This window comes from Lotus japonicus, chromosome 4 (assembly GCF_012489685.1).
Source record: "Lotus japonicus ecotype B-129 chromosome 4, LjGifu_v1.2".
NCBI classification, from domain to species: Eukaryota; Viridiplantae; Streptophyta; class Magnoliopsida; order Fabales; family Fabaceae; genus Lotus; species Lotus japonicus.
The window spans coordinates 1,371,126-1,512,148 of record NC_080044.1 but is presented as its reverse complement, the minus strand read 5'-3'; the positions used below and the strand labels follow the sequence as shown (position 1 = coordinate 1,512,148).

The window sequence follows — 141,023 nt, the reverse complement described above, 5'->3', positions numbered from 1 at the left end:
AGGATCAACACCACCAAAAACAATCTCACCGCCTTCCTCTTCCTCTGGTTTACGGTTGAGCCAAAACGAAAATACAGGCTCCTTGATAAGACCTTGTTCAACCATATTGTACCTGTGACACACAACATGTTATAATGACACGGGGATTCAGTAAACTTTTGACAACATAAAAAAAGGGCAGGCTGCAGCTTCTGCTATGCAGTATGCACAAGGTCCAGGGTTGAACGCACTATGTGGGTCAATGATAGACAGCCATACTTTAGCATATACAAGATTGATTCAATTATCAAATTGATGAGTCAAAATTTAAAGGTAAACAAATACCACACTGGAACAGCATTTCCAACTGATATCTCTTTAAATCCAAGCCCAAGTATACCATCGAACTTGGCCACCAAAAATGTAACACTAGGCTCCTTAGTTGCTTCAATAAATTCCTGACAGTGGTAAAAAAAGTACTCCATGAATTATTAATCAATATACTATGAAAGAAGCCATCTTGCACTTTCCTCTACTCTACTGGCATAAAATAGATTGATGATGAGCATTACCTGGTTCTTTACAACTATGTCACCAACTTTAACGCTGTCATAACTAAAGAAACCAGAAATTGCTCCAGTACCATATTGAATTGCAGCAGCAGTCCCTAAATAACATTAAACAAAATCTTGTATTATAAAAAAAAGACAGTATTCCTCCTACAGGTGCAAAAAGTGATGCAAAATAGAAGAACATATAAACCAACATGAATCGTAAGTGAAGATATGCCAAACCAAATTACAATATGCCAGAAGCTAGTAATTTCCAACAATGTTATTGCCAATAACCACAGGGTGGATGGTAAAATTTCAAACTTTAGCTCCTCAATAGGGTAAAAGTCTTGATTTTAACCACATCACAAGTCAATCTTTAGGAAAGGACTAAATATTTGTTCCTATTTATACACTACAGAGGTAAAAAAAAACAAGACTTCCAACTACTCTCATAAATAATAGAACATTATGTAGACACACAAGTCTCAGAAGTGTCAAGCAACCAAATATCCCAAAAGCTTTAGCTGTTGGGTAAGAGCCACATGAGTGATTTTACATTATATTCAAACACATAGTTAGCTCTAATGCCTCATAAGAAAATTACTAGGAAGACAAACCATTTTTCTTATAAGTACTTGATCTGCTGGACTTGTACTTGGCATGGAAGTAGCATGCAACCTGCAATAAGATGCAAAATGACATGAATAAATAATGCGAGAAAGTAAGATATCCATAACTCATCATAATACATAGATGAATGCAGGATTAAACTAAAAGCTTCTTACCGAGAAGGTACATTTAGATGATGGAACCCACAAGTTCGAGCTTCCGGTGTCGAAAATAACAGTGAATTTCTGAGGAGAGGTTCCAATGGATATTTCACCATAATACTGAGCATCCAAGTAATTCTTCAAGGCAACAATATCAGTTTCCTCAGTGTCAACAAAGTTGTTTTGGAGGTGATACTTTCTAATGGAAGCTCTAAAAGACTCAGATTCCTTGGTTCCAATTCTACCAGCAAGCCTGTTGTTTCTGTCCAGTTTAATCTTTTTCAGTCCAATCCTGTGCAGCCCATCATCATTGGGTGCACATGACACCACAGAAAGCAACAACAGGGTTGACACAAACAAACATAGCAACTTGTTTCTTCCCATGTTTTCCTGTTCACCCAAATTAAAAATAAAATTAACACAACAAATTTAGTAATTAACCTAATTAAGCAAGTGAAAAATGAAAATGGTATGTAGTATAATGTTTAGGGGAAAATGCATGTGACATGACATTCCAAATTGCATGATCTCTATTCCATCAAACCAATGCTAACAAAAAATATTGAGAAATTAATAAAAATTAAAATCGGTAAAAATAAAATCCACAGAAGCTAGATCATAGAGATCAATGAAGTGATTAAAATGATCTAAATTCGCAAAGAGAAACAGAATTTGAGAAGCGATTAAATTAATAATTGAATAAACTATAGTATTATAGAGAGAGAGAATCTGCGCATAAAACAAAAACAAGAGACAGATTAAAAAAATGGTAACGCAGTGTATAGAGTCAGTGAAAGTGTGATTGCATGTGATGTGCACAAAACAGGTAGAATGTGTCAAATTAATTGATTTGAAGAGCGAAAATGAAGAAGAAGAAGAAGAAGAAGAAGATTACCAGAGTAAGGAAACGAGATTCGCAGAAGAGAAGAGAGGAAATGGGAATTGATCGAAAAGCAAAAAACAAACACTGTCACACTACACACTCTTTCATTCAACTTTTATTCCTTTCTTTGCGCCTCAGAATAACGCAAACTCAATTCGAAATAAATAAAATAATAAAAGAAAAGAATACGAGGCGGTGTGATATTTCAAGATCTCAACCGTCGATTTCTGCGAGATCTTAGCCGTGGATTTGAATGAATAGACCCACACGCGCCCACGTATTCATGGATCGCGATGGGTTCGTTAGTTACGTGGCGGTGCGGTTTTGTAATTTTGCAACACAACTATATGCCATCTTTCTCAAATTTATGAGGGTGTATATTACGGAAAAATTTAATCTACACAAATAAAAACTTGTGTATGGTTGCACATAGGCTTTTTGACCCACAATTATAGGTTTTTTTATTTTTTTAAAAAATCAAATAAAAAACATAATATATCTTAATTATTTTTAATTAATCCTTAATCTTATCATCTTCCACTCAACCACCCCAGCACCATCACCACTCTCTTCTTCTCACCACCACCACCACTCAACCACCCCACCACCACCTCCACACCCATCTTAACCCAGAACCACCCCCACCAGCAAACCACAACCCATCCCCACCGCCAACATCCCACTAGTGAAGAGGGCCACTTGAGATCTGGGTTTCTCCAAAGGCAATGGTGTTGTTGACCTCGATTTGAAAAGATCCAAATCTACTTCTATTTTTTTAGCAAACAGATGATCTACACTCTGTAAAGAAACCTCATTTCCATTTCTTGTGCTATTTGTTCTATTTTGTCCTTATTTCTTTGCTTTCATTTCACACACAAAAGACAAGTAACGGAGCTTGCAATGCGTGCAGAGTGTCACTATTAAATAAACATAAACCCCCACTCTGCATTTCGCAACAATTCCAATTCCTTTTCCCCTGTTATTCCCTTTCACGAGATCTCTGTGCCACCACCGTCGCTAGCATCATCATCCCTTCTTCAATGTCTCCCTCAACCTTCTTCTAACTCGCTAGCTAGCTCTACAGATGAGTCAACTCGGTCTCATATTGCAGATGAGTCAATTTCTGGGTATGTTTTGGGTTTCACAGTTTTGTGTTCCTGGGTTGGGGTTGGATATCAATTTATGGGTGAGGGTGGGGTGGGTTGCGATTGGGTTTCTTGGGAGAGGGTGGGGGTGGGTTGCTATGGTGGTTGGAGGAGGTGAGTGGTTGCCGGAGACAGGAGGAGAAGGTGGACGGTGGCTGGGTGGGAGGGGTGGAGAAGGAGGACCTGAGGAATTGGGGGAAGATGATGATGAACAACCAATTTTAATTTAACATTAATTTCCCTAATTATACCATAATATATTAAATATTTATATTTTTGAAAAATAGGAATTACCTGCAAAACCTGCTACTGCAGGTCAAAAAGCCCTTGTGCAACCTTACACAAGCCATCATTTGTGTATGCTAAATTTCTCCGTATATTACTGTATTTTCTTTTCTTAATATTTTAAAATTGAAAAAAATTGTTATGAAAAATTATGATGATTATGTTTTCAATAAAATGTATGATATAAAATGGAATAAAACTTCATTCATGTAACCTCATGACGGATGGACTTAGAGTTTGGATGATGTTCTTGGTTGTGAGTAGGGGTGGAAATAGGTCAGGCGGCTCGTCAGGAGCCTATGGCTCGGCTCGTTTGAGGCTCGGCCCAGCTTGGCTCGTTTACTAAAAAAACCAGGCTTAGGCTTTTTAAAAGGCTTGTTTAACTAAAAAGGCCAAGCTCAAACAATTTAAAAAGCCTATTTGGCCAGATAGGCCTACTTATATATTATATTATTAATAATATAAAAATATAATTATATATATATTTTTTTAAACTGATGTATACTTTAGTATAAAAGAAAACCCTAAGTCCATGCCCTAACCTAGACTAGAAACGTTCCAGACATATTCAGCATAGCACATCCTCAGCCGCACAGGACGCATGCTGCAGCCAGTCGCCACTGTTGATCTGCCGCTGCCAAGTCCACCTCTCTTGCAATGTTATAGGTTTACCTAGGCCACGCAAAGCTTGGCTCGGCTCGACCTATTTCCACCCCTAGTTGTGAGCAAGACCATCTTAATTCTCTAACATTCAAGTCAGTCAGCAGAGTGTTGGTTTCATTAAAAGTGTAAATCTTTTTTTTTAACTTGTAAATCATCTGAAATTATGTTATATTTTTAAAAAATTTATAGCTCGTGATAAGTAAGTTGAATGTTGTTATTAGTGTGTTATTTTGTGAATATTGAGATATTAGAAATGTATATTGTTATCTTTTCCGATGAAGAAAAAAAAATAGTTATTAATTTAAATATTTTAATATTACGAGATATGTTTTTTTTATTTGGTCAATGGATTTGTTAAGATATTGAAAGAGTTGAGATTTAACACAATCTCTTAATTTTTAAAGACTTCAATATTCTTTTTTTTTTTATCAATTGGACTTCAATATTCAAACCATGTGATAAAGCCTTAAAGTTCAATGGGCTTATTTATAAAAAATAAATATCCAATGGGCTCGGGTTGTTCCCCATTGAGCTGAGGTGAAAATCCACTAAGCCTAATGCATGGCTCAACAGTCCGGTCCGAAATAAAATAAAAAATGAATTAAAATATATTATTTGATAAATTTATATCGATGTAAAATAAAAAATCGATTGTATACCCACTATATTCTTAAAAAAATTGAGAGACAATAACTTGCATAAACGTTAATGCTAAAAGATAAATCACTCTATGGTGTTGCAACGGACAAGTAAAAGATTGACATCATTTTTTATGATACTGCTTTTTTTCAACTGTGTTTGGCACCACTTTAGTTCTTTGTCGCTTGTTGTTCCTGACAAAGTTTTGTTTAGTGAATGACTTGGGTGTCTTCTCTCACAAAAGTATAATGTGCTACGTGTCTCTATTTTGAGATGAATATGGAAGTGGTGTAATAGTTATGTCTCTGATGAGCATGTTTGACCTATTTATTTTTTCCTTAGACTGATCAAAGTCGAGCAAGAGTTTAGTAAATGGGGATAGAGAGATAGCTTGCGAGTCTGATTGTATGGAGGTTGTGGAGCATGAGAAGTGATGACAGCGTCTATATGTATCAGGAGCATGAGAAGTTGAGTTTGAGATGTTACGTTAGAAAATCTTTAGAGGCGACTCTCTTTCACACATCGGGAGGTTCTTCCTTCTAATTATAAGGACTTGTTAGTGCAGTTTTTGTGTTATTTTTCTATAATATATATATATATATATATTTATATATATATAAATAAAACTAATAGGATGTCTTAGCTGAATTCCAAAGCAAGAAATTAAGACCCCAATTGTTGATTCTCTTCTCATTTTTCTGAATTAAAAAACTATTTTTAGAAATAAATTTTAAAACTTATTTGGATATTGTTTCTTTGGCAGAGTATATGATGCTGATAGAGTTGCATCACAATTTACATAGCATTTTCTTGAGTAATATTGAATCTGCTAAGTATTACAAAGCAATTTTCTTGAAACCAGTTGATTGGTAACATATGATACACTTATGAGTTATTAGTCACTCCTACCCTGTGAATGAGCCTCCAAAACAGCTCTTTCAGGAATCAACAAGAAAAATACAAAAAGCAAAATTGAAAGAAATTGCAATGCATATAAGACATGTTAACATGCTTTCCCAACAACACAAGTTGTGGGACCTGCATTGAGTGTTATTGCAGGCACAGTGGACGCTGGAGCAACAGCAAAAGACTGAGCAGGTGTATAATTTGGGGCACAACTTCCATACCCAGATGGTACAAAGTAAGCACCATTTACAAACACATCCTTAGAAGACCTCCATTTCCAGTTCTTCCCGTTTTCATTCAACTCCCTCTTGGTAACCTATCATACAAGAACCATACTCAGTATCTGAAATTGTTTAATTTGATACACGATTGAAAATCATAGTGCATCAAAATCATGGTGGACAAAAGTAACTTCTCTTAACTTTTGCACTTGTCCAACATGATTTTGGTTTAACTGTATTTTTTCATCCTGTATCTCAATATGTACTATATAAATTTCTTACTACTGTGTTGCTACCTGTTTTGCATTTGGGTTATTTGGTGCTATAAAATAGTTCCCTTCACTTAAAATGGTAGGGTTGGCACTGCCGCCTATAGCATACATTTTCCACTCCTCATATTTGTTGTTGACCACATGGGCATAACCAAATCTCACCCTGCAAATATATACATGTTCATCAACAAGTCAATTATCAAATTTTGATTGACTATATGCAAATTAATTCATCAGTCCATACTCTTACTATTACTACCTTGGCATCCTTTCAATTAGGCCACTAGCAAACCGGTTGAAGGCAATTGTTACTCTCATGATTTTATCAGCTGTGTATTTGTCATTGTGTCCTAGCAACATAACCTGCAAGCACATGAGCTCCATCAGATTTAATGCATGTCTGGTTACACAATTTGCACATAATTCTGATCGGAAGCAATTTCCTATTATCCTATCATGCTAGATCTAATAAAAACTAAGATCAAAAGTAAATGTTGAGCAAATAGCTCTATTCTCCGGGTGATTTTCATTCATTAGTGATTCTACATGTTAGGGTTATTTTCATATCCTAGAATTAGAGGATGATTGACAAGTGCCAACATCTTAGCTCTGGTAGGGTTCTAGATATTGATGCTGAATAACAAACTAGAAATCAGCTAAATGTAATCCTTCATCAAAATGGGCCATTACTTGGTTCTCATGAAACATGGCTCTTTCCCTCTACACATTTATTCAGAATCTAAAACTTGCAGCTTTTATTCAAAAGTGATTCTATAGAGCATTTTACCGTGGAACCAAACACAAAACATGCTATCAGATGCCCATCCTAGTCTCAAAATGAAGGACTTAGAATATGTGCTAGGGGAGTATAGTGCATTATGGTGTTTATGCATGCATCTCATATGAACAAGAATCATGTCTACGAAAATCTGAGTATAAGAAAAACTATATCTCTACTGATCAGATTATTATATATGATACTATATATCTTTAAATTAGAATTATATTTTCAAATTAGGAATATGTGCTCATTTCCTTGATTCTCCTATAGTATGTCATTATGGTAGAAATTAAGCATCAAACAGAAGAGTTGGAAGTTGTGCTTACTTTGTCATGCTGGGTGAAGTAATTGTTAGAAATGGTAATGGCTGTTGAGGCATGAACGATATCAATTAGTCCATCAGTGCAACGAGCCAAAAAGCAATGATCGATCCAAACATTTGAGGAAGCAAATATGCTAATGCCATCTCCATCAGAGCCTCGTCTATGACCAACATGATCAACACTACTCCTCACAAGGCCACTTTTTCCTGGTTTACAATCATGGATGCTAATGCCATGCACAATAACATGGCTAACACCTTGAATTGTAATACAAGGCCCATTTCCAATCACCACTTTAGCTCCTCTACCATCAATTGTCTTGTAACTGTTCATGATAAGCTCATTCCCAAGTGTGATAACCATGTCTCTGGCAAAAATGATCCAGAGAGGCTGTGTTTGGATTGCACCATAACGAAGTGTTCCTGGTTTTGGGTTTGCAGGGTTATCAGAGGAATCTATGACTACATATATTGCACCATACTTGCCTCCAATTGCACTTTTACCAAATCCAATTGCACAATCAGCTAAAGCTTTGCGATTTGAGGCCCAATTTGATTTGGCACGCCAACAAGAATCTATCACATTAAGGAATGGTTTTTTAGAAACAGGTTCAGGATTGTTGTAGTAGTACTTCTCTGTGGAATATTCATATGCATTAACCAATAATGCAAGGTGGAGAACAAAGAATGAAAGTAAGAGGAGTGTGGTTGAGGTAGCCATGCTTATTATGTTGAACTTGAAGTTGAAGTAACAAAGGGAATGAGGTGATTAAATAGGTGAGGAGAGGGTGGTGCACACAATTTTGGAGCTTGACTTGCAACATTTTTTTGGGTTTGATTAACATAAAACGTGGCTGCACGAGTTGGCTTGGTTGACTTGCAAATAATCTTGGAGATACAAAGGCTATATCAACCATTTTACAATTGCTATGTTCATAGCATTAGAATTTGATGATGCACCAACGACAACGAGTGGTTCGTTCAAGTGGTATATACATCCCTATAAATCCCAGTTTAAGTGTTGTGGATGGAAAAATCTGAAATGAGAGAGTTAACCCCATTAGAATGTGAACATTTCCAACTCGATCAAAATTGCTTCCCGTGAGGATACCACTCTTAGAAGAAAAAAAAAAAAAAAAAAAATAGGATGATCCAACGGACATGAGAAGTTCAATAGTTCACATGAGAGAGCTACTGATGATCAGAAATCTATCTATATCAGCTGGGCGGCTTTAAAGAACAAACAAGCACGTTTTGTGAAATAGTCATGGAGGGGAATTCAATATAACAACGGATAAATATATATAAGTCAAAAGCCAAGGATATATATTATCACTGAATTTAGTTCAAAGTGTTTAGTTTTTTCAATTATGTAACACAAGTATGATTAAATAACGATTGTGATTGTAAGAGTTTAATGCTATACACGAATAGGGTACAAGTACAACCGTACAAAAGCTTAAGATGACAATTGAGTAATTAATTGAATATTTTGATATGAAGTATAAACATCCGGTACCGGTCATCCTTTGGAGTTTGGATGCCGTCAGATTCGAAATTTAGCTTGTCATCCCTCTTTTATAGTGTATTGTGTGGGGATCGAAACCAAAAATTCTTCTCACACACTCAGCATACAACATACGTTGCCAACTGAGCTACCCATCTTGGGTAAATAATTGAATATATATCTTATTGATTCAAAAATAATTAATATTAATATAATAACTAAAAGAAAACAAGTAGTAATCATCTTAACCAAAGTCATTTGACGTAATGATGCAACACTTCATCTCTTAGGTAATTGTTGGAGATTTGATTATCAACTCTTGTGAATGAAAAAAAAAAAAACCCATTAGTCAACCATTTTACCGCTTAGTATGTTGTCCGCGACGAAAGACTAGTCTCTGGTTGTGGGATGCCTTAATTAAGATAAATAAATATTTGATTTTAGTAAAGTCAAATGTGGTGGCATCATGATTTCACATTATTTTGGGTTAAGGTCCCTGTATAATATATGAAATATGAATATGGTCCATAGCCGGAGCAATGTTTGGATTTAGTCCCTAATTTTTAGAAAACTACCTAGTTTTAACTTTCAATCCTCGCGGAGGTGGTGATCCGGTGACCTTACAATGTGCCATGACTGGTCCTACATGCACATCCACGTGTCAAATGAAGTCTATGAAGACTAATTTTATTTTCAAATTTTTTATATAAAATTGTGAAAAGAAAATTCGGTGTTAATCTAGGTATCTCTATATTCGATAGATTCGAGACTAATCTCTCACACATCTGCCAGTTTATTAAGCGGTAGGATACTGATCAATGAATTTTTTCTATTCAGAATTGTTAGAAATTGAACCCCAACCACGATTAAAGGATAAACGGCTGAACAACTACTGAACCCTTTGAAAAATAAAATAACTTTTGTAATTCAAACTTTACAATACAACGAAATAAAGTGATATGCCAATTGTGTAACTAACCGAAAACAGAAAATTAAAAAATAATAAAATATGTCCACTTGAGTGAAATGGTGGACGTTGCTGAAGCTGAACCATCAGGATCAGAGTATGGAAGCTCTGTATTGTATCAGCAGCCACATTGAAAATGGGCGGTGGATTAATGGAACATGGGTCCAAATCATGCTCTTCATGCTCTGCTCTCTATAAAATCACATAACTTTTTCATTGGAATTGTGAGATTGAAACAAAAAAAGAAAAAGAAAAATTGATCTTCACATTAGAAAAATTCCTCTTTGTAGATCTTGGAAGAGAAAAGGATCTATGTGTTTCGTGCCCAAAGCCAAAGGTAAGTCAAGTCCTTCAACTCAGAGCATGGTTTCCTTTCATATTCCACCATGGCACCATCACATTCTTATCTGTAAATTTATAACTGTTGAGTAGAGTATTGAGCATCTTTCATTGCAACTTATAAACTGGGTGCAACTTAGCACTTTGTCCCCTACTGCTGATTGTGCTGACTTGAGATGAGTTGACTTAGAAGGAAAAAAAATGTTGGGTGTTTTACTACATTACAGGGCATTCCTTGCATTTACAAATCACAAAGCGTCATGGTTGTTATCAGCATTCTATTTTACTTATTTATTTTGGTCAGTTTATAAGCATTCTATTTAGAAGTAGGCCTTTGTTTTTTTATAGTACAAATTTTCCCTCCAAAAATTTGATTCATGGACTTTCCTTTCTCCAACTCATGTGTCTACCCAAATAGTAGTACTTTCAACTTTAACAAAGCTATGAAATTTTAATTAGTTTGTCTACCTACTATACCAAGAATGTGTTTATCTAGTGGTATGCAAGCTTTATCCTAGTAAGAACGATGATACAAATTCAAACAGCTGAAAAGTTATTTGTGGAAGTACTGGTCTAAGACAGAAAAATAAAATAGTTTGTCTAGTATTTCAGACACAACTTTAAACTTTTGTTTGGATCTGCACCTTAATTTCCATAGCCACTATCACTAACCTTGTGTGAGAGTGGTTGCAAGCCATGTTATGTCTATATCGTTATGGCAAAGTTACTTAATTATGTCACATGTAGATGTTTAATTTGGAGTACTCACAGATGGCCCAATATTACTAACCATTTATTTCTCAAACAACCATCTAACTAACTACGACCCTTTAATTAATTCAAAGCTATACATGTGATATAATGCTAGCTTTTTAAAAAGAGGAAGCAACTTCAAACAATCTATTCTTCTGGAGCTGGAAGATTATGTACTTAATTCCCATTTCAATTAAGACTTTAATCTCAGAGTTTAGTAAACAATTGATGCTTTTTTAATTGTTATAATAAAATTGTGTTAATGGGACATGAAACTGTGACATCTCTAAGAACAGAAGATGTTAAATATGATGGAGGGAGATTATTGATCAATTATAATTTTTGGACACAACATTATGTATTTCCATCTTATTTTTCTCTTCAGTTTTCTCTGCCATTAAACCTATGGCATTTTTTATTTCTCTGCCATTTCATTGTAGATTTATACACCTTCCGACAAATGGTATGCAAACTTATTTTTCCCAGGTTCAACATTTTGGCTTGATGGTCCCCCCTACATTTGACTTTAGTCCTCACCCTCTCAATAAATTTTTCAACTAAACATTACAAATGATAAGGAAATGATGGTTATAAAGGTTGTAAGTAGCTCTTGTTAAAATTTAAATTTATGATACTTAGTTATTTTCAAATATGTCTATATATTATTAGAAGTTGAAAAGTCTAATTCACCTAAAAATTAATTCAAGAGTTGAGGGTCAGATGCTTTATACGTTACAAAAAAGTATGAGATATGATAGAAAAAAGATGATAGAGATAAAATAAAATTATGTGAAAATAGGGTGGAAAAAAATGGATAGTGAATAAATCATTTCTCTTACACTCTTGTTTGGTAGAGTTAATTTTAGAATGAGAGAGTTGAAATTTAAGTGTGTACATCAGTACATACTATTTTCTGAAAAAGAAAGTAACATACTTTTATATCAGATAGGCCAAAAATTTAAAAAACACACTATTCTTCACTAACTCTGCCTTTTCTATCCTACAGCAAAAGCAGAGAATCACTAGTACTCGTCTGTTCAAATTGGAATGGGCAGTGAGTGGGGTCATTTATAAGGTCAGGAATTTGGCACTGTGGAGCCAACTCAATTACTACTCTGCCAACCAAATCCTTCAGAGCTGACTCACACGGTTATGCTAAACTTCAATAAATTTTCAAGTATACTCCTCATTCCTCACACATGCTTCAACTCCTAGCAGTGCTTATACTCTCCTGCAGAAGAAAAATGGAAAGACCATTTCCTTTGATTCTGCTAATTGCCACACTTGTTATGGCAATGCCACTTTCATTTGGGGTGGAAGAAAACCAACTCTCCTATAACTACTACATGTTTTCATGCCCAAACTTGGAAACTGTTATCCAGAAAGAATTGCTAAGAGTATTCCTGCTAAATCCTACTGCACCAGCAGCATTTCTCAGGCTCATGTTTCATGACTGCCAAGTTCAGGTACATGTAATTCCTTTTCTTCTCTATCATTCTATCCCTTGCATTTTCTTCTTTAAGCTAGCTAGCTCCTAATTCTCATGCTTGCTCCAAGAAGTTCATGATAGTTTCACGATTTGCACATAATACAATACATGTTCAATCAGAAGCTAATTGCTTGTTTAGTTTCATGATTGGCACAAAATCAAAGGCATGAATCTGAGAAAGTTTCTATAAGTAGCTCTTGGTGCAAGAATTAATTTTGAGAAAAAATAAATTAATCTAAATATGTCATAAGATTTGTAGCTTCTGACTAAAAGTGATTAACGCATTTTACCGTTGTGCAAATCGTGAAACTAAACATGCACGGTTACTTTTCTAATAAAAAGTAATTATACATTACTTCATGGTTTAACCAAACATGTTAGAACTAGTTGCAACACATTTTTGGACAAATGTCATTGAAAGTTTATGTGTAGAACCTCAGATGTTTGTATTCATTCTGTGACAGGGATGTGATGCCTCAATTTTGTTGGACTCTGAGACCTCTGAAATGGCTTCTTCAAGAAACTTTGGCATCAGAATGAGGGAAGCAATCAGCAACATAAAATCAACATTAGAAGAAGAGTGTCCAGGACAGGTGTCATGCGCAGACATCATTGTACTAGTTGCTAAGGAATCAGTGTCTTACACTGGGGGACCCCAAATTCAGATCCCACTCGGAAGAAAAGACACCAAAACAACCCCAAGTTTCAAGGAGGCTGATGCTAAGCTTCCTCCACCGTCAATACCGGTTGATGAATTTATATCACTTTTCAAAGGAATGAGCATTGAAGAATCAGTTTCCATTTTAGGTACTAATACATGACAACCATAAATAAGTGAAGCTCAGTTAGTTGACCAAATTTCAGTACTCATGTCCTTTCTACAATAACTATTTTAAAATGATTTTTTCTTCCATTTATACTTGAAGAAAATTTTAAAAACAGGGGAAAATTCCATACAAAACCAAGTGTGATTTCTTTGATAGGAGGAGTCTGTATGTGCCATTAAAGAAAGACTTCTTGAAAATACTCTTTCAAATCATTTTCTGACATGGAAGCATAGATACATCAGATATATGTTCATAACTGTATTTGATAATTTTTCACTTAATTGCGTTTTTTATCCTCCTAGTTTAGACTAAGTACCATTTTGATCCCTCTAGTTTTTTCAAGTTAATCAAGTCTCTATACTTTTAAAATTAAGCAAATTTGATCACCCTCCCAATTTTCATATGCATAAAATCATTAATTTTTCATATTATTTTCAAAAAATTTAGAGTTTATGATGGATTTGATATCTGATACAATTCTAAAGTTAAGAAAAAGTTAGTGGAAAATTGTTAAATTTTCAAGTAATAACATGACCGTAAAAAAAAGTAATAACAACACAATAATAATATTTTCTAGTATTCATATTGATCAAATCATATTCACTTTGTAAATATCAATTCTTTCTTTTTTTAGTTAACATTTATGTTTATATGTCCAATTATTTTCAAAAAAGTTATGATACTCTGCCCCATTCTGATACTATGGTTTAAAACTGTTACAGTTGGCCAGCAGTAGTTTTTGATCTGTTATTATTATTATTGACAGGTGCACATACACTTGGAGTTGGACACTGCTTAAACATTGTTGGAAGATTGTATGATCCAACACAACGGAACCTGATGGATTTGGAGTTTGAAGCCTCACTAAAGATAGTGTGTCCAGCTGAGATTCCTCTTACAAACCTCACACCAGTGCCTAATGACTTGACCCCCGTGATATTTGACAACCATTATTACAGAGACATTATTTTGGGGAGAGGCTTGTTTGGTATTGACTCCAACATTTCCAGAGATCCACGAACAGCACCCTATGTCGCGAGGTTTGCTGTGGATCAGAATTACTTCTTCGAGGTTTTCGCTTCTGCATTTGTTAAGCTTTCTGCTACCGATGTTCTCACAGATGAGCAGGGTGAGGTCCGAAGGCAATGCAACCAGTTAAATTAAACTAATGGAGTGAATGTTGTTCTGTGGTATCTTCTTGAAGTATACATAAGGAAATAAACTCACAAGATCACTTATTCAATTCATTTGCCCTTTTGTAATGTATTTGTGGGGTAAATCCTAGTTATTTATCCACCAATGGCTTCTCCATTGTCATGTTTACAAGTTTTAATTGCACAACCAATTCTTGTGTGATGAAAATATGAATGGTCACTAAAATTAAGAATTATCTATCTTACCTCAAAAGTGCCAAGATGCCTGCTGTTTTTGTGAAGAGGCTTAAATAAATTGGTTACACATGAAGGGCATTTCAATGATCCAAGCAAAAACTGGAAACCGACGTTCCCGCTCTCCTATTATGTTATGCACCTCTTGAAGCAATATAAATTATTAACAGTCATATCGGGCGAATACCCGACTTTCTGTCACTTTCCATCAAAAAGTTCAATTCTCCAGCCAATGATACCTCCTTAAGATATGCTTTGATTTTTGAGACGTTGCAGGGCCGTTACCAAGTTGACTGGCAAAGCGAAAAATTGAAGGTTGGGTGTTCCTTCCAGTAGAAATGTACACAGTATGAAAGTAGTTACTGTACAGTAGCCTTTATGTTTTTACGGTCCAGAACGACATTTAAGATCTTGCCACGAACATAAATTCTTTTTCTAACAGATTGACCCTCCAAATACTTGGATAGCTTTTCATCCCTAGATGCTAATACAAAAGCATCCTCCTCTGTACACGTTTCTTCAACTTGGATGGTACCTCTTGTCTTGCCATTAATCTGAACAGGGAGTACTATTGTGGAATCTTTCAGGCAAGCAGGATTTGCCTGCAATTACAACATGTAACAGACAAGGTCACTGTTTAGTTTTTTAACATGCACCAATCATAAAATAGAACCTATATGTTTCGTTATCCTATTCTAACTTGGCTACCAAATGCTACCTTTAACATAAGAAGTTGACAACAATAATACAAAGGCATTAAGTATTGGCTTTTCCATCACAGAAATGTAAGTAGGAAACAATATGACAAGGATGTGAAATATCTGTTTCAGGTTATTAGAGATGGAATGCTATATCGATAAAAGCAATTGAAAATTAGTGAAACAGAACCTGACAACCCATGAAAGACTAGGAATAGTATGATATGGACCCAAACTCATACCTTAGGAAAAGGCTCGTGGGCCAATGATTTTGTGTGCCCTAGCCGAGACCATAGCTCCTCAGCCATGTGCGGCGCATATGGTGAAAGCAGTAAAACAAATGCCTCAACAACTGATTTTGGATGTTTATCCCACTGAAAATACATGCCAAGAAAAATAGATATCATACCGAGTCTCTGTAGCAGTGGGTGGGGAAATTACTGCTTATTAATAAGAAAAGTAAACAAGAAACAGAGAGGGCAAAGCAAAAGGAACCCTTTGACTATCAAAAATAAGGAACGGAAAGACAGCATTTTCTTTAGTAAGAATAACACAACTCATAAAAGAGTGTCATCCCTTATCATAAAGCACATTTATATGCAGAAGCATTCTTATAATTTTACTTTATTATAATCAATGAAATGAATTAATCCCCATAGTATATTCTAGGTTCTAGCTGCATTTTTTCAGAAACTTGGTAATTACGAAAAATTCAAAGCTTCATGGATACTGCTTGGGAAGACTAGCTCCCTGTAAACAATCCCAAAGAAACTAAATACCATGCTAAAAGTCACTCAAAATAGGCATTTGAGGAAAAGAGTTCATATAAACAAAGTATTTATAGTCTTCTATGGTGGCATTGGTTTTCTAGAATCTGGGTATATAAGGAATGGAAATGGGACATAAATAAGATGAAAATGTGGAGTGTGGACTGTAGCAGCTATTCAAATAAATCAGTCACTCCCCCAAAATAAGATAATATCACTACAAACTGGAAGGAATGGTCATTCCAGATTTGAAGGCCATTCCTTAAATAAAACATTCATTCCACAAGACCTGCCCCCTTGGCTATATCAAACACCATACAACCGTCCACTAATCCCGCTGCCAATGCCAACATCACCACCATCCCCACTATTACCATTATGATTATTAACTGCTAGGTGAAGGTAATATTGTTATTGAGTAACTTTTCTTTTTTATTCCTGTGTAAAGTGCAGCATACATCAAAATATTGCAACGGATTGGAATAATTCATTCTTTACCACATCAAATGTCAACTGAACTTCCCACCCCAACTGTTTCTCTTTTTCCTTATTGAAATAATGAAAGTAGGAAACGGAAAAATACCTTATATGCCGCATTAAGGAACTCCATCATAGCAGAAATTCCAGTGTTAAACCTTGTGCCCTCGATTTCCTCTGTCACCTGAATACTGAAATTAAATTCTTAGCTCAACTGCCTCAAACTGTGAGTCAGTCACAAAACGGAAATTACAAAAATTTGATCAAAAATTGAGTTATTGACCTTAGCGATGCATTTATGAAGACAACGAAGCTGTTCCATAGTAGGCTCCTCATCAACTGATACAGTTCTATCATTAAAAGTGCCATCAGACAAAGGTGAACCAACAATCAGCCTCCATGTTCTTCCTAAAAACCGATATACACCTTCAATGCCACCAGTACTCCATGTTTTCGAGTCTCTGCAAGCAAGTTACGAAAAATCAAGCAGAAAACATGATGTAAGGTTTAAAGTTCTTATTAGAAGAAAATCCACAACTTCATATCCCCTCCTCTCCTCGCTTCACCTTAAACAAATGAAAAGGAAAAAAGGGAAAAACAGAAAGTAGTTTTTTATTAAGGACAAATCATTACAAAATACCACAAATAAGGTCTGTGGTCAAACCTACCTCAATGGTCCCATGAACATTTCATATAAACGAAGAGAATCTGCCCCATACTCAGAAATAACATCATCGGGGTTCACAACATTTCCCCTACTTTTACTCATTTTGTGGGTGCGGGCAACTACACGCATGTCAGGATTTTCTTTTAGGACAAAATAGTCCCCAGATTTCATGACCTACACTCGAGGAAAAATTTAATAATGTCAAGAAAAATGAAATCATAGGTTCAATAACTTAATTAACTGATAAAGAACGCATTGAGAAAGCAGAAACTTAATTGAGAAACCTTTTCCTCAGGAATTTTTTCTAGACTGTGTTCATTCAACATATCAGTCAATTCAGCAGATATCAGATTCCCATCTTGATCCCGATAAGCCATATATTGGACCTGTCATACAAGCCATTAGAAACTAGAGATGATTAGTTATTTTCCCACCTAATTTTCAGGGGTAAGAATTGAAATTACCTCCCCAAGGATAATCCCCTGATTGATTACACATTGGAAGGGCTCCTTGGTGGACACAACACCAATATCAAAGAGGACCTGAGAAAAAAAACTCGAATTAAATGTGGACAAATCTTATAGAAACACTAACACCATGTTATAGACTTATAGGGTATTTGATGCCTTATTGAACTCATTTCAATCCTTAATTGGTGGATTGGATTTCCCAGTCCTTCTGTCAACAATCAACCATGTTGATAATTATTTACTTAACTTATGAAATGATTATTTCATTTTCTTTAATGAGTATATTAATTGAACTGAGCACTACTCGCTCACATACTTTTCGAATTGTTGATAGAAATGACAAGCGATTTCACATGAAGGTTAAATTCACAACTTAGAGTGAAACAAACCACAGATCAACTAGTTCCAGACTGAGACCGACATTTAGTACAGACCTTGTGCCAGAACCTAGCATACAGTAAATGGAGAACTGCATGCTCAGCACCACCAACATACACATCAACAGGGCCCCAATACCTGAAGGAGAAGAAAAATTTCAAAGCTAGGAAATTAAATCATTTAGAAATTGTGGAAGTTAAATACAAGAAACTAGCAGAAAATGGATAATGAATGAAAACAAAGACAGATTAGTTGAAGCAATACCTTTCTTTTGTCTTATCAACCAATTCTTTGGAATTATTTGGGTCCATAAATCTCAAATAATACCTGTGCAGGATAACAGAAAAAGTGGCATCTGCACACATTATTTTAACCATTCATCTGTATGACTGTATCTATTGCATAAAAATACTGAATCAAGACAACACAACTACTAAACTTTGCCAACAAACATGGCTTAGTGCTTACTAATAAGTCTAATAACATTTAAAATCTTCCCAAACACCTTACCAGCATGAACCAGCCCACTGTGGCATGGTATTTGTTTCGCGAGTAGCTGGTCTTCCAGATAAACTATCAGTGGTCTTCACCTAAAACAGTGGTACAAGCCAAGAAATTAGAGAAAAAAAAAGTCCAGGAAAAAGGCAATATAACAAAACACAAACAGAACATTTAGAATTATGTAAGTAAGATAGCTTATTACATATTTGGCAAGTGTAAAAAGGATTTTGTGCTACATTAAATTTTCAAGAGAGTAAAACCCCATTACAGGCCTTTATGTTTTCTTTTAAATTTAGAACCTTGATTTTTTGTTATGCAGCTTATGCAGTAAGAAAATATGAAATAATAGAAGCAGAATCTTCCAAATCAGAAAAAAAATATGTAGGCTATATATAAGAAGACAAGTACAACTTCAAAGAAACTCATGTACGTATTGAGCATTATTCACGAGGAATGGTGTGAGTCGTGTGATTATAAGTAGCTTCCATTCCTGTGACAAGATTCTACAGAATGTACAGAAGTTCCTTCGAAGCTGCTTAAAACTAGAAAATTTTCAATGCCTAGATTTCTCCACATAATGCCACTTGCATGAAAACAATAATCTACCCATATAAGTCAATGATTAATGAACCGATACATTATCCTGTCATCACATAGTCCTTTCAGTTACTGGTTAATGTATAACAACAAAGGGTCTGATTGGCCAGTCAAATCAAGTTCAGTGACAATGTTTTTATTTATGGAAAATTTAACACAAGATTTTTATGAACCATTTACATTTGTTCTAATGCCAAAGAGATGATGATTGAGTATCAAACGCATGATAGCTTGATAAAAACATAAGAAAGAAAAGCATATATCAGTATAAACTCACCCAAGACACTGCCTTAGACAGAGGAGGCTCTCCTGTTCCTGAGGGAGAAAAATCATCCAATTCAGGTAGAATGATAGGCAGTTCAGTCTCAGACAATGGGATAGTTTCACCACTGTCATCCAAGAAAATGACAGGGATAGGTTCCCCCCAGTAGCGTTGCCGAGCAAAAAGCCAGTCCCTTAACTTGTAGTTCACCTGAATGTTGAACATTGAATTTTATATTATACAAACCAGAAAAAAATTCCAATAAAATAAATAAGCTTATTCTAATTTAAGATATGAACCTTCCTCTTTCCATTTCCACTTTTCTCTGCCCACTTAATGACCTTTAAAGCAGCTTCTTTGCTAGACAAGCCATTAATGTCAAGCCCCACCAACTTATTTGATGAATTTACAATAATGCCTTCACCTGGAAAGGCCTTCCCAGATTCGTTCACACTTTTGCCGTCTGGCAACACAACCCAGCGAACTGGAACATCATATTTCAAGGCAAATTCATAATCACGAGAATCATGAGCAGGTACAGCCATGATTGCTCCTGTTCCGTAACTGCAAAAGTAACAAAAAAAATTGGTGTCATATAAACATTTGAAGTATCATTCTACACCCCATAGATATTTCGCTCATTGCATATGGAGCAACCAATATTTGGAATGAATCCAATCTGCATTCTAGGCTATACTTGAGTACACACCTCCCCAAAACATAATCTGCCACCCATATTGGAATGGCTTCCCCATTCGCTGGATTTTTTGCATAACAACCAGTAAAGACCCCGGTCTTTTCCTTCTGAAGCTCAGTCCTTTCAAGGTCACTCTTTCTTGAGGCAAGGTCTACATAATCTTCTACCTGTAATAAAAAGCCATAAGATTCACCATCTCCTTATCAATCATCACTCAGGATGAAAAGCCTTCCAATAAATTAAGCAATGGAACAGAATAACTTACTTGTTTGCTCTGGGCAACTGAAACCAATGATAATAGCAAGGGATGCTCTGGAGCCACAACTAAGTAGCTGAACACAGACAAAGCAAACAGGAAACTGGTATAGACTTTCTTTCAAGAGTAGTTCATCTGATTCATTAAATTTATGAAATATATTAAAAAAATTGAATAGATAAATACGTTGCTCCAAAGATCGTATCAGGCCTTGTAGTATACACAATAATATTTATGTCTCTCTCTTTTCCATCATTATCAAGAATGCAAAATTCCATCTCAGCCCCTTCTGACCTCCCTATCCAATTTCTCTGCATTTCTTTTACACTTTCAGGCCAGTCGAGGTCGTCTAAATCCTCGAGAAGACGGTCAGCATATGCAGTAATCTTGAGCATCCATTGCCTCATTGGCTGCTTGGTAATAAACAACGACACTGTAAAGATTATGAAACCATTCAAAAATATATAAGAGAAAAACCACCCAAAAATGCAAATCAAGAAAGAAATAAATATACAAATGAGTATACCTTTCTTACTACAGGATGACCACCCCGTTCACTGACACCATCAATCACCTCCTCATTGGCCAACACGGTGCCAAGTGCAGGGCACCAATTAACTGGAACTTCAGCCTGAGTTTCATATAAGAAGTCAAGAAGACCATAAGATCTTCAATACTTAAGAATTAAATGAAATGAGCAAAACTTCAAAGCATTATCATACATATACTCAACCTGATATGCCAATCCTCTCTTGAAAAGTTGTAGAAAGATCCACTGAGTCCATTTGTAATAATCAGGTTCTATGGTAGAGATTTCACGATCCCAGTCATATGAGAATCCTAATGATTTTAACTGCAAAGACATAAGAAAATATAAAATGAAGGCGAAACGAGCAATTTTAAGGCTTGAGCTGAAGATGATGAGGATGCAAATTCTGGTCTTTCAGCACCAAAAACCAATGGTAATGCACCTAAGCAAGGCATGTATATGTTGTGGCAAACACCATATCAAGGTTATGGGAAGCTTTTCTTAAATCAAGATGAGGCCATTAAATAACTTCTTATTTAAATTAGCAAAAAAATCAAATAAGCCTTGTTTAACTCAGTTATGTGATTAAATAAATTGTAATACATAAATCCTTAACTGTAGTACCAAAGATAGGTGTGCTGATTGTTTTGAAGCTTATCCCCGAAACCAACGCCCCAAATTCCAATGTTCAGAATCAGATCCTTTTCCATAAAACTATTAATTGAATTATTCACGCTTAAAGAACACGGCTAATCTAAAGCGTTAAGATCTTCAAATGGATCAAAATTAGCTACATAAGTTCAACAGAACATTCTTTACAGACTTAAAATCAGCAGCAAACTGTAACTCTCAGATATCTGTAATAATCTAATAATTGAACAAAACCATTACTAATGTGCCATTAGAGTAAAAGCATCTCATAATCTGTTTACCTGAGATCGAAAACGATTGATATTCCTCACAGTAGTGAGCTTTGGGTGAGTTCCCGTCTGAAACACAGAGCAGCATAACATATTATCAAAACAAAGCTATGATGAAATTCCAAAAGACTAAAAATCCACGGAAATCAGTGATCATAAGACAAGCAGTAAACAGACCTCAATAGCATATTGTTCTGCTGGCAATCCGAAAGCATCCCACCCCATTGGATGCAACACGTTATACCCCTGCATACGTTTATATCTGGCGAGAATGTCAGTGGCAGTGTACCCAAGTGGATGACCAACATGCAACCCAGCTCCACTGTGAAAAAACCAACCAATTCAATTCAATTCACATGAATCATAACAACAACAAAAATTACTAAACTAAAATGCAAGCAAGCTTAGTTGAATTGAAAACCTAGGGTAAGGAAACATGTCGAGAACGTAGAATTTGGGTTTTGACATGTCGAGTTCATCGTCGTCAGGGGTTCGAAAAGTGCGGTGTTGGTCCCAAAAGCGCTGCCACTTGGGCTCAATTTCATTGAATGGGTAAGCCCTAGTAACCGGAAGCTTCTGCTGCTCCGGTTCGTTCGTGACGCTGCTGCTGGTGGTGATGCTGCATCGACGAGTGCGGAATCGGAGAGAAGAAGAAGAAGAAGGTCTTCGAATCCTGGTTATAGAGAGGAAGGGGAATGGTGATTGTGGTGCAGTTGAGGAAGAAGAAGAAGAGTGTAGTGAGAGAAAATGGAGATGGTGGTGCAGAAGCATTTGAACTGAGTGAGAGAGAAAGAAAGACAAGTGGTGAGAAACAAAGAGGGAAACAAGAGAAGATAACGTGGTGGTGATGAACAAAAGAAGATGGCGCCAATAAGGATAATGATATGGGCTTTCCTCCTCAGGCCCATTGGATGTCAAGCCCAAATACCGACTATTTATAGTGCTTCCAATTAGGGTTTGTGTAATACTTCGTCGCGTTGCGCAACGCCCTTTCTCTTGATACCTTACCATAACGGTGCGGCGCAACAAAATCCGCGCAACACCCTTCGTTCGTCTCTCTTCCTTTCCTCACTTTGATACCACGGTCGCCTTGTCACTTGAGAAACTCGTCATTCGTTGTCCTTCACGGGCGATCTCCCTCGATTTATTAGAGACCGCTAAATCCCAGCTCATGATTCCCTTATGGTCAACCGAAGACCGTGTTTTGATCGATTTGGTGATTGATGATCAATCTAATGCAATTTTTCCAATTTCTTATACATACAAGGCAAACATCCAGTCTAGTTTCCAATCAGATCGGTTGAAAAAGCTAGATCTGGTTTCTAAAACCACAAAAATATGTAATGGAAAAAGGTTGCAGATCTAGGGTTTGACAAGAACAAGGAGTGAGATGCATGACTGATTGCTTTGGCGCAAGTCAGAGATTGTTAAAAAAATAGGTATGTCCAGTGCCCATTTAGTTGTGCTTCATATGTTTCTTATTATAAGTCACTTTTTGTGAAATCTTTATGTTTCTAAATATAAGTCACTTTCTCTAGTTTCCAATCAGATCGGTTGAAAGAGTTGGATCCGATTTCTAAAACCAATGTAATGGGAAAAGGTTGCAGATATAAGGTTTGACAACAACAAGGAATGATATGCATGGTTGATTACTTTGGGGCAAGTAAGAGATTGTTGAAAAATTAGGTATGTTCAATGCTCCAGTAGTTGTATTCCCTCTATATTATAAGTCAGTTTTTGTGAAATCTTCTTGTTCCCAAATATCACTTTCTAATAGTTAGGAAACATTAAAAAAAATTCCAAGTTTATCCTCATATTTAATATGAAAGTGATGATGAAATTTTGAAATATTAATTTGAAGAGAGAAATTTATAGGAAATTAAACAAGGGTAATGTGTGAAAGTTAATATTTTTTTTTTTACAAATTTATAGCTAGTAACTACTTTTTCTAATGTAAGAGAATTAAGTAAAAGTAACTTATATATAGGAACAAAGAGAGTAATAAACATATTTTTTTAATAAGAGTGGTAGTTGTTTTTTTTTCTTTGTTAGCATGCTCATCTAGAGTGAGTGACTTTACAAGGTAATGTAAGTCATCACATCACTGATATTGTCTCTCTTCCTATATTACTCTCAGGGGATAGAAGAAACACACAAATTAAAGAATGCAATTGATTTTGTTTATTTTTAGAAAAAAAAAATGTGTTTTCCTATTTTACTCTTATGAATTTTATTTATTATTATTTCTCATCATTTATTGCAAAAAGACATTATTGTGAAAAATTAATTAATGTTATATTGAAAGTGTAAATGCTTAGGTGGACAATTAAATAAGAATAAGATTTTTTCTCGAAGTGAACAGTTAAATAGAAATTGATGAAGTAGTAATTAGGTCATTTGAAAAATCAATAAAAATAATGGTATGATGATTTACTTTACCCTCTAAAGTGAATCTCAATTTAAAGGAACCGATTCCAAAAAAATTATCATAATAAAAAGCAAGTAAGCTCATTAAACTTATTTTAGCATATTTAAGTTTAACAAAGTCTGAATCAAACTAATGTTGTGAAGAAACTACTCCCTCTTTCATAATAATTGTCCACTTGTAAAAAACACATATTAAGAAGTGTAATTAATTTTGTTAACTTTTAGAAAAATATCATTTGTTTTCCTACTTTACCCTTTAGAAAACATTTTTATCTCTCATCATTTATTCTTTTTGTAAGAGTATTGTTTGGAAAAACATCAATTAATGCTTTCTTGAAATTTTAAGTTGACAGTTATTTTGAAACAATATTTTTCTCTAAAGTGGACAGTTATTTTGAAACGGAGGTAGTAGGCACTAAGCCTTATAAATATTACTACCTCCGTTCCTTATTAACTGTTCACTTTGAAGAAAAAAATTTGTCATGATATATCTGTCCACTTAGAATTTCAAGAGAGCATTAAACGATGTTTTTCCAAAAAAAAATGCCCTTTCATGAACAATAAATGAAAAAAGATAAAATACATTCTATTTTTTTTCTTGATAAGCTTAAATACATTCTAAATGGTGAAATAGGAAAACAAATAATATTTTATTGAAAATTGACAAAATTAATTGCACTCCTTAATATGTGTGTTTCTTCTCTTTTTGGATTGTTGAATAGAAACAGAGCTAGTATGAGCCTGCTAAGCAATAAGACTTTGTCTTTATAGGTGGAATAATAATACATGTGATAAATCGCCCGATTTCAAAAATTGGAGAATCAATATTCCATTTTTTGTATCACAAATTTATTATTTTGTTAGCAAGTTGGGCATTTGAAATCAGCATGCTCCAACTTATAGAAGAACCTAAGTATAAGAGGAAAACTATATCTCCACTCATATTAGGATATTATATTTATGTAATTAGGATTATGTACGGAAATTATGAATATATGGTAACTTAGATCAATTTCCATATTTTTTTATATATATTAATGTTTTTTTATAGGTAAATGATAGTAGTTGTTAGTAATGTTAGTAAATTAGTCACCTCAGGGTTCGAGTCCTGGACCATTCACCCTTCATCTCACTCAACCCTTATGTCTCTATCTCTTTATATATAATAATGTATTATCATCCAAGCATTATCCTTCAAGCATTTGTTTCCATTGTCTTCTCATTCAAAAGAAGATTTTAAAATATCTTCGACCAATATCCTCCAACATCTTACCAAATAAATCATAATTGCTTCCATTATCCATTATGACAATATTAATAGCTTTTCATTAATCTTCACGAAATTAGATCCATGAGTGGACCTCAGAAACATTGTCCCAGCCGGAGAGTTCACTAAAAAATTGATCAAATATCTTGGATTCCTATCAGTCAATATCGATGGACTTGTGCTTTTAACTTCTTTTATCACACATTTATCTTATATTGGGCTTGCCTTAGATTCTCTTTTTTATTTTATTTTTCTCTTTTCGATGGTTGTATCCGGTTTCTGCCAAACAAATTCATTGGCCCTTTCTTAGCGACCTTCTTAATCCTAGGTGTCAAGTCCTCTTGTTCTCCCTCCCTTGCATCATCTCTTAGTATCAATCAAGATAATAAGCATCCCTTCACATATGAAATTTCAATACTGCCTTGCTTCTTTTTGTCTTCTGCAAGGCAACATGTAACATTACTCGCTTTTCCGACTAAATGCTGCATAGCTCTATTAATCCCTCCCTTCATAGTTTTTCCACAATACATGCAGACATCATTATTAGTATCATCTTCTTTCAAAGGATGATTGTACATCCACCTCATATCAGCTATATTATTCTTCTTTATTCCTTGAAGAAGCTTGTGATGAAGCTTCATCACTTGCCATGTAAATCAGAAGAGGAGAGAAGAGCTGGCAAGTGAATAAAAACTGAGGAGAACAATAAAAACAGGGCTCGAACTCATGAACAAAGAAGTGGAGGGGTTCAAGGAGAAAAATCAGAAAAATTGTTCCAAAAACAAAAGAGCAAAGATCTCACTAGAGGGGGGCTGACTAGAGGTCGATAGCAATAATTCGCTGAACTAGTCTGTCGGAATTTCATTGGAGGGGGAGGGGGAACTGCAGGATAGTAGCAACATTTGAATGTGAAAGAAAAAGGGTAGAGTCTTCTGCCATCGGTGTCATGACAACGCTATCCACCATGAAAATGGTGGCCCCCATGAGAAACCGGCCACCACACCATACCACCAAGGTGCCTCCATGATCGCCATTTGACAACACTGTTCTAAGGCTAGTATTACTTTTATTTGGTAACAAAACTCTGAAACTGTTATATAAAATGTTACATTAACAAAAGGAATCACTCTATCATTATCAAAGCAAGGGACTAATTACTCTACTGTGAGAGCCATTAAAACCCTCCAATTAAATTAACTGAAAAAAACTAGTAAAACATTCTGACTTCACAATGTTTCTATATGGACCACTCTTAACATTCACAGCAAAGTAGAGGATCTCCGATCATGGCAAAATGAATTAGCTTTCTTCAAGCAGCATTCATCCAATCAAGAAAGGTTCAATAAATCTGTTAAGTCCTTGATAGCTTGATCCACGGCATAAACTATCATCTTCTTTATCTGTTCAATCAGAAATAAAACATCATCACCTTATCACCATTTATAGAGAAGGAGGCAAAAGGAACCGTAATTAAAAGCAAATCACCTCAAGTTTATCTTCTCTAGCTTTGTGGTTCTTGGGAAGCTGACGGAACTCATTAGTTAAACGCAGACACTCATGGACATTTTCTGGGGACACGAAGTCTGCAGCAACTTTTGTGCATGACTGTGCAAGGTTTGGCATAAGGTGACTAGAACTAGAGATAATAGCAAATGTGTTGAAAGTGAGGTAATAGAATATATGTCAATAGATATTTTACCTTGAGATTCCTCACTTGGTGTGGGCATCCAGCAGGAATAAATACTGCTTCCCCAAGATTCTGTTTGAAAGTCCAGGGTTCTACACCTGAAAGCCAAGGATTCGCATAAATAACTATCACAGGAACTGAGCAAACAATGATAAAATGATCTGCAATTCTATGCACTAACCAAACTCCTCCTTTAGCTTCTTCTTGTGCTCCCAAGTCAAATAAAAACATTGGTCATGAATTGGATGTACAACCTAACCAGCAAATTTTTTGATTTGAGCATCAAGCATATGGAATAAGGATACTCAGAAACGTGAATCATTGCAATTACAATACCTGTTCAACTGGAGAACAATAAGCATGTCTAAATTCAGTTGAGTGCTTTCTTAGATACGTTTCTAACTTTTCAGTATCCTCTCTCCGAAATATGTCCCATAATGCACAACCTGTTTCTATTGATTCATTTTCTGTATGAATACAAGGAAAAGTAACACACTCAGACACATTATTGGTATTGGTAAACATGCTTTCCATTAACTTCAATAGGGTGCTTCTCCATACCTTTGGAGTCTAAGACTTCCTTCTTTTCTATATATTCTCTGCTGTCCTTGCAAGATTGACCATTTAGGAGTTCTCTATCATCTTGTGCCTTGTGTGCTTCTTTCAACTTTGAAATAGTGGAAAGCTGCTCGTCGGTTAATATCACCTCAGCTGTATGGGTCAAAATATTTACCTATGACAATTATTAAACAGAAAGTAAGAATAAAAGTCAATATGCTTTCATACATAGAAAATATTCAATGGAGGATCGGCCAAGCACTGCAACCAAATTACAGCTAACTGAAGCTTGAAACATACCGCATCTGACATATCACAGTGAAGCTTTGTTACAGAGTCTCCTCTACCAAGTTCTTTTTTAAACCCATAAGCAATATATGTTTTTGGCCCCATGTCAGGTTTTAGGACATTTGCTGGCAACTTCACAGCAAGATTAAGAATTCCAGCCCGAGGATCAGTATATTCTTGAAATGGCAAGGAGCGAATAAACTCGTCGCAGTGGCGGGGCAAAAGATCTTCAAATTTATCAGAGGGGGGCCAGTCTTTTAGCTTGAGCATCTCTGGCCAGAGGTTTTCATACGTTCTTCCCTCTATATAACCTTTAAAGAACTTATGAGTATTAATTTCTACCTGCAAAGGATTTTAGCAGGGCTGTCGGTCAGAATTCTAGCATGCTGTAGGAAATAAAGCTATGAAGGTTACACATAAGAGATAGAACACCTGAGATTGCAATCGGAGCTCTAAAATATGTAGAATCTAAGAATAAAGACATGGATGACAATACATGAATTGCGTTAGAGTATCATGGTCAATATGACACGCCTTTACATAACTAAATTTAGTTTTCTTTTTTCTAATGGTATTAGTAGAGGAAATGTAGGTAGCATTCTTGTGGTAACTTGAAATACTGGAAATTCACAAACAACTCACAATTAGAAAGAAGAAAACACTTCAAATGTACACACATTATGCTCTAATTTGACCAAAATGTTCAAAAAAGGGAACAGCAGGGCCAAACCTCACAGTTAGCCAGGCAATCAATGGCCTTCACTTCTGACATTTTTGAACTGATTTCTGCAACTTTATTTTCACACAATACTCGCCACATGACCATTGGCTCCCAGCTCAGACCAGTCCCCTGTTTAAGAACATCTCGAACTATGATGGGTTCACCACTAGCCCAATGTTTTTGGAAAAGCAATAGCCCTTCTTTGGAAATGTCTCCTGACTCTGGACAGTGTATGCTATTGCCATTTGTGCCATCTCTAAAGGCTGCTTTTCTCACATAGTTGGAGCTCGATACCGCTTCTTTCTGATGAAGAGTTGTTTGTTCAATTTCTGATATTGGCAGCATACTGCAAGCTTTGGCCTCCAAGTCTGACATCCACCCTTGTGGGAGAATGCGCCTAAGCTCCAACACAGAGCTACCACAACCCCCCATCTCCTTTGGTGCACAACTGACACTTCCATCAATCTTGGCATTCCACTGAGAAGATAGCTCAATATGGTCATCTGAAGCCTCTAAATGACAAGACACTGGTAGAGGGTCACCACCGTGCATATAATCATAACCCCTATTCACATATTGGAACTTCATATCAGCCCGGGGTGTAATGCTTCCATCACGTATTTCTCGGCAACAACTAAGGCATAGTTCAAACGAACACTTGGGGCAGCTTCGATGAAGATCAACAATTGAAGTAGCACAATGGTCACTGCTCCAAGAACAAAAAAATTAAAATAGTGTTATTATAGAATATGGACAGAATCATGCTAGTATCTTAGGGAAAAGGAAACTTACCAATATACACGTTCACCGTCAACACACAAACTTTGTTGTATGTCAATCTCACAAGAAGATATTCCTGACAGAAGAGTTTATTGTTAGCTATTTCTTCAATGTAACAAGAAAAAACTTAAACGTGAAGATTAATTAACACCTTGTATTTTAGCTTCAATCTCTTTCTCTTGTGTTTGTTCATGGCAAATTTGTTTCAGATATGGAAGGAGTAGGTTAATCATATAGTGCAGATACTGAGCTCTATCGGAGTTGGCGATGTCATTGTCAGATGTCTGTTAGTATACATAAAAAGAATTTGAAAAGAGTTAATGGAATAGATATAATTGTTATATGACATTTTTATTTCATCACAGAAATTAACTTAAGGGTCGACATCAGATTAAATCAAACCTTAATCACCCCTTTTGAATGCAAACAAGCATTGCAATTGCAATTTTTACGGCAAAATGGGCAACTTCCAGCAACTTCTTCTATTGACATATCAGGATACCTGTGTGCAACAATTAGAAACAGTTATATTTTGTAAGGGCCTTTCATAAACTACACGGGAAAAACACATAAACACCTTTGCCAGAATTGATTGATTATATGTAACGTGACATACCATTGATGGAGGCACCGCATGCAGTACATTTTCGGACATTTAGTACAAGGCACAAAAGCTGTTCTCTCCTTTTTCATGCACTGGTGACATATCCGAGGTTTTTGTTGAGTGCCCTGTTTAAAACAATTAGTTAAGTACAATTAAAGTATAACATAATATTCCACATATTAAAACCTGTCAAATCAAATCAATGTTTTTCAATTTTGAAGTGTAAGAAATATGCACTAAGAAAGCTAATCACCACCATGTTATCCGTTGTACTAGCTCTCCTCCTGGCATTTGTCCTTGAAAGAAAAAGTGCTTCTCCATCTACTTCATCGTCATCTTCATCTTCAACTTCACCTTCTTCATCATCTTCTTCATAATCTTCATAAAATTTCCTTTTCTTGCTTGAGGTAGTACGCTTCTTGGACTCATCTCTTTTCTTAGATGGAAGTCTGGGGGTCACCTTTGAACATGTCAGAATGCCTTCTTTCCCTTTCTGAATTTCTCGACCCTTTCTCCTGTTTGAAATTCCAATATGCTGACTTGACTGTTCTCGCTTCGCAACTGTAGCATCCATTCTTACTGCAGTAACCTTCTTTGAGTACACCACACTTCCTCCTTCCCCTTCTAGTTTTAGCCTCTTATTACTACCATATTCACCAATCCCCTTAGCCTTCCTACTTGATGCAGCTCCAAAAGGTTTCGAGCATCTCGAGAACTGCATCTTATCATCCTCAGCACGTTGATTCGAGTTCGAATGTTCTTGTCTTGAAACTGCAACCTCCATTCTCACTGCAGGACAAACAGTAAAACACAATCAAATAGTAATTACAAACATATATACAAACAAAAAGAAAACCACAATACAGACTATGACTCATTGAAGCACTAGCATCCCAATCCCTTTACAACAGGTTGAGTGTGAGCAACATAATACACTGTAATTTGTGAATTCCAAAACCAATATATACTAGCAGCATAAGCTTACAACCACCCAGACACAAGCACAGCAAAGGAAGAACTAAAGAGACACATGCATAGCATAGCATAAACTCTAGAAAGCAATTTGATGCAAAACCACACAACACAAGGAATGAATTAATGTAACCATTGTAGAAAAGCTAAACCTCATAACCAATCAAGAAAACAAAACAATCACAGACCAAGGATCATAATTCAGGCATGCAAGCAGTGAAATGTAAATTTGAAACCATAAAACCCACCCCCTTTGGATCATGAATCTGAGCAAGACAAATCGTTGCAAGTCAATGCCGAACTGAGTTGACTCGAGTCAACCCAACCCAACCCAACCCAACAACATGAAAGAAATTTTCCGACAACGGCGAAGAAGAAAGATAAATCAAGCTGGGGAATTGAATTGAAATCACATTCATGCAAAATCAACATTAACAACAACGTTGTAAAGAGTGTCTTGAATGAAAGCAATAAATAAATGTGAAAAAGAAAACACAGACAGACAGCAGAAAATTCGAGAATTGATTGACGAAAGAAGAGAAAAAATCAATGGAAGAAACAAACCTGAACCTGATGATGAAATTGAAAACGCACGCGGCGGTGATCAAGTTTCAAGAATCGGCGTGCATTCAATTTCAATTTCAATGTAATGCGGTGGTGATTAAATAAAGATATCTGAATGAATCCGAAATTGGTGAATTAAATAAATATGAAATCAGAATCAAAATTCAGAAACTGGAGAAAGAACATGTAACTCGTTCTCGTTGGTTCACTCACTGTGTGTGTTTTGTTGTGTTGTGTTGGGGAATTGAAAAAGAGTCTTCAGCTGCGTTTGTTTTGCTTTGCTTACCTCGAAAGACAGGGACTATTTTATTTTGATTTTTTTTATTATTCGTTTCTCTTTTCTTTTGTTTTTCCGTTTATGTATATTTTTTTGTTTTTTTATTGATTGCGTTTTGTTTTTGTTTTGTTGGGCCAGATTAGAATCAGAATTTTGGGATTTGAAACCCTGATAAAGTTACCCGGTTGGATTTTAACACGTCACTCACAGCTTGATTCCCACATTGGCACAATCACCCTATAGTACTATACTATCAGGGAATATGGTAACCTTTCAAATGTCATTATTGAATTTTATTTTCGATTTTATGTATTTCTATACCTGCATCACCTTTTTTAGTTGAGGATCCCAATTTTATTATTCACAGATTTGGTAGTGTATATTTGCTATTTGATATGCTGATTGGATTGATTCTTATTATAGCATAATCATTAGGATACATATCTTAATTGGAAATTGTAAATACTCACATGCTCAGATCTCTGATGTAGCTTAATTTGCTAAAATATATTATAGTAATAAGTAATAACTAGTGTTTTCTACGAAATTTCAAATGTGTACAAACATTTTTATCTTAGTAACAAAATCCTTACTCATAATGGTATGTCACTTGATCCAGCTTTCCTTCATACTTGCTTGCGGACTTGGGTTGAATTTTTTAGGTTTGCCATTATCCTTTGGTGGCTTTCGCGTTGGCGTAATAATGTCATTTTTTAGGAGTCTTTGTGGATTGTGGAGTATGTCTTGCAACCAATCACGATCTCAATTACGGAGTGTGATGAGTTCCTGAGTCCTCTTCCCTTCTCGGTTTCTTCCCACTCCGACATGCTTCTTTGGTCTTGCCAAAATGGCTCTATTATTAAACTTAGCACTAATGGTAGTTTCGACTCAGCCAATCACTGATTGGATTCGGGGGTCTGGTTTATAATGCTTCTGTTTCTTGGTTTGGGTGGTTTCTCAGGTTCCGTTACTAGATTATGCGCATTCTCGGCTGAGTTGATGGTCATCAAGCATGACCCTATTTTAGCTTAGGAGTAGGGTTTTCAAAATGTCATTTGTGAGAGCATGATGTTATTTGAATGCTGGATTCCTCCCCTCCCCTTTGAGGTTGCACTTGTGAGCTCTATTGGTGAAAGTTGTTGACATTTCAATCCGTCCATGGCATGTTAGTTTTAGGCATGTCTTGCCTGTGCCTAATATTTGTACTAACAAACTTGCTTGTTGTCAATTTAGTCTTTTTTATTATTATAATAATCATATAACTATCTCACCGCCCTTTAAAATGTAGTTAATATAGTCGACAATATTAAACTTATTCTCAATTTATATAAACTTTTAAAATTATCCAAAAAATATTAACTTTAGTAGCATTGAATTTTGGATTATATAATTTCAAAAAACAAAATTGGATTATATTGTATATCATTACTTTTTTTTTTATTGAGGATCCCAATTTTATAATTGAGATTTTGAGCTTATTGCATTTTTGCTTTGCCTACTTCCGAAGACAGAGACTGTTTTTATTTTTGGTTGATTGCGTTTGTTTTGATGGGCCAGATTAGAATTTTCAAAAAAGAAACATATTAGAATTTTGGGATTCAAAACCTTTATCTTATTTGACCAAAAAAAAACCCTTATCTTATCACATTGACCCTACTATCCTTTATGATTTGGTAATAATGCGAAATTGCGAATATACGTCAATATGGTAACATTTCAAATGTGAATATTGAATTTCAGATTTGATATATATAGTACTAGTAGTTTAGTACCTCTTCTTAATTGAGGATCCCAATTTTAATTCAGATTATGTCCATATTTGCTATGCCGATTGCATTCATTCTTACTAGAATAATGATTGGGTTACGGATAATGATTAGAAAATTACAAATTCCACCAAATGTACAATATGATTTAGCTTAATCTGCTAAAGTTAAATATATAAATATAGAATATTTTTTGAACGAAACAAAAAAACAAAATATATAATATAACAACTCGTGTTCTCTGGACAATTAATTCCAGATGCTAAATTGTACATCAGACTACTAAAATCCTTACTCATATTTAATACTCATAAGGAAACAAATCACTTACAAATATATTTTCTCTCTTCTTTAGTATTCTTGTTTTTAATTAACTGTTGATCTTGAGAAAAAAAAATTATTCTTATCTATTCCATTAAAATTTTGAGAGAACATTGATTGATGTTTTCCAAGGAATGCACTTATGATAATAAAAGTAACAAGGAATGAAATACAATTTAAAGGCTGAAAATGGAAAAATAAATAAATATGATTAAATTAACAAAATTTTAATTGCATTTTCAATATTATGTATGTTTTTTATCTTTAATTTCTAGTCGGTCACAAGGAACAGAACCAAAGCAGCATTGCTATAGAGCACGACAAGTTGTTTTATGTTTTAAAAAAACAGCTGAAATTTTTAATAAATAAAAAACAAGAAAAAAAACTGGGAAGATGCACTTGGTGTGCGTCTCTCGTACACTATCTGTGCATATGAATTAAAATTCTTAAAAAATACCCCAACAAATACATTCGCAATTAAGGTTAATAGGTATCTAACATAAAACGACTAATTTTTTTTTAGTATACCTTTCGGGGATTGATTCTTGGAACTTCTCCTCCCAACTCATATGTCATAGAGTTTTTACTACTTGAGCTATCTTTCAGAAAAAAAAAACAATAATCATCTAAACAAATTATTCGGATAAATTAGAACGAATATTTATTGTTCACAAATGTTGATTTTTGAATCTTTTCTTTTTTGTAACAAAAATAATAATAATAATAGCAATATGAAGCTTTAAATTTTAAATACAAAATTAAATATAAATAATAATATTAGAATTTAAAAAATTTAGAAATGTCTATTTTAAGTGATCGCCTTTTCATACCATTTTAACACTTTTGTTTAGTTCCATGTTTGTTGTAAGGACAACTTAGCTGCAGACTTCATAGCTAAGTATGCTCTTTTTTGTTTGAGTTTTGTGGATTGGGAATGCCACTTGATATTGAGAGGATCTCCTTCTTTTGTTGCTTCTGTTTTTTCTTGATTGCAAATTAGCTTGATTTCAAAAAGAAGAAAAAAATGTGAAAATGTGAACATCATCAAAACTGAAGAGTTTCTAAAAGTAGTAAGGGTTATAAGAACGTTGTAGTAAAGTTACATGTAAAAGACCTTTTTTAAAAACAAGAATCATGCAAATAACTTATTTTTTTATCTTATTTTTCAATAAAAAAGAGAATTTCATTTTTTTTCTCATTTTTCTTTTCTATTTTTATTTTACTAAATCTACAACTTGCTCATCATTTCTCTTATAACATTCTCTTTTCTTTTTTTTCAATGAATCATGCAAGTCAAGATGTCTGAAAACACAAAAACAAACTACTAACTATAAAAGAAAGAGGTGCTATCCAAACGGAACAAAACAAAAACTCAAAATAAAATTAAACACATAAAGGGATCCGTTCAACTCAAACCCAAATTTAGCTAAGGCATCTCACATTCTCTCTTCTCACCAATTCTTCAAACCAAATGATATGTAAAGCTCGACCTTTTTAGTTCGGTTGCCCTAAAAAGCCTTGTAACCTATTCCCTGTGTCCCTGATCATAATGTCATGTTTCAACAATTACGCTTATCAATAAAAATAAAATACGTGATGAATCTATTTGATATTTTAGTTTTAAAAAATTAATAAATATAAGCGATAAATATAAAACATCATAATATTATTTTTAAAATTTAGTAAAAGGTCTTATATTAAGAGACATGCAGTATGTAACTAAAGGATCTAAGAATAGGGGACGAAGGGAGTATGAAAATTTCCCTTAGATTACATTATAAGTTTATTAATTTAATTTTAAATAAACTTTTTAATTCTAGACGTAATAACAACAATTAAATATTATATCTATATGGAGAGAATAAATTATAACTAACTACTCCTACACCATTCACTAACGTCAAAAGAGATAAAAATATACACACGACCTAAAATCATGATCAATTTTTGGATAATTTACAGTGGAATGCAAATCCTCTCCGTGCTTGGTGCTACATATTTAAAAGGCGTGTAAGGAAACAAATTTACAGTTAAAAAATCCGAAATATTACGAAAGAATATCTTCCTTACAATCTCTGCATGGAGTGTGAATCTCATCCGTTTGGATTCAAGTTGAGATCAACTTAAAAGCAAGTTCAAGCTAACAGAGGCGATGAGTTCCTTTCACTTCTGCTCAAGTTGAAACTGTCCCATAACGTGTGTGAACGGCAAACCAAACACACAAAAGTCCAAACAAAACCAGCTTTTGAGTCTATACATATCATTCACTGGGTCCATAATTTATGGCTCTGGATTATGTCGAATATCAGGCAGAGATGGAGATGATGCACCACTAACTTTGCTGGGCAATGGTGTGTTCCTTTGTGATTGGCGTTTTGTGGGCACAGTAACACTCTCACTATCCCACTTATGACTCATTACATCATCCTCCTCCTCATCCTCCATGCTAGCCTTAAATACTGGATGGACATAGGCATTCTGAAGGTAACCTTTCAAGTTCAGGTTAGGTTCTGTAGCTCGTTCTAACGTATCTTTCATCATTGCTTCCTGTATACAAATTTACAAAGGCAACATCAAATTTCTGACACAGGAAACAAAGGATGCAGATTTAGCAGGTGTTGGGTTTCACAATTTGCACAATATCTAAAGCAAGTCCGCTCAGAAGCTAAGACTTGAAGCTTCAAATCAGAAATGATTCTACAGCATTTCACAGTATAACCAAACATGCTTAAAGCAGAAGCAGAAGTGATAGCTGTGATATATGATATGATGTGATAGAAAGAAAGAACGAGAGAAAAATGAGGTGTATATGGGGTGTGATGAAGTTTAAACATTGGAATTGTACATGATTATAGGAATATCTAATTAATGAGCAGACGATAATTGAATGAACAAACCACCATCAACACAAAGAACTACTTCAAAGGATTATTAACTATCCAAATGACTAATTGAAATACCTGCAAGGGAAATTTAACAAATGCAGATTCAAAACGGCCTTTGCAGTATCTATGAAACCATATGGTCAGGATTGGGAGCACAATGAGAAATGGAGTTGATGAAGCAGCCTTTCTGGTGGTCAAGAGTCCCATCAGAACTATCTGGGAGACTATCAGTGCCATAACAACACGAAAATTAACATCAGGCCAGAATGCTGCACCACTTTCATACTGTTGATTATAAACATTGATTATCTGCAATTGGAAGGTAGGAGTTTTAATCTGATATATGGCAACAAAAATAGAGAACGGGAATCATATAATCATAATTGACATGTAGAAATATAATTCTAACATCTTAGTACCTGATGACGGAACACAACATAGGCCAACCCAAAGAATATTATGATAAAAGGAAGAACAGTGGGTGTCACTGCAGCATAGACTAGACCCAGCAAAAAGTACAATTGTATACGAGGTTCTCCAGTGTTGAAACCAATACTACCAGGATCCATGGCCTCTTCCCTGTCTTTTTCTGTCTTCACCAAGAAGAAATTCTTCAAGTGATATATGATTAGTGGTTTCAACATCAAAACCTCTGCAGCTATACCAGCCCATCCGTCAACCATAATGTACGTAATGAAGAAGCTAGCCTTTATAGGAATTGCAGAGCCTATTATTATGGGATATCTGACAAGAATATAAAAAGAATGCTTAGTTAGTCATATTGACATGGTATTAATTGAGACAATTAGTCAGAGAACAGCCTGTAAAAAGATTCAACTATTCAGAAAACTAACATCACCGTTCTTAACTAGCTAAAGCACATGCAGAAGTACAAAAACCCTTCTTGTACATGTCATAATAAGTTGACCAGACATAACACAAGATATCCACAACCCATGCAAGCTTTTAGGTGTAGCATAACATATATATGCACCCAAAGGCACAGGAATACAGTGCCAATTAAAAATGCGAATCATTTTTAAGGACTTACCGATTGGCTGATTCATGAATGAAAGTGTCCAGCTGTTGAAATGCTGACCCAGCAAGTATGTTCCCAAGAAATATATTCACAAAATTAAAAAGATAATATCTAGAAGCTGATCTTCTCTCCAGAGATGATATAGATCCAAAGCCTTCGAATTTTGACATGATCATCAGTATTGTTGGCAGAAAGATGAGAAAAAGCTTCAATACAATACCAGGTAGAAAACCTTGAACAAATGACTTAATGAATTTCCTGCACAATAAAGTAAATTCAAGTAAATAATATCCAGTGATGTGAAATTGTAGATCTAACTAGGAGATTACACTTACATTTTAAGAAGCGGCTCCAACCATGGTGCTTTTTTCTCGAGTCCATCAAGACTTGCAAGAGTTTGTACGAATGCGATGGGGATCATAAAAAAGAAGGTGAGAAAAAAGAATGCAACAGCCATGATCAACCTTCTAATAGTAAGGGAAACATATGGAATTGACAAGTTTGGCCAATAGATATCGCGTGGCTCTGGAGCCCATTCAGTCAACCAAAGTGTTGGATTTCTGGTTTGTTGAGTTTGCGCACAAACTGCAGCACCCCATCGCGATTTAAAGGAAACAAATGCAGCAGGCATGACAAACTTGGGATCATGAGTGACCTTATCCCTCTCTAAAGCTATCTGCGAAAGATAATAAGCTTCAATCACTGTAAGCATCATTGAGAATTTCAAAAAACAGAAAGGTTATGGAATCACAACAATAAGGTTCACAGTTTCTGCAGATTTTATCATAATATAAATTTTATGGCTAAGAAGTTCTTTCAGTATCTGTTCAGGTCTTCCAAATTTTATTTCGTGAAAGCATTAATGAATAATGAGAAAAATACATATTGCAATAATAGGTGCAGGCAAGAAGTTATGAAGCTGTTAGATAAGGAAATAACTCCTTGAAAGCAGAACAAATATGATGTGTGTATGATAAAGATAAAGATAAAAGATACTAGTCAAATTAGGTATATCATAGTCTGTCAGTACATGAATTTGCAAAACTAACATTTGATTCCCATGTAAAAATAATTAATAGATTTTTTCAATATATTATTGGCATAATCCTATGTTAAAAAATATTTGCATGCAGTGTGCGCTAAAATTTATAACTAAAGAAAAAACAATGGTACTTACTTCTTCAGACAGCTTGTCGATTTCAGTGGTGTAATAATCAATAGCATCGACTTTTTTTCCACGAAAACCAAGGAAACCAGTCTGGTAAATAAGAAGGAAAGATTGGGGTTAATCCGATGATAGCTATCAAAACTTTTGGAAGCATATCAAGTTAAAGTTTATGCACCTTTGTTTCAGGTCTTTTTGAAGTCCTTTCAAATTTATTTTGATAATAGACGAGCCAATTCTGCAACTTACTCTTCTTCTTAACCAACTTAGCCAGTGTATTTGCCTTGTAAACGACCTGCATAATATCACAATAAATATTCAGAGATATCCTATTCTCTCCCTGTAAGACCCTGAAAAATATTCAAGGGCATTTGGGTAATTTAGTATTTATTAAATAATTATATATATGCGTAAATTATATAAATTCTCTAAGGAGAATTATTGTTTGATTTTGGTTTGTTATTTATTTAATTGGAGGAAGTAATATTTTGGTGGAAAGGAATTACTTGGTGGAAAGGAAAAAAATTTCCTTATTTTAAGTGACATATGGGTGGCATATGTATATATTTCCTAGGGGAAATATTTATTTGGGGTTTAAATTAGTAATAAGATTGATAAGAGATAAAAATTGAAAAAAAATACATACATATATATGTGCATATCGTAAATGATAAATGGTTGAATTATTATTAAAAAGGAGATATAATTTAATTTGAAAATACTATCTTATTTATGGGTTGACAGGAATTTATTGGGGTGTTACTCTCCCTCCCCAAATGATTTGAGGATAAATTAACTTCCCTAAAAAATATACTTACTAATGCACTTTGTTTCACATACATCATTTCATAATCAATTTGACAATTTACGAATTTAACATTGCAGCATTTCTTAAGTTCTCAAATACCAAAATCATTGAGATAATTAATGAACATGATATTTTAGGAGTAAAGTGTATAGCAACCAACCTGGTGAGTAAGATAGTTTTCCGGATGATTGACCAGAAAAAAGTGCTCCACAAGCTCACTAACAGATTCATCAGGATCTGGTGGAATGTTTCTAACAAGCACCTGAAAATAACATTTTGATAAGCAAAACATCATGAAGAAATATCGCATATATCTTGAAGTTAACAAGTGAAAATTTAACCAATAATTGCAATTTCACCAAACTTATCAAGCATAAAGATACTGACAGATTAAAGATGTGTTGAAATTATGCTAGCCTAAGCAAATCCACACCAGTAAACTACATTTTTTTCCACCATTGGTTTGCCCACTTATTGCCTGATATACATCGCCACTCGCCAGTTTATTATTATGGTAGCCTAATGACTAGCAAATCCACACCAGTAATCTACATTTTTTTTAGTACAGAAAAGTATAAAATATACAATTGAGATCTACCTAGACATATGAGTAAGTAGCATGCCACCCTAACCCAAGTAACATAAAACTATAATTTCATTGCTCCATCTCAAAGTTGCCCAAAAAAGATAAGAGAGAGTGTACATATATAAAACAGAAAAGAGAAGAGTGAGCCATTATATTCAACCAAGAAGTCTTGCAGAGAAAAACTCCTAAATAGAAATGGAGAAAAATTAAATTTACCGAAAATTGATCAGGGCGGCGTTTTTGTGTGGCCAGAAATTCCAATCTCATTGAGGTGACCTTTTCATACTCCTTCAGCAAAATATAGCATGTCCAGAAAGTAAATGCATAAGCAACTACTATGTGTGCCCAATACCTGAGGTAGAGGGTAAAATTTTAGTACAGCACAAGATTCAGTAACAATTTTAGAAAAGCCAACACCCCACAATAATTTATGTATTCAAATAGCGATGTAAATTCTCCATAATAAGTAATTTTGCAACTTCAACAGGCAAGATTGTGCATAAAAAGAAAGATAATAATAATAATTATAAACAGAGTGGATAAGTAAGTGATGTTGTAAGAAAAAAAGTAATTATGATATAACCAAAGTATCTAGAAAGTAGATGCAAAGCGATTAACATCTTTGCTGTAAATTAAGGCTAGCCTTAGTTAAACACTAGACCTGAAAGCCTCATCATAGCAAATCCATAAATATTACTATATTAGGTCAAGAAAATATCTTGACATGAAGGTTCTTTCTTTAGACTTGAAAATAATTAACTAAATAACGTCAAGAAGCAGCAGCAAAACTTTAATTGCCCTGAATGATAGTTGAAAATTAACACCTTTCAGATCCACGCTGGACATTTGAAACGGAGATTTTATCAATGTCACTAGAAGTTATGTTTTTCAGCCCAGCTCCTTCAAGCCCAGTACTTGTCCAGTTGACAGGAACCAGAACTGCCCATGCCAGGAATGCTATAGGAACAAAGATTTTAAGCCTGCACAAAGAAAACACAACATTATCAGGAATGTACTCTCCTATGTATGCTGATGTAAAATTCACTCACTGCATGTTTGAAAATCCTTGAACAATATATTCTATAGCCAAACTCCAACTCAGGATGCCATAATTGATTCAGAGAAAATAGAAGCTATCATAGTCCATACTCCATAGTTCATACCCTATCAAGTAAATCCTCAAGTAAACAACAGAGTCCAATCCAGCATGGTCAATAAGCTCAGGCTCAGGCATTCGAAGTGCAGCCGGCATCCAATTCAAAAACCTGATATATGACCTCCAATCTAAGTTGACAAACTTGCGCATATACGCTCCTCCGTGCACAGGGTCTGTTCTTAAACCCTTGAGGTACCATTTTGGAAAGTACACCCTATCATTAAAAGGCTGAAGCCTCAAAATAGCAAACGCCACAAGGAAAATAACCGCACTCAAGATGTTCAAGGCAGCTGCAAGACCAATATCGGAAAGCGTAGCCATTTAACCTTCCCTTAGATAAAAAAAAAAACAAATCTTTCTCCCTGTAAAAAGCAATTCAAAGTAAAGGGGTTAGATTTCCACAACTAAAAACCTGAATTGGTGAATGAAAATACCAAAAGACAAGATGAAACCTTGTGTGTTATCTCATCTCATACTTAACCAAATCAGAAGCAATAACTTCCTTTTCATAACATGTACATAAAAAACTAACTAATAAATATAGGGTACCAACTAACTAACTACCAAATCATCAACCATTTCCTCCAACAATAAATTGTACTTTCTCTACTTGGACTAAAACAGTGAATTAATTCATTGAAAGATTTAATTTTGAACAGATTTTTCCACATAAATTGGCATACAATTTCATTGAAACATAAGATATGACGACAAAAAAGAATTAAAGAAAGAAGGGTACTTACAACTTCGTTGTTTTTGTCGCTACACAGAAAATTGTTAAAATCCAGCAAATAAAGAGGAAAAAGGTATTCGAATATGTAGGAAACAAGAAGATTCTCCGGCAGAGTTTTTGGGACCGTAGAAGACACGCCAATTGCAGAAAGAAACCCTTTTCCTGTTTTGCAAACCAACTCAACAGAACCGACCAATAAACTACTGTATTAAAGAAAGAGACAAAGAAAGGAAGATGAGCGTGGTGGGAGAGGAGATCATGGAGATTTGGGTTCCATGGAAGGAAAGAGAGAGAGAAAGTGTGTGTAATGGTGGTTGGTCCTTACTCGTTACGCTACTGGGGAGTGGAGAACTGGTGAACAGCCAGCACCGCAATCATCAAAAACAAATATCTCTCCTCATTATTCCTGTGAGTATGTCACTATAGATTTTATACAATCCCATTTCTATTTTTAAACACTCCTTATAAACGTACGTTAGCTTATGGCATGAAAGAATCTCATATCAAATGTGAATATAGGAAATATCAATTTATTCACACTCTACTTTCTCTCTTATTTTATTTCACATATTTTTATTTTATGTCACATCAAATATTATATTACTATTTTTGATAATTAACTAGTGGTTGTGTTGTGGGAAAGATTCAAGAAGAAAAAAATAATTCAATGTTAGTAGTAATTGAATTGTTGATAATTAATTAGTGGTTGTGTGTGTTGTGAGAAAGATTCAAGAAGCTGAGCAGCATCGTGGAGTCCAAACAGCTTGTCGGCAAGGTGACACGTGGCATCTGGTAACGGCTACATTGTTTCATTTCATTGATTTCGGTAGAGATGGATTCACACGCGTTGCTACAGAGAGTGACGAATCATGGTTAGAGAAAGCGATAGTAAGATGGGCCAGCAAGGGTGGGACAAGTAGAGACCGTGTTGAGAGTGTGTTTCTTTCGTGGGAATGGGCCACCTGGACCATCCATCACACATTTCGTGTCCAGCCCTTTATATAAGATTATTATTATTATTATTATTCTTTAAATAATCATATCACTTTTTTTATGTCTGCAATAATTATATTCAGTGTGTCTTACATTGATTTTAACCAATTAAAATAGAGAGTTAAAAAAGGAGTGTGCCTATTTTACTCGCTAGCATTTCTTGAGAAAGTTATATATTGCCATGTTTAGGATAATTACCAAGATAAAAGAAAATTCGATCAGTCATTACTGTGTTTGATCAAATAAAAAGTGATGACCATATAGATAATGTTTGTGTGGCTGTGGAATTTTATCCACGGAGTTAGGAGGATTTATTATCAACATATAACCAATAGAAGAAGGATATCGGAGTGCCCAAAATAGTAGACAGACCTTTCCTTTTCATATTAAAGGATCAAGGGTCAAGGTATGCTGCCCTACATGGGATTAGATATGTTTCCGTTTTCATCAATGATATCTTGGATATACATTTCATAAATAAATGCTGGTAAAAAAAGTCCATGATTCATGAATATAAAATAAAATTGTAGTTGTGGTGTTTGAATTGACATTTTTTAAGATATTCAATCTAGCCTTCATAAAATAATGGCACATTGCTTGGGCCTTTGGCACATACAGTTAGACAAAGAACATTCCAGTTCCAAATTAAGCAAGCTGGTTAGCTAGAGACAGCACATTTGTTTATTGTGGCGATAATATGACAAAGCGTTTCCTCTAAACATTTGAAACTTGACAATATACTGTTTGAAAGCTCAATAGCTCATACTATGTCATGTGTGTCTATTTTACAAGGGAAGAGGCAGCACAGGGTTTGCCCATTTTACCACAAATGAGACATGAGATTGAAGTCTACAATGAGTTTATTTCCTATGTCTAATTGTATAGACCTGAATTCTACCATGAGTTTTATCATATGCTACCCAAAAGATTGAACGGCCTTGGACACTTCTATTTGATAACAGAAACTTACTACGCAATAATGTGTTCTGAGCCATGAAGTACTAGTATGTGCTCTTCCTCATGCAATTCTTCAGTTTGACCTTGCTGGCTAGCTATGATTTAACACGATCCTTACTGAAAATCGGTTTCCAAGAGAGGTGCTCTTTCAATACCTCTGCTTAAAAAAGGAAATTGTTCATATGTGGCCCTTGATTTTGAACAAGATATGGTTACTAGTTATACTAAGTTTGGCTCCAAACTCAAATGTTGTAGAACTACCTCTAATTAGTAGCTTTAAGTCTCAACTTCTCAGTAAACATTCATTGAATCTTAATTTGTGCAGATTGTGAAACAAAACATGCAGTTAGAGTATGTACTTCTGCATTAGAAAAGAGGTATGAATTGCCTCATGGACTAGTGTGAAATTTCATGTAATGAAGATTGAAGCCAGCAATACAAGACTTGAGTTCATTGTGAGTTTGGTTTTCATTGAATTCAATCAGAATCCACGCTGAAGTCGACATGTCAAAAGTTTGCTTCTCTAATAATTCTAACTTCTCCGTTAGTGCATTGATATACATGAAATAACGTCCGTGCTGGCGGCTTCGACTCCCAAACAAACATTTCAATGTAGTGGTGGTGATGGTGTTGCTACTTCCACTTGGCGTAGAACTTGCCATCACCCCACATCAACATTCGGTTCAATGGGATCCTCACGCCCCTCTCCTTCAAATGAAAATGCCTCGGCACAATCCTCTTCTCCAAACTGAACCCAAAATACTGAGGAAACTTCTTCAACTCCTCCAAATCCCTCTCCATCTCCTCCACCAGAAACGCAAACTTGGGCCACAAATTGTTCTCCACGTCGTACCCGAAGATCGCCGGCAACCTCGCGCAGACGTTAACCGCCTCCTCATACGACAACCCCACGTCCTCCTCCAGAAACCTCACCTTCACGCGCAGCTTCCCCACGCGCGTGTTCAGCAGGTGCGCGTTCCGGTTCGTGGGCCGGTTCAGACCACACACCCCGACCTCCCGGAGGAACTGTAGCGTCGGCCGGAGGCAGAGGTTGACGTCGGAGAACAAGAGGTTCGGGCAGCGGAGTATGAGGCCGCGGGACTCTTCGGCGGTGGCGAGGAGGTCGCCGGAGAGGAACCGGAAGACGGGGGCGATGTCGGCGGGGTCGAATGAGGTGGAGAATAGGTGGGGGAAGTGGCGGGCGAGGCGGGGGATGTCGGCGTCGGAGAAGGAATGGGATTTGAGGAAGCTGACGGTGGCGAGGATGTGGTCGACGGCGTCGGGGAGAGGGAGGTTGTTGGGTTGGGTTTTTGGGTGGATTAAGGTTAATGTTGTGAGGTAACGAAGGTTTTCGCGGTAGGTTGTTCTGAACTTGATGTAACCGTTTGTGTTTGGGTGACGGTAGGGGATAGGGTTAGGAGAGTGAGAGTGAGAGTGAGAGTGAGAGTGAGGAGAAGAAGATGGAGTTGGAAGATGCAGAGAATAGAGGATCATCTCTATTTGTTGGATTTAGCAGAAAATGTATGTAAAAGTTGTGTGGTTGGTTTTCTATTGATAAGTGATAACTGATTATGTGATGAATATGATGCTTATGCTGATAGATATTTTGATATGTGATGATATGCAACCATCTCTCTTTTGAGCTTTTGTTTGTATGTGATGGTAGTAATGGTGTTGCCAATTTTCTGGCTTAGAATTCTAGCTCTTTCCTCAATTTTGATTGGGTTGAGAAGGGGTTTTTTCCTTTGTTTCGGCATGATGTTATGGCTCTTGAGCCGGTTTAGTTTTTTCTATTGACTGGGCGGGGGCTGATTTCGCCCTCCGGACCAGCTAAGTACAGAACAGGTTGGAAGGGATAATTTTTTTGATACTCAACCTATTGTCATCGGGTCTCATTCACTTAAATATATTTTAACTACAGCAAACACATTTCAATTCAAATGATTTATAAAAGTAGACATGAATCTTTAAAAGTAAAAGAATTGAATCGAGTTCGGATTCAATTTTTTTCACTAAACACGGTTAAAGCGGGTTCTCCCCATCAAAGTCGGATAGGAGTCGGCAGGTACCCATGAGACAGGACCGAGACCAACCGTCTATACATATGCTTAGCCCCTAAAATTATCATGACAAAGACAGAACATCCGATCTACAAGATTAAATTATCAGGCTGTTAACAAAAAACAAAATTTATCAGGCAAAGATCAATTCACTAAACTATTTCTTCAGTTCATTAAATTATCAGGTTAATGCAGCATACAACAACTACAGATTGAAAACTGTTTCACGACCTGGGAAATTCAACATATGTATTCACCCAGATTCAGGACTTGGTCAAATAAAACCATTGCCATTCTTATCACAAAATATCTACTTTATTCGTAGTTAATGAGATAGCAACAGTGCATCTGATACCCAAAATCATAGCTACCAAAGTACATACTACCCCTCATACAATTTGAAAGAATGTGACAGCTGCGGTGGCCACGAACAAATAACCACATAACTGCAACTGACACCAACCATATTTTTTCCGATATTAGTGCAACACTCTCAAAGACCCCTGTCATAGTACAATAGAATATATTAGTACAAATAGAAGCAAAATACAGAAGAAATCGTCTGGCCTAAGGTAATGAAGGTAGCACAAAATCCACAGGATGTCATGATAGGAGTCGGCAGGTACCCATGAGACAGGACCGAGACCAACCGTCTATACATATGCTTAGCCCCTAAAATTATCATGACAAAGACAGAACATCCGATCTACAAGATTAAATTATCAGGCTGTTAACAAAAAACAAAATTTATCAGGCAAAGATCAATTCACTAAACTATTTCTTCAGTTCATTAAATTATCAGGTTAATGCAGCATACAACAACTACAGATTGAAAACTGTTTCACGACCTGGGAAATTCAACATATGTATTCACCCAGATTCAGGACTTGGTCAAATAAAACCATTGCCATTCTTATCACAAAATATCTACTTTATTCGTAGTTAATGAGATAGCAACAGTGCATCTAATACCCAAAATCATAGCTACCAAAGTACATACTACCCCTCATACAATTTGAAAGAATGTGACAGCTGCGGTGGCCACGAACAAATAACCACATAACTGCAACTGACACCAACCATATTTTTTCCGATATTAGTGCAACACTCTCAAAGACCCCTGTCATAGTACAATAGAATATATTAGTACAAATAGAAGCAAAATACAGAAGAAATCGTCTGGCCTAAGGTAATGAAGGTAGCACAAAATCCACAGGATGTCATGATATAATATGCATTGAAGCCACAACATGAATAATTTTATTCTAACTCCCATACTAATTACTAAGCATTAAAACTCGAAAGAATAAAAACATGACAAGAATCCATGAAAGTGGGAACAAGAACGATAAATGGTTCCTAGGTAACAAGTTAATATTAACATAAAGTTATAAAGTACCCAATGTGGTGAATACACCGCAGAATCGATACTAGTTAACATTTCTGATTTCAAAGATGATGGCACCAACTTGCAACTCCAAGAGAAACAACTACTAGCCATAACCAGAAATTGCCTTAACATTTGGTTGGTAATGATTTATTCCAGGATAGGAGTTTAATGTTTTCCCCTTCAATCCTCATATTTTTTTCTAATAACTAGTGTTTGAAATATAATATAAATCCATTCATATATCTCTATCAGATTAAACTTTTGGGATAGTTGGTTCATAACCGGTAATCAACCTCTATGACCAAAGTGGCCTGGAGTTCGTTCCTTATTGATCCCCTAATTCTAATAAAAAGTTGAATTTCAGCTGAAAAATTGTAGGTTTGTGCATTGTCTACACTTCAAAGCCAATGAGCTCTTATGTAAAGGGTTTAAGTGTTGTGAATATAATATAAAACCATTCCTGTGTCTTCACCCAACAGCTTAAGCTTTTGTAATCATTTGTTCATGACAACATCAATTCAATCCTTAATTTTCTTTAATAACTAATGTCATGTCAAGTCAAGAGTTTTTTCAATAGTATCCAAGAACATGCATCCTCATGCATTACAAGGTTTCGTATAGGATAACAGTGCTTCCAAAGTTAGAATTGACTAGTGAACAAATCAAAAGACCCAAAAATAATATCTTCTAGGTCAGAAATTGCAGGCTAAATGAATAACTAAGCAAGAATTTCCACTTTAGCAAACAATTCATATTTCACTATGGTCAGAAATTGCAGGGGATATTATCCCAGGCAAAATTAGTTCACTTCAGCTAAAAAATCACATACCACTATGTTCAGATATTGTAGGCTCTAGATAGAGAGGATGAACCTACAAGGTAAGCATATTTTTATTATCTTGATCCTGTTTTCTCTCAGAAATTCCTAAAAGACCAAGATATCCTTTCCCAAATAACTGAGGTAAAAGGGAGAAAAGCTTGACACTTGCATGGAATTTTATTGTCAATAACTAATAATAGAAAGGCGACTATTGGTTGAAGTTACAAATTAACTATGTCACGTAAAATATTCACATCACTGCAGGATATTTTCAGTAATTCAGCTTACATCATGTATTAAAAAATGCAATGCAGAATGAAGGAGCATATTTTTGCAACGATACAAGGGAGAAAATTTGGTCTTTGATATGCAGATATAGGGGCTAATCACCTACCTTTTTAATTATAATGGCCTTAAGTTTCTTAGCCAGGTGCATATTTTTCTATGATCAATGAAAGAAATTGCTCTTTGATATAGGCACTAATTACCTGACTTTCTTGATCATAATAGCCTTAAGTTTCCGAGCAAGGTCCTCAGATCGAAGTCTCCGCTCCAAGTTCTTTCGGGCTAAAACACGCTTTTCAGAGTTTTTGATATGGAATCTCTATTCTTTCTTTATCATCCTCTCGATCCCACTTGATGTCATCTTACGCTGCATCAATGCCAATGCCGATTCCAAGTTCCCATTATAGACCCGCACTCGTATGCCTCTGCATTGTTGAAGTTGCTGCAGTTGATGACGCCCACTATTCAAGGGTTCAGTGGCGCAAGCTGACTTCCCAAATAAGCTTGATAAACGCCTAGCAATTGAGTTCATTTCTAGGAAAGATGAATGTATTTACGACTTAGTTTCTGAGAACAAGTAAAATAGTGAAAGATGAAAAGCTAAAATTTTAAAAACAGAAGCAATATATGTAAGGATGATGCTAACTCTTGGAATCTCCATTTGTGAATGGACTAATTTAGTGGCACTGATTAACTGAAAGCTATAATATATCTATATATTTCTTATGGCTTTAGGAAGGAATCAATTGAGGACAATGTCACCATTATTTGAGGTTCTGGCATGTTCCTTTCTACTTAAGATTGCCAGAGGAAACTATCTCGCATGCAGCAGTATCAGCCATACACAAAAATTCCTAAAGTCTGAAGTGCAAGAATGTAACAAGCACAAGAGATGAAGGTGAAAAACTTAACATTATATTCACTACTTTGATGGCTCGGGGACCTGAGGATATGTCTTATGCTTTTAGGTCATTATCCTTTCCTTTTTTTTTCTTTGGATGAAATGAATCAACAACTTAAAGCTAGCTACAGGTCTACACCCACTCCAGTAGCCAAAGCAATAACATTATAGTAAGTTTGGTATTATATGATTGTCATGACATTTACTCTAGTTGAGTAATGTTCATTTCATCTATAATATGAAACAAAGCTATGCAAACCATCAGAGTTAAATAAGTATGAAAAATCCTACACTCGCAGATATAGATTTGGTAAAAGTTAAACTAAAAAGCCGTTGAAAAATGTAATTTTAAATATACTGTTAAGGAACACTACAAGCTCCCCTTATAAGTTCATTTGCATCACAATTACGGGGAAGATATTGAAAGAGCAAGAATTGTGCCTACCTTCAAGTGTCAATTGCACTCTCTCAAGTTCCAATCTTTTAACTGTCAGCAACACTAGTATAATTCCAAGCTATCTGCAGGGTGTACATTACCGTCAAAGTTATTATTATTCATTAATCTCATCAAAATATCACACACCCTGATGGTAACACCAGCACAACAATTCAACTCGTACTACATACACCCTAATTGCACTAGGTCTCAGTTCTCAGTATAGGGATGGCAACAGGGCAGGCAGGCATGGGTAGTAGTTAATCACCACCCGCCCCACGAGCAAATATTTGTGTCCGTGCATGACCCATACCGCGCGGCTACCCAAATCAACAGATTTTTAGATACAAGCAGGTACCGTGGATACCCGTATCCGTAATATATCCATTCAAACATGGGGGAAGAAGTAAACAAATCAGCAATAATGTAAACATATCTCTGTTTCCATCCACGAGGAGAAAACAAACAATACATTAAGAAGATTAACATTTCAGTAGCACAAATGACTCAACGTAGGCATTTCAGGTCCAAATTGCAACCTTCAGAAACTACATTCAAATGACTTCACTCTCTAGAATATCAACCATGGCTGACCAGCTTTGGGCTCTAAATGCAGCAACTATTGTAACAGGTCCTAATCAATTCAGCAATCCAAGAAACAATGTATGATCACCTCTTAGTCATGTAAGGAAAATCAACAAAATTCAAAACAAACCCAATTTCAATGTCAATTAATCTCGATAGTAAGTTCGATAAACATAGAATCTGAAATAAACCTGCAGAAACAGATCAGAAACTCACAGCAAGAGTATAATATTGGTGGGAAATTTTCTATTTATAAGCTTCAAAGTAACTACAGACACTGGTAGCAAGGAAAATAAAGGACAACACAGAAGAAGAAGAAGAAGGGATATTCAGAGAGAAAGACACCACAGAGAGAAGGGGGGAAAACTCCTGATACATTCCACACCCCTTTTGGGTCATACAATCCCCTTTTTAATATTTCTCTCTCAATCCCTAAAACGTGATGGTATTTTCTTAATTTTGGAGCTTTTTCTCACAATTTCCACGTGGCCTGGGTCATTTGACACATGTACTGTTGAGGGTCCACCTATTGCATTCTTTACCATAACATTACCCTCCCCATCGAAAGTGACCTTGTCCTCAAGGTCAAACTGTGGAAATTGCTCTTGAATACTGGACAAGGGTTCCCAAGTGTTAGGAGTAGCACCATCCCATTGAATAAGTAGCTGAGGGACCCATGTATTTTTAGCTTTGATCAGACGAGTATCCAAGACTGCCAAGGGTTGGAGTTGTGGTCCTTCAGCAGATGTCAGAAGTGGTAAAGGAACATGTTGTCTATCCGGATCACCCTTGCACAATTTCAGTAAGGATACATGAAAAACCGGATGAATTTTGGCCTGTGAAGGGAGCTCTAGTTTATAAGCAACAGTCCCAATGCGTGCTAGTATTTTAAAGGGACCAAAGTAGCGCAAGGACAACTTCTGGTTGCGCTGAAGACGCAAAGAGTGTTGGCGGTAGGGTTGTAACTTCACAAAAACGAAATCACCAACAGAAAACTCAACTTCAACACATTTCTTGTCAGCATTCATCTTCATGCGAGACTGGGCATGACACAAGTTCAACTTAAGTTGAGCCAGCAGACGGTCTCGTTGAACCAATTGAACTTGGACATCAAATGGTGTGTCATCTCGCATAGAGCTAGGGATGATGGTTGGGGGGTCACGACCATATAGAATCTTGAATGGAGTCATGCCAGTGGAGGTATGAAATGAACTATTGTACCAATATTCTGCCCAAGGAAGAAATGAAACCCACAAATGGGGGTTCTCAGATACAAAACATCGTAAGTACATCTCCAAGCACTTGTTGAGAGCTTCTGATTGACCATCTGTTTGGGGGTGGTATGCGGAACTCATCCGTAATGATGTTCCTTGGAGTTTGAACAAGTGCTGCCAAAAAGAACTAGTGAACGTCTTGTCTCTATCGGAAACTATGGAAGAGGGTACCCCGTGTAATTTAACGACATTATGGAGGAAAACTTCAGCAACTTGTGGTGCTGTGAAAGTGGACTTCAATGCAGCAAAATGGGCAAACTTAGACAAGCGGTCAATAACGACCAAAATGACAGAGAAACCCTTAGACGATGGTAGGCCAGTGATGAAATCCATGGCAACATCTTCCCATACTTGGTTTGGAATGGGCAAAGGACTCAACAAACCAGCAGGATGTGTTTGTAAGGATTTGGCACGTTGACACGTTTGACAGTGCTGAATAAAGTCATGTATGTCATGACGCATTCCTTGCCAAGAGAAGTAAGTGGAAATTCGTGCATGGGTACGAAGGAAGCCAGCATGTCCACCAATGGTAGAGGAGTGAAATTCCTGCAAAATACGAGTGATGAGATCACGAGCCTCAATAGGTACAATCAATCGGTGCTGCCAAAACAGCAAACCATCCTTTAATGAATGGGAAGGCATTGCAATAGGGTCAAATTTAAATTTCTGAATCAGTTGTTGCAAGGAGGATGAAGACGAGACTGCAACTTTAATCTCATCGACAAGGGATGCATGCGGAACTGTCACCGCCATATGGAAGGACCTGGATAATCCATCTGCAGCTTGATTAGTGGGACCTGGTTTGTACTCAATCAGGTTATTCAAACCCCTGAACAAGAGGCTGTGGAGCCGGATTTAACCGGGGGCGAAAAAGAAGAGGTTCGCGAAGCCGGCGAAGAGAGACCCAAACTGACCTTCTCATCATAAAGGCGAGCAAGAGAGACGGCTCTTACCAGTGATTGTGGGTTCTGAGCGATGACATCACGACGAATAGGATCGCGGAGGCCACTGATGAAGCAATCCAACAAGGCCGCATCGGATAACCCATCAACGCGAGTGGCCAGGATCATGAACTGGCTATAGTAATCGGCCACAGTACTCGATTGGGTGAGCTTAAACAATTGAGCTCGTGGACAATCAAATTGAGAAGGCCCATATTGTTCTTCCACTGCGCGAGCAAGATCTGCCCATGTAGACACCTGATTCGCCTTCAGCAACATTTGGAACAACCGAACCCTCAAAATGAACAGCGGCAATGGTAAGGCGCTGTGAATCCTGAGTCGCATAGTAGGCAAAAAATTGCTCAGCACGAAACAACCAATTGAGCGGATCTGAGCCATCGAACTTCGGAAAGTCCAGACGGACTGAACGCATAGGCGGAGGCGAGTTCGAAACCCCAGTCGGCGGAGCGGAAGCGAGGTGGTCGACGGAGCGCGTGATAGTGTCCAAAGCAAGTTGAATCGCAGCCAACGTAGATTCAACACGCTGCAATTGTTGCTTGGTTTCAGCACCCTGTTGATCATGAACAGCGAGGGTATCGGAAACCCGCTTAAGGTCAGCAGCAAGCTCCTTCAATCGCGTGTTCTCCGCCATCAAAGGTCAATGAAAGCACCAATGAAATAAACCTGCAGAAACAGATCAGAAACTCACAGCAAGAGTATAATATTGGTGGGAAATTTTCTATTTATAAGCTTCAAAGTAACTACAGACACTGGTAGCAAGGAAAATAAAGGACAACACAGAAGAAGAAGAAGAAGGGATATTCAGAGAGAAAGACACCACAGAGAGAAGGGGGGAAAACTCCTGATACATTCCACACCCCTTTTGGGTCATACAATCCCCTTTTTAATATTTCTCTCTCAATCCCTAAAACGTGATGGTATTTTCTTAATTTTGGAGCTTTTTCTCACAATTTCCACGTGGCCTGGGTCATTTGACACATGTACTGTTGAGGATCCACCTATTGCATTCTTTACCATAACAGAATCAGAGGCACAGTGCACGTTGTAGAAGCATACAAACAACCAAACCAAAAGTTCACACAGCGAAATTACCTCGGTGGCTGCCGGTGAGATCAGAAACGACGCGCGAAGATCACGAACTGCGAAGCCCAGGCTGACTCGCAGGAGCAGTGAAACAATACGAGGATTAGGGTCGGGGGGCCAAAGTTGTTTCACTACCGCTCTGTTTGGTAGAGAAGAGAGAGATAGAGAAGAGAGAGTAGAGAAGAGAGAAGTTGAGTAGAGAGAAATATGTGAGAAATAGAGTAGATTTAGAGATTGTTTGGTATGGTAGAGATAAAGGAGAGGGAGAAGAGAAATAATGAGGTGGAAGAGAGAGAAAAAAGTTAACTTTTGATTAAAATATTTTTTTTAATGTCTGAATGCATATAGTGGCGGTTAAGAACCGCCACTAAAAACAAGAAACGAAAAACATAAAGTGTCAGAATGCAGATAGTGGCGGTTTTAACCGCCACTAAATGCACAGATTAAAAAAAAGGAGGAGCAGCCATCATTTCTCTTCGCAAAACGCGAAGAGAACAAAAAGGTGAAAATCTCCACCCTCTATCTCTCTCTTTGCTACAGTGTTCATGTACCAAACAAAGATACTTCTCCCATCTCTCTCCTATCTCTCTCTCTTCACTCAATCTCTTCTCTATCTCTATGCTACCAAACATAGCATACATGTATGTACATTAAGGGTATTTTTGTAATTTTATATACCGAGTGAAAGACTATAATTGCTTTATTGTGCAACTCACTTTTTTACGCTCTTGCTTGGTCTAGCCGTAGGAGAGAATCCAAATCCGTGAGCCACTTGGATATTTTCAATTTTGACGTTTTTATGAAGACCGACCTTTATAAAAGTTTTAGTCTTTTTCTTCATAACAAAACTTTCCTCTTTAGCGGGTCATCATCCTTTGCAATCCTTAGGGCGACTTGGTGTGGTGGAGACGGTGCGATGATGTTGGGCATCTGGGAAAGAAGATGTTGTCGATAACCATGGCAGCGAGCGACCTTCAATATCACAAGGAGAAGGAGTAGTGGACATGGCCGCGATTCACGATTGAGGGGCACCATAAAATAGTGAAGTTTTCTTGATTCTCTCCTTATCTTTTTTACTTGCAACCATTGGTGATAAAGTATGGAAACTTTTTGGGGATGAAGTTTGTTGTGAAAAAAAAAATTAAAACTTTTAAAAAGATTGGTCTAATGGTTATGGTGCCTTTGTATTTGGGTTTCCTTGAAAGCCGACTTTAATCGCATGAAAAAAGGATCCCAAAGGTGGAAGACGAGTGGCCGGAGGCAGAGGACAAGTGGTCGGAGGTGATGGTGATGGTGGCATAGGTGGTGTGAGGTTGGGTAGTGCAGAATATCATGTTGAGTAAAGGGTCTTGTCTGTAATTTATAAAACGACACAAAAAACCAAAAATACTTCTAACTGCTTGGGGTATACCGTGGGACATACGATCCATACCGGAGAACAGTGTAAAATCCTAATTACCTAAGAATAATAGATGGTAGGTGTGTTTGAAATGGCGTTGTGAGATTGGAGGAAGCCCAATTTCCCTTATATGATAGTGTTGGGGAAGCTCGCAGTGGTGAGGTAGCAGTTTTGACGGAGTGGAGGTGGTGAAAGGAGAAGTGGTGGTGTGGCATTGTCAATGAAGGTGGTGGAGTTGTACGAGATGACAGTGGATGAGCTGAAGGGAGGTGAAGGAAATGGGTAGGGTCCCTAATTGCATTTATTATAGGTCTCAGAATCAATGATACATATTTGATGAATTTATGCCTAATTGAAATAGAGAAGTTGTTGTAGTCCAATGGAAGGTCCCTTAAAGAATGACCTAGCTTACCGTATCCCTCCTTTTCTGATACATTTCGATTTGAAAACCAATTTGTTGCAGACGAGCTTAGTTACAATAAGGACGAAATGAACAAAACGCATGAACAATTGGTCAGTTGTCTCATTTCTGAACAAAATGGTGTTTATACACATGTATTGAATGGAAAAACATCTAATAATGGTTTTTTTGTCTCTTTTATTGAATGACTTATTTAAAAAGTGATATTTGTATTGTATCTTCCATATGAGCTTATTAATAAAGGGAGTTTATACACAGGTCTTGAATGTTGTGGCGTCCAATAATGGTGGACTTTTCTTCCTATATGGATTTGGGGGGGGGGGGGTCTGGAAAAACTTGTGTGGAATACTCTTTCTGCTGCATTGCGATCTAAAGGAAAAATCATTCTGAATGTTGCGTCAAGCGGGGTTGCTTCATTATTATTACCTGGAGGTAGAATTGCTCACTCAAGATTCTCTATTCCTATTTCAATCCAGGAATTTTCAACTTGCAATGTCCGACAAGGTTCTCCTAAAGCTGAATTGCTTCAAAAAGCGAGTCTTATTATTTGGGATGAAGCCCCAATGTTAAACAAGCACTGTTTCGAAGCTCTGGACAAAACTTTAAATGACATTATGAAGACCCAAACAACTTTTGGCCATGATAAACCTTTTGGAGGAAAAGTTGTGGTCTTGGGGGGCAATTTCAGACAAATTCTTCCAGTGATTTTGAAAGGAAATAGATCTGACATCGTTGCTTCTGCTATGAATTCATCTTACCTATGGAAGTATTGCAAAGTAATGAAGTTAACTACCAACATGAGATTACAACATGCTGCTTCCTCTTCTTCGGCTAAGGAAATCAAAGAATTTACATATTGGATTCTTCAAGTAGGGGATGGAACAGTGAAGACAATCGATGATGATGATTCAATTTTTGAGATTCCATCTGATTTGTTGGTAAAGGAGTGTGAAAATCCTTTACTTGAATTAGTAAATTTTGCATATCCCAATATTGCTGCTAATTTGGAAAACCAATATTTTGAACAAAGAGCACTTCTTGCACCTACTCTAGAAAGTGTTGAAGAGGTCAACAACTTAATGCTATCCTCCTGGAGAGGAGACCGAATATTTGAGTTACGATACTCCATGTAGATCAGATGAAGATTCAGATATTGATCCAAAATGTTTCACTTCAGAATTTCTGAATGATGTTAAATGCTCTGATATTCCAAACTATCGAATTGTATTAAAAGTTGGAGTCCCTATCATGCTCATCCGCAATTTAGATCAGGCTGCTGGGTTGTGTAATGGCACTAGATTGATGGTTACTGATTTGACTCAGTATATAATTGTTACTACTGCTTTATTAGGTAAAATATCAGGTAAACCAGTTTATATTCCTAGAATGAGTTTAACTCCTTCTGATACTGGCCTTCCATTCAAATGCCAACGAAGGTAGTTCCCTATAACAGTGTGTTTTTCCATGACTATAAATAAGAGTCAAGGTCAATATTTATCCCATGTCAGATTATATCTACCTAGACCTGTGTTCACTCACGACTAGCTATATGTAGCACTATCGAGAGTTAAAACTAGAAAAGAGTTGAAGATACTCATTGTGGATGACAAACGTGTAGTTTCAAACTGCACTCGAAATTTTGTATACGAAGAAGTATATAGAACATATAATCTTCCAAAAAAGATTGGGAATAATATATAATTAATTATTGTTTAAATTCTTTAATTACACTGTATGATGTGCATAGAACTTAGGCTACTGTACTAATTTTTCTCATTATTAACTCTTTTGCATATTGTTGCAGGAACCATTGAATTGAATTCAGGGAATTAAGGGAGGCAAGCTACATGATGTTGTAACCGAATGTGCTTATTGCTGTAATAACATGCTTTTATTGGATTCATTAGAGTTTTAATTAAAATTTGTTGTATGGCGATTTTTCTTTTTATGCTTAATTGCACCTTTGGTCCCACACGAATTGCGTTTTTGCATTCTTGGTCCTAAACGAATGACAATAGCAGACCGAGTTCGAAACGAATGGCTCCGTTAACATTAATGGTCCTTCCGTCAAATTTATTAACGTTTTCTGTTAAAAAAAGCTAAAAAAAAAAAACTAAAACTCAATCATCTTCATCTCTTTCTTCATGATCTTCATAATCTTATCTAACATTAAACCCAACATCCACCACCACCACCTCACCCCACCGCTACCCAAACCCAGCCAGCCAGCCACCCTAACCCACCCACCACCACCACCAACAACAAACCCAACACCTGAGATGTAAGTAAATAACACAAGAAATGTGGGGTTGGAATTGTGTTATTTTAAAACTTTGTTTTTCGAAAAGAATATATGTTTTTGAAAACTTTTCGTAAACGTTTAGTGCAACGGAAATGTTAGTAGAGTTATCAGACGATCAACACACACAGATTTATACTGGTTCACCCTTAAACGATGGGCTACGTCCAGTACTTGGCCACCACCAAGATTTTCACTAGCAAGTATCAAGGACTTCTCCAATACAAGTATTCTCCAGGACTTCTCCTACAAGTATTGTCCAGGACTTCTCTTACAAGTATACTACAGGACTTCTCCTACAAGTATTCTACAAGACTTCTCCTACAATCTTTACAAGATCGTTTAACTCTACAAAAATTCTCTTCTTACAAGAGTGATGGTAGAGAATTTATGGCACTGGAACTCTAAGTGTTTTGGTACAGATTTGACTTTGGATCACTCAAGAGTTCCGATTCTCAGAGAGAAATAAATGAAGAGATTCGACTCTTTAAGGTTCTAGGTTTTCTCTTTTTTCTTGCAGATTTGGTGGTATAGGATTTGACACTAAAAGAATTTGTGTAGTGACTTTGAAGAGCTTTGAATGCTTAGAAGAATGAAGGAATGAATGCTTGATGTTCTTGTTCTTTCGGTCTTAACTCTTCTACTTATTCTTTCTTTAGATTCGCCTTAAATACTTGCTTGCAATTATTGTAGTCATTGTGAGACAAATCTAACCATTCTTCTAGCCGTTGTGAGATTAGATCCATTCGTTGATTCAAATGACTTTGGTTGGTAGATGCATTAAATGCATGCTACTGTTTAAGTCTATCCTTTTGCCGAAAAGGTGAGATTTGTCATCTAGTAGGTGGCAATAGACTTTGGCAAGTGAGACAACTTGGAAATTTGATGTTGGCATGTTGTACTTTTCCTCGTTGGTCAGCGTGTTTTAAGGAAGGAGAAAATCTTCACGTGCTTTCGTTTGAATCCTTAGCAGCTGGTTGCATTCTGACTTTATCTTTGACGCTTTGACATTTGTCTTCAACTTTTCTGAATGATGAGCTGGTATTAGGGATGACAATGAGTAGGGTCTTGGTAGGGTACTATAGTACCCATCCCCATACCCGCGTTTTTAAAAATTACCCGTACCCGTCCCCATACCCGCGTGGGTAGCAACTTAAATGCCCGTACCCGTACCCTTTGGGTACCTATATGCCCGTACTGGTGCCCATTACCCGCAATTTAGTGAACCAAAATATATTTTTCACTATTTTTGTTAATAAAAAACAAAAATACAAAAATACAACTAAATTTTTAAATAAAAAACACTAATATAAATACAAAAAATTATCTAAATACTTAAAAATAAAATCATTCAACTAATAATATTTTTTTAGAAGAAATAAGCGAGAAATATATAACTTTAAATTTATAATTTTAGATTTATAATATAGTCCTAGAGTTGTATGTTATTAACTTACTAATTTATTAGCAATAATTATGAATACCTTAAATACTCACCTATTTTTTTTTTTAAAAAAGTAATTTGAAAGCTATAGCTTAAGTTAATGGTTTCATATATTACCAAATAATAATAATAATAATAATAATGATATCTGTGTGCGGGTATGGGGCGGGTTGGGTACTATAGTACCCATACCCGCACCCATACCCACTACTTTTTGCGGGTAATTACCCATACCAATCTAGCGGGTTTTAACCCTACCCATAGTGGGTATTTTTTGCGGGTACCGTATGGGTCCGAGACCCATTGTCATGCTTAGCTGGTATTAAACGATCGGAAGTGGATGTGGCCCAGCTTGTGTCACATGTGTGCCAGACAGTCTTGCGAATTTTGAATCTTTCTCTTTTAGGATAGTTTGCGTTGGAGTCCTTTATTCATAATAGAATAAATCCTGAAATTCAAATTAATTGAGAAGTTTAGATTTCATCAAAGTGCTTCTATATAAAAATTGTTATTAATCAAAATTAGATTTTAAAACGATATGATGCGTTTGAACTTAACAACACCCACCATCATCAACAAACCCATCACCCACCCAACAAAAACCCAGCCCACCGCCACCCAAACCCAGCAACCCATCAACAAAAATCCACCACCCACCACTAGCAACCTTCATCTTCATCACAACCGAAATCCACCACCCACCACTAGCAACATGACAATCGAACCCACCACCACACCTAGATTCATCACAATTAACCCCACCACCATAGATCGAGCCCCAACCCCACATATCTAAACCCTAAACCCCACCACCCCCAAACCCAACACATCATCAGCACCCCAGCACCACACCTACCACCACATCACCATAACCACCCCAACCCCCCCCCCCCCCAAATTGAGCCCTAACCCTAACCCCGCGAATCGAGCCACAACCCCAACCCCAGGCACGAATCTAGGTTAAGAGTGGTGGGGGCAGTTGCCCCCACTTGATTTCAAAAAATATAGTAAGGGTATATTAGAGTATTGATATAATAAGTGTTATTATGTTACCATATTGTAGAAAGTGCGTCTACGGAGTAGGAAAATGCCCCACAATATGATGTATTTACAAACTTTTAATAGTAATATTTTATATATTTTATGTTATAAATTTATGTGTGTATATTGTCCCCACAACATTATATTTCTAGATCTGTCACTGCCCAACCCCACAGATAAGAGAAAAGTAACAGAAGATGAAGAAACGCAGCAGACTTATGAAGATGTGTTAAGGTGAGAGCGTTGGGCCGCGTGGTGGCGGTTGAGAGCGTTGGGCCGCATGGGTTTGGGGTTTCAGTTGTGGGTATGGTGGGTTTGATGGTTCTTTCTATGGGTGTGGGTCTGGCGGTGGTTATGATGGGGAGGATTCTGGGTAGGCAATTGGTTATGGTGGGGAGAGTTATGGTGGGGAGGGTTCTGGTGGTGAGAGGGAGAAGAATAATAAGAAGATGAAGTGGTTGAAGAAGATGAAGGGGTTAAAAAAGTTTATGGGGTTTTTTTATTTTTTAATTCATTTTTTGTTTTTTACTTATGAAGAGATGGGTGAGAATAGTAAAATGGGGGTGTAGTTAGCAACTTATGTTAGAATTTTGATGGAAGGACCATTAATGTTAACGAAGCCATTCGTTTAGGACTCGGTCTGCTATTTTCATTCGTTTAGGACCAAGAATGCAAAACAACAATTCGTGTGGGACCAAAGGTGCAATTTGGATATTACTAGTTTCCTCATCTTCTGTCATAATATTTGTATACTTTCATAATATTTAGATATTACTAGTTTGTTGAAAACATTAGTTGAAATTATAACTTACAATACTAAAAAGTGGTTGTTTTGAACGAAGGAAAGATTACATGAAGGAAAGAAAACTTGTAAATATATTATCTTTCCATTGTTTAAAATGGTTGAAAAGGGAGGGGAAGAGAAAACTGACGTCGTGGGCCCCACACTGCAGTTTTCCTTCCAAAATGAGAAGAAAACGGTGGAAAGAGAACAATTTCATCACTATGACAATTTTATCCTTCATTATTATGTCTCTCATAAAACAGTAAAATTATTATATAATATTGTAGAAATTAAAAGCAATGATGGCCATGAATATTAAATATAATTATGTTAACTTCCGTCAAAATAATTAAAATTTTCGTTCTACAAAAATTTTAAAAAATAAATTTTAATTAAAAGAGTCAATTATTACATCTCATTTTTAGTTGAGGATGTTTGTGTCATTTCAAAAGCTTACATCTTTCTTTCCTCTCACTTTTCCTTCCACTTTTTATAAAACCAAACAACCTAAAAATCATCTTACTTTTCATTCTCTTTCTTTCCTTTTCCATTCTTTTCTTTTCCTTTCTTTCCTTCCCAATACCAAACAAACCACTAAGGTGAGAGTTTGAGAGAAATTGAATGTTTGCGACGAAAACAGATCTGTCATAAAATCCTTGTCAGCGACTTGTGACGAACACTAAATCTGTCACGAATTCTTGCGACGGAGAATAAATCTGTCACAAAGTCCTTGTCAGCGTGTTTGCGACAGAAAATAAATCCGTCTTAAAATCCTTGTCACTGATGTCAGAATACTTGCAACGGAGTATATATCGTCACAAAGTCCTAGCCTACATAAAATTAATCTGTCATAAAATCCTTGTATGACGGAGTATATATCTGTGAACTTAGCGACAAAACGTTATAAGGGATTTATTCCATCATACATTGTTGTGGTTGTTTGTATATCTGTGACAGATTGATCATCCGCTGCAAACAATCCCATGTTAGTAAGTTTTTTTTGTTCTTTCCCATGTTAGTAAGTTGTTTCTGTCCTTAAAAAAAAGATGACGCCTAATGTGGACCATTTTTAAAGTGGTCTAAATTTGGACCACTTTTTTTAACCTATTATATCAGTTCAACACATCTTTTTTAACCTATTATATTTATTTGGTAAATCATTTAATTTTTTACATCATCATTTTAAAAAATGAACCGCAGATCTTAGTAGAATGGATACACGTCCACGCAATATCAACATATTCATTTCATTTCTTGTCTCTGCGCTTCAAACTCTTTCTTTCAGATTTCCATTTCGGATCCGACCCGAACCCGAATCATGGTATCCGGTTTGGAGGTGGTGGTTGCTGATCGGAGCCGGTCCAGCTCCCGGACGCCGATCCATTCGCCGAGGCTGGGTCCGAGCCGCCTCTCCTCCAGCTCCCACAGATCCCATTCTTCTTCGCTTTCCTTATCATCATCATCATCATCAGGGCCGGCCCAAGGGTAAAGCCACCAAAGCAAGGGCTTTAGGCCTCCAATTTTTTTTGTTTTTTCTTAAGTAAAAAAGGCCTCTGATTTTATTTTTATTAAGTAAAAAAGGCCCTCAAAATTAAAATTAACAAAATTTTATATTAGATTAAACATGTTTCAAGGCCCCCAAAATTAAAATTCCCTTTAAGCCTCATTTGGTGTTGGGCCGGCCCTGATCATCATCGTCGCATTGGTATCGAAGGAAAAAAGTGCTTCTGGCGCTTATGGTTAGCTTTCTTCTTCTTTGTGAATTGGATCATGCTTCTCCGCTTACAGCACCACCACCATGAAGAATATGAACCACATAAACGCCGTTCCTCTCTTTCTCTTTCCGTTCTTCAGGTCTGTGCTTGTCTCTGCTTTATTATCATTCAATTGAATGATTCTGATTGCACTGGACTCACATGATGAGATGTTTGATCCTTGAGGTTTCGAAAATAGTTGTATAGGTAGCGTGTGTGTGTGTGTGTGTGTGTTTTGGGGTGTAGAAATAGAACACAACATTTTTAGAAACTCTGCTGTGATGTGATATGGCTTATATTTCTTGGTCTCTGAATGAGTTTCTTCCTTTTCGTTCTGATGTTTGTTTTACAGGGAAAATGGAACAGGACTGGAAGCAGAAAAAAACCACATAAGGGAAATTATGTGAGGATGTTGGCATTGGCTGCCCACGCCTTGGCAGAGGTATATATAGAGATCCATGGCTAGTTGAGGTCCTAAATGTTGATTGTTCTTCATCTAGAATCAAGAAAAATGCTAGCAACACTCGCTTTAACACACTCTTTCATTGACTGGATGAAATTCATGTGGGGTCCACTAAAAAGTGGGTCCCACTTCCAATTTAGTGGGATCCATGTGAATTTCAACCAATTATAGTGTTAAAGTGAGTGTTGCTAGTACCTCTCATAGAATCAATACTATATGTTGAGAAGTCCTACATTGACTAGATATATGGCCAAGATAACCCGTGTTTATATGAATGCAATCCTTACATCTGGAGCTAGCTTTTGGGGATATAGTTAGTCATCCCAACTTCTAATATGATATCAGAGCCTATCATAGATCCATTTATTGGAAACCACCTGTATATGGTCCTCCCCCACAGTTGTTCATTTCTGCATATTCCACTCTCTATTGTCCAGCCTTGAGCGTGAGAGGGTGTGTTCAGAAGTCCCACATTGCCTAGAGATATGGCTAAGATAGGAATGCAATCCTCACGTCTGGAGCTAACTTTTGGGGCACAGTTAGACATCCAAATTTCTAATACTATAACTATACAATAGAAAAAGCTAAAAAATTTCATTTTTAGATTTGGTTCTACTCTCTGCGGAGTTTCTTTACTGCGTGTTGGGGGGAAGAAGTGATTCCAGGAGAAGCTACTAGAAGTAGCTATCATGGATAAGTGATTTTTGGAGGGTTAACTGTGGTCTGATCACAATGTGAAATGCCAAATTAACCAAGCAGCATCAAAACTTTTGAAACAGAGGTTGCCTAGTGCAAGCTACTAATTGCATCTTAGCCACACTGTGATAGGGTAGTTACTATGCAGATAGGAAGTTAATAGTTAGTAATTAGTTTTGTGGCAGTTGGGAAGTTAATAATTAGGGATTTGGATCCTCTCCATCCAACTTCTCTCCATCCCCTCTCCATCTGGACTGGGCGAGCCCCTAGAGGGGCAACGCCCAGCATGTATCCCGCCCTGAGGCGGGGCCCTGGCCTTCAGATGGGCCTTGATCTCGGAGGCCCAATTGGCCCAATAGGTAGTACCCAAGCTCTATAAATAGGAGGTAGCTATCAATTGTAAGGGACTTTTTTGGCTCATTTGATAAAATAACACATGAAATTCAGCATTCTCTCTCTTACTCTCTCTCTCTAGCACAATCTCTCTACCCTTAGGTACTATACCTTCCCTCAATGTTCATTCCCAGAACATTTTGGCGCCGTCTGTGGGGACCGTAAACTTTCTACTCCCATTCACGTGGATTGATTGCGCATGAAGTTACCTCTGATTGTGATTAGGCAATTCTCTGGTTTTCTGATTTTGATATTGTGACTAGTGATTGGTTCTCTGATCGAGTTTGCATCGTTTCTGGTTTGGATGGAGACTCGACGCAGGAGGCAGCATCATTCACCAATGCGACAGCGGATTTCGCCGCCTCGGCGGCCTCATCGTGTGGACCTGGATTCTCCGGTGCGAACGGCAGGAGTACAGTCGCCCCTCTCATCCTCCATCACCACCACCTCCTCCATCGCCTTCACAGGTGGGGTCTCGGGAGCACTCACCAGGGAATTCACCTGCTCCGGAACAACAACCGGCGGTGACGCAGGAGCAATGGCGCCATTTGATGCGCAGCATTGGCAACATCCAGCAGCGGAATGAGCATCTACAGGCTCAGTTAGATTTCTACCGTCGCGAGCAGCGAGATGATGGAAGCAGAGAAGCAGATTCCGTGGCAGAGTTCCGTCCGTTCTCGGAAGATGTCGAGAGTGTGGCGATTCCGGAGAACATGAAAACGTTAGTTCTGGATTCTTACAGCGGAGATTCCGATCCGAAAGATCATCTGCTGTATTTTAATACGAAAATGGTGATAATTGCGGCGTCAGATGCGGTGAAGTGCAGGATGTTTCCATCGACGTTCAAATCGACGGCAATGGCGTGGTTCACAACTTTGCCGCGTGGATCAATTTCAAATTTCAGAGACTTCTCATCCAAGTTTCTAGTGCAATTCTCGGCAAATAAGAATCAGCCGGTGACGATCAATGACCTATACAATATTCGCCAGCAGGAAGGGGAGTCACTGAAAGAGTACATGGCAAGGTATAGCGCGGCGTCGGTAAAGGTAGAGGACGAGGAGCCTCGAGCTTGTGCTTTAGCATTTAAAAACGGTTTGCTGCCGGGAGGGTTGAACAGCAAATTGACACGTAAGCCGGCGCGTTCGATGGGAGAGACGCGTGCTCGTGCCAGCACTTATATTCTCGATGAGGAGGACGACGCTTTCAAAAGAAAGCGCGTGAAGTTGGAAAAGGGCGACACGTCGCCCAAGCGCGTGAAAAAAGATAGGAGCGACGAAGATAAGGGGGATGGCAAACAGCAGAGGCCAGGTGAGAGGAAGTCGGTATTCAAACCGACCAAGGAACAGTTGTATCCACGGCGCGATGATTATGAACAACGTCGGCCTTGGCAATCTAAGTCTCATCGCCAGCAGGAGGAAACTGATATGGTGATGAACACAGATGTATCGGATATGCTCCGAGGGGCAAGCGACGCAAATCTAGTGGATGAGCCGGAGGCCCCAAAGTATCAGCCACGGGACGCCAATCCCAAGAAGTGGTGCGAGTTCCACCGGTCCGCCGGGCATGATACGGATGACTGTTGGACTTTGCAGCGGGAGATTGATAAGTTGATTCGGGCGGGATATCAAGGAAATCGTCAAGGCCAGTGGCGCAATGGTGGCGATCAAAACAAAGCGCACAAGCGGGAGGAGGAGCGAGCGGACACTAAGGGCAAGAAAAAGCAAGAATCAGCGGCTATCGCCACAAAAGGGGCTGATGACACGTTCGCTCAACACTCAGGACCGCCCGTCGGGACCATCAACACCATCGCCGGGGGATTTGGCGGCGGTGGCGACACTCGTGCAGCGCGTAAGCGCCATGTTCGTGCCGTTAATTCCGTTCATGAGGTCGCTTTTGGATTCGAACACCCTGACATAACAATCTCGATGGCGGACTTTGAGGGGATAAAGCCTCATAAGGACGACCCGATTGTGGTGCAGTTAAGGATGAACAGTTTCAACGTTAGAAGGGTACTCCTGGATCAGGGTAGTTCGGCTGATATTATCTATGGTGATGCATTTGACAAGTTGGGACTAACTAACAATGGTCTAACTCCATACGCGGGAACCTTGGTAGGTTTCGCGGGGGAGCAAGTAATGGTGCGGGGATACATTGATCTAGACACAATATTTGGGGAAGACGAGTGTGCTAGGGTTTTGAAGGTAAGGTATCTGGTTCTCTAGGTGGTAGCATCCTACAATGTCATCATTGGGCGAAATACATTGAATCGCCTTTGTGCTGTAATTTCGACAGCCCACTTAGCGGTCAAGTATCCGCTAAGCAGTGGAAAGGTGGGAAAGCTGAAGGTGGACCAGAAGATGGCGAGGAAGTGTTACAATAATTGCCTTAACTTGTACGGCAAGAAGAGTGCGTTGATTGGTCATAGATGTTATGAAATCGAAGCTTCGGATGAAAATCTCGATTAGGCGGTGAGCAAATTCTGGCGATGGAGTTCGACGGCGAGAGAATGTCGTTGGCGTTGGAATCTAGCAAGCGCGTTTTACTCCGGCGCCTGGTGGGCACGTTTTGTTTTGGCCATGGAAGTTTGGCGAGTAAAGCGTTGCTATGGTTAAGATCGCTGGCCAACAAATTTTTCCAATTCCTTCAAACTTTTCCTTCATCTTTCATTTGATTCCCTTCTCAGTTGTTGTATTTCCTAATTTTCTTATTTTGAAGTTGGTATTAGAAGTTATATTGTCTTCACTGGTTTTGATTCAGACAGAGAGGAGCAAATCGGATCAAAGAGAAAGAGTGGGTGAATTGAGGCACACCATTAAAGTTTTGTGAAACTTGGAAGACTCTTCCATAAGCGGTTTGTTATTGGGTGGGACAAGCTCCTGATGGCGCGATTTAGTTACAAAGTGAAACAAGTTTCACGATGAACTAAATTAGCCCCGGAAAAGCCCACGTAACAACCGGATTCATTGGCGATGTGTGGGGTACAAATTGCCCATTCTACTGAGCACCGCTTTGGTAATCCAACTGGCCATTGGAACCCAAAGCACTTTGAGTCCCGAAAAGGGACGATCACACCAAGGGTGGCGACCTACCGCTAGGGTGGTGACCTCATGCCAAAGGGTGGCGACCAAACGCTATGGGTGGCGACCTGTAAGACTCAGTTTAGACACACAAAAGTCGCCAAAAGGGTGGCGACCTCACGCTAAGGGTGGCGACCTACCGCAAGAGGGTCGCGACCTACCGCAAGAGGATGGCGACCTACCGCTAAAGGGTCGCGACCTACCGCCAAAAATGAGGGTAGCGACCTACCGCAAAATGGTGGCGACCTACCGCAAAAGGGTCGCGACCTACCGCAAGAGGGTCGCGACCTACCGCCAAAAATGAGGGTAGCGACCTACCGCAAAATGGTGGCGGCCTTACGTTGAGAGTGACGAGCAGGTCAAACTAATTTCTTATAAGGCTAGAGCAAGATGGTGATGACGATGCGGCGGCGACTAAAAAATGTATGGCGGAAGCATTCCAACATGATTTACAAAATATCCAACGGCGATATAAAAAGCTATGGCGAAGGGTTGCTTAAACATAGACGAATGGCGGAAAAGTACACTACAAGGTGACAGTAAAAGCTAAAGTAATGTTAAAATTACATTATTCATTGTTTTCTTTCTCCTGTTCTTCTTCTTCCTCTTCTTCTTCAGTCGCTGTCCAGAGGTTTTGGTCAATCAGGGGAGGATCGTCGGGACCAACCAGTCCTGCGGCGGTTATTTCTTTCATTACTCCCATGGCGCTAAAGTCAAAGTTCGGGTACAAATGTTGGGCCTGATCTTTGGCGACGTAGAAACCGCGCTCGCGGTTGTCAAGGGCGATGTCAGCGGCTTGTTCCCTCGCCTCAATGGCTTTGGCCTTCTCCGTCGCCAGCTCGTCCTCTAGACTTTTGATCTTTGCTAGTTGGGAAGACTTTGGGGTTTCATTTTCTTTTTCCTTCTCTCCAATAGGAGTGTCGGAAGACGCAGCAGCTTTTGTGGCGTTAACGCCGGCGGAGGCGGCTGTGGCGCCAACAGAGGACTCAGCGGCAACAGCAGCGGTCGCACCGGCGGATGCAGGAGTAGAAGCTGGTACGGCGGTTGGCTCGGTAGCTGCGGCGACGGAGGCTTCAGCGACATTTTTGCCTTTAGGCGCAGCAGCAGTGGTGGGCTGAGCGCCAGGGTTGGATGTGCCGGCGCCGGAGGAGGTTTTGGCCAATCTTCTCCTCTTGGGAGCTTTGGTGCTCTCGGCTTGGTTCTCAGCACCGCCCCGTTTTTTCGCGTCGCCCTCAGTGTTGAATTTTGGGGAAAAGCGAGCCATTCTCCTCTCGCGGGCCTTCAGGAGCTCGGCGTTCGTGAAATTCATATCTTCTGTAACAATAAAAAAAAACGATCAGTGACAACATAGGAGTCGAGAAAGGAAATGTCAATAATAAAAGTGAGCTATGGGCAACCTAAGTATTTGGGAGTTCTTGAGAGGTCAGCGCCCTCAAGGACTGTTGTGCAGTCAAGGATGGGAAGTGGGGCAAGGAGATTAAGAAAGGCTTTATCGTTGGCGGACAAGGATTCCTCTGGAGGATCGGTGATCCCGTTGGGCTTCTCCGTCCAATAAAGAGGAAAGAGGGCGGTCCCGTCTCTGAGGGTGAATGCCTCTGGGTAGGCGGGATGAACCGCCACACGGAAGTACTTTCGTGCGAAGGAGGACTTCGCGTTACTTTTGTGAGGATGCAAACACTTCCGGCCGGCTCGGGCCTTCAAGGAAATCCATCCTTTGTTTTTGATGGACTTGGGGTCGACGTCGTAAAGGTAGAAGAAACTGGTGGGGGATGGGGCGATGCCGACGGCGGCGCTTAGGATTTCAAAACATCGAATGAAAGCCCAGGCGTTAGGGTGGAGTTGACAGGGAGCCGCGTTGATGTCGCGGAGGACGGTTTGGACAAAGGGCGAGAAAGGAAGCCTGATTCCAAGCTCGCTAAACATGTATTCGTACGCAAAAAAGAAATGGGATCTCTTTACGTCGCCGTCTGGCTTGTGAAGCCAGGGGCGATCCCCGGGACTGCAAACCCAGATCCTGAGTTTGGCGTTAAACTCATCGTCATTGGACAAGCCACCCAGGGAGTTCACGAATTGCACAATGGGATCGCTGTCTTGGAAGATGGAAGGTTGATCTATAGCCTCGTGTTTAGGGGCTACTTGGACTGGAAGGGGCAGAGTGGCGTAGGTTTTTAGTCGGTGAGCTGGGATCTCCGGAACCTCTAAACGGAGGCCGCCGGCAGCGGTGGAGTCAGGGTCGCTTTCGGAGGAGGAAGAAGAGCGATTAGGGGAGGTAGGGTTTGAAGCCATTTTTAGAAGACAGTGAAGTGAAAGAAAGGAAAAGATCAGTATGTGTGCGATGTAAAGATAAGGACAGGGGGACTCACCGGAGTAGGATGTGAAGAGTGGGTAGCGGAAAGGGTGATAAGCGACGGCTCCGGAGCGGAAGTGGGCAGAAGGAGTTTGGTAAGCGATTAGGGAAGTGAGAGGGGTCTCGGAAAGGGATGACAGTGGGGAAGAAGGGTTTTTATAGGAGAAGGGGAGAAGCTGGAAGGGTGACGCGTGTTGGACGCGTGTGGAAGGTTGGAAGTCATGATGGTTTTGGGGAGGTGGGTCGCGTGCAAAGGGGAGTTACTGCGCACGATGGGACGGTTAGGAAAGGTGAAGTGACGGTTCCGGAGAAAGAGGGAAATTGATGTAACCAACACATCACGTGGGGCAGCCACGTGAGGCAGATTGAAATTTGAAAGGGTTTTAAAATAAGGGAAAGCGCGGAAAGCCTCGCCACTATAAGGATCAAACGCCATCGCCTGACGATTGACACCAACAACGAAGTTCAGTCGCTCGCCGGGGTCACCGCCAGTCAATGATTGAATGATCGGCACATGACCCATGCCTGCCACCTTTCCCGCCGGCGAGCGATCATACACCTGCTCCAACTTATCACCAATACAAAGTAGTCGTTCTCGCCGCTTGCTGACTTGTGGACTTGCCAGCTCGGTTTGCTCGTCAAGTCAGTGGACTGGGTAACTGAAAATGCTAGTTTCCTTTTGCTCACGCCATGTTGGCGATATAGTTAACTTCTCTTTTCTCAAGCCATGTTGGCAGTGTAGATTCCGGTGTACGATAAGACGTGTAACAGCATTTAAAAGACACCCTTAGCTCTCGTACCTCGAGCTCGGTGTCTTGTGGACTAGTGGACTGGGCGAGCCCCTAGAGGGGCAACGCCCAGCATGTATCCCGCCCTGAGGCGGGGCCCTGGCCTTCAGATGGGCCTTGATCTCGGAGGCCCAATTGGCCCAATAGGTAGTACCCAAGCTCTATAAATAGGAGGTAGCTATCAATTGTAAGGGACTTTTTTGGCTCATTTGATAAAATAACACATGAAATTCAGCATTCTCTCTCTTACTCTCTCTCTCTAGCACAATCTCTCTACCCTTAGGTACTATACCTTCCCTCAATGTTCATTCCCAGAACACCATCCAAAATCTGAGCCATCGATTTTAAATTTTAAAGGTGATGATTAATTCATGTTTTCTCTCTCTTCTTAAATTGATCCAAGCCTTTAAATACAATTCATTTTTTCTCTCTCTTCTTAAATTGATCAAAGCCTTTAAATTTCAAAATCAATGGCTCAGATTTGGATGGAGAGAGGATGGAGGGAACATGGATGGAGAGGATCCAAACCCAATAATTAGTAGTCAGTTATGTTTGCTGTCTTATAGCAGTTATATTTTAATAAACTGATTAGAAATGATTATAAATAGGGAGTTGTGCCCTATGTGGGATCATTCAGAAGTTTAGTGGTTGGTTGTCAAGGAGAGATGCAGGCAACTCTCGAATTTCTGCTATGTAAAATATTTCTGTAGAGATTCTTCATCTCTACTTCAATAATAATATCTATTTCCCTTTCTTCTCTCTTTATCCTATCATTTTGGTATCAGAGCACCAATCCAGGTGCTGTGGAACCAAGTATCTTGAAGAAATGGGAGTGGAGACAACAAGTTACAGGAAGGAAAGTAAGACAATTCCAACCTTTGAAGGAGAAGATGCGTACTGGTGGCTGATTAAAGTGGAGCAGTATTTTCAGGCTATGGAAATTTCAGAGAAGGAGAAGCTATCTTGGGCTTGGATGGCGATGAGAGGGAAAGCTCTTCCTTGGTGGTATTGCTGGAAAAACAACAGACAAAATGCAACATGGTGGGATTTTGTGAAGGCTCTTCTCAAGAAGTTCCAGCCAGAATTCGATCCAGATATTCCAGTCTGGGTTCAGGATTCTGAGGAAGAAGAAAACCCAAGAACATATGCAGTTTTGGGGAATGGAAGAGAGGGTCATTCGATGGAAGAAAAACCAGAGATAAAAGCTGATTCTGTTAATTCAATGGATAAAGGTTTTCTTTCAAAGGAGAATCCAAAGGAACCAGGAAAGAAGGACTTCGGGATTCCCTTTCTTGGTGAAACAGAGGTACCATTAATGGTGAATTGGTGGCCAGAGAAGAGTGATGCCCTACAATTGCAGAAAACTTGGGGCACTTCAATGATGGAGAAAAACTTAGCCCTTGAGATGCAGAGGAACAAACTTGAAACAATACTTATGCGAAGAAGTACGAGGCTGAATCTCAGAGTTAGACAGACGCAACCAACCAAGGTGCTGGCCAGGCGGCCTCCGCCAAAGCCACCAGATTCATGCTTCCTTTGTTTAAGAACAGTTGCAAATCTGTGGGCAGAGTGCAAGAAGCTTTTCCTCCGACCCCCGCCAAAGCCACCGGATACAGGCTTCCTACGGGTGAGAATAGTTGGGAATCTGTGGCCAGAATTCAAGCTTTATCACCTTGAGGACAAGGTGAATCTTTTAGGGCCGAGTATTGATAGGGAACGACCCATTAGATTCGCAATGAACAGTGCGCATGAACAGTAGCGCGTGTGAACAGTAATAGCAGTTAGAAGTCAGAAGTTATTATAAGTTAGTAGTTATTAATGTGTGTTTCAGTTATATTTAAAATAAAACTGCACTAGGCAGTTATATATAGGCCTGGGTGCTTATTTAGGAGTTTGTTCATAATATTGTTAAGGGTGGTTGTAATGGAGAGAACAGGACTCTCGAATTCCTGCTGTTTGTATCAGTTTTTGTAGAGATTCTTCATCTCTACCTTAGTAATATTATTCAATTTACTCCTTAAACACTATATCTTATCATTTTGGTATCAGAGCACCATCCGGGTGCTGTGGTATTTTTCATTTTAATCATGGGCAAGAGTAAAACTGAGGGAAGCCAAGATCCAATGGAGAAAATCTTGGAGATGCTGACTATTGATCGTGAACAACGCGAAGAAGATCGACAACAATTAGAAGCACGCTTCCAACGCTTGGAGACTATGGTGGAGATTCTGATGAAGCGCGATGAAGAAGGTTCTTTCAAAGGAACTCAAGAAAGAGAAAGCCCATCTAGGCGCATGAGGCATAAAGAGGAAGCCACAACAGAAAACAACTCTGAAAGGTGGAGAAAGTTGGAGATTCCTGTCTTTGATGGGGGTGTTGATGCTTATAATTGGGTAAACAAATTGGAGAGATTCTTTCAAATACGAGGGATTCTACCAGAAGAGAAACTACAAGCAGTCATGGTGGCCTTGGATGGAAAAGCTTTATCCTGGTTCCAATGGTGGGAAGCATGCAATCCACATACATGCTGGGAAAATTTTAAACTTGCGATACTAGAACGTTTTCAGTCTTCAAATATTCTCAGCCCCTTTGCTGCCTTGTTAGCACTGAAACAAGAAGGCACGGTGGAAGAGTTTGTGGAGCAGTTTGAGAAGTTTGCTGGTATGTTAAAGGGCATTGATGAGGGGCATTTAATGGACATCTTTGTGAATGGTTTGAAGGAAGATATTGGTACTGAAATCAAACTTTACGAACCACAAACTTTGTCAATCATGGTTAAAAAAGTTTTGATGATTGAGAAGAAAAATCAGGCAATGTGGAAGGTTCACCCACCTTGAGGACAAGGTGATTCTTCTATGGGGGGGTATTGATAGGGTAGTTACTATGCAGATAGGAAGTTAATAGTTAGTAATTAGTTTTGTGGCAGTTGGGAAGTTATTAATTAGTAGTCAGTTATGTTTGCTGTCTTATAGCAGTTATATTTTAATAAACTGATTAGAAATGGTTATAAATAGGGAGTTGTGCCCTATGTGGAATCATTCAGAAGTTTAGTGGTTGGTTGTCAAGGAGAGATGCAGGCAACTCTCGAATTCCTGCTATGTAAAATATTTCTGTAGAGATTCTTCATCTCTACTTCAATAATAATATCTATTTCCCTTTCTTCTCTCTTTATCCTATCACACTGTCTGTTGGTAGTCATAAGACTCAAGTTATAGAATGATTTTCCAATTACTTGGTAGAGTAAAATTTCTATAGGAGAAAGTTTTCAGAAACACTGACTTTTTTGTATGTTATGGGACAGAATAAACGTGAACCAAAAGATTTGTGGCAGGAACCCTTGGTTCCTGCTTCTGCTTGGAGACCTTGTGCTGATCAGCGAAATTGGGAACCTAATGGTAAGTGTGTCTGAAATTTAATTTTTGTTTATGTAATGCCTCATTGATTCATAAGGTGATGCTCACTGTCTGCTCTCTTCCACTGTACTCCAATAGAAGGAAATAATGGATATATTTTGGCTACCGCAAATGGCGGGATCAATCAACAACGAGTAGCTGTAAGTATTCTATATTAGGTTGCTTTATTTTATTATGATCATGCTTCTGAATTAATAGGGTTTAATTGATTTTCGATGAGAAAAGGCCAAGCTTTATTTTTAATGATTGCTGTGTAATTTGCTTTAACTTTGATTCATAACAGGTTTGTAATGTTGTTGTTGTGGCCCGGTTACTCAATTCAACTTTGGTTATCCCCAAATTTATGTACAGTAGTGTATGGAGAGATGTGAGGTAATGTTCTTTCCAGCTCTCTTTCTTCTTTCGTTTCCACCTGATCCTCACATATTTTTCTGTTTTATTTTCCTAATATCTGCTTTAGTTAATAAAACCGAATGTCTAGCTAGGACTTTGACCAATGCTCAGTTCAAACATTAATGATTAGTGGGATGTTATAATATGCATCTGGGCTTTGATTAGGATATATTAAGATTTATGAAAAAATTTGGTTGATAGGTTGCACATGACTTAAGAGTTTATTTCTCATGTATTTGTAGGGCAAAATAGCTTATTTGAATTTCTAGTTTTTGCTTTTGTCATGTATTATTTCAATGCCACATGGCCCACATCTGCAATCCATGGGTCTTTTAATTGCTTATTGTATACTTTCATAGTCAATTCAGCGATATCTATCAGGAGGAGCATTTTATCAATTACTTGACTCCTGATATTCGGATAATCTGGGAACTTCCCAAGAAACTACAGTCTTTGGACTTGGAGGCGATAGGCAGTGTTGTAAGTCACTTCCTGCCCATGCGAGGAAATTGATTAAACTCGACTTTATCACTTGTATTTGTTTTTAATTGTTTAGAACATGTTTCCAGGTATCAGATGTTGACATGGGGAAGGAGGCCAAGCCAAGTTTTTATGTGAAACACATCCTACCTATTATACTTAAAAATCAAGTTATTCACTTTGTTGGATTTGGGAATCGCTTGGCATTTGATCCGATACCGTTTGAGCTGCAGGTAAATGTCCTTTGATGCTTAAACATTACAATATATTTTTCATGATTTCAAGCTCTGCAATGGTCTACTATTACCGTCTTTCTGATTTCAATCTACTATGCTCTTCCTAATTGGGAAATTCATTTAGAGACTTCGTTGCAGATGTAACTTTCAGGCCTTGCAATTCGTTCCCAGAATACAAGAAACTGGTGCTTTGCTTCTTAAAAGGTTACAGGAAGATACAGCTCATATTGGACCATTGGATCATTATCTTGTTGGTTCATTTGCAGAATCAGTGAAGGGGAAAAGTGGAACTAATTCCAAGAAAGTATCTAAATACCTAGCTTTACATCTCAGATTTGAAATTGACATGGTAGCTCATTCTTTATGTGAATTTGGGGGAGGTGAGGAAGAGAGGAAAGAATTGGAAGCATATCGTGAAATCCATTTTCCTGCATAGGCACTACTGAAGAAGACTACAAAGTATGCATCATAATCCTTTTATCTGAACTGTTTGACTGTTTCCAACTTATACTACCAGGATTGGAAAGATTTGGCGTACATGCTTATCTGTACATACCATGATTTTAATTTATGATGAGAAGAGCCTTACTCTTCAATTCTTTGACTTAAATTAATTGTGATCTGTGCAGATTACCTTCTCCTTCAGAGCTCAGGTCTGAAGGCCTATGTCCTTTGACACCTGAAGAAGCCATCCTCATGCTTGCTGCACTTGGTTTTAACCGCAAGACACACATATATGTAGCTGGTTCTAATCTGTATGGAGGTCGCTCACGGTTGGTTGCTTTGACCAGCTTGTACCCTAAATTAGTCACCAAAGAGAACTTACTTTCTCCAGATGAACTCAAACCGTTTGCTAATTATTCATCTCAGGTTTGTTGCTATTGCCATTCCTGTTTCATGTGTTAAATGTTAAACATCTTACAGATCTGATTGAGTCCCTTATTATGGGAAATTTTGTTTTATGCGTTACTTTTTGTACATTGCTCCTCATACTCAATTATTCAATTTTTGGCATTAATCGGGCATGGTTACCTGCTTATCACTCAGTTGTTTTTGCCAACAAGATAATTGAAAATGAACACTGCATTTGTTTTGGTTCTACTTTCTATTGTAGTTAGCCGCATTGGATTTCATAGGCTGCACTGCCTCGGATGCATTTGCCATGACCGATTCAGGAAGTCAGCTATCATCTTTGGTATCCGGGTATCAAATATATTACGGTGGAGGAAGAATGCCAACAATACGTCCAAACAAACGCAGGCTTGCTGATATATTTATGAAGAACTCTTCCATAGAGTGGCGTATTTTTGAACAGAGAGTGAGGAAAGCAGTGAGACAAACTAAACATGTGCAGACAAGGCCGAAGGCCAGAAGTATTTACAGGTACCCTAGGTGTAAAGAATGTATGTGCAGGGCAGATTGATTGATTTATATAGTTTGACTGTAATTGCCCATTGTAATTTTGTAACATTATTGTTCAATGTTCATTTTCCCACTCATTTTTTATCTGGCTAAATTGGTCAGTTCATGTCATTATAACAACACTCATAACCATTACTTAGGAAAGACTGATCTCTGTCAGATAGTGACAGTTGTCTTATGTTTTCATGATTTTATCACGCTTGTTAGGCCAGAAGGTTGTGAGAAATTCGTTTATGAATTCCTTCCTATTATTTCTGAGCATTGTTTCATTTCATACATAGGACACTGGAAAGAAAACTTATCTTGGTAGGATGACCCTGGTATCTTCTTGTAGCATCAAAGGCAAACCCAACATGATTATTACCGTAAATAAAAACTGAAACTGACTTATTGTGAAAAATAGGAAGTTTAGAATATTGTAAAAAAGCCCGTATTCGACCGAGCTTAATATATTATTCAATCTTTCAATGTACTGAAACTGGTAGAACTGACAATGTAATTCTTACAATGTGGTTCAAGTTTCCTATCAAAACAATCTGACCAAAGCTAAAATTTTGCGTTGGTTGGATGACAGTGAGCTTTATTTCTAGTTCTTGTTTTCCTTGTGGACTTATGGTAAACAGAGTTGGGCACAGGTTGACTATAGTTCCATTTGGAGGTAGAATAGAGCCTATGTATGTCTCTGTAAAGTTTCCTACATTCATAACAGTTCTCCGCACAGAAGCTGATCCTCTCAATGCAGATATAGTTACGGAAGGAAGGTTTAGATTGAATGGATAGTCAAACGGGTTATCGCATTGTTCTCCGGTGGTTGCATTTACCTTGCCCTTGTTGACGTTTGGCACAGAGCACAAGAACCTGATGTAGTCTGCAAATCCTGTTTCATGACCATTTTGCTCTCAGTACAATACAATAACCAAGGGGAATAAGCATTGAATTATCTGGCTCTAAACCCTTCTACTAGTAGTAGCATACCTGATGGAAGTACCAAGCCTGGATCTCTGGCCCAGTTGGGGTTCACAATGCCTGCCCCATAGTCAAAAGGAGTGGAAGGATACAAGGTGTTGATACCATAGCCTTCAGCCATGATAAGCTCTCCAAGATTATCATACTTTGTGCTGGTTGTGGTGATTGCTGATGCTATCATTGATGGATCCCATGATGGATTATACTGCTTGATAAGTGTAGCTATTCCAGCCACATGAGGCACGGCCATGCTGGTACCAGAAATTATTGCAAAATTGTCTCCTGTATGTGTTGGCAGTAAAAGAGTTAAATTACAGTGTCAACTGATTGAACTACTGAACTCCCCCTCCCCCCCAATTAATCACAGGGACCTAGGATTAAATTCCTTTGTCTCTGATTGATGCTAATAGCTTATTTAAATATCAGTTCTATTTGCAAATAATAGTTATAATGTACCTCTCAGCTCAGGTGTTGTGGCACTCATGGGGCTCCACCGCTCCAGGCTCCCCATATTTGGTGCCCTGGAGCAAGAACATCAGGTTTAAGTACATCAGCAGGATCTTTGTCCTTGTCAATGATATCTGGACCCCTTGAAGAAAATCTACTCACAACGGGTGATCGCCCCGTATAAGAGGCAATTCTTCCTTCCCCCACAGCTGCAACAGCACCAAATTCTATGGCAGTTCCTCTCTCATCCCTCTTGGTATGTTCTTCATAGTACTGTAATAGAACCTACATTTCAAAGAAATCTTTTTATTTATCTAATTGCATAGCTTCTGTTTAAATGATAATTCTAATATGTTATCTTCTGTACCTGAGCATCAGCCACACGAGGGATCAAAATACCAGAAATGGCAAAAGGAATTGGTTGTCCAACATAATCACCATAGATTGGGTTTGCGGCTAGAATAAAACCCTCGAATCCTAGAGCCTTTGCGGTGTCAACAATGGCAGCCAGAGTTGATGTTCCATTAGAGAAACCTGCTGAGAAATTGCAGATAACGACACTTCCTAACACTATCTTAGGGTCCAAAGCTTCTGGATGTTGACACTCTTCTATGTACTCTGGAGTCCTTGGGAATGTTCCATTTGTTTTCATTGCATCCTTAGCTAATACTAGCTTAAACAAAGCTAGCAAACTGGGTCCTGTAGTGTAGCTTAGTTAGAATCTCAAACACTGAACATTTGAAGTGGTAAACAAACACAAGTATAGATTAACATTGAAGGATTGTTTTGGGATGCAGAACAGAACTACCTGATAGTCCAACTCCATCGATTGTTTGGCTATTTCCAAGGAGAAGTGAAGCATGGTACTTTCTATCTGTGTTGCAAGCGCCAACACTCACACTCCAGGGACTGAATGACACTACAGATGAAGGTGCTGGACCTTTATTCCCGGCAGCTTCCACCACAAAAACTCCTGCTTTTCGTGCAAATAGCAAGGAAATCTCAAACAAGCCCAAGAAGATCAATGTGTTTTCTGGGGGTTCATTTGGTCCAATAGAGAGATTTATGATATCCACCCCATCCATCACAGCCTGTAATCAAAACTCAAACAAGCTACTTTAGTGTGTGTTTGAATTTCTGTTGAGCTCAGGGTTTAGGGTTTACTTGATCAATCTGCATGATGGATCTAATCGGTTTGAGATAGACAGTGTCACTTACTTGATTGATAGCTGCAATGACATCTGCTTCAGTTCCCGCTGTTGGATAGATAGCCTTATAAACAGCAATCCTGCAAAAAGAAAGCAACATTCATAGCAACAAGTCTGATCCTGTGGTGTAAATATTAGTACACAATTTCTTTATCCTTTCAGTGGCATTGGTTGAAACTGATGTGAAAAAATGATTTCTCATCTCACATCCAACACAACCAATATAACCCTGGTAGAAAAAAGAAGCAGAAAAATGACCTTGCACGCGGCGCCATTCCGCTGGCTTGCCCATAGAACAAACCATTTACAACAACAGGAACACCAGCATTTCCAGCAGCAATAGATGCCACATGACTGAAACCAATTAGACACAACAAACAGCGTGAGGAACGTACTATCCCAAAAGTTTAACAAACACACGCCCCGTCTTAATAACTATTAATTAACCAAACCTGCCATGTCCATCTGCATCAAACGGTGAAAGAAAATCTACTGAAGCATTGAGGGTGGTAGCAGCTTCAACCCCAGCTGAGAAGTACCTAGCAGACACTATCTTTCCCGTGCAAGACGTGTCTGGGAACATTGGACCAGATTGACATTCACCTGTGAAAGGAGAGGGACTTGAATTGAAAGGGTGCAAAGGGTTGTAAGCAAAGCTTGGGTGATGTGGGTTGATGCCAGTGTCAACAAAACCAATAACAACTCCTTCCCCTGCATTTCTGACTCCTCCTTCCTCTGCCCATATTCCTTTTGGTAAATTTAGAAAGTCAGGAATGTAAGTTGTCATCTTTTTAGCTCCTCTGTCTTTTGCTACCAACTTCACTCCCGGAACACCTTTCAGCTTTTTAGCCTAAATTTTTTGAAATATCAGGGATTAAATTTTTGGTGATTTCAAAAATTATTAGGAAAATCCAAATCAAACAGAAGAAATGTAGGGACTAAAGTTAAATATTTCTTGCTAGAGAGGACCTTGGAAGGGGTTGTGTGGACAGAAAAACCATTAATAATGTGTTTGAAACTGTGGAGTTTATTGTAGCTTCCCTTCTCTAAAGTGCTTTGCAGAAGTAGATCGTGAGATGCCAATAAGTGATTTGCATGTGCCGTCGAGGCTTCGCTGTATAGTTAGCAATTTACAAAAAAAAAAAGCAAACACATTATTAGTGTATGGTACACATAAACATAAATTGTGGGAGCGATTGAAACTTAATTATATAAATTAATCACTTTGTCTCCCGCGAACTAAGAAAAGCATATATATATGGGGAATGCTAACTTACTCCCACTTGATTTTGTGAAGGAGTAAGTTAGCAACCAACACCTTTTCTTTTAGACAAAAATATCCCCATTTTTAATCTTCAAAAACATTCAGAAAGGTGTTAAGTGCTAACTTACTCCTTCACAAAATCAAGTGAGAGTAAGTTAGCATTTCCCTATATATATATATATATGTATGGTTTACAAATTAAAATGATTTTTTGTTTTCACGTATGAAACATATTATAAATAACATGATTGAATATTAGTTGTAAAAAAACATGATTTAAGGGTGAACCACTAGGGGTGGGACGGGTAGCTCACTTGGTTGAGCTAAGGGTAGAAATAGGTGTTGGAGATGGAGGTCCAGGGTTCGAACCCTGATGAGGAGCATTTGTAATTACTAACAACTAACCACTAACATTTGTCTATCAAAAAAAAAGGGTGAACCACTATACAACCGCAACAAATTATTACTTTCTTTCTATATTAACGCCTACTTAGGAAGATTTTTTTTTATTTCTTTATATTTGCTCACTTAAAATTTCAAAAGTGTATTAATTGTTGTTTTCCATATAATTTGTTATGAGAAAAATAAATGAAGAGCAGAGCTCTCATAAAAATACACTTTAACTTCTTCTAAAAATAAAAATATACTTTAAAGAGTAAATTAGAAAAAGAAAAATTTTTAAAAAAATTAAACTTATTAATTGTATTTCTTAATGTATGTGTTTATTCTCTTTTGGACCAGTTTATAAAGAACAGAGGCTTAAATGTATAATATATACACTACTATATACTACTACCTCCATTTCTTTTATATATATATATATATATATATATATATATATATATATCCACTTGGAATTTTAAAAGAAGATTAGTTAATGTTTTTCCAAGTAACATTCTTGTGGGAACAATAAAGGAGGAAAGATAAAATACATTCTAAAGTGTAAAAAGGGAAACGAATAATAATTTTTTAAGAATTAATAAAATTAAATCGTCCTTCTTAATATGTATGTATTTTTTTTTTCTCTTTTGGATAGTTAATTATGAACGGAGTAACTACTAATTAACACATTAATTATACATCAATACACATTAGTTAATAAAAGTATAAACATTAATTATTAATTGTTTTGGAAGAGAAAAAATAGTACATATAAGAAATGAAATTAATTTTATTAACTTTCATAAATTTATTTTCCTAATTTTTTCTTTAAATTGTACTTTATCCCTTCTCATTTATTTTTCTCACAATGCATTATTTAAGAAAACATCAATTAATACTCTTTTCAAATTTTAAGTGGACAGATAAATATGAATAAATTTACTTTCTGACATTAACAATTAATAAACAAGAGAGGAAATTGAAGTAATTTACGATCTCAGGAATTTCATTGTGCAAAAAATTAATGCGTTTCAAGTGCTTATGGTTGGTGATGAATAAAAGTTGAGGAACAAAGAGAAATTGCCTGGTGGCAATGTATAATCATACCACAAGCCTTTGTAACTAAAAGGATCTTATTACAGTACAAGGCAAACCACCCAATAATCCATAATGCACTTTGATTTGGACCATATATGCTTGCCTGTTTTAACATATATCAAGTATAAACTTTAGTGGGCTTTAGAAAACAAAATACAATTTAACATCAATTTTAAGGTGACCTTAATTTTTTAAGTGTGAGGATATCTCATAGCCGATGACTATAGACTAACACCTTTCGAAGCACTGAAATTATGAAAGTAAGTTTTTTCTTTTTCAATAAATCATTTTTCATACACATAATCAACATTTGAATAGAAAGTTTAATTTTTTGACATATAAAGAATTTCACGGATCAATAATCATTTATAAGGAAAAGAGGAGAGAGTAAATTGAAAAAAAATAAGATATGGTATATGTAATTAACCTGTTGGGGTCAATTCTTGATGAATCTCCATCACGTAAGCCTTCATGAAATGCAACCCCATTTCCCTCTAATAAGACCAAGTATATCGATCGCTCTTCTTGAAAGCAAGTTATGGAAATCAAGAAGATGGAAATGAAAATGCTTAGGAATAATGGTAAAGCCATGGTAGCAACACTCCTTTTGGCCATGGTTGCAACAAGTTAAAGGTGTAGTTTTAATTTGGTAATTTTGAGATGATATATAGTGATCACGAGTCTAATAATATATATATAGATGCAAGCAAAGAGAGATTATTAACTCTAATTAATAACCTCAGTGTTAAAGTGAACAAAGTTTATCTTTAAAGGGAAGAAAAAACGTGAACAAAACTTTGAATATGACATCATAAGTAAATTGAGTATTCTAAGTCCAAGCGTTACCATGTTTTACTCATCAAAGTGATTCAACAAAAACAAAAGCATGTGGCCTATCGCGCTAGGCATGCAATATCATGTGGATTGTGGATGGCTTCAAAAGAAAACTAACTTAGATTAGAAACGCGCCCTGTGCTGTTATAGTGTTGAAATGGAAACAACGGACCACTTATTAGTTGAGTGTGTCAAATCTTGGTAAAATTATGTGTTGACTGGTGCCATATCATTGCTAGTGCAAATTTCTAGCTTAGGTGTGTCCAATAGCAATTTTGATGGAAGGTTTGAATTTATTAAATCAGAAATATAATGCGGTTATTTGGGAATTGATTCCATTCGGGGGTTATATAGAAATAAAGCCATATTTAATAACTTTTTTTAGGTGAATTTGTGAACAGCTGTGTGATCAAATTTCTTGTGTTTTCTTTTTTTTTTTACGATAGTGTGTTTCTCTATTTCTTCTATACTGTTTGTTGCTGTTCTAACTTCTAACAAATATGAAATTTAATTTTCCTATGCATGGAAGTGGAACAAATAGTAATGAGTGCCCCCATTGATTCATGACCGGTCCAATTTTCCGAACATCAATAAAAATAAAAAATAAAAAAATTGGAATCAAAGATACCTTTATATAAGCGGATTAAAATTCAATAAAAGCCAACATAGGTTATTTTTTATAAGCAAAAGGCAACATAGGTATATATGTCAATTACTGGCCTGGAAGATTGTTTGTAGCAAAAAACGCAACTACAGCAAGAAATGACATGTCACCATTTAAGGTATGAAGAGTAGGATTAGATATCTTTTCCTCATCCAAGAGGTTATTGCAGGCGTTAATTCCATCTCCAGCAGTAAAGGCAGCATAGTTTGCACTTGATGGCTCCCTAACCAAATCAGCCAATGAACCTTTTAATTCTTTAACGAACCCGTCATAGTAAACGGTTGCACAAAATTTCAAGGCTTCAGAAGAAGGGTTCTTCTTCATCACTTCGTTGAAATAATTATGGGCTTTTGTTGCATTCTCTATTGCCACCTCTAGGTAGAACTTGCAAAGTGTAACATAGTCTTTAGCCGAAGTAATTTGAGGGTAAGGTTCCAGAAGTTTTAGGCAATGGTTGATGATTGGGCAGGGATTGGTATTGGAGGTCAAATTTCCTGTATCAAAACACACTTTTTCATACAAATTAGAGGTGGCTGATGGAGGTAAACAATTAGAAGCATAACAAATATTGAAGATCAAGGAAAGAAGAAAAAACAACGATAAGAGCATTATTGAGGGTTTCATTTTTCAATTCTTAGCGGCGCATGATCATTGTATCCTTATAGTTGTTTATATATATTAGAAACCTAGCTTAGTCCTTTCAATGGTAAATTATTACTTCACCCCTTGTACGGAGTAATTGATAAGTATAATATTGTAGGGAGGGTATCTAGTGAGAGGATGGTTTCTTATTTGAGAGTGAATGCATCAATTTTTAGCCTTTGGATTATAATGAATGGGTGAGATTAAAAATCTGTTACCAACATAACCTATGCATCTTTCTACCGTGATGCTTCTCTCTCGTAAAAAAAAAAAAAAAACCGTGATACTGCTCTCCATCCCCGTTGCCAACATCCCCTGTATTCAGAAACCACAATTTTCTCTTCTTCCATAGTCTGCCGTCATCGTGCAAATAATCTTCTTCCCCACCTTCTCTTTTTACTTTCATAAATCCCTATAATTCATAAATTAAATTTGGTGTGCACTTGTAAGGGGTTTTATGCCACAATTCCACAAAGCTTTCTTCCCTTGATAACCAATTCGTTTCCCTTTTGAAGCTTCCATGGTAACACGCCTATATAGATTGATAATCAAAACCATCCATGGCTATTGACTTTAATTTTATGTTCAAGGACCAGCCTGACTTTTTGAAAACAAAAAAAGAATCAACTGACTTAGAGTTCTTCAAACTTTCATGAATATTTGTATCAAAACTTTCATGAATATAATGTACGTCAAGTAGTACTGGATTACTAAATTTCACATAATTTTATTATATAAAACATGTCTATTAGTTATCTATCTATCTATATCTATCTATCTATATATATCTATATCTATATCTATATCTATATCTATCTATATATTATATAAAAGCAAAGTTTGGCAACAAGGAGGGTAAAATAGTCATGCAATATACTATGACTCATGAATGAATATTTTACCATGGATTTTTATGTAATTTCGTAGAATATTTTCTAGGAAATCAATCATGACCGTTGATTAGTTTTGATCTTAACCATCCTTACAATTTATTTAAATAGACTTATTATTATTTAGATGTTATTAATTATGGAATTCCATAGGGAAAACATACTTAGGCTATGTTTGGCATGTCATTTCAGCTAGCTTATAGCTTATTTGACTAGCTTAAAGCTTATTTGACTAGCTTAAAAGCTCTTCAAAAGTGTTTGGTGAAGGAGCTTATTTTAGTAGCTTAAAGCTTTAAGCTATAAGCTATCTCAGGTAGCTTATAGCTTAAAGCTTATAACTTAATAAATTTATTCTCATTTTTATCCTTATTATTTTATTAAAATTCTATCATTACCCTTATATATTTATAAAAACACTAAACTTATTTTCCCCTCACACTTACGTATGCAGTTTCCGCCACTATTCCTGCCACACCGCTGCGCACCACAAGTATTATAAATATTATATTAATAAAAATAAATATTATATTTTTAAGAAGATATATAACTGTAGGCTAATAAAAATATTTAAAGTGATAATAATTTTAATATTAATATCATATTGGTATCAATGTGAAAATAAAGTAATGTTAAATATAAAAATAATTATACAAGTATGTCCTTTTATGTCATTTTACAATTTCAGCTTGTTTAACAGCTAGTTCTACCAAACACTTTTGTTTCAATCACGTAGCTTTTCAGCTTTCAGCTATCAGCTTTCAGCTAGCTTATCAGCTTTCAGCTATCAACTAGCTTATAAGCTTTCAGCTAGCTTTTCAGCTTTCAGCTAGTTTATCAGCTAAACATGCCAAACATAGCCTTAGTTTTCATTTATTGAATGAATTAAATATGAAACATGATTTCACTAAAAAAAAAAACCACTAACCTTTCCCCTCCCACCAATGTCATCCTATATCCATTATATTTACTATTCACCTTGCAATTAATTTAAATAGATTTATTATTAGCTAAATACTAAATATTATATGTTATGAAATTCCATAAGGCACATTATGATTTCACTAAAAAAATCACTAACCTTTCCCCTCCCACCAATGTCATCCTATATCCATTTACTATTCACTTTGCAATTAATTTAAATGGATTTATTATTACTTAAATATTATATGTTATGGAATTCCATAGGGCACACTAAATATTATTACACTCAAAAAAAGAAAAAAAACACATCACTAACTTTTTACTCTACAACTATATAAATTAGTTTTAGTGCACTTCACATAGTGTGTGTTAAGGTATTTACTTTGATTTTTTCAAAGGCTCAAACTTTGAGTCTTCCTTTATAAAAAAAGGTGACGTCTAATGTGGGGCAGTTTTAAATTGATCTAATTTTAGGGAACAAGTTTTAACCGGTTCCAACCAGTTTTATTATTTCTAATTAATCTAATTAATAAATATTTAATTATTAGGTGTTAATCTATATTAATTATTTAATCTCTACCAACTGTTGTTGCAACCCTTCTTACGGCAACTGCTGCACCACCACCCCACCACCTCACCACCCTTCTCCGTCGCCGCCACCGTTGCTTCAGATCGAGCCACCTTCCTTCGTTGCCTTCTGGCCTTGACCCGAGTCGCTGCCTGCGCCGCCGTTGAACCGCGTCGCCATGGGTCTTCGTCGTCGTGTCACGAAGCCACCCTCCGCCGCGTCGCGTTGAGGAGCCACCGTTGAGGTTCAGGGGAAGGTAATGATTGATGAAGGGGGTAGAACGAAGGATTTGTGTGTTCGAGATTTCTAGCGTTTGTACTGTTGTTCTGTTGTTTTGTGACAATGGTTCCAGATCTGGGTTTCAAGAGAAAGAAAAGTGGGAAGGTAGAAGGAATTGAAGTAGAGAAATGCAGATCTGAGTTCAAGTGTGGTGGTTGTGTGCAGTCTGTACTCCTCCGTTGAGGATGTGTGGTTTGTGTTCCCTGTCTTCAAGCGTAGTATTCAGATCTGGTTCCAAGTGTGGTGGCACCACTTCGATTTCTCAGCTCTCTCCTTCAAAGCTATGAACTTGCTCCTCGAACTCGATTCTATTCAGGTAATCCAATCATGGGCATTTTTTTATTTTTATTAGAATTTTCTGTGTTATTTTTAGTCCCTGAAAAAAGTTTCAAACTTTGGGTTTAGGATTGTGATCCAATGATTTTAGATGGGAAAAGGTCGATTAGCAGAGATCTGGTTCAGTTTTTGGACTCCATTGAAGAAGTTGCTATGAAAAAGCATCTTCGTTGTGTCAAAGCAGTAAAGAATCCAAGGTATGGTCAGACAGTTCAGAAACCTAGAAATGCAGGTGATGAAGAAAAGAGGAAATTGATGCAGAACTTGAGGGGAAGGTTAAGAGGATTAGCAAATTGGGTAAGCCTTCTGCAAATGGTGAAGATTTAGAGCTTGATGAGGGCATTTATGATCATGATGATGATGAGGATGAAGTAACCATTGTTTAATCTATTTAATCTATATTAATTAGTTTTTTTTTTTTGAACAGATCTATATTAATTAGTAAGTTAGTTTAAAAGTCACCTTCTATAGCCCGTCAAAAGTGTTGGTCCAAAATTGGACTACTTTTTTACTAGTCCACATTAGGTGGAGCCATAAAAAAAATAAAAATAATGAGTAACACATCCTATAATTATGGGTGTCTCACAGTTGTCGTTTCACCTGCTAAAAATTCTCAACTTTTTGAAAATAATTTCAAGAGGTGAGTTGTTTCATTCTAGCTTCATTACCTCTATAAATTTCCATTACCCCTTTCTCATAAAAACTTCTAAATGTCATCGATATTGTCTGTGTTATGAATATTTTGGTGTGTCATCCTTTCTTCTTCTGAATTTTCTTATTCTATCAGTATTTAAACGCATCATTTTCATACCCATTTTTCAAGTTCTACAGTCTGGACATGTTAATTAGCAACATATATGGCCTCAAGGTATCAAACCATGATTGGTTTATCATAGGATGCATGTTGAGATCATTTGATCTCTTTTGCATTGCTCAATTTTTTTTTTCCAACTTTGAATTCCATTTCGTGATTTTGAATCCCACAACCTGCACTATTATACAAGTGATTAAGATTTTAGTTGGAACGTAATTAGAATGATTTACCTATTTGCTAATAAGCTATTGAAGGTGAAATGACAATCCTTGCTCCGTGAGAGGGAATCTTTAGAAAAATAGAGCATTATATGGGTAATTCTCCAATTCGTCTATTTTTATTCACTACTTTCAATATGCATTTGTTCGGGTGATTTGAGATAGCTCTAAGCTCTAGCAATTTGATCTAAGATGACAGAAGAGGTTGAAACCGGTGCCCCTTATGTCACTCCATTTGTCTACAAGTTTCCTCTCAAATATCTACAGGTATTATTTGTTTGTGTGTTTGAAGGGTTTAGGGGTCATTTTAGGGTTTCTTGCGGGATTTCATGGTATATTCATAAATATCAGTCTTTCTAATCATTGTTTTAATGTATATGTAATTTTAATTTTATATAAATTAAAAAGTGGTATATGTTATAATTTTTCGTATGTTTAGGATTTTTACTTCTCTTAGCTTATATAGAACTTCAATTCTCTTCTTTCTTTGATGTATAACCACTTAATGCATTTAACTATTTGATTATTATTTAGTTGATTTTGCTTTTGGATGGTTTGGGTTATGTTTTTTTTATTTGTTCTAGCATCTCTAATTTTCAGATTTGGATCTTACAACGCCTAAATGATCGATGGTACATGAGAACTGAGGGTTTCTATCTTTTCTACTTATATTTATGATTTTCAATTTAATGGTGTTTAGCTCTTGCCCTGTTAAGTATATTGTAGTAAACTAAATACTCTTTAGCATATGGAAGTCTTTTTTTGGAACCCATTTGCTTCCTATTTAGTCTTTTTTCATGGAAATGCTATTCTTAATGCTGAGATATTGTCTTGCATTCCATGAAATGAAACTTCAAAATATGTCTTTATAGAAATAGTGTTTTGCATGCCAAACTTCAATGATGTTAAGTTTTGGGTTGAAGGGAATGTGCGGGTAGTGAAGGCACTAACATATCCATAGAGCACCATGAAGGGCAAGCAAATGGCACTGAAAATTTTAAGCAAATAGAATTCAAAAATATGATAATAAAAAAGTGCAAAGTAAACCCGTAATTTAAAATTAATTAAAAGTAAAAAGAACGGAATTGATAAAAAAAAGTTGTGCAATTTGGCTTCATCATAAAAGCAATTGATAGGCCATATTTTAGATGATGAATTCGTTTTTTTTTTCTTTTTCTGATAAGATAAGCAGATGAATTCTTAATCTTTTATTTATAGAATAATTAATTAAATAATAATTAAAATTAATCCTTAAAACTTGACGGTGGTGGTTTTAATATTAAATATAATATCAATGCAAAAAATAACCTTCCCACTATCTCTTCTCCATTGAAATTTTATTTCACAGTTTCAGTCCTCCCATTAATGTTAATTTTTTTTATAAGCTCCATGTCATGATGCTATATCTTCTTCTATTTACCTCAAATATTTAAAAAAATGATTTATTTTATTATTATTTGGTTTTTATGAGTTAGGGAATTCAAAGAGCACACACATGAGACACCTACAAGGACGTGTGCTATGCGATGAGCTTACTTGAAGACGATAAAGAATACATTGATGGAGTAATAGAAGCTTTGTATTGGGGTATTTTAAACAATTTTAGAAGACTTTTTGCTACTTGGTTGATATCTTCCAAAGATAGAATTTGCTTGGAGAAAACTTGAGAATATTTACGTGATGATATTTTACATAGACAAAGACTTCTTATACAATGTAGTTGTGAGTAAATTTTTAATCAAAGCTCATAAAAAAAGGACAAAAACAAATAAGAAACAAAATAATTGTACTTTTACAAAATAAAAGCACACATCCATGGGGGAAAATAAACTTACTTTTTTTTAGGTAAGCGGGAAAATAAACTTACTAATTTATGTTTTGCTTATATCTAAAAATAATTTTGTCTTTTTAAATCATAAATTTACTTTTAATGAACATAAAAAACAGCACAGGTTTTAAAAAAATACTCACAAGAAAAAAAAATATTATCCCCGTGCATCGCACGGGTCATAGTACTAGTTAATATATACATTCACGGGTTGACTTTTTTTAAATAATAAAAAAAATTGTCAAAATGGGGTTACTTGAAAAATATTTGTCAAAATGGTGAGATCTGACGATAGGTGAGTTAAAACAAGTTTAAATTATAATTTATTCTGACACTTCAAATATTTGACTTATAAAATTTTAACTTGTTATAATAAGACAAAGTAGAATAAGAATCATTGTGTGAGACAGGAGACATGTCTAGTTAATGTAATGAGACAATGCACAGGTCACGAGGTCTGTCATGGTCAAACAAGTTATAATTTTAATTTGTTTAAACAAGTTTTTCTTTTAACTTGTTTGTTCTGATTGACTCACATGAACGGTTTGACACCACCTGGCCCCACTCCATTTTCCAACACTCGCAACTAGGGCTGAGCAACAAACCATGACCCACCCAAAACTGAAGTACCCGATTGAAAAATAATGCTTTCAGGCGGATTGAGGTGGATTCTCGGGTTTTTGGGTTACCAATTTTGGTTTCACACAGCTTGTTTCGTTCGAGTACAGTTGATGAAAAATCAACCAATTGAAACCTGTGTCCAACTGTTACATGAACTTCAAGTATTATTTTATATATATAAGGACATGGATACTTGTGTCTTATACTTTTTTTTTTATAAGCAACTAAAATATATTGAATAGAAGTACAAGGGGTACTTCAACCCAATACAAAAAAGAGGGAGAAAAGGAAGAGAAACTAAGAGCTGTTACAAAACATTGCCAAAGATCCCTCTACTAGAGACAAACCCACCACCCACCGCCTCCAAGGAGAAAGTCTATATAATTCAAGCCTCGTTAAAACCTTATCAGGAAAAACCCCCTTGGGAAAACCTGGTGAAGGAAAAAGAGTACTAAAATTATATAGACAGAGTAAAACTCCAAGGGAGACTATTTTACAATCCATTGAACCAAAAATAATACAATCGATCTACATAATTGTCCTAGAAAAAAATGCATCCTCCTTCAATTCCTGTCACAACTATTTGACGGGAATTGAAGGAGGATGCATTTTTACCTTGTTGCATACGTTTGGACAGAAGTTGTCTGCTTTTATTTTTTTTAATGCTCAAAAGTTGAAAAAGTAACAACTATTTGATGTTTGGTGTACGAATAATTGTTTGTTGACACCTCAAAATGAGGTGAAAAGAGGTGGATGAGGAGAAAGATAGAAATAAAAAAAAAAGTAAGAAAGAGAAAATATGAGATGTGATAGATAATTAGAAGAGAGAGATAGAAATAAAAAGAGGTGAAGATTGAATGTTTAAAAAATGAGGTGTGCATATATCATTACTCTTGGTGTACTGCATGTCAAATGAAAGAAAATGTCTGGGATCAATAGGCTACTATAGGCTATTATCACTACTAAGATTAGCTCTTCACGTGACATAGAACTTAGAAGCATTGAGTGTGTGAGAAAAATTAAAAATATTAGAGAAATACATCTTGACTCGTTTTTACACTCTTTCTCTCAGCCTTCGGTCTTCTATCTCAATGTCTTTCTCTCTTTTCATTTTCACTCTCTTAAGTCTTAAGCAGTGGCGGAGCATTTAAGGGACTAGAGGAGCCCTCAGCCCTCATATTATTTTTGAAAAATTTACTAGTACTACTAAGAAATATTATTATAATATTAGTAATAATATCATATGTTATGAAAAATCATGACAAAGGTACATATATGCATAGGTAGCTATAGGTGATTGTGTATGTCAGTAAACGTTTGTACCAAATATATTATAATATGATTAATGTAGATAGAGAAACATATAATAATAACAATAATAATAAACTAGTAAAGTAAATTTTTACCTTTTATTAATTCCAAAGCTTCTTAGACACCCTTTATTATTTTTCTTTCCAAAATTTTGTCCGAGTACGGAAGGTGAAGACTGAAGAGGATGTCTCATAGTGGATGTCTCATGACAAAGTTTCTCTTATTCCCAACTTTTGTTAGTAAAAATTATACAACAACTCTTAACTCTAAATCAAAGCATTTTTATTTCAATTTTCTTGCTCTAACCTCATTTTAATGTGCAGGTGCAGCTCTATGTCTCTAAAACTTCTTTATAGCTAATTTTTAAGAATTTTTCTATTTTTTAATTTTTTTTATTGATGATACTCTAAAGTAATTGGGCAAGTTTCCCAAAGTATGTTGGTGGTGCTTGGCATATAGCTTCATTGCAATTTTGATAGATTAGTTCTGGTAAATTGAGAAGGTGTATTGCATTGGCCCTTGGAAGCTATGGTCATTGGTTAAAAAGGGGTATTGGGTCTTTTTTTTTTCACTGGATAGTGTGGTAAGATTTTAGAATGAAGCTGCTAGCATTTTTTTTATCTTCTTGCTATAGCTAGTTTAATTCTTTTTAGCTTAGATAAAAACTCTATTGGATTTGAGGATTTTTACTCTCACTGGAAGTTTGTTCAAAAAAAACTTTTTGGCCCTCCTATATATTTTGGTCAAGCTCCGCCACTGGTCTTAAGTAATAACCCAGGCTGTTATCTTTGATCTCCCATCCTCTCCCTCGTTAGTTCGGCATTCAAGCATTTTCAGGTTAAGGGACGAGCTCATCCTATAAGTTGAAGCTCATGGATTGTCAGAAATGAGGTGCAACATGTTGCGACGAAGATCTAGTGGTTAGAGCGGGATCCAAATCGTAGCCAGCTAGGGAGTTGGCCCAACAGAGATTTGAGCTTGTTGGGCTTCGGGCTCGCGTTATGGTTCTTCTTTCTTCTTCTTTTTTTCTCTATCATTTTTTGTGAACATTAACTCGTGTAAACCCACCCGAATAAACCGTTCACCCGCCTAACCTGCACTCGATCAATCCGAAGATGAAATTAGTCGAAAGCGGTTCAGAATATGGTGTATTCAATTTTGGTCGGATTGACTATTTTTGGCATGAAACCGACACTTGCCACTTTCTCAACCCTCTCTCTCTCTAAACCTCTTTAAAATGCACCCCAACCCCATAGTAATATTAACGGATATGAATGTAAACATGCCAAAAATAAGAAGTCAATTTTTTTTTCTATTTTGTTTTATTATAATAAAGTTAAAATTTTAGCTTCTTTGAACAAGTTAGAGCATCCAATGCAAGGTTCTTAGTTCTTATTTTTGAGTTAAGAACTAAGAACTGAGTTCTTAACCACTGGAGGGGATAACGTGGAGTACTTAATTCTTAAAAATAATATAAGAAGTTTTACTTTTTGAGTTCTTAGCATAAAATATAATTTTTTCTCTCTCATTTATTTAATTTAAGTATTGAATTAACATTTAAATTTAAATCAAAATTATATGAAAATAAAAAAATATTAATATAATGGTATTGCGAGGCCAGATGAATAGTGCTAAGAACTAAGAACTCATGGTTGGAGCAAAATCTACAAAGAGTTGCTTATATGTCAGTACGGGCCCACATAAATAGTGCAAAGAACTAAGAATTAACATTGGAGATGCTCTTATAATAAATTGTTTTAACTCACTCATTGAGGTCATATCCCACATGACACAAAATAGATAAATAATTTTGAAGTAAACAAATATTTTATTATTTATAAAAACGTGTGTGGAACGTGATCAACGGCTACAGATGCGTGTCAGGAGTTAGATTTCTAAAGTCACTTAGCAGAACCTAGTATTTTTCTACATTCAAACCCTGTTTTAGTTGTCAGTCAAAACTCAAAACCCATGTTTTTTACTTTTTCACTGCTATAAAATCTATCATAGATCTCTTGGTTCCCACGTGCTTATTGTGTGTTAGTGTATGTGGGCTAATGGTTGTACGGCCCATCTTCATCCTTTAAACACCTGTTCCAAGCATTAGGGTTTCATGGTTGAATTGAAACAATCTCGATGTCAGCAGCACACCACCGCACCACACCACCTTTGAGTCCATGCCAAATACTCTCAATCACCTTTCAATTATTTCAATTCGATATATCCTCATTCAAAGCCATAGAAACCTGATGGAGATCTGCTCCAATATTCTGATGAGAAAACTGAGTTTAGATCGTGGAGTCTTGCGAACAGGGGATTCAGTAGCAAACACTGTAGACAAAGCCAAATACCGGAGAAGAAGAATCAACAAGAGCGGAAGCCATGGATACGGATCAAGAAGCTCTGATACCATGAGGAGAGAAAACTGAGTTTAGATCTCAAACGCCTTCCCTTTGCTGTAGGGTATTGACCCTTAATTAATTCAATTTGGTCTAGTTTTTTTACATAGTTTTTTTTCCAGATCCATGTCAAATAACCACTTTGTTGGATGGAAATTGCACTGGATCTAGATGGTATGGTAGACAATTTTACTTTGATTGATCTATTCAGATCCTAATATCTCTATTTGCTATGTTGTTGCAGGGAGTACATCCACTTTAGATTCAAATAGATATGGGCATGTAGTAATTGGATGCAGAAGAACTTCAAAAAACAATCAAAATAGTACATGCTTGAAGGTAAATTTCTAGAAACTGTAGTCTTCAAAATCAAAAGAAACCCTTTTACAGTATTCTTCAAAATAAAATGAATTCTTCAAAATCAAAATGAATCCTTGTCTAGATAGTAAATGCTGTCCTAGGAGCCACAAACACTACAACCCTATCCTACCAAGTGCTTCATCACAGCATCTTCTCTGCAGAACGTTACTGCTTTTGCCAAATTGTTCAAAGCCAAATAGCTTTCTTTGATTCTTTCATGGAGTTCCTGATGAGTGATTCTGCCTGTGAGGGTTCGAAGGATAGGTAAGAGTGAATTCATGAAGTTGCCATCAAAAGTAGTCTTCAAAATAAAATGAATTCTTCAAAATCAAAATGAATCCTTGTCTAGATAGTAAATGTTGTCCTAGGAGCCACAAACACTACAACCTTATCCTACCAAGTACTTCATCACAGCATCTTCTGTGCAGAACATTACTGCTTTTGCCCAATTGTTCAAAGCCAGATAGCTTTCTTTGATTCTTTCATAGAGTTCCTGATGAGTGATTCTGCCTGTGAGGGTTCGAAGGATAGGTAAGAGTGAATTCATGAAGTTGCCATCAAAAGTAAACTGCGGCCAATTGCATGCTCCATAAAAAACCACCCCTCTGCATCTCTTAGCTCCTCTGAAAAAGGCTCCTGATGAACAGGTACCCATAAAAACTGTCAGTGTTGTCTTTTCATTCATTTGTAGGTCTGCCATCATGTGTTCCCAGAATAGTTTTGCAATATTATGTTTCATTAGTACAGTTTTATGGGAAAAATAAAGAGATGAGGAAAGGACTAAATAGATGAGGAAAGGACTGAACCTGTGATGACAACCCCTTTCTTTGGCCCCTTTCTCTTCTCAGTTGGCCAGATTGCCCATATTGTTGGTTTAGTCTTGTACTCTCCTGCATGCCCCGTCAAGTAGAGGAGCAGTCTCTCCTTTCTTTTTTATAAGCAAAAAAAAAAAAAGGAGAGACTGTTTTGCTGGTCTTTGGTAATTACCAAAATCAGCAAGTGTAACCACATTCTTTTTTAGAAAGCCCAAGTTTTCAATTAAAACTTCTTTCATCGCAGTTATCTCTTTTGGAATGCATTTCAATTCTTCCGCAATCGCAATGAGCAAAGCCTTCTTCTTTTCTGATTTAGGGTATGCTGATGGAAGCATGTCCAAAACATGCATAGCAATCTCCCTATCTTCCTCTTTAATGCCACTGCCCATTATATTTTTTATTGCTTCCCTACCATCATTCTCAACAATTAATTTGCCTATTCTGTCCCCGCCTTCTTTTAATAGCTTCTCCAAACTAGACAAAATACTTTCTGCGTCTATTTCTTCTTTTTTATTCTTCCTCCGAAGAAAACGAATCAGAGATTCTATGCACCCCTGTTCCACCAGTGCCCTGTTACCAAGTACATCAGATTAGAAGATTTGCTAAGATAATAAAAACATATACAGGAGCACTGGAGCAAATTTGAATTATACATATCAAAATTCAATTTACATTCTGTTTCTGGTATCTGCTTTATATACAAAAGAGGTTATTGCTTGACATGCCCACCATTTAAAATCAAAATCATCTGCTTTCATCCTTCCTGGAAATGTAGTATACATCACTTGTTTGATAATTTCCACAATGATTCCCTCTTTTATCACATCATGCACATATTTATTTGATTTACAATTAAATATTGTATAATACATATATAATATATCATATATTTGATTGCAATACAGCTTACTAATTTTTGCTGCTGGTTTCCAAAACCTATGTTTGCAACATTCTTGCACACTTTGGTTTTGACTTTCGTAATTTTGTTTTTTTGCAGTAGGGTTTTAAAGCGTGGGAGCGCATCTGCCTCAATAACTCTCTACAAAGAAAATCAAAAGTTAGCTATGATTTAATCAAGTCACTGTTGGGATCCCCAATATGTAATACTCATTAAAATGTAATACTCGATAAAAATGTAATACTCTCTACAAAGAAAATCACAAGTTAGCTATGATTTAATCAAGTCACTGTTGGGATCCCCAATATGTAATACTCGATAAATTAATGCCCCCAATTCTATATGTAATAACCTCCATTTCCATTGTGGCGCCTCGCTTTGCCCCCCATTCTATATGTCACAAAATATCACCTAATGTAACGAATGCCCCCCATTCAAAAGCCAATCCATAAACAAAATCCTTCCAAGCTATTCACGCATAGAATGCACCAGAACTACCAGCACAACAACACTTTAAACTTAAAGATTGATTTGATAGAACAATTATAAAACATGGTAATACCCCTCTCAAAAATAATAGACACGGCTATCCACATCCACTAACAACCTTGCCTCCATAAAACATATGCACCAGCACCCTCTCTAACAGTCATCAACATTAAATAGACATTCTATTTGTCACACTACAAAAGCATTGCAAAACATAGCACAATAAATATTTTCCACAAGTGTTAAAGTACAGACAAATCATTATCTAATCTTCCATATCAATTGAGGCAGATGCGCTCCCACGCTTTAAAAGCTGAACAAAAAGAAAGAATTATATAGTATAAAAAACAATTATATAGTAACTTGAGGCAGATGCGCTCCCACGCTTTAAAACCCTACTGCAAAAAAACAAAATTACGAAAGTCAAAACCAAAGTGTGCAAGAATGTTGCAAACATAGGTTTTGGAAACCAGCAGCAAAAATCAGTAAGCTGTATTGCAATCAAATATATGATATATTATATATGTATTATACAATATTTAATTGTAAATCAAATAAATATGTGCAGGATGTGATAAAAGAGGGAATCATTGTGGAAATTATCAAACAAGTGATGTATACTACATTTCCAGGAAGGATGAAAGCAGATGATTTTGATTTTAAATGGTGGGCATGTCAAGCAATAACCTCTTTTGTATATAAAGCAGATACCAGAAACAGAATGTAAGTTGAATTTTGATCTGTATAATTCAAATTTGCTCCAGTGCTCCTATCTATGTTTTTATTATCTTAGCAAATCTTCTAATCTGATGTACTTGGTAACAGGGCACTGGTGGAACAGGGGTGCACAGAATCTCTGATTCGTTTTCTTCGGAGGAAGAATAAAAAAGAAGAAATAGACGCAGAAAGTATTTTGTCTAGTTTGGAGAAGCTATTAAAAGAAGGCGGGGACAGAATAGGCAAATTAATTGTTGAGAATGATGGTAGGGAAGCAGTAAAAAATATAATGGGCAGTGGCATTAAAGAGGAAGATAGGGAGACTGCTATGCATGTTTTGGACATGCTTCCATCAGCATACCCTAAATCAGAAAAGAAGAAGGCTTTGCTCATTGCGATTGCGGAAGAATTGAAATGCATTCCAAAAGATATAACTGCGATGAAAGAAGTTTTAATTGAAAACTTGGGCTTTCTAAAAAAGAATGTGGTTACACTTGCTGATTTTGGTAATTACCAAAGACCCAGCAAAACAGTCTCTCCTTTTTTTTTTTGCTTATCAAAAAAAAAGGAGAGACTGCTCCTCTACTTGACGGGGCATGCAGGAGAGTACAAGACTAAACCAACAATATGGGCAATCTGGCCAACTGAGAAGAGAAAGGGGCCAAAGAAAGGGGTTGTCATCACAGATTCAGTCCTTTCCTCATCTGTTCAGTCCTTTCCTCATCTCTTGATTTATCCCATAAAACTGTACTAATGAAACATAATATTGCAGAACTATTCTGGGAACACATGATGGCAGACCTACAAATGAATGAAAAGGCAACACTGACAGTTTTTATGGATACCTGTTCATCAGGAGCCTTTTTCAGAGGAGCTAAGAGATGCAGAGGGGTGGTTTTTTATGGAGCATGCAATTGGCCGCAGTTTACTTTTGATGGCAACTTCATGAATTCACTCTTACCTATCCTTCGAACCCTCACAGGCAGAATCACTCATCAGGAACTCTATGAAAGAATCAAAGAAAGCTATCTGGCTTTGAACAATTGGGCAAAAGCAGTAATGTTCTGCACAGAAGATGCTGTGATGAAGTACTTGGTAGGATAGGGTTGTAGTGTTTGTGGCTCCTAGGACAACATTTACTATCTAGACAAGGATTCATTTTGATTTTGAAGAATTCATTTTATTTTGAAGACTACTTTTGATGGCAACTTCATGAATTCACTCTTACCTATCCTTCGAACCCTCACAGGCAGAATCACTCATCAGGAACTCTATGAAAGAATCAAAGAAAGCTATCTGGCTTTGAACAATTGGGCAAAAGCAGTAATGTTCTGCACAGAAGATGCTGTGATGAAGTACTTGGTAGGATAGGGTTGTAGTGTTTGTGGCTCCTAGGACAACATTTACTATCTAGACAAGGATTCATTTTGATTTTGAAGAATTCATTTTATTTTGAAGACTACTTTTGATGGCAACTTCATGAATTCACTCTTACCTATCCTTCGAACCCTCACAGGCAGAATCACTCATCAGGAACTCCATGAAAGAATCAAAGAAAGTTATCTGGCTTTGAACAATTGGGCAAAAGCAGTAACGTTCTGCGGAGAAGATGTTGTGATGAAGCACTTGGTAGGATAGGGTTGTAGTGTTTGTGGCTCCTAGGACAACATTTACTATCTAGACAAGGATTCATTTTGATTTTGAAGAATTCATTTTATTTTGAAGAATACTGTAAAAGGGTTTCTTTTGATTTTGAAGACTACAGTTTCTAGAAATTTACCTTCAAGCATGTACTATTTTGATTGTTTTTTGAAGTTCTTCTGCATCCAATTACTACATGCCCATATCTATTTGAATCTAAAGTGGATGTACTCCCTGCAACAACATAGCAAATAGAGATATTAGGATCTGAATAGATCAATCAAAGTAAAATTGTCTACCATACCATCCAGATCCAGTGCAATTTCCATCCAACAAAGTGGTTATTTGACATGGATCTGGAAAAAAAAACTATGTAAAAAAACTAGACCAAATTGAATTAATTAAGGGTCAATACCCTACAACAAAGGGAAGGCGTTTGAGATCTAAACTCAGTTTTCTCTCCTCATGGTATCAGAGCTTCTTGATCCGTATCCATGGCTTCCGCTCTTGTTGATTCTTCTTCTCCGGTATTTGGCTTTGTCTACAGTGTTTGCTACTGAATCCCCTGTTCGCAAGACTCCACGATCTAAACTCAGTTTTCTCATCAGAATATTGGAGCAGATCTCCATCAGGTTTCTATGGCTTTGAATGAGGATATATCGAATTGAAATAATTGAAAGGTGATTGAGAGTATTTGGCATGGACTCAAAGGTGGTGTGGTGCGGTGGTGTGCTGCTGACATCGAGATTGTTTCAATTCAACCATGAAAGTGTTAAAGTACAGACAAATCATTATCTAATCTTCCATATCAATTGAGGCAGATGCGCTCCCACGCTTTAAAAGCTGAACAAAAAGAAAGAATTACTCACAACGTGACGTATAAAAAACATAAAATTGCACATCCATAATATATCTAACAAAATTTAAAGGCTATTCTCTAAGATTGTTGACCCAAAGAATCTATACTACTGTATATACTATACTAATTCACTGCTACACAAAAATGCCAATGAGTTCATTCCGCAATCGACTAGCAAATTAAAATACCAAGAGAAAAAAAGAAGACACTAGGAGAAACAAATTGATGAGGTCTATAATTCTGCAAAAAATCATTTGAATTAACTATGAAGTCCAAATGTTCACTTTACATGGACCCTTAATCTTCCCCAAAGTGTTTTTTTATCTTCCAAAAAGTGTAGCATATAGTATATACTAAATGTGCAAAAGCCAAATTGCATGTGTAGAGCTTAATACATAATAACCTCCATTTCCATTGTGGCGCCTCGCTTTGCAGATAGCATCAAAGTAACATGGCTTCAATTTTTTTAGTATTAAAAAAGAAAGAATTTGATAGTAGATTTACAACCTCCATATAGTACATCTCACTCAAGCTTAAATCTTAGTATTAAAAGCTGAACAAAAAGAAAGAATTATATAGTAACTTGCAGTAAAAGATTTATAGAAGATTGGTAGCTAGTCAAAACCCATTAGATAGTAAATTTGTTTAGCTAGTAAAAAAACCCATTGGATAAAAACATTAAAATATGAAAATAGTACTCATAGTCCAAACCCACTAAATAAAAGACAAATATAAAAGTAAAATTCTTTGTTCTTGCAGAACCTATATTTCCAACCAAGCACTACTAGATCAAAACAATTGTAAAAATACAGGGGCCACATACTACTACTCTATAAGAAATTGAAAAGGCAAAGGGTAACCGTGGCCTCCATTAGTCCCCCCTTGCCTCCCCCTGTCCAAATGGTCACACCCAAACAGTAGCTAGGTACAAACAAATTCTCCCAAAAGATGCCTATTCCCTAAACAGCTCGACTATCAAACTCTTTAGAAAAGAAAGAAAAATAAAAAGATTAAACCAACATGTATATTTCACTTGGATTACTATATTCATTTTAAAAATCACAAAATTATTATGAACCTTAATAGCAATGTGTACGTAAACACATTGCTATTCTAGCAATCAAACAATAGGTTGCTATTATCGAGAGTTTTGTACCTTTAAGCAATTTCCGCAGCCGCCTTGTGTATTTAAGATCTGATCGCTCAAGCTCATTAGCTATCCTCTGCTTCTTCTTCTTCAGCCTGGATCTCTTCCACCCATCACTCTGCAGAAAACAGAATATTAATAAGAACAACACAAAACAAAGAAGTACCTGCAGTTAGATAAAAGATGATAGTAGATAAGATGGCAAGCCCTTGCTCATGGCATACAATACAGTTGCATATATACTTATCTGAAGAACATAATAGGCAATGACACTCCCAAACTCTTCATCACACACACACACACAGAGAACACATTCTAGCAAGAACAGACTCAAATCATCACCAGTAAAATCATTCATATTACCTCATCACTATCACTGTCAGGAATATCATCATCGTCCTCTTCATAATCATCATCAGCAAAATCGTAATCATCATCAGCAAAATCGTAATCGTAATCGTTACATCTATCCATGATCAGCAAATCTAGGGTTTAACAGAGAGAAAAAGGAGAGAACGTGAGGTTTTACTTTCCAATACAAAAAAGGAAAATGTTCACTACACACGCTAGAGAAGAAATGAGAACTAGTCTCTTAAATGTCCAGATCAAACAAACCTCAGGGGAGGCCGGTGAGACTTCAAATCGGGAGGAGAACGCTGCGATGTCTGGCTTCAATGGACGGAGAGAGAAAGAGGAGGTAGTGGTGAAGCGATTCAAGCCGGGAAAGGAAGGTGGTGGTGGCGCGGCTATGGAGGAAATGGTGGTGGCAGCGCCATTTGGGAATGGAGGATGAGGCTGTTAGGGTTTTTGGACAGTGAAGAGAGTGAGGGTGAGAGAGCTCTGTGATTTTTTCTTCACTGCTTTGCACGGTTGCTATTTTTAATTACAATCAGTAATAATTTGTTATTGTTATGAATATAAATTAAATACTATTTAATGGTTATATTAAACTATTTTGAGATCTATAGGGTATGAAAACATATTTTCCTCAACAATATCTATTTCAAATTTAATTTTCCATACATGTGTCATAATTGTTTGTTATTTAAAATATGTGATTACAAATTTAGAATTATGTTTTTTAAAAATAAATTCCACTGCTTAATAATGTCTTTACTTTTGTTTGAGTAAAATATGAAAATACCATATATGTTTTGTTGTTAAGGATAAAATGGTTAACAATAACGTTTTAAATTGAATTTAGCAACAGAGTTATGTTATAGGAAGTACAATGTTTGTGAAAGACGATTGATTGATTGAATTTTTTGTGGAACTGTTTCAATTGTCCAAGATTGAAAGTTAGTAGCAAACATCTTTACACATGAAGTAGAAAGATGTGGTAGCTCGTATTGTATATGGAGTCAACCTCATTGATTCTTATTATAAATACATCAAACTAAATCTGCTACTCCACTATATCTAAATATGAGTTAAAAAAATAATTTTCAAATATACCATTAATAACTGTCTTAGCTGTTAAACATAGTCATTTTATCTCACAAGGAACACAATCATTTCTCTTCTCATCTATGAGTCAGAGATAATGTCAAAACTCCTTTGTTAGTTTGAGGAACGAATTCACCGCACATCATTCTCAATGAAAATGTGAAGAGTGATATTGAAAATTTGCAGAATGTTACCAAATCCTTTGTTTCTCTATAATGTCAACTACAATCCTAAGTATAAAGAGAAAACATGATGCACCAGATATTTATCTCTTCTTCCATATCAACATATCTATAGTCAGAATACTTATAGTAGCCCCTAAAAAATCGAAAGCGTAACAAAAAGAACAACACAACAGATGGGGGAATGGCTAAATCAGTCCAGCAATATCTGTTATATACTTATATTATATGGGCTCCATAAACATAAAGATTAACTACCACACGTCTAATAAAACTCATGGCTTTGTGATTCTATATTGCGGACGAAACTTGATAGCCAACAATTCAGTGCACGTAATAAGTCATTCCAATTTACAAACCCCAAAATGACAAGTAGCCTATCTGGAGTCCTATTCATTTGTATGGACCTGGAAAAAGAAATTACAACTTTGCTTTCATTTGTGCAAAGAAGAAAACCAGTGCACTAAAGTTTTCAAGCTTTCCCATGCAATAAGATTTCTAAATCATTTAGTAATGAAGGAAATGATATTCAAAGTAATAAAGACAACATTAATAAAAAAAAGTAATAAAGACAACAATTGGCCAAGAGAGTTTTTCATGTACCGGTTATCATTACATGCTCCTACGAAGCACTCACAGAGGCCTGTCATAAAAAATATAAATCTGAGAAAAATAAAAAATCACCTTTTCCGTGGTTATAGATACTGAGTTGTACAAATGAAAAATGCACTTGAAACCAAGATGGTTTACCTTAAACAAATACCAGCAGCAGAAAAAAATCGAGCAACAAATAGGAATTTTTCTTCCCTCGGATATAGGAAAACAATCTGCATGGTGTTCACCAATACTGCCAAATGCATCAAATGTAGTAGCCAAGGGGAAAAAATCAAGCAAGCTATAGCTACTAATGTATGACAATGTATATGCAAAAGAAAACTGACAGAATAGATGGAAAATAAGAGGCAAAACGAACACAACTTTATGCTCATACCTTATTTCCTATCATAAAAATTCAAAATAAAAACAAAAGATAGGTGAAGAAAAAATTTAAAGAAATTTGTGATAAATTGATAGAAATTTGAAAAAAAAAACAAAACCTATTTCTTCTCCTTGCTTGATTCCAGTGATGGTGAAACAATAGTAATGAATAATCAGAAAATGAGACACTAACTCCTTAATCTCCTTCAACATCTAAACTTCTTGAAAAATGAGATCATTGGTCATCACTCATCACACCAAAATTAAGCTGCAATCTCCACTCCAGGAAATAGGGATAAAACACTGCATAGTTATTCCTAAATCATTAAGCTCTGAGATAAAATGTCATTAACATGACCATGGACGGAGCACCTATGCATCATGAAAACCAAGGACCAAGAGTCCAAGACCCATGAAAATAGAAAGAGAAGAGAAGGATGATTTTCCTATTACATAGTGTTCTGGGAATGAACATTGAAGGAAGGGATAGTACCTAGAGAGTGGAAGAATGTGCTTGAGAGAGAAAGAGAATGAGAGAGAGAGTGCTGAATTTCATGTGCTATTTTATAAAATGAGCCAAAAGTCCCTTACAATTAGTATCTACCTCCTATTTATAGAGCTTGGGTACTACCTATTGGGCCAATTGGGCCTCTGAAGTTGAGGCCCAACTTAAGGCCAGGCTCTCGCCCTTGGGCGGGCCAAACCCTGGGCGTCGCCCCTCTAGGGGCTCGCCCAGTACACTAGTCCACAAGACACCGAGCTCGAAGTATGAGAGCTAAGTGTGTCTTTTAAATGCTTTTACATGCGTCCTATGGTGTGCTGGAATCTAAGCTGCCAACATGGCTTGAGGAAAAAAGAAGAAGACTACGTCGCCGACATGGCGTAAGCGAAAGGAAACAAGCATCTTTAGTCACCCAGTCCACTGGTCTTGGTGAGCAACCCAAACCGGCAAGTCCACAAGTCCACAGGCAGCGGGAACGATCGCTTTGTACTGACGATTAGTTGGAGTAGGCGAGCGTCTTTCGTCGGCGAGCTAGGTGACAGGTGTTAGTCATGTACTGATCATCCAAGTGTTGGCTGGCGATGCCCTTGGCGGGCGGTTAAACTTCATTGGCGACACCATTTATTAGGCGATGGCATTTAGTCTTCATGGTGGCGAGGCCTTTCGCGCTTTCCCTTGTTTCAAAAACCTTTCAAATCTCTAACTGCTCCATGTGATACGTCAGTTACGTCAGTTTTCCCCTTTCTCCGCAACCGTCACCTCACTCCTCATAACTGTCCAATCATGCGCAGTAACTCCTCATCACACGCGTCCCACTTCCCAAAAGCCATAATGACTTCCAACCTTCCACACGCGGCCGACACGCGTCACCCTTCCAACTTCCCTCCTTTGCCTATAAAAACCCTTCTTCCCTACAATCATCCCTTTCCGAGACCTCTCTTTACTTCTCTTATCGCTTACCAAGCTCCCTCTTCCAACTTCCGCTCTGGTGCCGTCGCCTTTCACCCCTTCCGCTACCCACTCTTCACATCCTTACCTGGTGAGTCCTCGTTCCCTTATCTCTGCATCTCATCTCTACCCGGCCGCAAGTGCTTGAACCCTCACAAGAGTAACGCAAAGTCCTCCTTCGCCCGGAGATACTTCCGCGTGGCGGTTCACCCCGCCTATCCTGAGGCCTTTACCCTTAGGGACGGGACTGCCCTTTTTCCCCTCTACTGGACGGAGAAGCCCAATGGGATTACCGACCCTTCAGAAGAATCTTTGTCTGTTAACGACAAAGCCTTTTTAAATCTCCTCGCCCCGCTTCCTATCCTTGACTGCTCAACAGTCCTTGAGGGCGCTCGCCTCTCAAGGACACCCAAATACTTAGGTCACTTATAGTTTATTTTTATCATCGTCATTTCTCTCTCGTTTTTTCATCATCATTTTCTTTCTTACCCCTTATGTTGCTACTGACCCTTTTTTTTTATTTATTGTTGCAGAAGATATGAACTTCACCAACGCCGAGCTCCTGAAAGCCCGCGAGAGGAGAATGGCCCGTTTCTCTCCAAAGTTCAACACTGAGGGCGATGGGAAAAAACGGGGCGGTGCTGAGAACCAAACCGAGGGCGCCCAAGCCCCAAAGAGGAGGAAATTATTTAAAGTCTCCTCTGTCGCCCCGGAATCTGCAGTCGCCGGCTCCTCCAACCCCAGCGCTCAACCCATCACTGCCGCTGTGTCCAAAGGCAAGAATGTTGCCAAAGCCTCCGCCAATGCTTCCGCCGCCACGGCTACCGAGTCTGCCACTGTCACAGCTCCCAATTCCGCTACTGGTGATACAGCCACCGTTGGCGCCGCCAAATCCACTACTGTAGGCGCCACAACCGCAACTGCTGACCAGTCATCAACTGCTGGCACAACCACCAACACTTCTCAACCCTCAGCTGTTGAGAAGCTTGCCGCCATCAACGCCACAACCGCTGCCGCGTCTTCCAATGCTCCCGCCGGGGAGAAAGAAAGAGAAAAAGAAAAAGAAACCCCCAAGTCTCCCCCTCGCCAAGTCGCACCTCCTAGCTCGCCTCCAACGAATGATGGGCGTTCCATGTCTCCCCCGCCTCATCAAGAAGAAAGACCTTCTTCTGATGCCGCCACTACCTTTGAAGCAGCCCGGATCGAGCAAGCTCCTGGCAACGAGGGCGGCTCTTCTAGCTACTACAATATGCTTCCCAACGCCATTGAACCTTCAGAGTTCTTACTTACCGGCCTCAACCGTGACGCCATAGAAAAAGAAGTTTTGAGCCGGGGTATTAATGAGGCCAAGGAGGAGACCCTTGCTTGTCTTCTACGCGCTGGGTGCATCTTTGCCCACGCGTTTGACAATTTCAACGCCGCCGCTGCTGAAACTGAACGGTTGAGGGCTGAGAATGCCAAGCACCAAGAGGACGCCGCCGCTTGGAAGAAGCGCTTCGAGACCAAGCGGGCAAAGAAAAAGTCCAGGCCGACAAGTTGATTGGTACGGCGGGGATTAAAATCGGCGAACTGGAGGATCATCTGAAGCTGATGAGGGAAGAAGCGGATGGCCTCGATGCAAGTCTCCAAGCTTGCAAAAAGGAAAAAGACCAAGCTGAGAAGGACTTGGCTGCCAGAGGCGAGGCGCTGGCTGCTAAGGAGTCAGAGCTCGAAGTGCGCGCTGAACTGGAGTCAGCGAAAAAGGCGTTGGCGGAGCAGGAGGAAAAGTCTGCTGAGTCTTTGGCTTCGGCGAAGGCGGATTTGGAGGCGGTGATGCGAGCTACTTCTGAAGAGATTAAGAAGGCGGACGAGGCTCATGGGGCAGCCCTCGCCGCGAAAGATGCCGAAATTACTTCCCATCTTGCGAAGATCAAAGAGCTTGAGGGCGAGCTGGCGGTGGAGAGAGCCAAAGCCGTTGAGGCGAGGGAACAAGCCGCTGACATTGCTTATGACAACCGTGAGCATGGCTTTTACCTCGCCAAGGACCAGGCTCAACACTTGTTTCCTGACTTTGACTTTAGCGCCATGGGAATAATGAAAGAAATCACTGCTGAAGGACTGGTTGGTCCTGATGATCCTCCTTTGATTGACCAACACCTCTGGGCCGCAACTGAAGAAGAGGAAGAAGAAACAGGAGAAGAAGAAAGAAATAATGAATAGTGTAATTTTAATTTTTACCTAACCTTTACCGCCATTGCTTTCACATCGCCTTTGTATACTTTGTAAATCTCATTGAATGATTGTTAGGTTTAGGCGATTGTTGCATGATTGCTCTCGCCGTAAATCCTTTTGGTCGCCGCATTCTTATTGTTAAAAAATTTAAGAATGAATTTCATAGTTAAACGCCCCGACGCCCGGAGTAATAAAATACTCAACATCCTGAGTGACCAAGCACTCGCCTTCCACCTTATTCATTCGCCGACCTTATATCTTGCGCTATTTTTCACGCGTCATGTGATTGAATTACGCCTAACGATTTCGTGCATTAATTTTAACTAGGGCTTGTTGCTTGGCATTTCTCCGTCAAGACTTTAAACATTTTCCACAAAGGGATAAATGGCCTCCATTCTTGAGGGCTTTGCCCGGGGCTTTGCCCGCTCGTGGCTTACAATGCTTGGGTCCCAATGGCCATTTGGGGGTCTCAAGACTTTTGCCTAGTTAATGGCGCTCGTCGTATTCTGGCGAGACTTACCCAGCACATCGTTTACGGGACCGGCGATCACATCAGACTTTCCGGGGGGAGATTCCCAGGCGTCAAAGGCCATTTGTGGAATCGCCGCCACCTTCAGGGTTCCAGCAAGCCCCTTTGGGGATCAAGCTTGTCCCACCTAGTGATCGCCGTAATTCTTTATATCGATCGGCAATTCCGATCGTCAGGGAATCCCTGGAATCTTTGGACATGAATTTCATGAATTTTCGTTTTATTGATGGAGCGCCTCGTTAAAAAACTCATTTCGGAGAAAAAGAGCACGCTTTTGTTATGGCAATACATTGGAGAGTTTGGAGATATTTTTAGAAAATTTGAAGATATCTAACTTTGGCGAATTCACTTTGTTCATCAGAAGTTCTTCCTTGGAGCTCCTCGCCTTTCCATCTTTCGCGCGCTTTCTTTTGAAAGCATCGTCCTCCTTGTCAAGAATATAAGTGCTAGCGCGAGCACGCATCTCTTCCATCGATCGTGCAGGCTTGCGTGTCAACTTGCTGTTCAACCCTCCCGGTAACAAACCATTCTTGAATGCTAGAGAACAGGCTCGAGGCTCCTCATCCTCTACCTAGACCGATGCAGCGCTGTACCTTGCCATGTACTCCTTCAGTGACTCTCCTTCTTGTTGGCGAATGTTGTATAAATCATTGATCGTCACCGGCTGATTCTTATTCGCCGAGAATTGCACTAGAAACTTGGATGAGAAGTCTCTGAAATTCGAAATCGATCCGCGCGGCAAAGTTGTGAACCATGCCATCGCCGTCGATTTGAACGTCGATGGAAACATCCTGCACTTCACCGCATCTGATGCCGCAATTATCACCATCTTCGTGTTGAAATACAGAAGATGATCCTTCGGATCAGAATCCCCGCTGTAAGAATCCAGAACCAACGTTTTCATATTATCTGGAGGACTGCTTGATCGCCGCTCCATTTTCACCGGTTTAATCCCATCATCCAAGCTGTTATTTTTCCTAGACGAAACTGCATTGGCTGGACCTCGAAGGCGAGCCAATTTCGATTCAGAATCCTGCAACCTTTTCTCTGCCTCCTCAAGCTGCACATCATTCACAATCTTATATTAACCACCCAATAAAATCTACACCTTTAGTAGCTATAACACACAACAAAGCTTCACTTCATAACAAACAAATCTATGATAACAGTGATAAAAAAACAGCATTTTTGTATATATCACAAGAAAAACCAAGATACCCATGAAATGTGAAAGCATGATATATGGAGGGCCACAAAAATCTCAATTGGAGGGCCTTATATATGGAGCAATTTGGCCAGAAAAGTGATGTAAAGTATACTCCTAACTTGAATTGGTGCAGAAAAGTGAAATTAGATGTTGAAAAGTCTTCACTGACACTGTATGTGTTCAGGAAAGTAGAAAAAAGGCAAAAAAAAATGGGAAAATTTATTATGATCATGTAAAAAGTTGTGTAAAGTTACACATTTTGCTTTTGACCTGGTACATCAGGTTTTTTGTATTTTTTAGTTATTTTGAAAAATAAAATAGTTATTATATGATACAATTATTCAGTAAATAATTAGAGAATAATTAGGATTAATATAAGATTAACCCAGGTGGTAATTATTTACCTTAATTAAGTAAGGTAAATAATTAGAAGTAAAAAAAAAAAATTTTAAAAAAAATTAACCACCATTAATGTTAATCAGATCTACCCAAACTTACCCCAACTTACCCCATCTACCCATCCATATACCATTCAATTGAATTAAACCATTTCAGATTATACCCATCTCTCCCAACGAAATCAAAACTCAAAAGCTCCAGAAGATTCATCTCCCTCATCTAGGGTTCCAAGTCCAGAACACCTAATCCTTTCCTTCTCCCTCCTTCGAACCCACCCCATCCGGAACACTACATCCTTCTTTGTCGTTCCAAGCCTCCATTCCCCCCTCGTTAGGAGCTTCCATCCTTATCCATGGATACCTTCCGTCCTTATTGTCGCCTCTTTTGGGTCGAGGCTGGGTGTTTCATTGTTATCGCCTATCCCTCTTTCTCCCACGCGTAAGTGTTTCGATTCCCTCTACGGTTCGACGTAGGGTTCCTAGGAGTTCAGGTTTATAGTGGGTTTATGGTCGTCAGTTGATCGAGTCTGTACTCTTCCATTAACTTTTATCGCTTTCCGTTATTAGGGTCATCTCCATCTTTGAGTTTCTTCATGTGCATTGATTCGGGAGGGGTGACTTAGTTTCATTATTTTCTCTTGAGGTTTGGATTATTTCCTTCTTGGCTCTCTTTTAATGAAGGTTTTTATTTGATTCAAATTTTCACTGCCATTATTGTCTTTATAATTTGTTCAACCTTACGATTCTAACCCTCGAGAAATCTGGGTGTTACTCTCCCACCCCAAATGATTTGAGGATAAATTAACTTCCCTAAAAAATTTACTTCCTAATGCACTCTGTTTCACAATTCACATACATCATTTTATAATCAATTTGACAATTAGGAATTTAACATTGCAGCAAAATCTGAAACTTGCGAAGTATGTTTCACACGAAGTTTCTTAAATTCACAAATACCAAAATCATTGAGATGATTAATGAACATGATATTTTGGGAGTAAAGTGTATAGCAACCAACCTGGTGAGTAAGATAGTTTTCCGGATGATTGACTAGAAAAAAGTGCTCCACAAGCTCACTAACAGATTCATCAGCATCTGGTGGAATGTTTCTAACAAGCACCTGAAAATAACATTTTGATAAGCAAAATATCATGAAGAAATATCCCATATATCTTGAAGTTAACATGGGAAAATTTAACCAATAATTGCAATTTCACCAAACTTATCAAGCATAAAGATGCTGACAGATTAAAGATGTGTTGAAATTATGCTAGCCTAAATGCCTAATGACTAGCAAATCCACACCAGTAATCGACATTTTTTTCACCATTGCTTTGCCCACTTATCGCCACTCGCCAGTTTATTATTATGCTAGCCTAATGACTAGCAAATCCACACCAGTAATTTACATTTTTTTAGAACAGAAAAGTGTAAAACATACAATAGAGATCTACCTAGACATATGAGTAAGTAGCATGCCACCCTAACACAAGTAACATAAAACTAGAATTCCATTGCCCCATCTCAAAGTTGCCCAAAAAAGATAAAAGAGTGTACATATATAAAACAGAAAAGAGAAGAGTGAGCCATTATATTAAACCAAGAAGTCTTGCAGAGAAAAACTCCTAAATAGAAATGGAGAAAGATTAAATTTACCGAAAATTGATCAGGGCGGCGTTTTTGTGTGGCCAGAAATTCCAATCTCATTGAGGTGACCTTTTCATACTCCTTCAGCAAAATATAGCATGTCCAGAAAGTAAATGCATAAGCAACTACTATGTGTGCCCAATACCTGAGGTAGAGGGTAAAATTTTAGTACAGCACAAGATTCAGTAACAATTTTAGAAAAGCCAACACCCCACAATAACTTATGTATTCAAATAGCGATGTGAATGCTCCATAATAAGTAATTTTGCAACTTCAACAGGCAAGATTGTGCATAAAAAGAAAGATAATAATAATAATTATAAACAGAGTGGATAAGTAAGTGATGTTGTAGGAAAAAAAGTAATTATGATATAACCAAAGTATCTAGAAAGTAGATGCAAAGGGATTGACATTTTTGCTGTAAATTAAGGCTAGCCTTAGTTAAACACTAGACCTGAAAGCCCTCATCATAGCAAATCCATAAATATTACTATATTAGGTCAAGAACATATCTTGACATGAAGGTTCTTTCTTTAAGACTTGAAAATAATTAACTAAATAACGTCAAGAAGCAGCAGCAAAACTTTAATTGCCCTGTATGATAGTTGAAAGTTAACACCTTTGAGATCCACGCTGGACATTTGAAACGGAGATTTTATCAATGTCACTAGCAGTTATGTTTTTCAGCCCAGTTCCTTCAAGCCCAGTACTTGTCCAGTTGACAGGAACCAGAACTGCCCATGCCAGGAATGCTATAGGAACAAAGATTTTAAGCCTGCCCAAAGAAAACACAACATTATCAGGAATGTACTCTCCTATGCTGATGTAAAATTCACACACTGCATGTTTGAAAATCCTTGAACAATATATTCTATAGCCAAACTCCAACTCAGGATGCCATAATTGATTCAGAGAAAATAGAAGCTATCATAGTCCATACTCCATAGTTCATACCCTATCAAGTAAATCCTCAAGTAAACAACAGAGTCCAATCCAGCATGGTCAATAAGCTCAGGCTCAGGCATTCGGAGTGCAGCCGGCATCCAATTCAAAAAAATGATATATGACCTCCAATCTAAGTTGACAAACTTGCGCATATACGCTCCTCCGTGCACAGGGTCTGTTCTTAAACCCTTGAGGTACCATTTTGGAAAGTACACCCTATCATTAAAAGGCTGAAGCCTCAAAATAGCAAACGCCACAAGGAAAATAACCGCACTCAAGATGTTCAAGGCAGCCGCAAGCCCAATATCGGAAAGCGTAGCCATTTAACCTTCCCTGTAGATAAAAAAAACAAATCTTTTTCCTGTAAAAAGCAATTCAAAGAAATGGGGTCGAATGAGGTGGAGAATAGGTGGGGGAAGTGGCGGGCGAGGCGGGGGATGTCGGCGTCGGAGAAGGAATGGGATTTGAGGAAGCTGACGGTGGCGAGGATGTGGTCGACGGCGTCGGGGAGAGGGAGGTTGTTGGGTTGGGTTTTTGGGTGGATTAAGGTTAATGTTGTGAGGTAACGAAGGTTTTCGCGGTAGGTTGTTCTGAACTTGATGTAACCGTTTGTGTTTGGGTGACGGTAGGGGATAGGGTTAGGAGAGTGAGAGTGAGAGTGAGAGTGAGAGTGAGGAGAAGAAGATGGAGTTGGAAGATGCAGAGAATAGAGGATCATCTCTATTTGGATTTAGCAGAAAATGTATGTCAGTTTTGTGTGGTTGGTTGTCTACTGATAAGTATTAGAATATAGCTAGAGTGCAAGGACCAAATCTTCAAATACTTCCTAGTTAGTTAGAAGAGTTAGTCTTGTGTATAAGTATCAGTGTCTTTGTAATGTTCAATTAACTTTTTACAATGTAAACCTTTACTCTTTGCTATGGCTTCTATTAGCTTTTGGGTTTACAACTTTATCAATAAGCAATGATGTGATGAATATCCATGCTTATACTGATAGATATCATGCAACCATCTCTCTTTTGAGCTTTTGTTTGTTTGTTTGTGATAGTTGTAATGGTGTTGCCAATTTTCTAGCTTAGAATTCTAGCTCCTTTCTCAATTTTGTTTGAGTTGATAAGAGTTTTTTTCCTTTGTTTCAGCCTTATGTAATGGCTCATGAACCGGTTTAGTTTTTTCTATTGACTGGGGGAGGGGGCTGATTACACCCTCCCGACCAGCTAAGTATAGAACAGGTTTGAAGAAAGCGAGGATATACTCAACCTTATCATCATCGGGTTTGGCAACTTTATTTCTTAATCTTTTTTTGAACTCAACTTTATTTCTTAATCTTATTCACTTATATTTTTAACTACACCAAACACATTTCAATTCAAATGATTTAAAATATAAGAATTGAATCGAGTTCAGATTCAATTTTTTTCACTAAACACGGTTAAAGCGGGTTCTCCCAATCAAAGTCAGATAGGAGTCGGCGGGCACCCATGAGACAGGACCAAGACCAACCGTCTACAGACTCTATACCTATGCTTAGCCCCTAAAATTATCATGACAAAGATAGGACATTCGATCTACAAGATTAAATTATCAGGCTGTTGACAAGATTTATCAGGCTGAGATTAATTCACTAAACTATTTCTTCAATTCATTAAATTATCAGGTTAATGCAGCATACAACAACTACTGCTTGAAAACTGTTTCACAACTTGGGAAATTCAACATATGTATTCACCCAGATTCAGGACTTGGCCAAATAAAACCATTGCCATTCTTATCAGTTATCACAAAATATTTGCTTTATTCTTAGTTAATGAGAGAGCAACAATGCATCTGATACCCAAAATAATAGCTACCAAAGTACATACTACCCCCTCATACAATTTGAAAGAAAGTGACAGCTGCGGTGGCCACCAACAAATAACCACATAACTGCAACTGTTACCAACCATATCTTTTCCGATATTAGTGCAACATTCTCAAAGACCCCTGTCACAGTACAATAGAATACATCAGTACAAATAGAAGCAAAATACAGAAGAAATCGTTTGGGCAAAGGTAATGAAGGTAGCACAAAATCCACAGGATGTCACGATATAATATGCATTGAATCCACAACATGAATAATTTTATTCTAACTACTATTCTTAACGCATTAAAACTCAAGAATAAAAACATGGCAAGCCTCCATGAAAGTGGGAACAAGAAAGATAAACGGTTCCTAGGTAACAAGTAAATATCAAAATACAGTTATCAAGTACCCAATGTTGTGAATACACCGCATAATCGAAATTAGTTAACATTTCTGATTCAAAAGATGATGGCACCAACTTGCAACCCCAGGAGAAACAACTACTAGCTGATAAGAGAACGCCATAACCAAAAATTGCCTTTACATTTGGTTGGAAATGATTTTGTCCAGGATAGGAGTTTAATGTTTTCTCCTCCAATCATTATATTTTTTACAATAACAAGTGTTTGAAATATGATATCAAACCATTCATATATCTCCATTAGCTTAAACTTTTGGGATAGTTGGTTCATAACTGGTAATCAACCTCTATGACAAAGTGGTCTAAATTTCGATCCTTAATGCCCCCTAATTCTAATAAAAAATTGAATTTCAGCTAAAGAATTGTGGGTTTGTGCATTGTCTACACTTCAAACCCAATGAGCTCTTATGTAAAGGGGTGTGTTATGAATATAATATAAAACCATTCATGTGTCTTCACCCAACAGCTTAAGCTTTTGTAATCATTTGTTCATGACACCTTCAATTCAATCCTTAAATTTTTTTAATAACTAATGTCATGTCAGGTCAAGAGTTTTTTCAATAGTTTCCAAGAACATGCATCCTCATGCATTTCAAGGTTTCATATAGGATAACAGTGCTTCCAAAGTTAGAATTGACTAGTGAACAAATCAAAATACCCAAAAATAATACCTTCTAGGTCAGACATTGCAGGCCAAATGAATAACTAAGCCAGAATTTCCACTTTAGCAAAAAATTCATATTTCACTATGGTCAGAAATTGCAGGGGATAATATCCCAGGCAAAATTAGTTCACTTCAGCTAAAAATTCACATACCACTATGTTCAGATATTGTAGGCTCTAGATTGAGAGGATGAACCTACAAGGTAAGCATATTTTTATTATCTTGATCCTGTTTTCTCTCAGATATCCTTTCCCAAATAGCTTATGTAAAAGGGAGAAAAGCTTGACACTTGCATGGAATTTTATTGTCAATAACTAATAATAGCAAGGGGAATATTCTTTGCAGTTACAAATTAATTATGGCATGTAAAATATTCACATCACTGCAGGATATTTTCAGGAATTTAGCGTACATCATGTATTTAAAAATGTGATGCAGAATGAAGGAGCATATTTTGCAACGATACAAGGGAGAAAAATTGGTCATTGATATGCAGATATAGGGGCTAATCACCTACCTTTTTTATTATAATGACCTTAAGTTTCTTAGCCAGGTGCATATTTTTCTATGTTCAATGGAAGAAATTGCTCTTTGATATAGGCACTAATTACCTGACTTTCTTGATCATAATAGCCTTAAGTTTCCGGGCAAGGTCCTCGGATCGAAGCCTCCGCTCCAAGTTCTTTCGGGCTAAAACACGCTTTTCAGAGTTTTTGATATGGAATCTCTGTTCTTTCTTTATCATCCTCTCGATCCCACTTGATGTCATCTTACGCTGCATCAATGCCAATGCCGATTCCAAGTTCCCATTAAAGACCCGCACTCGTATGCCTCTGCATTGCTGAAGTTGCTGCAGTTGATGACGCCCACTATTCAAGGGTTCAGTGGCGCAAGCTGACTTCCCAAATAAGCTTGATAAACGCCTAGCAATTGAGTTCATTTCTAGGAGAGATGAACGTATTTACGACTTAGTTTCTGAGAACAAGTAAAATAGTGAAAGATGAAAAGCTAAAATTTTAAAAATAGAAGCAATATAATAGTAAGGATGATGCTATCTCTTGGAATCTCCATTTGTGAATGGACTAAATTAGCGGCACTGATTAACTGAAAGCTATAATATATCCTTATGGCTTTAGGAAGGAATCAATTGATGACAATGTCACCATTATTTGAGGTTCTGGCATGTTCCTTTCTACTTAAGATTGCCAGAGGAAACTATCTCGCATGCAGCAGTATCAGCTATACACAAATATTCCTAAAGTCTGAAGTGCAAGAATGTAACAAGCACAAGAGATGAAGGTGAAAAACTTTTACATTATATTCACTACTTTGATGGCTCGGGGACCTGAGGATATGTCTTTCAAAACTTAAACATTATATGCACTGAGTTCTCGGATCTCAGATCTCAGTTCTCAGTAGGGACGGCAATGGGCAGGCAGGTATGGGTAGTAGCTACTCGCCACCCGCCCCGCGAGCAAATATTTGTATCCGGGCAGGCCGCATACCGCGCGTACCCACATCAACAGATTTTTAGATACAAGCAGGTACCCATGGATACAACCAATAAACAGTGTATGATACCTCTTAGTCATGCCAGGAAAATCAATAAAAATTAAACAAACCCAATTTCTATATCAATTAATCTCGATAAGTTCAATGAACATGCAATCAGAGGCACAGAGCACATTATAGAAATATACAAACTGGCAAACCAAAAGTTGACACTGACAATAAATCTACTAGAAGCTCCAATAGCACATACAAACACAATCGGAACGAAATGGTATCAGGAACGGCGAAGAGCAGACGAAAATGAAACGGCGAAATTACCTCGGTGGCTGCCGGTGAGATCAGAAACGGCGCGCGAAGATCACGAACGAAGAAGAGATGGGAACAGAGAAGGCAAGTGTAAAGAAGAAGCCCAGGCAGAATCGCAGGAGCAGTGAAACAATAAGGGGATTAGGGTCGGGGGCCAGAGGTGTTTCACACTACTACTTGTATATTAAGGGTATTTTTGTAACTTCGTGACACTAAACAATTTTAGCGGCGAACGAGTTTGGATCTTCTCCAGCCTTCCCTCCGGCCAAATCTCACACGTTGATCTTAGTATTAAAGGTTGTGATTCATTTCAAGTGAGAGACTATAACTCTTTTATTGTGTAACTCACTTTTTTACACTCTTAGATGGTCTAGCCGCAAGAGAGAATTCAAATCTGCGAGCAACTTGGGTATTTTCAATTTTGACGCTTTTATGTAGACCAATATTTATAAAAGTTTCAGTCTTTTTCTTCATAACAAAACTTTCCTCTTCAGCGGGTCATCGCCGTCTGCAATCCTTGTGGTGACTTGGTGTGGTGGAGACTGTGTGAAGATATTGGGCGTCTAGGAAAGAAGACGTTGTCGATAACCACAGTAGCAAGCAACCTTCGACGTCGCATGGAGAAGGAGCAGTGGACCCGGTCGCAATTCACAACAGAGGGGCACCATAAAATGGTGAAGTTTTCTTGATTCTTCCTGAACTTTTATACTTGCAACCATTGGTGATGAAGTATGTAAACTTTTTGAGACGTAGTTTGTTGTGAAAAAATATTGAAACTCTTAAAAAGATTGGTCTAATGGTTATAGTATGGTGCCTTTGTATTTAGGTTTCCTTGAGAATCGGCTTTAATCGCATGAAAAAAATGATTCCAAAGGTGGAAGATGAGTGACCGGAGGTGGAGGAGAGGTGGTCGGAGGTGATGGTGATGGAGGCATAGGTGGTGTGAGGTTGGGTAGTGGCTGAATATCATGTTGAGTAAAGGGTCTTTTTTTGTAATTTATTAAACAACACGAAAAAACAAAAATACCTCTAACTGCTTAGGGTATACTGTGGGGCATACTACTTAGTGACCCATTTTAGAGGACATTGTGAAATCCTAGTTATTAGACACCCAAAATTATACATAGTTCACTACATTAGAAATACAAACTAAACTACAAGTTCACCCGACATTAGCTTAGAATAACAATAAAATTTGTGTTTCTAATTAAAAATGAATGGGTTGTGGTGTTTTATTGTGTGAGACAAGAATAAACAAGGGAACAATATCATTTGCAATGGGGTTGTGAAGGATTTTGGTTCTCTCAAAAACATCGTAGCCAACGTGTTGACAATGCGAGTGGATAAGAGCTAAAGAAAACTCACATATAATCTTAGTTTCCACCATATTTTCTGACCACCCTGCCACCATTCCCAACCTTAAGAACCCAACACGACAACATCATTCACCGTAAAACGAGCTCAACCCATCAACCACCACATAACTTCACCACTCAACCACCAACACTGACCCCTTGACGACCCAATGTTCCAACCACTATAGTCCATGTCGTGACCATTGGGAGCCAAACCCCCAACCACCTCTCATTGTTGCGGTTGTAAATATATGACGAAATATCTCTCTCTAAGTATTCGTTGCTAATCGCTTCAAACCAAGGACATTGTGACGGCTTAATCTTCCGTCGCAAACAATCCCATATACTAGTAAATTGTTTCTAAACTTTTTTTAGTAAATTACTTAATTTTTTACATCATCATTTTAAAAAAAGAACAGCAGATCTTAGCAGAATTGGATACACGTCCACGCAAAATCTAGAGATTCATTTCGTTTCATTTCTTGTCTCTGCGCTTCAAACTCTTCCTTTCAGACTTCCATTCGGATCCAACCCGAACCCGAATCATGGTATCCAGTTTGGAGGCGGTGGTTGCTGATCGGAGCCGGTCCAGCTCCCGGACGCCGAACCATTCGCCGAGGCTTGGCCCGAGCCGCCTCTCCTCCAGCTCCCATAGATCCCATTCTCCTTCTTCTTCACTTTCCTTATCATCATCATCATCGCATTGGTATCGAAGGAAAAAAGTGCTTCTGGCGCTTATGGTGTTGCTAGCTTTCTTCTTCTTTTTGAATTGGATTATGCTCCTCGGCTTACAGCACCATCACCATGAAGAATACGAATCACCCAAACGCCGTTCCTCTCTTTCTCTCTCGCTTCTTCAGGTCTGTGTTTGTCTCTGCTTTATTATCATTCAATCACATGATTTTGATTGCACTGGACTCATATAAAGCATTTTTAGAAACTCTGCTGTGATGTGATGTGTTATACTTATGATGGCTTATATTTCTTGGCCTCTGAATGAGTTTCTTCCTTTTCGTTCGTTCTGATGCTTGTTTTACAGGGAAAATGGAACAAGACTGGAAACAGGAAAAAACCACAAAAGGGTAATTATGTGAGGATGTTGGCATTGGCTGCCCACGCCTTGGCAGAGGTATGTAGTATGTACTATATTCAGAGATCCATGTCTAGTTGGGGTCTTATTGTTTTCGATTTTGGTGATGTTGAAAAACATTCATTAATGTTGAACGATTTGTGTTTAAACTGTGTTTTAATCTTGAGTTTACAATAATTCATCTTGTCTTTTGAAGCTTAAACGTGTAGAATCAAGAAAAATGTCAGCAACATTCACTTTAACATACTTTTTACAACACTCTTTCATTGACCGATAACCCTTATATGGCAGACATCCAAATTTCAAATACTATCCAACAGAAAAGATAAAAAATTCATTTTTAGATTTGGTTCTACTCTCTGCGGAGTTTCTTTACTGCGTATTTGAAAATCCGGTAGGTTTTCACGTTGGGGGGAAGAAGTGATTCTAGGAGAAGCTACTAGAAGTAGCTGTCATGGAGGAGAAGTGATTTTTGGAGGGTTAATCGTGGGTCCGATCACAATGTGAAATGCCAAATTAACCAAGCAGCATTAAAACTTTCGAAACAGAGGTTACCTAGTGCAAGCTACTAATTGCATCTTAGCCAAGCAGTCTGTTGGTAGTCATAAGACTCAAGTTATAGAATTTATTTTCCAATTACTTGGTAGAGTAAAGTTTTATAGGAGCAAGTTTTCAGAAACACTGACTTTTTGTATGTTATGGGACAGAATAAACGTGAACCAAAAGATTTGTGGCAGGAACCCTTGGTTCCTGCTTCTGCTTGGAGACCTTGTGCTGATCAGCGAAATTGGGAACCTAATGGTAAGTGTGTCTGAAATTTAATTTTTGTTTATATAATGCCTCATTGATTCATAATAAAGGTGATATTCACTGTCTGCTCTCTTCCACTGTACTCAAATAGAAGGAAATAATGGATATATTTTGGTTACCGCAAATGGCGGGATCAATCAACAACGAGTAGCTGTAAGTATTCTATATTAGGCTGCTTTATTTTATTATGATCATGCTTCTGAATTAATAGGGTTTAATTGATTTTCGAGGAGAAAAGGCCAAGCTTTATTTTAATGATTACTGTGTAATTTGTTTTAATTTTGATTCATAACAGGTTTGTAATGCTGTTGTTGTGGCCCGGTTACTCAATTCAACTTTGGTTATCCCCAAATTTATGTACAGTAGTGTATGGAGAGATGTGAGGTAATGTTCTTTCCAGCTCTCTTTCTTCTTTCGCTTCCTCCTGATCCTCACATATTTTTCTGTTTTATTTTCCTAATATCCGCTTTAGTTAATAAAACCGATGATCTAGCTAGGACTTTGACCAATGCTCAGTTCTGACATTGATGATTAGTGGAATGTTATAATATGCATCTGGGCTTTGATTAGGATATATTAAGATTTATGAATAATTTTGGTTGATAGGTTGCACATGACTTAAGAGTTTATTTCTCATGTATTTGTGGGGCAAAATAGCTTATTGGAATTTCTAGCTTTTTCTTTTGTCATGTATTATTTCAATGCCACATGGCCCACACCTGCAATCCATGGGTCTTATAATTGCTTATTGTATACTTTCATAGTCAATTCAGCGATATCTATCAGGAGGAGCATTTTATCAATTACTTGACTCCTGATATTCGGATAGTCAGGGAACTTCCCAAGAAACTACAGTCTTTGGACTTGGAGGCGATAGGCAGTGTTGTAAGTCACTTCCTGCCCATGCGAGGAAACTGATTAAACTCTACTTTATCACTTGTATTTGTTTTTAATTGTTTAGAACATGTTTCCAGGTATCAGATGTTGACATGGGGAAGGAGGCCAAGCCAAGTTTTTACGTGAAACACATCCTACCCATTATACTTAAAAATCAAGTTATTCACTTTGTTGGATTTGGGAATCGCTTGGCATTTGATCCGATACCATTTGAGCTGCAGGTAAATGTCCTTTGATGCTTAAACATTACATTATGTTTTTCATGATTTCAAGCTCTGCAATGGTCTACTATTACCGTCTTTCTGATTTCAATCTACTATGCTCTTCCTAATTGGGAAATTCATTTAGAGACTTCGTTGCAGATGTAACTTTCAGGCCTTGCAATTCGTTCCCAGAATACAAGAAATTGGTGCTTTGCTTCTTAAAAGGTTACGGGAAGATACAGCTCATATTGGACCATTGGATCATTATCTTGTTGGTTCATTTGCAGAATCAGTGAAGGGGAAAGGTGGAACTAATTCCAAGAAAGTATCCAAATACCTAGCTTTACATCTCAGATTTGAAATTGACATGGTAGCTCATTCTTTATGTGAATTTGGGGGAGGTGAGGAAGAGAGGAAAGAATTGGAAGCATATCGTGAAATCCATTTTCCTGCATTGGCACTACTGAAGAAGACTACAAAGTATGCATCATAATCCTTTTATCTGAAACTGTTTCCAACTTATACTACCAGGATTGGAAAGATTCGGCGTTCATGCTTATCTTCTTTTACATACCATGATTTTAATTTATGATGAGAAAAGCCTTACTGTTCAATTCTTTGACTTAAATTAATTGTAATCTGTGCAGATTACCTTCTCCTTCAGAGCTCAGGTCTGAAGGCCTATGTCCTTTGACACCTGAAGAAGCCATCCTCATGCTTGCTGCACTTGGTTTTAACCGCAAGACACACATATATGTAGCTGGTTCTAATCTGTATGGAGGTCGCTCACGGTTGGTTGCTTTGACCAGCTTGTACCCTAAATTAGTCACTAAAGAGAACTTACTTTCTCCAGATGAACTCAAACCGTTTGCTAATTATTCATCTCAGGTTTGTTGCTATTGTCATTCTTGTTCCAGATGTGTTAACATCTTACAGATCTAATTGAGTCCCTTATTATGGGAAATTTTGTTTTATGCGTTACTTTTTTGTACATTGCTCCTCATACTGAATTATTCAATTTTTGGCATTAATCGGGAATGGTTACCTGCTTATCACTCAGTTTTTTTATTTTTTGCCAACAAGATAATTGAAAATGAACACTGCATTTGTTTTGGTTCTACTTTCTATTGTAGTTAGCCGCATTGGATTTCATAGGCTGCACTGCCTCGGATGCATTTGCCATGACCGATTCAGGAAGTCAGCTATCATCTTTGGTATCCGGGTATCGAATATATTACGGTGGAGGAAGAATGCCAACAATACGTCCAAATAAACGCAGGCTTGCTGATATATTTATGAAGAACTCATCCATAGAGTGGCGTGTTTTTGAACAGAGAGTGAGGAAAGCAGTGAGACAAACTAAACATGTGCAGACAAGGCCGAAGGCCAGAAGTATTTACAGGTACCCTAGGTGTAAAGAATGTATGTGCAGGACAGATTGATTGATTTATATAGTTTGACTGTAATTGCCCATTGTAATTTTGTAACATTATTGTTCAATGTTCATTTTTCCACTAATTTTTTTATCTGGCTAAATTGGTCAGTTCATGTCATTATAACAACACTCATAACCATTACTTAGGATAAGACTGATCTCTGTCAGATTGTGACAGTTGTCTTATGTTTTCATGATTTCATCACACTGGTTAGGCCAGAGAGGTTGTGAGAAATTCGTTTATGAATTCCTTCGTATTATGAATTTCTGAGCATTGTTTCATTTCATACATACGACACTGGAAAGAAAATTTATCCTGGTAGGATGACCCTGGTATCTTCTTGTAGCATCAAAGGTAAACCCAACATGATTATTACCGTAAATAAAAACTGAAACTGACTTATTGTGAAAAATAGGAAGTTTAGAAGATGAATTATTATTGTAAAAAAGCCCGTATTCGACCGAGCCTAATATATTAAATATTCAATCTTTCAATGTACTGAAACCGGTAGAACTGACAATGTAATTCTTACAATGTGGTTCAAGTTTCCTATCAAAACAATCTGACCAAAGCTAAAATTTTGCGTTGGTTGGATGACAGTGAACTTTATTTCTAGTTCTTGTTTTCCTTGTGGACTTATGGTAAACAGAGTTGGGCACAGGTTGACTATAGTTCCATTTGGAGGTAGAACAGAGCCTATGTATGTCTCTGTATAGTTTCCTACATTCATAACAGTTCTCCGCACAGAAGCTGATCCTCTCAATGCAGATATAGTTACGGAAGGAAGGTTTAGATTGAATGGAGAGTCAAACGGGTTATCGCATTGTTCTCCAGTGGTTGCATTTACCTTGCCCTTGTCGACGTTTGGCACAGAGCACAAGAACCTGATGTAGTCTGCAAATCCTGTTTCATGATCATTTTGCTCTCAGTACAATACAATAACCAAGGGGAATAAGCATTGAATTCTCTGGCTCTAAACTCTTCTACTAGTAGTAGCATACCTGATGGAAGTACCAAGCCTGGATCTCTGGCCCAGTTGGGGTTCACAATGCCTGCCCCATAGTCAAAAGGAGTGGAAGGATACAAGGTGTTGATACCATAGCCTTCAACCATGATAAGCTCTCCAAGATTATCATACTTTGTGCTGGTTGTGGTGATTGTTGATGCTATCATTGATGGATCCCATGATGGATTATACTGCTTGATAAGTGCAGCTATTCCAGCCACATGAGGCACGGCCATGCTGGTACCAGAAATTATTGCAAAATTGTCTCCTGTATGTGTTGGCAGTAAAAGAGTTAAATTACAGTGTCAACTGATTGAACTACTGAACTCCCCCCTCCCATTATTCACAGGGACCTAGGATTAAATTCCTTTGTCTCTGATTGATGCTAATAGATTATTTAAATATCAGTTCTATTTGCCAATAATAGTTATAATGTACCTCTCAGCTCAGGTGCTGTGGCACTCATGGGGCTCCAGGCTCCCCATATTTGGTGCCCTGGAGCAAGAACATCAGGTTTAAGTACATCAGCAGGATCTTTGTCCTTGTCAATGATATTTGGACCCCTTGAAGAAAATCTACTCACAATGGGTGATCGCCCCGTGAAAGAGGCAATTCTTCCTTCCCCGACAGCTGCAACAGCACCAAATTCTATGGCAGTTCCTCTCCCATCCCTCTTGGTATGTTCTTCATAGTACTGTAATAGAACCTACATTTCAAAGAAATCTTTTTATTTATCTAATTGCATAGCTTCTATTTAAATGATAATTCTGATATGTTATTTTATGTACCTGAGCATCAGCCACACGAGGGATCAAAATACCAGAAATGGCAAAAGGAATTGGCTGTCCAACATAATCACCATAGGTTGGGTTTGCAGCTAGAATAAAACCCTCGAATCCTAGAGCCTTTGCGGTGTCAACAATGGCAACCAGAGTTGATGTTCCATTAGAGAAACCTGTTGAGAAATTGCAGATAACGACACTTCCTAACACTATCTTAGGGTCCAAGGCTTCTGGATGTTGACACTCTTCTATGTACTCTGGAGTCCTTGGGAATGTTCCATTTGTTTTCATTGCATCCTTAGCTAATACTAGCTTAAACAAAGCTAACAAACTGGGTCCTGTAGTGTAGCTTAGTTAGAATCTCAAACGCTGAACATTTGAAGTGGTACACGAACACAAGTATAGATTAACATTGAAGGATTGTTTTGGGATGCAGAACAAAACTACCTGATAGTCCAACTCCATCGATTGTTTGGCTATTTCCAAGGAGAAGTGAAGCATGGTACTTTCTATCCGTGTTGCAAGCACCAACACTCACACTCCAGGGACTGAATGACACTACAGATGAAGGTGCTGGACCTTTATTCCCTGCAGCTTCCACCACAAAAACTCCTGCTTTTCGTGCAAATAGCAAGGAAATCTCAAACAAGCCCAAGAAGGTCAATGTGTCTTCTGGGGGTTCATTTGGTCCAATAGAGAGATTTATGATATCCACCCCATCCATCACAGCCTGTAATCAAAACTCAAACAAGCTACTTTAGTGTGTTTCAATTTCCGTTGAGCTCAGGGTTTAGGGTTTAGGGTTTACTTGATCAAGCTACATGATGGATCTAATCGGTTTGAGATAGACAGTGTCACTTACTTGATCGATAGCTGCAATGACATCTGCTTCAGTTCCCGTTGTTGGATAGACAGCCTTATAAACAGCAATCCTGCAAAAAGAAAGCAACATTCATAGCCACAAGTCTGACCCTGTGGTGTAAATATTACACAATTTCTTTATCCTTTCAGTGGCATTGGTTGAAGCTGATGTGAAACAATGATTTCTCATCTCACATCCAACACAACCAATATAACCCTGATAGAAAAAAACAAGCAGAAAACTGACCTTGCACGCGGCGCCATTCCGCTGGCTCTCCCATAGAACAAACTATTTACAACAACAGGAACACCAGCATTTCCAGCAGCAATAGATGCCACATGACTGAAACCAATTAGACACAACAAACAGCGTCAGGAACCTACTATTCCAAAAGTTTAACAAACACACGCCCCGTCTTAATAACTATTAATTAACCAAACCTGCCATGTCCATCTGCATCAAACGGTGAAAGAAAATCTACTGAAGCATTGAGGGTGGTAGCAGCTTCAACCCCAGCTGAGAAGTACCTAGCTGACACTATCTTTCCAGTGCAAGACGTGTATGGGAACATTGGACCAGATTGACATTCGCCTCTGAAAGGAGAGGGACTTGAATTGAAAGGGTGCAAAGGGTTGTAAGCAAAGCTTGGGTGATGTGGGTTGATGCCAGTGTCAACAAAAGCAATAACAACTCCTTCCCCTGCATTTTTGACTCCTCCTTCCTCTGCCCATATTCCTTTTGGTAAATTTAGAAAGTCAGGAGTGTAAGTTGTCATCTTTTTAGCTCCTCTGTCTTTTGCTACCAACTTCACTCCCGGAACACCTTTCAGCTTTTTAGCCTAAAATTTTTGAAATATCAGGGATTAAATTTTGGTGATTTCTAAAATTATTAGGAAAATCCAAATCAAACAGAAGAAATGTGGGGATTAAAGTTAAATATTTCTTGCTAGAGAAGAGGACCTTGGAAGGGGTTGTGTGGACAGAAAATCCATTAATAATGTGTTTGAAACTGTGGAGTTTATTGTAGCCTCCTTTGTCTAAATTGCTTTGCAGAAGTAGATCGTGAGATGCCAATAAGTGATTTGCATGCGCCTTCGAGGCTTCGCTGTATAGTTAGCAATGCACAAAAACAAGCAAACACACTATTAGTGTAAGGTACACATAAACTTAAATTGTGGGGGCGATTGAAACATAATTATATAAATTAATCACTTTTGTCTCCCCCGAACTAAGGAAAGCGCGCACATATATATATATATATATATATATATATATATATATATATATATATGGTTTACAAATTAAAATGACTTTTCTACAAAGTATTTTTAGCACTTTTAGCACGTATAAAACATATTATGAATAACATGACTGAATATTAATTATATTAGTTGTAAAAAAACATGATTCAAGGGTGAACCACTATACAACCAACCACAACAAATTATTACTTTCGTTCTTTATTAACGCCTACTTAGGAAGATTCTTTTTTATTTCTTTAAATATTTGCTCACTTAGAATTTTAAAAGTTTATTAATAGTTGTTTTCCATATAATTTGTTATGAGAAAAATAAATGAAGAGCTCTAAAAATACACTTTAACCTCTTCTAAGAATAAAAATATACTTTAAAAAGTAAATTAGAAAAAGAACAATTTTTTAAAAAATTAACATTAATTATATTTCTTAATGTATGAGTTTATTCTCTTTTTAACAAAGAAAAAATACTTAAATATATAATATATACTATTATATACTACTACCTTCATTTCTTATTAATTGCCAACTTTGAAGAAATATTTTTGTATCTATATATCTATCCACTTAGAATTTCAAGAAAGTATTAATTAATGTTTTTTCAAATAATTTTCTTGTGTGAACAATAAATGAGGAAAAATAAAATACATTCTAAAGGGTAAAAAGGGAAACAAATAATATTTTTCTAATAATTAATAAAATTAATCGTCATTCTTAATATGTATGTTTTTTTTCTCTTTTTGGATAGTTAATTATGAACGCAGTAACTAATAATTAACACATTAATTATATATCAATACACATTAATTAATAAAAGTATAAACATTAATTATTAATTATTTAGAAAGAGAAAAAATATACATATTAAGAAATGAAATTAATTTTATTAACTTTCTTAAAAGTATTATTTATTTTCCTAATTTTTTTAAAAATTGTGATTTAACTCTTCTCATTTATTCATAATGCATTATTTGGGAAAATACTAAATATTTCTCTTTTAAAATTTTAAGTGGATTAATAAATATGAACAAATTTATTTTCTGACATAAACAATTAATAAAAAGGAGAGGGAATGGAAGTAATTTACGATCTCAGGAATTTCATTGTGCAAAAAATTAATGCGTTTCAAGTGCTTATGGTTGGTGATGAATAAAAGTTGAGAAACAAAGAGAAATTGCCAGGTGGTAATGTATAATCATGCCAAGCCTTTGTAACTAAAAGGATCTTATTGCAGTACAAGGCAAACCACCCAATAATATGCTTGCTTGTTTTAACATATAACAAGTATAAACTTGGGCTTTAGAAGACAAAATACAATTTAACATCAATTTTAAGGTGTCCTTAATTTTTTTTAGTGTGAGGATATCTCTTAGCCAATGACCCTAGATTAACACCTTTAGAGGCACTGAAATTATGGAAGTACAATTTTTCCTTTTTCAACAAATCATTTTTCATACACATAATCAACATTTGAATAAAAAGTTTAATTTTTTGACATATAAAGAATTTCACGGATCAATAATCATTTATAAGGAAAAAAGGAGAGAGTAAATTGAAAAAATAAGATATGGTATATGTAATTAACCTGTTGGGGTCAATTCTTGATGAATCTCCATCACGTAAGCCTTCATGAAATGCAACCCCATTTCCCTCTAATAAGACCAAGTATATCGATCGCTCTTCTTGAAAGCAAGTTATGGAAATCAAGAAGATGGAAATGAAAATGCTTAGGAATAATGGTAAAGCCATGGTAGCAACACTCCTTTTGGCCATGGTTGCAACAAGCTAAATTAAAGGTGTAGTTTTAATTTGGTAGTGTTGAGTTGATATATAGTGATCACAAGTCTAATAATATATATAGATGCAAGCAGAGAGAGATAATTAACTCTAATTAATAACCTTAGTGTTAAAGTGAACAAAGTTTATCTTTAAAGGGAAGAAAAAACGTGAACAAAACTTTGAATATGACATCCTAAGTAAATTTAGTATTCTAAGTCCAAGCGTTACCATGTTTTACTCATCAAAGTGATTCAACAAAAACAAAAGCATGTGACTGTATCACGCTAGGCATGCAATATCATGTGGATGGCTTCAAATTAAAGAAAACTAACTTAGATTAGAAACGCGCCCTGTGCAGTTATAGTGTTGAAATGGAAACAACGGACCACTTATTAATTGAGTGTGTCAAATCTTGGCAAAATCATATATGGTGCGATATCATTGCTAGTGCAAATTTCTAGCTATTGGGTGTGTCCAATAGCAATTTTAATGGAAGGATTGAATTTATTAAATCAGAAATATAATGCGGTTATTTGGGAATTGATTCCATTCGGTTGATTTGGTTATATAGAAATAAAGTCACCTTTAATAACTTTTTTTAGGTAAATTTGTTGTTGTTCTAACAAATATGAAATTTAATTTTACTATGTGTGGAACAAATAGGAATGAGTACCCTCATTGATTCATGACCGGTCCAATTATCCGAACATCAATAAAAATAAAAATTGGAATCAAAGATACCTTTATATAAGCTGGTTAAAATTCAATAAAAGCCAACATATGTATATATGAATCAATTACTGGCCTGGAAGATTGTATGTAGCAAAAAACGCAACTACAGCAAGAAATGACATGTCACTATTTAGGGCCCGTTTGGTGACCAGGACAGGATAGGATAAGACAGGATAATAATCATATCATGTTGTTATCTGTTGTTTGTTGCGCCAGCAGGATATGATAGCACTATCCTGTCTCCTATCCTATCCTGTCAATCATGTGTAAAAGTTATCCTGAGGGGGGAGCTAGGATAGAGCAGGATAGAATACCAGTTATATATTTTCTTTCAGTATCATAACTCCAAATTAATTTATTTTAATATTATATAATTTATAATTTATAATAATATTAATTAATAAATATAAAAATATTAATTTAACTAAAATAAAAATAAATAAAAATATTATTCATAAATAGTAAAATAGACTACTCACTTACAAATATTGATTTATTAATAATAATAGACTAATTTAATATTTTCATATCCTATTATCTAAAAATTATTTATCTACTTATATAATAATTTAAATATAAAGTATTTTTGAAATAATAATATTTTTAATTTAGTTAATTTTTATTATTTTGTCACGTGTCACAACTAAGTGAAAAATATTGATTACAAATATTGATTTTTTAATAGTAATAGATTAATTTTTTATTTTCATCTCCTATTATTTAAAACTACTTATCTACTTATATAATAATTTATAATTCAAATATAAAGTACTTTTGAAATAATAATATTCTTAATTTAGTTAACTTTTATTGTTAATTATCACGTGTCACAACTAAGTGAAAACCAATCGGTTAACTGCATAATTTTATTTAACATATAGGACATCTTCAAAACAATAAAATAGGTTAATTAATAAAATTTAAATTAATTTTATTTATTTTAAAATATAGACTCATTCATGAAAATGTAAAGAAATTAAATTTAATAGAATGATCAATTTTAAATGTATTTTTTATTCAAATATAAATCTGATACATTTTTCCTTATCATATCCTGTTCTTATCATGTGCACCTCAAACACAGGATATGATAAGAGTCTATCCTGCTCTTATCCTATCCTGTTGATATCCTGTTCACATATCATATCCTATCATATCCTATCCTGACCACCAAACGGGCTCTTAAGGTATGAAGAATAGGATTAGATATCTTTTCGTCATCCAAGAGGCTATTGCAGGCGTTAATTCCATCTCCAGCAGTAAAGGCATCATAGTTTGCACTTGATGGGTCCCTAACCAAATCAGCCAATGAAGCTTTCAATTCGTTAACAAACCCGTCATAGTAAACAGTTGCACATAATTTCAAGGCTTCAGAAGAAGAGTTCTTCTTCATCACTTCATTGAAATAATTATGGGCTTTTGTTGCATTCTCTATTGCCACCTCTAGGTAGAACTTGCACAGTGTAACATAGTCTTTAGCCGAAGTGATTTGAGGGTAAGGTTCCAGAAGTTTTAGGCAACGGTTGGTGATTGGGCAGGGATTGGTACTTGAGGTCGAATTTCCTGTATCAAAACACACTTTTTCATACAAATTAGAGGTGGTTGATGGAGGTAAACAATTAGCAGCATAACAAATATTGAAGATCAAGGAAAGAAGAAAAAACAACGATAGGAGCATTATTGAGGGTTTCATTTTTCAATTCTTAGCGGCTCATGATCATTGTATCCTTATAGTTGTTTTTAACTTTATATAGATTAAGAACCTAGCTAGTCCTTTCAATGGTAAATTATTACTTCACACATTGTACGGAGTAATTGATAAGCATAATATTGTAAATTAATTGTTTAAGAATATTTGAATAAAATAGTAAAAAATTATTAAATATAATTGATTCTCATAATGGTAATATTGTTATTACATTCTCTGATGAATCATTACATATATATTTAACCAATTACCTTAAACTTTTTTTTGAATGGTACTTTAAACGTTATAGAGAAAAAATTCAATAAAAAATATTTCTCCAATCATCAATATTCTTTTTTTGTTTAATTGCACTTTTGGTCCCCCAACTTTGGCCTTCTTGCGAAAATCGTCCCTAAACTTCGAAATTAGCAAAAACCATCCTCAACGTTTACACTCCGTTGCAAAACTGGTCTGCCGTTACACTTCTGTCTGAAAACTAACGTTTTCTGAGTAAAAAATAATAAAAAACACATGAACTTCATCATCTTCATCTCTTTCTTCAAACATTCTTCACTATCTTCTTCATCTTCATATACCCAAGAACCCACCAAAATCCCAAAAACCAACCCCCACCCCCAAAAACCCAAAAACCCACCCCCACAACAACCCAAAGAAGAAGAAGGATCGATCATCGTCGATTTGGGTCAACACCTCCTTTGTCTTCCACCGCACCAGTATGCGCTCTTCCATCTTGTAAAGCTTGAACCTTTCGTTAAAGCTTGAACCCCAAATCGAAAAGTTCAAACCTTTTCGTTCATACACATAAATGGGTGGCTATGGAAGCTCTGATTTGGGTTTTCTAAGTTGGGGTTTTAGGGGTTCTTGGGTTTCAGGGTTTGCTGATTTCAGGGTTCTTATGTTAGCAAAAACGCACCGCTTAGAATTACTGAAAGCTCGTCGTTCAACACTCCCTCACTCACTCCGATTCTGATTCCGATCGTCAATCTCTCTTCGATGAGGAACTCAGAGTGGTGCATTTTTGCTTTCAGTTTATTGATTTGAATTATCAATAACAGTGCAGATGATGAATTTCCGTCTCGTTTTTTCAGGTTGAGAGTGCGTTGAGGAAGAATTTCAAGTCTTATGGTGCCTGGCGTCATAGAAAATGGGTGCTCAGCAAGGGGCATTCGTCCATGGACAACGAATTGCGCCTTCTAAATGGTTTTCAGAAGGCTGATCCTCAGAATTTTCACGCATGGAATTACTGAAGGTTAAATATTGATATTGCATTTTCTATTATGGAAAAGAATTGATGCCTTTTGATCTGGAAGATGGTTTGGTAAATTGGTGTTTGTGCCTTTTGATTTTGCAGGTTTGTTGCTAGGTTGATGAAAAGATCAGTGAGGATGAGTTGAAATACACATAGGTTACAGGGGCTAATTTTAGTAATTACACAGAGGAGATTATAGATGAGGTTATATTGAGTTATGTTATAGAAACAAACATTGTCATTGATCATCCTCAAATGTTTTTTCATATGGCCTTGGGTGTGTACTTCTGATATTTATGCTTGATTAATTGTTAGTTTGTTATGAGATTCTTGAATCTGGATTTTTTTTTTGTTTTTTCTGGAATTATGGGTTTGAAGGTATGAAGAAGATGAAGAAAGAGATGAAGATGAAGTTCAGGTGTTTTTTATTATTTTACTATTTTTTACCCAGTTAGTTTTCTGACGGAAGTGTAACAGCATATCAGTTTTGCAACAGAGTGTAAACGTTGAGGATGATTTTTGCTAATTTCGAAGTTCGGGGACGATTTTCACAAGAAGGCCAAAGTTGGGGGACAAAAAATGCAATTAAGCCTTCTTTTTTTGTATCCATCCATATCATATCATATCATATATCATATACTATCATATCATATATTACATACTATATCCGAAATAAAAAATGGGCAACTCCGACAAGTGTCACCTCCTCGTTTTATGTCTTTCTTCATAAGAATTATCTCTCATACTATAATTAGTAGGTAGATGATGTCATATTTATATTTTCTGATTTTTCGTTAATTTAAATATTAAATAATTTAACATTTTATAAAATAATTAATATTGCATTTAATGATTATTAATGACATTAAAATAATTAATAAAAGTCAATTGTGACTTTTATACTTTTTTAGTACATCGAAAAGATGACTTTTCTACTATTTGATAACAAAAAATTTATGACATATTTGATATCATTTTAAATATAAGAATTTTTTATTACATTCAATTTTTTTTGTAATATAAAAAATAACAATAATCATTAAAAAAGACTTTGTCAACATAAATCTTAATGGTAGAAAAGCCACAATTAATTTTTATTAATTATTCAAATGTCATTAAAAATCATTAAATGTCAAATTAATATAGTAGTTATTTTCGAAAATAGTTACAATTGACTTTTTTAATTATTATAATGTCATTAATAACTATTAAATGTAATATTAATACATTAATAATTTTCAAATATGAAATTAATTAATATTTAAATTACTAAAAGATTAGAAAATATAAATATGACATCGTTTACTAAGGGCTCGTTTGGTACACCGTATTAGTCATGATAGTATAAGCTATACAATACATTATGAGCTTATCCATTGTTTGGTGCTCACATTGTATTGTATAAGCTTATACATCAATCTCCTCTTGTACATCAAAATGATGGATTATTTAATCCACCATATAGATGATGGATAAGACATGATAAGAGTGCAATGTATAAACTACTTGAATATATTTAATCAACCGCCACCACAGTCACCCTCCACCACCACCACTACCACCACCACCACTGTCACTGCCGCCGCCACCATCGCCGACACCACCACCACCGTCGCTGGTGCCACCACCGTCACTGTCGTTGCCACCACAACCACCCACCACCACCACCACCACAACCATCCTTCACCACCACTGCCTCCACCACTACCACCACCATCGTCACTGCAGCCACCACCACTGTCGCTGCCACCACAACCACCCTCTACCACCACCACCTCCACCACTACCGCCGCCACCGTCGCCGCCACCACCACCACGATCTAGTAATCGTTATCGCCACTACCACCACCCTCCACCATCACCGCCGCCACTACTGCCACCATTACCACCATTGTTGCCGCCACCACCACCACCACTCTCGCCGCCGCTGCCACCATGCTCTACCACTGCCATCATCGTTGATAACTTCATACCACCGATGCCGCCGCCCCCACCCTCCACCACTGCCGCCACCAACACCACCATCCACCACCACCACCACTGTCACTGCCACTACCGCCGCCGCCACCACCATCCACCACCACTGCCACCATCATCACCTTTCAATACCACCACTACCACACCACCAGTGTTGCCACCAAATTATATAGTGTATGACCAAACGCTGTATAATATTAAAATTTTATCAGGCCTTATCCTATCTGGCCTAATACAATCAGACCTTATGCTATCAGGCCTTATACTATACAACGTACCAAACGGACCCTAGTTACAGTATGATAGAGAAAGCTTATGAATAATTAAAGACATGGAATGATGGGGTGACACTTATCAGAGTTACCACTTCTATCACCTATAGGATATGATATAGGATTTGACCCTCTCTGGGTTGAAAGTGACCCTGCTGGCAGTTTCAGCTGTACGCTCAAGCCTTGCTCTCCTCAACATTCTTGTGCTGCCTTAGTTAACGTGATCCACGAGCTTCTGAGCAAGGATTGGAAAGTGAATCTCGCATACGTAGAGGGAGGGAAACCGGGTTGCAGACTCTTTGGCACACTTGGCCCAGGTGGGAAGTAATGGAGTGAAGGTGTTGGACCATCCACCTACTGAATGTATTGATCATCTATTTTATGATATGTGTGGGACTGTGTTTACAAGAGGTTTCTTGGGTTAGTTTCGGGCTTTTGCCCGCCTTGTAACAAAAAATAAACAAATATATATAGTAAGAGGTATCAGAAGTCAGGAACCTATGCCCATATGTGTCAACTTGAAATCATAGGTTTTCAAAGCACTCATATATCATAATAAGAGCAAGAGAAGGTTGTTTTAACGAGGCCCAAGATATCTATACCACTACAAGAGAAGGTTGTTTAAGCGTCTATAAAGAGCATTGACCACACACACAAAATGTAGGCAGCAACTACAACTGCTTGAATTTCAAATTCGTTTGAGTGCAAATGAAATTTCTCATAAATAACACTCCCACCCATAGTATAGACTTTCTTTTTTAGATTTTAATTATGTTGCATTGTACACTTTCAAAGACAAACTTATTTGGAGCCATGAACATGGGACTAAATTCGAACCGGATAATTTCTCAAGGGGATCAGGCATAGACTTAAGCTACAAAAGACTTTTTTATAAAAACATAAACATGTAACATACTTTGAAATAGCTATATAGCCTTACTAGTTAAAGAAACATAATTACTACGTGTTTTCAAATTATATGCCTGCATTGTGAAATAATATATAGCCATTCGGATCAGAAGCACCAAAATATTTTCAGAGCATTGTGTGGGAGAGATCCATGGGAAAGTGATTGCCCAGAACAGTACTGTTCATGTACTGGTGTGGGTGGCTTGGTTCCATCACCATAAATTGCATGTCATCAGAAGGTTTCCAGTGCCGTTTCCTCTGATTGATAAACCAGTTGTTAATTTGCTTCTGATCCAGACCTGTTGCCTCTGCAAGCGCAAGCTTCTGTGATTCCTGTTAACACATGAAATTACATTATTCCCCTAACAGATGAAATAAATCGTTATCACAAATTCTTAACTAGTAATCTCAAATTCATGTATGGATTTGGATTCCTGCCACAACGAGTCCAGCATTCACGCATTCAAGGATTGTGCATCCGATCGAGCTCAGAGGGCTCACATTCCAATTCAAGTTAACTTAAATTGTGAAAAGACCAATCAAGATCAGCTAAACTGATTGACTACGTGAATGCGAGATTTCCCTGATGGCATGGAAACCAAATCTCAAATTTATCTAGCCAAATATTGGGAAGGATCATATGATATAATTATAGATGCAACATACCGATGGGTAAGGCCATTTGTAATGTCTGCTCCACCATTCAAGTAATTGTTGCCTTGCTTCTTTAGGCAGCTTGCCTTTTTTTCTCTTCTTCATGAATTCCTGCTTCAAATTGCCTAGGTATCCACTGTACTTGTGAAGAAGTTGAACCTTCAGTTCTTGGTCCTCTACCTGGGGATCTATCATGTTATTGTGTAGATCAACATTCTCTGATGATCCAATCCTATCGGTAGCTTCAGCACAAGCTGATCATCACATGAATCAATTATGGTAATTAAGCACAATAGTAAGGCAATAAGGCTACATTCTCGATAGAGAGGGCAGACAAGGCAATATAGGAAGTCTGATAGAATACACAGTGGAAAATGAAGTCAAAATCACGGTGGCCAACCACAAAAGCATACGTTAGTTGCTTCTATCCATCACGATTTTGACTAACCGTGATTTTCCAGTTTATCCAAACATCCACGATGATTCATTATATGGAAAAATACAATGAGGTAATCATAGTAAATACAGAGAAAGGAAACAAATTAATTCATCACTTCAATATTTAAAACCAAAGACACAGACTATTACCACACTGAACTCATCTACATTGCATATAACAATCTTCATTCAGTCATACGATTAATGCGTTCATGAAGGAACCTTTTAAACAAAATCAATAGAGAAAGGCATTGCCATCAGTCATGGAAGAATTTCAGAATCAGTTAAAACAATCCAGAAATTAACAACTACTACTTTCCTGAGTTCTGAAAACACATTAGACAAAACATGTACTAACATTAAGGTAAACTTCTCAGTTCTGATTAACTAGAAAAATGGATAGCCGATTTTATTCTTTCATGTAAACAGAAAAACACTACTACTCTTTTGTGGTCGCTAACATAAAAACACTACTACTTTTGGCGCATACAGTGTTGGAAGCTTGAGAAAGCTTTTGTTAGATGTTTATGAGTTTATCAAGGTTTAAAATTATGGAATGCCACATCCTTGTGTTAGAGGTCTCGGACCACTTTGCAACCGCATTTGTGGCACATGAGTCACATTTGTTAAAACATCATAAATAGTGATATAATATCACTGTAATAAGCTTCCTTCATTTGACATTTGACATTTGACATTTCCAAACAATCAAAAACTACTCGCCATAAGCACACTTGAGAACCAGTTCAAAGAAACCCTAGATTCTTCACAAAACCTCAATACGCAATGCAGGTAAGTAGAGCATTTCATTGTATTCAGATGCAAATCAAAGAGCAGCTGAATGGGGAAATACACAAAGGAAGCTATTTGGGAAGACTTTCATTTCCAAAAACAGCTAAAATTAAATTATATCTCAAACAGCATGCAGGAACTGAAGAGTTTATAGGATGCAAACAAAAGTTTACTACATGCACTAATACCGAGAAGAGAGTTTGCAGATTAGCACCACGCCAACAACAGTTTCACAGGAAAAGACAAGCTTTGAACATAGGGCACCGAGAAAACATGTGCCCATGCTCGTTTTTGAAACTTTCTTAATGAAAAAAAAAAAGAATTTCAAGCATCTATATTCATAATGAAAACATAAACATAAGGTGTATACATAAATAGTCAAGCACAAAAATTAAAAGCATGTTTGGATATCAACTTCTTTTGGCTTCTGCAATTGTCCACCGTGATTTTAACTTCATCGTGTATCCAGACATGCACTGAATAATCCTTTTAGAATTAATTTTAAACCCAAAATCAATTAAAGAAAAAAGTTTATGTTTGAATTCTAGCTGTCTGAAAGTTATGTTAAGTAAAACCTAAGTGAAAGCTGGAGAAGAAAGTAAAGAGAAAAGAAGATGGATCATCACCAAAATCAGAAGAAATGGCAAGAGAGTTGAGCTGGCACTCGATTCTTTGAAGGAAGAGCATGGCTTCCTTGAAGGGTTTAGAGAGCTCTTGCTGGTACTTTATCAGCATCTCACAGTAAGCCTCCATGAACTGATCCAACGACGGATCCTCACCGATGCATGCTGTCCCACCTGAAACACCGGCCATCGCCGCCGCAGATGCACATGCTTCTTCTAACCTTGCCACTACTTCAGGCGGAGCCCCAATCTGCAAAATCAAGAAAAAAAAATTAACATGACGCAGCTAGTAAAGTGGTTGTTAGTATCATTTAATTTCTTCTTCAACCCTTCTATCATGTTGATTTTTAATGTCATTTTTAATTACTTCACAGTTCTCAATACTAATGTCATACAACTCAGATCCAAATTTGCCAAGAAAAGAGTGTAGATAGAAGGTAAAATTAAAAAATAAGCATCATTCTCAATAACTATTTCTCTACTTTTTTCACGTTCCTTGATATCATGAGTTGAGTCAAGATTAAGCTTTTTTTTTATCTTTTTCCTCACCTTTTGACAATTGACGTAGGCTGCTAGAAGACGTTGATAGTGAGGATGAGCCATGATCTTGGCCTTCACAGCAGCAGCAGAAGTAGAAGAGCTTCCATCTTTGTTGATGTTGTGGTTGATCTGATCCTCCATGAAATATTGCCCTAACCCTGTGTTGTTGTTGGTGTTGGTGTTGAGGTTGTTAGGGTTAGGATCATGATTACTAGTGCAAGGCATGGGGAAGAAGAAACTGTTTGTTGTGTCTTGATTAGGGTTGTTAAGAGTGCTAGAATTCATGAAAGCAGGCATCATGGTCATAGGATAAATCCCACTATTGTTATTGTTCTCTCCAAAACCCATCATCACACTAGAACTACCCTCCATCTTCTAGCTACTAATTAATAACTCCTCAACAAAGCACATGCACACTCATTCACTAGTTCAATCACTCACTAGCCTTCTTGTTATTTACTCTCTTTATGTCATTTTTTATGGAAGTCTCAGAAGATGGTTGTTTGTCTTGGGGGCTCTCCCGGGTTTTATGGGTATGAGTTTCAGAACTTTTCACGGAAGTTCCAAAATAGTGATAGTGGAAGCTACAGCAACATGAGTTGTCTTTGAAGGGGTTTGGTTTTTCCCCCTTTGAGTAATCTGACAAAGCCTGCACAAAATTGCTTGCAGAAATGAGAGTTAATTAATCTTTCTAAGTTACTTTCTAACCAACCATTGGAGCATTAACTATGATATAAGGTTGGTGAGAACGAGGAGTGAGGTAGAAAGGGTGAAGGTAGGAGCAGAGGAGTGCACGCGGGGCATACAGAGAGAGCGGTAGTGATGAACTGGAGTTGTACAAGAGAAGTGAAGAGAGTGGTACAAACAAAGGCTAGCTTTTACGTTCCCAATGAAAACTCTCCCCCTCTTTTCCTGCACTGCAACTGATACACTACTGTCATTTTACTGCCAAATAAAAGTAGAAGACAGAGAAGAGAGAGGGAGAGATAAGGAGGAACGATATATCAAATCGAGGAGAAGAAGGAAGAGGAACAAGTCACCTACTCACACTGGTGATGGATGGAGATAGGTTTATGGGGCACGGAATCACCCTTTCTCTCTCTCTATTCAACTTTTCACTTCTTGTGTGCTTGATATGTGTCCACTCATCTTGTATTATCTTCTTTATCCATTTCTTTTGCATTATTATATATGGTTCTGAGTTCTAAATTTAAAACAACACTTTTCACTTAACACTAATGACTTGCAATAAAAATTAGTAAACCGATCAAAAGGCTATAAATCACTACTTCACTAGAAATATATAGTACTCCCCAAATGATACCCCAAGTGGTAAGAGTTATTGATATAAGGGTTGAGTGAGATGAATGGTAAAGGGTCTCGAGTTCAAACCCTGAGAAATGCTAATTTACTAATATTACTAACAACTAACATATACATGTTAAAAAAGCAAAAGAAAGATAAGTGATAAATGTGATACATGATATAATTGGAATACATAGTTAATGAAAAAAAGTGTTCAAAAGCATCTCTAATATTTAGATGTATAGCAATCATCACTTAATAACTTCTACACCATACCGTGCATAATATTGGCCTTCACTAAATTAAAATTTTTTTTTTTGTAAAAATGACTTATGAGAAAACTTGGCTTAAAGAATTCATCATATCTAATCACATTGAAGATAAGTGAGTTAAAATTTCTATATTTTATTTAATTTATTTATAAAAAAACTATTAATTCATTGAGCTGTTGGTAACTAACTTACTTTAGTCATTTAGACAATCCCAAAAAAATAGTATGTTACTCTTATATTTAATTTTACCTCGATGAAGATATAAATAAGAATAAAAGATTTAACTGATATGATATGTGATATAATAGGAAAATAAAAAAAAACATATGAAAAAAATAGTGAATATAAGATGAATGATTAAATTAAGTGTAAATGAAAAAAACCTTGAATATACTATTCATTTTTGTGTATCATTAAATTTGGAAAATCTTTTTTTTAATGGAAACTATAATTATATTAAGTAAAAGTAGGCATAGAAGCCATTATATCAGCATGAACCAAATCAATAACCTCAACCGGAACCTCTTCCAACCAAACCATGTCAGAATAATTGAAAGCATTACTAGCTAGGAAATCAGCAACAGAATTGCCCCTTCAGCGAACAAAAAACAA

General features: G+C 37.1%; 14 protein-coding genes, 1 long non-coding RNA gene and 1 pseudogene across 26 annotated transcripts in view; 5 read left to right on the top strand and 11 right to left on the bottom strand.

Moving 5' to 3' along the window:
• LOC130713755 (aspartic proteinase) overlaps positions 1 to 2,355 on the bottom strand; it is a 4,954-nt gene extending 2,599 nt beyond the window's left edge. Inside the window, exons 1-6 of the mRNA XM_057563550.1 lie at positions 2,199 to 2,355; positions 1,319 to 1,693; positions 1,151 to 1,211; positions 552 to 646; positions 325 to 437; positions 1 to 112 (exon numbers count right to left, since the gene is read on the bottom strand). The exon at positions 1 to 112 is cut by the window's left edge and continues 57 nt beyond it. Of these exons, the coding sequence (XP_057419533.1) occupies positions 1 to 112; positions 325 to 437; positions 552 to 646; positions 1,151 to 1,211; positions 1,319 to 1,687 (750 nt within the window). The 5' untranslated portion in view covers positions 1,688 to 1,693; positions 2,199 to 2,355. The remainder of the gene's footprint in view (positions 113 to 324; positions 438 to 551; positions 647 to 1,150; positions 1,212 to 1,318; positions 1,694 to 2,198) is intronic.
• A 3,383-nt stretch (positions 2,356 to 5,738) lies between these two features.
• On the bottom strand, positions 5,739 to 8,171 carry LOC130716073 (putative pectate lyase 2). The gene is made up of 4 exons (XM_057566257.1): positions 7,425 to 8,171; positions 6,577 to 6,680; positions 6,342 to 6,480; positions 5,739 to 6,140 (listed from the first exon to the last, which is right to left on the bottom strand). The coding sequence occupies exons 1-4, from the start codon at positions 8,139 to 8,141 to the stop codon at positions 5,922 to 5,924; spliced, it is 1,179 nt and encodes a 392-aa protein (XP_057422240.1). The 5' UTR covers positions 8,142 to 8,171; the 3' UTR covers positions 5,739 to 5,921.
• A 1,809-nt stretch (positions 8,172 to 9,980) lies between these two features.
• On the top strand, positions 9,981 to 14,514 carry LOC130716007 (peroxidase 29). Its single transcript, XM_057566182.1, has 4 exons — positions 9,981 to 10,231; positions 11,993 to 12,452; positions 12,940 to 13,282; positions 14,069 to 14,514. Exons 2-4 carry the CDS (start codon positions 12,186 to 12,188, stop codon positions 14,464 to 14,466), a joined length of 1,008 nt encoding a protein of 335 aa, XP_057422165.1. The 5' UTR covers positions 9,981 to 10,231; positions 11,993 to 12,185; the 3' UTR covers positions 14,467 to 14,514.
• Positions 14,515 to 14,662: 148 nt separating this feature from the next.
• LOC130716004 (leucine--tRNA ligase, chloroplastic/mitochondrial) lies at positions 14,663 to 22,742 on the bottom strand. Its single transcript, XM_057566177.1, has 20 exons — positions 22,331 to 22,742; positions 22,087 to 22,231; positions 21,922 to 21,978; positions 21,194 to 21,313; positions 20,987 to 21,091; positions 20,647 to 20,870; positions 20,470 to 20,536; positions 20,217 to 20,371; positions 19,807 to 20,071; positions 19,523 to 19,717; positions 18,658 to 18,737; positions 18,412 to 18,474; positions 18,204 to 18,285; positions 17,764 to 17,841; positions 17,584 to 17,685; positions 17,301 to 17,473; positions 16,916 to 17,093; positions 16,739 to 16,816; positions 15,631 to 15,762; positions 14,663 to 15,292 (listed from the first exon to the last, which is right to left on the bottom strand). The coding sequence occupies exons 1-20, from the start codon at positions 22,678 to 22,680 to the stop codon at positions 15,050 to 15,052; spliced, it is 2,892 nt and encodes a 963-aa protein (XP_057422160.1). The 5' UTR covers positions 22,681 to 22,742; the 3' UTR covers positions 14,663 to 15,049.
• Positions 22,743 to 26,667: 3,925 nt separating this feature from the next.
• On the bottom strand, positions 26,668 to 32,051 carry LOC130716005 (lysine-specific demethylase JMJ26-like). The gene is made up of 14 exons (XM_057566178.1): positions 31,778 to 32,051; positions 30,495 to 31,030; positions 30,254 to 30,366; positions 30,040 to 30,139; positions 29,789 to 29,921; positions 29,650 to 29,713; positions 28,867 to 29,563; positions 28,149 to 28,478; positions 27,852 to 28,023; positions 27,627 to 27,757; positions 27,472 to 27,544; positions 27,303 to 27,388; positions 27,089 to 27,208; positions 26,668 to 27,003 (listed from the first exon to the last, which is right to left on the bottom strand). Exons 2-14 carry the CDS (start codon positions 31,023 to 31,025, stop codon positions 26,932 to 26,934), a joined length of 2,622 nt encoding a protein of 873 aa, XP_057422161.1. The 5' UTR covers positions 31,026 to 31,030; positions 31,778 to 32,051; the 3' UTR covers positions 26,668 to 26,931.
• A 3,956-nt stretch (positions 32,052 to 36,007) lies between these two features.
• On the bottom strand, positions 36,008 to 42,981 carry LOC130716006 (calcium permeable stress-gated cation channel 1-like). Of its 3 annotated transcripts, none has more exons than XM_057566180.1 (13): positions 42,839 to 42,981; positions 42,524 to 42,716; positions 41,788 to 42,142; positions 41,449 to 41,604; positions 40,841 to 40,976; positions 40,199 to 40,300; positions 39,409 to 39,525; positions 39,243 to 39,323; positions 38,401 to 38,741; positions 38,078 to 38,323; positions 37,446 to 37,770; positions 37,102 to 37,335; positions 36,008 to 36,688 (listed from the first exon to the last, which is right to left on the bottom strand). In XM_057566180.1, the coding sequence occupies exons 3-13, from the start codon at positions 42,099 to 42,101 to the stop codon at positions 36,422 to 36,424; spliced, it is 2,319 nt and encodes a 772-aa protein (XP_057422163.1). In that variant the 5' UTR covers positions 42,102 to 42,142; positions 42,524 to 42,716; positions 42,839 to 42,981; the 3' UTR covers positions 36,008 to 36,421. The 3 variants fall into 3 exon arrangements, with proteins under 3 accessions (XP_057422163.1, XP_057422164.1, XP_057422162.1); XM_057566181.1 differs by having other exon boundaries at positions 42,524 to 42,675; positions 42,839 to 42,977; XM_057566179.1 differs by having other exon boundaries at positions 42,524 to 42,947.
• Positions 42,982 to 44,843: 1,862 nt separating this feature from the next.
• LOC130714896 (transcription termination factor MTEF1, chloroplastic) lies at positions 44,844 to 46,303 on the bottom strand. Its single transcript, XM_057564870.1, has one exon. It carries the CDS (start codon positions 45,955 to 45,957, stop codon positions 45,097 to 45,099), a length of 861 nt encoding a protein of 286 aa, XP_057420853.1. The 5' UTR covers positions 45,958 to 46,303; the 3' UTR covers positions 44,844 to 45,096.
• Positions 46,304 to 56,693: 10,390 nt separating this feature from the next.
• On the top strand, positions 56,694 to 57,212 carry LOC130710666 (uncharacterized). Its single transcript, XM_057560007.1, has one exon. It carries the CDS (start codon positions 56,694 to 56,696, stop codon positions 57,210 to 57,212), a length of 519 nt encoding a protein of 172 aa, XP_057415990.1.
• A 17,245-nt stretch (positions 57,213 to 74,457) lies between these two features.
• LOC130710658 (O-fucosyltransferase 15) lies at positions 74,458 to 77,176 on the top strand. The gene is given in 8 exon segments (XM_057559998.1): positions 74,458 to 74,560; positions 74,657 to 74,718; positions 74,862 to 74,950; positions 75,331 to 75,451; positions 75,541 to 75,684; positions 75,812 to 76,146; positions 76,317 to 76,557; positions 76,802 to 77,176. Coding segments are annotated over 8 exon segments (1,404 nt in total). The 3' UTR covers positions 77,111 to 77,176.
• Positions 77,177 to 77,573: 397 nt separating this feature from the next.
• LOC130710656 (subtilisin-like protease SBT2.4) lies at positions 77,574 to 83,088 on the bottom strand (annotated as a pseudogene).
• An 11,426-nt stretch (positions 83,089 to 94,514) lies between these two features.
• LOC130710365 (uncharacterized) lies at positions 94,515 to 97,295 on the top strand. The gene is made up of 3 exons (XR_009010360.1): positions 94,515 to 94,862; positions 95,043 to 95,137; positions 96,971 to 97,295. It is a non-coding gene; the product is annotated as an uncharacterized LOC130710365 (long non-coding RNA).
• Positions 97,296 to 97,445: 150 nt separating this feature from the next.
• On the bottom strand, positions 97,446 to 113,458 carry LOC130710363 (CSC1-like protein At1g62320). 9 transcript variants are annotated; one of them, XM_057559585.1, is made up of 13 exons: positions 112,727 to 113,458; positions 112,392 to 112,547; positions 111,782 to 111,917; positions 111,144 to 111,245; positions 104,103 to 109,580; positions 103,956 to 103,995; positions 103,611 to 103,759; positions 102,340 to 102,597; positions 102,088 to 102,209; positions 101,734 to 101,842; positions 100,134 to 100,561; positions 99,858 to 99,952; positions 97,446 to 97,758 (listed from the first exon to the last, which is right to left on the bottom strand). In XM_057559585.1, exons 1-5 carry the CDS (start codon positions 113,038 to 113,040, stop codon positions 109,092 to 109,094), a joined length of 1,197 nt encoding a protein of 398 aa, XP_057415568.1. In that variant the 5' UTR covers positions 113,041 to 113,458; the 3' UTR covers positions 97,446 to 97,758; positions 99,858 to 99,952; positions 100,134 to 100,561; positions 101,734 to 101,842; positions 102,088 to 102,209; positions 102,340 to 102,597; positions 103,611 to 103,759; positions 103,956 to 103,995; positions 104,103 to 109,091. The 9 variants fall into 9 exon arrangements, with proteins under 9 accessions (XP_057415568.1, XP_057415571.1, XP_057415572.1 ...); XM_057559588.1 differs by having other exon boundaries at positions 97,446 to 97,755; XM_057559589.1 differs by having other exon boundaries at positions 100,139 to 100,561.
• Positions 113,459 to 114,459: 1,001 nt separating this feature from the next.
• LOC130710364 (uncharacterized) lies at positions 114,460 to 117,637 on the bottom strand. Of its 2 annotated transcripts, none has more exons than XM_057559594.1 (3): positions 117,479 to 117,637; positions 116,260 to 116,590; positions 114,460 to 114,700 (listed from the first exon to the last, which is right to left on the bottom strand). In XM_057559594.1, the coding sequence occupies exons 2-3, from the start codon at positions 116,586 to 116,588 to the stop codon at positions 114,691 to 114,693; spliced, it is 339 nt and encodes a 112-aa protein (XP_057415577.1). In that variant the 5' UTR covers positions 116,589 to 116,590; positions 117,479 to 117,637; the 3' UTR covers positions 114,460 to 114,690. The 2 variants fall into 2 exon arrangements, with proteins under 2 accessions (XP_057415577.1, XP_057415578.1); XM_057559595.1 differs by having other exon boundaries at positions 116,260 to 116,623; positions 117,479 to 117,636.
• A 1,621-nt stretch (positions 117,638 to 119,258) lies between these two features.
• Positions 119,259 to 123,339, top strand: LOC130714829 (O-fucosyltransferase 15-like). Its single transcript, XM_057564788.1, has 10 exons — positions 119,259 to 119,681; positions 119,861 to 119,950; positions 120,619 to 120,712; positions 120,813 to 120,874; positions 121,017 to 121,105; positions 121,486 to 121,606; positions 121,696 to 121,839; positions 121,967 to 122,301; positions 122,469 to 122,709; positions 122,955 to 123,339. Exons 1-10 carry the CDS (start codon positions 119,367 to 119,369, stop codon positions 123,261 to 123,263), a joined length of 1,800 nt encoding a protein of 599 aa, XP_057420771.1. The 5' UTR covers positions 119,259 to 119,366; the 3' UTR covers positions 123,264 to 123,339.
• Positions 123,340 to 123,723: 384 nt separating this feature from the next.
• On the bottom strand, positions 123,724 to 128,960 carry LOC130714164 (subtilisin-like protease SBT2.4). The gene is made up of 10 exons (XM_057564057.1): positions 128,747 to 128,960; positions 126,867 to 127,011; positions 126,348 to 126,745; positions 126,154 to 126,249; positions 125,908 to 125,977; positions 125,493 to 125,775; positions 125,052 to 125,383; positions 124,702 to 124,969; positions 124,259 to 124,531; positions 123,724 to 124,160 (listed from the first exon to the last, which is right to left on the bottom strand). The coding sequence occupies exons 1-10, from the start codon at positions 128,932 to 128,934 to the stop codon at positions 123,748 to 123,750; spliced, it is 2,466 nt and encodes an 821-aa protein (XP_057420040.1). The 5' UTR covers positions 128,935 to 128,960; the 3' UTR covers positions 123,724 to 123,747.
• Positions 128,961 to 135,659: 6,699 nt separating this feature from the next.
• LOC130716229 (homeobox protein SBH1-like) lies at positions 135,660 to 139,970 on the bottom strand. The gene is made up of 4 exons (XM_057566434.1): positions 138,844 to 139,970; positions 138,298 to 138,544; positions 136,454 to 136,695; positions 135,660 to 136,120 (listed from the first exon to the last, which is right to left on the bottom strand). The coding sequence occupies exons 1-4, from the start codon at positions 139,204 to 139,206 to the stop codon at positions 135,914 to 135,916; spliced, it is 1,059 nt and encodes a 352-aa protein (XP_057422417.1). The 5' UTR covers positions 139,207 to 139,970; the 3' UTR covers positions 135,660 to 135,913.
• Between the last annotated feature and the right edge of the window lie 1,053 nt (positions 139,971 to 141,023).

Excerpts from the sequence above, each read along its gene's own strand:
- LOC130716073 (XM_057566257.1), bottom strand. The coding sequence starts at position 8,141 with ATGGCTACCTCAACCACACTCCTCTTACTTTCATTCTTTGTTCTCCAC. Across the intron at positions 6,681-7,424 it reads ACTTCACCCAGCATGACAAA|GTTATGTTGCTAGGACACAA; the intron begins GTAAGCACAACT and ends ATGTGCTTGCAG. Across the intron at positions 6,481-6,576 it reads CTAATTGAAAGGATGCCAAG|GGTGAGATTTGGTTATGCCC; the intron begins GTAGTAATAGTA and ends ATATATTTGCAG.
- LOC130716007 (XM_057566182.1), top strand. The coding sequence starts at position 12,186 with ATGCTTCAACTCCTAGCAGTGCTTATACTCTCCTGCAGAAGAAAAATG. Across the intron at positions 12,453-12,939 it reads TTCATGACTGCCAAGTTCAG|GGATGTGATGCCTCAATTTT; the intron begins GTACATGTAATT and ends ATTCTGTGACAG. Across the intron at positions 13,283-14,068 it reads AGAATCAGTTTCCATTTTAG|GTGCACATACACTTGGAGTT; the intron begins GTACTAATACAT and ends TATTATTGACAG.
- LOC130716004 (XM_057566177.1), bottom strand. The coding sequence starts at position 22,680 with ATGCTTCTGCACCACCATCTCCATTTTCTCTCACTACACTCTTCTTCT. Across the intron at positions 21,314-21,921 it reads TCAATCGTTTTCGATCTCAG|TTAAAATCATTAGGATTCTC; the intron begins GTAAACAGATTA and ends ATGTCTTTGCAG. Across the intron at positions 18,475-18,657 it reads CAGTGGGCTGGTTCATGCTG|GTATTATTTGAGATTTATGG; the intron begins GTAAGGTGTTTG and ends TATCCTGCACAG.
- LOC130716005 (XM_057566178.1), bottom strand. The coding sequence starts at position 31,025 with ATGGAGGTTGCAGTTTCAAGACAAGAACATTCGAACTCGAATCAACGT. Across the intron at positions 30,140-30,253 it reads ATGCGGTGCCTCCATCAATG|GTATCCTGATATGTCAATAG; the intron begins GTATGTCACGTT and ends TGTTGCACACAG. Across the intron at positions 27,758-27,851 it reads GGAAGTCTTAGACTCCAAAG|AAAATGAATCAATAGAAACA; the intron begins GTATGGAGAAGC and ends GTATTCATACAG.
- LOC130716006 (XM_057566180.1), bottom strand. The coding sequence starts at position 42,101 with ATGGCTACGCTTTCCGATATTGGTCTTGCAGCTGCCTTGAACATCTTG. Across the intron at positions 41,605-41,787 it reads TTGAGGATTTACTTGATAGG|GCTTAAAATCTTTGTTCCTA; the intron begins GTATGAACTATG and ends TTCTTTGTGCAG. Across the intron at positions 39,526-40,198 it reads AAAACTATCTTACTCACCAG|GTCGTTTACAAGGCAAATAC; the intron begins GTTGGTTGCTAT and ends GATATTATGCAG.
- LOC130714896 (XM_057564870.1), bottom strand. The coding sequence starts at position 45,957 with ATGATCCTCTATTCTCTGCATCTTCCAACTCCATCTTCTTCTCCTCAC.
- LOC130710666 (XM_057560007.1), top strand. The coding sequence starts at position 56,694 with ATGAAGACCCAAACAACTTTTGGCCATGATAAACCTTTTGGAGGAAAA.
- LOC130710363 (XM_057559585.1), bottom strand. The coding sequence starts at position 113,040 with ATGGCTACGCTTTCCGATATTGGGCTTGCGGCTGCCTTGAACATCTTG. Across the intron at positions 111,918-112,391 it reads GTCCAGCGTGGATCTCAAAG|GTATTGGGCACACATAGTAG; the intron begins GTGTTAACTTTC and ends CCTCTACCTCAG. Across the intron at positions 111,246-111,781 it reads GCCGCCCTGATCAATTTTCG|GTGCTTGTTAGAAACATTCC; the intron begins GTAAATTTAATC and ends TGTTATTTTCAG.
- LOC130710364 (XM_057559594.1), bottom strand. The coding sequence starts at position 116,588 with ATGAACTCAATTGCTAGGCGTTTATCAAGCTTATTTGGGAAGTCAGCT.
- LOC130714829 (XM_057564788.1), top strand. The coding sequence starts at position 119,367 with ATGGTATCCAGTTTGGAGGCGGTGGTTGCTGATCGGAGCCGGTCCAGC. Across the intron at positions 119,682-119,860 it reads TTTCTCTCTCGCTTCTTCAG|GGAAAATGGAACAAGACTGG; the intron begins GTCTGTGTTTGT and ends CTTGTTTTACAG. Across the intron at positions 121,840-121,966 it reads CGATACCATTTGAGCTGCAG|AGACTTCGTTGCAGATGTAA; the intron begins GTAAATGTCCTT and ends AAATTCATTTAG.
- LOC130714164 (XM_057564057.1), bottom strand. The coding sequence starts at position 128,934 with ATGGCCAAAAGGAGTGTTGCTACCATGGCTTTACCATTATTCCTAAGC. Across the intron at positions 125,384-125,492 it reads CGATGGAGTTGGACTATCAG|GACCCAGTTTGTTAGCTTTG; the intron begins GTAGTTTTGTTC and ends GCTACACTACAG. Across the intron at positions 124,970-125,051 it reads CTCGTGTGGCTGATGCTCAG|GTTCTATTACAGTACTATGA; the intron begins GTACATAAAATA and ends TTTGAAATGTAG.
- LOC130716229 (XM_057566434.1), bottom strand. The coding sequence starts at position 139,206 with ATGGAGGGTAGTTCTAGTGTGATGATGGGTTTTGGAGAGAACAATAAC. Across the intron at positions 136,696-138,297 it reads TGCCATTTCTTCTGATTTTG|CTTGTGCTGAAGCTACCGAT; the intron begins GTGATGATCCAT and ends TGTGATGATCAG. Across the intron at positions 136,121-136,453 it reads ACAAATGGCCTTACCCATCG|GAATCACAGAAGCTTGCGCT; the intron begins GTATGTTGCATC and ends ATGTGTTAACAG.